We start from the raw sequence: 144,179 nt of genomic DNA, 5'->3' as shown, positions 1-144,179 counted from the left end.
ACAGTGTATAACATGTGCACTGGGCATTTATTCTGCTGTATGGGCATTTCAAACAACTGTTAACGTGTATAACTGCTGCCTCTTGATGAAAAGCTAATAGCTACTAACAGCCCTAATTCAACCAGTCTTGATCTGGTGAACATAAAAGGGGAATGTTCCCTAGAGTCCCTAGGAGTTCCCAGTCCATAAAGGAAACACGCACCGAGGTGGACTTCAGAAAAACTGACATGATGGTAAAGGCACCAGTAGGTTGAGGCAAAAATAAATTTATTTTACTCTGGCTTTAAATCATAACTGTACTGCCACAATAGTGTTGTTTGGATGGCTTAAATGCACATTTCTGCAGCATGAGACATTCTCATTTTTACAAAATGCTCTATTTGATTTAACTTTACTAAATTTAAAACAATTATTTGGGTGACACTGACAATATGCTTTGAAAGCTATTTTGTTGTAAAGCTTAAGTTAGTCTCTCATTTCCTCTCTTGGTTATTTTACTTAAGCATATATCAATGTTTCCCTTCTTAACTAGATGCAGAGGCTAATTATGAAATTCTGCTAGGCTGAGCCCAATGAAGAGCATATGCAGTCCATGTCACCGTACTGCAGACACCACACTAGAGGGGGTGAGCTCTTCAGGGCTCGTTACTGGTGCACAGCTGAGCAGAGACACCATTCCCTTCTGGTCTACTAGACTTGGTGAAAAAGAAATAATTGAAGAAGGCTTGTGCAATAAAATATTTTAACAATATCCCTACTGCAAAATTAAAAGGAGACTTAGAGGAGGAGCTATGAGCTCTTCCTCATGAACCCAGCACCCGCAGTATAGGGCAGGGTCCCACGGCACCCAGGCTTTTCCTCCCAGCAGCCCCACACATCTTGATGGGCCACAATGGTTTCCTGGACACCCTCACTCCCCAGCTCCCTTCCTCCTGCCAGTGTGAGGTGGACCACTTGTCTCTGGAGGTGCTGAACATGCAGCCCAGCCCTCTCCCCTTGAGAGCTTCCCCAGGCTCTGCTGAAGGGGATTGTCCAGCCAACAGCTCCAGCGAGGAAGGCGAGGCATGCCCCGTGCTCCCTCACTGCCCTTCCTCAGCCACCTGCACCTGAGCGGGAAGGAAAGTTGGTCAACATCCCCCCCCAGGGATTTCTTAAACTACCTAACACATATTTGCATGCATATGATATCTAATGTAATTTAGAGACCTAGAACATGATTTGGTGCTGAATTCATACGCCCTAGGAAAAAGCAGCAGCCCATAAACTCAGCTGAGTGTGGGTCCCATTGCTTCTGACATACTCCTCACAGACAAATGACTATCGACATATTGTGATGTCCAAAAGAAAAAGAAATGGGAATAAAACTTCTTATTTATCTTTTAAAAAAGTCAGTCTATTCTGATCTGGCAGGAAAAATGACTGACTTTCAATCATATAATGAACACTGCTACAGGGCAGACTTACCCGGGTGATTTGTCTGTGTATTCCTGTACCTTAACTTGCCTCAGTTTCTTTTAAATCTTAACCTTCAGGCTGAATGGTCTGATTAATCCTTAGGCTGAGCCTAAGCGCAAGATTCTCATAATGTTTGATAGCCTCACAGGCACATTTCAATTACCTCAACTCAGGTTTAGCAGTTTTTTTCCTTCCCTGGGAAATACATGTGAGCTTAGTTGTTCCAGAACATGAAACATTTCTCTTTCTGCAATTTTTTAGCCTATGTTACGTTAGCAGTTGAACTTTCCCGCAGCAACAAAACCATAATAAATGTTTAGTTTCCATTGAATAAAAGGAAAATCAGAGTAGAGTCTGCTTAGCTTTCTTTGCTTGTGAACTAATGAACACAGACCATAAATGACTGTCTGCAAGATCTAGTTATCTGTCTCTGCAAAAGGAACGTACACTGCAGGAGAAAATGAGATTGCAAGAAAGAGGGAAGCTGGAGGATTAATAATTGCAGGAAAGGAAACTCATTTAGGAGCCTAACACGGTCATTACGTAACTAAGCTTTGTTCAAGACTGTCCAGATGATAAAGCAGTATAAACTGAGAATCAGCTAATGACTTGCTTGAAATGCTTTAGAAGCTAAAGCTTTTTTTTTTTTTTAGCATGAGCCTCAATCAAACCTAGATCAAGGTGACTGTTATTATTAATGGATTATTATTAAATGTGTTCTGTACATATGAGGAGTTCTTTCCTTTCCCCAAAAATCCAGTCCTTAGCAAGAAAAAGGCTCTTCTCTTGCTGAGAAGGTTTGTCTTTAGAGGGTGTATCTGAATTCTTTTAAGTCTCTTTATCTTTGTCCTCACATCTCCTTCAACGTAACGGTACCGACGGGGAAGCAGCAGCCTGATTCACTCCTCCAGTGATGTGAGTGAGTCTCAGCTAGTTCTGCACTTGAAGAAGACAAGTAAAGACAAGCAGGAGGGAATAGCAGCCTAGTAACTGCTCTTCCAAAACGACGCCACCTTTTAACAGTCAACTATGAACATGCAGAGGCCTTAGGCCAGAATGGCGAGCTCAGACCTCAGCCAAAATCCACCGTTATTCCCCACCTACCTCAGGAATCTAATTTGCTTCTCTGTCCCAGCGGGTGGATGGGTGTCAGGCTGTCTATCTTCTGCTAGATGGCAGCAAAGCCAAAAAACCTGTCTCTTCACAGTTGGTCTTGTCATCAATGAATAGATGCTTATGGTTTTCCTGGTCTTCCTTCCTGGTAATCCTTCCTGGTAAAGGAAAGGAGCCTCATCCAATATTTCATGGCCCATGTCATGCCATGCTAAACACACAGCTCTTGTTCCTCATATCTCCACGTATACTTCCCTTCTTCACAGTAGAAATGAACTCATTCAACAATACAAAAGAACAGAAGAACATAGGGAAATGGAGGCATGGACTATGCTAACGATAAATAACTGTACACTTATTTATCATTAGCACAGGGACCATACATCAACACATAAAGCAATGTTGAACTACTCTAAGAATTGACAGCTCCTGCTTATTTCCATGGCACTGCAGTTCCTTTTTGCAAAAAGGCCAAAAAAAGATATTACCAATCAACTTGGGACAAAGTCTGATTCCATTTTCATTGGTGGAAATCTGAGGTTCAGCAATATATATGATTTCTAGTCAGGCTTTTACGAGCATTCACACTTTTTCAATAGCTCTCATCAAGACTTCTATTGCTTCGCTGTGCTAGAGAGATCTCCTGTAGCATATTAAACTACAGCATAAGAAGCAGAGGTACATCATTTGGGTATATTCATCTGGAAGCTCAGAAAAGACACTTACAACAATAGCTGCCAATGTCTTCCAGAGATTCGGCACACAATAAACTTATGAATTTCAATCTTATTTCATTTAATGGCACCCCCAGATCCAGATAGGATTCATCTCTTTGCCTGGGAAATGAGGTGCTTTAGATTATATAAATAAAGGAATTATTGAAAAAAATCATCCTGTAGCTGCTTGGAGTGACAAATCATACTGGTGTACGCAAAAGACTTTCATCTCTAGTGTACAATTTTTGTAAAAATTAACATAATTTATTCGTTAATTGCTATAAAGGATTAGGCACTCACAGAGAGTGGATAGCCAGTGACCATGTAGAATTATAAAGGCATTTTGTAGAATTATAAAGACATTTAGTAGCAGATAATAGATATGCATAAAGATTGATGTGAATGATGCATTTATTTATGGGATGGTTACTGTAGCCCCCAACTGGTGAGTAGGATGCAAAGGGTAAGATGCCCTCTTAATCTCATAAACTTCGGAGTTTTTAGAGTAATAACTGTATTTATGTCTTCAAAGCACTTTGTAAACATTAACTAATGAATCTTCACTACATATCTGTGAGGAAGACATTTTATAGATGGGGATACGCACAAAGAGATGCAATGATTTATCCAAGGTCACAGGCACAGTCAACATTAACAGAGATTAGTACACAGTGTTCATTAGACCACATTCACATTGGGAACAGTGTCTTAAACATTGCATTAAAAAATACATTGCACACTCTTCTCATCCAAAGCAGAACAATACTGCAGCTGCGACAAATGTCTTGTCCAGAAACAAAATGACCTTGTGCAGGGTCATCTCCTCTACCTCTTGTCAAATATGCCGCTCTGTCTGCTTGGTTTATTCCCATAGTATATAAAGAGAAATTATAGCACAGTGCAATTACCTACACACTCTTCCACAACTTGACTTATTTTTAATGAGTCCTTTACATATAAAATAAGAGGATTGCTTGAAAAAACTGCTTTCACAGATCTGGCTAGTTCCTCAGGTGCCATAGCTAACTGTCCTAATGCAGTTCTAGCTGAAGGAATTGGTAAAAACATTAAAATTATATGCCTGCTCTTCAAATTCACAGTTGCAACCGGCTCCACGTTTACAGAGTGGTAAATTCACTGGGCCAAATTCACAGCAGGGCCTCATACCAAGGACAAATACAACTGCACCTGTCGAGGAGATGAGCGCTCTTAGCTTGCTGCAAACCGCTCATAACCACTCTCCCATGCTCCTCAGGAGAGCATCTCCTTAATCACTACTGTTAGTCTAAACAACTCCATTCGTAGGTATTGGTTAACAGCTCACGTGGACTGAACCAATGAAGGGAGTTTCATGAGTAGCCCTACTAGCAGATCTAAGCAAACTGGAGCTTTTGGCAGCCCAGAAGAAAAAAAAGGAGCAGACAATGCCCTCTTCCACTATTGTATCTGTTTGCAATGCATGTTTTCTTGCACACTGGGACAACACATCAGTGTCACTTACACCCTCAGTCATCAGGTTCAAGGGATGCATCAGTCCCACTCCTACTTCCACTCCATCATAGCATCAGTTCCATTGCACCTATAATCCCAAAATCCCTCTACAAAAAGGCTCAAAGATGAGGAGAAAGCAAGAAACATTACACAGGGTGGCGTGTCAGAGCACCTCAGTCATGGCAGTCACTCCCACCGTCAAAAAATTTAATCTTAAAGGTAGGTATAGCCCATTGGCACATTTTACTACAGCTTCGGCTCCTTGATGATCAGAGCTTGGGAAGAAGATGTAGGCCATCTAGGATGACATATGGGAGTTTAACCTGCACCTCTTCTGTGATCTGCATACTTACATCACTGCTCAGCTTTTAATTTCCCTTGTTCAAGATTTCCATCTCAATATTGTCTTTGAAATCTATCACCGATATATATATCTCATTGCATCCTTGCATTGCTAATTCATTCACCTCTGAAGGAAAAGTAGGAGAATGTCCATCCTATTTTACTTCATAATTTCATTTTTTGAAAATTTTCCTTTCCTGTCTATAGTGGAAACTGGCATAGTGGTTTTGTTTCATTGTTTGATTCTCTTATCTTGCTTTCGCTGCATGCTAGACTGTAACCTGTTTTCTTCCAACTGTAGTTGAGGCAGATAGAGCCTCAAAGGGAGAAATGAATTTGAACATTGGCAAAATAGTATAGGGGTAACTCTGAAACAAGAGAGACATCTATATGCCTACCTGGAACATCTGTAAACCATAAAGTAGTTATAATAAGTCTTCCTTCTTTTCCCTTCCCAAACTACATTCCAACCTGTTCACTTTCTGGTGTTCGTTGAACTATAGCAGAAACAAAACTGGAGATTTATGCCAAAAAAATGAATTTTTGTTTCATGCAAGAAGAATTTTATGCCTTTTCATAGTAAAGCAATATTAGCTCATTTCTTACCAGAGCAGACATCCTTTCTTTCCATTAACTTCTGCATGTTCTGCCTCAGGTGTATGATTAATAAAGAGCCAATGTTGGATGACTTTATTTATCCAAATAATCCTATTAAGAACAGTGGGGAGTCCAAAGGCTGGTAAGGAAAATAACCCACTTGTTGAAATGTTTGGACCAAGTAAGAGAAAATTAGCCCCATCTGTTTTTTCTATATTCTTAAGGAAGAATGAATAGCTATGCAGGAAAACACATTTCTGGTGTACTTTAAAATCATCATAGTAAAGTAAGAGGCCATTTTCAGACAGTAGAAGAAAATATTTCTGGAAATGAATACTATACCAGATGCCTAGTTTTTAACAGTAGGGCATGAAGATGCAGTTTGACAGAACCATTACTGAACAGTAGGTGTGCTACACTTGAAAAAATGGAGTTGTCTTTTTCTGTGCAGTTTTTAAGCACCTCTGTTATTATAGATACCAGCAGGGTAGCAGATTGTGTCCCCTAAATATGTTTAATTATATTTAATAGTGTTTCATCTCAGACATTACAAGCTGGGAATGAAGGGAATGCCTAGGAATGAAGAGAGCTGCCAGGCTTGGAGAAGAGAGAGAGATGGGGAGCCGAGGAACGTTTGTAATTTGGGAATTACTTCAGAACAAGATCAGTCACCGCTTGGTCTAATTGACATATTTAATTTTTGTCCAGTTTCTGACCAACTCCATAAAATAGAATATTGTCTCCTATATATGCATTTCTACTAAGAAAAACAAACTGGGAAAATGCCAGAAGAAGAAGAAAACCATTGCCAAGCCACCCGTCTGAACAACTGAAGCATTACAGATCCTATTACAGTGTATAGCAATTGGGATTAGAAATGCCACAGAACACCCTCCTGCCATCCTTTTACAGACAAATCTTCTGGGCTCTTCCAGAAGAGTGACTGCCAGATTAGGCCCTTAGCACCGATTTCCAAGGAGACATTTGTTAAGACCCGGTCTTGACGGGTGGGATTCAAAGCCCCTATCACTTTGAATAGGCCCTTTGGCACTGTAAGCATTTTGGATCATCATCTAATGGATAAGGAGGGCAGGAGAACCTATTTCTTTTTAAATGTTGGTTTCCTGCAGTTTAAAGCCCCATAAATTTCCAAACCATTTTCCAGAACCAGCATGAGCAGCCAGCATCCAAACAGTAGCTTTGTGTAACATCTTTCTGGCTTCTTTCTCTTTTGAAGTTGACAGCCTCTGAGCTATTCACCTGTTCCACCCTTCTGACAGCTATAAACTACCTGTGTACCTTCTCTCATAAAATGTGACCCACTAATACTGTTGGTAGCTAACAGCAAAGGAGAGGGACTGCAGGGCACTTGCTCCCCGCTCTCCCACAGACTCCCTGGCTGCATCAACAGCTCCTTGGGGACTGGAGCAGCTGGAGATGCACAGAGGTCCTGGACCCCATCGTTCATGCCGCATGATGTGTTGTAATGCTGCACGATGTGTGGGCATCACACAGAGTGTGGGTGGCACACTGATGCCTTCCAGGTCCTGCCAGGTCCCCTGGAAACACACCTACACCTAGTCAGGCTGGGCAGAGTTTCCAGTCTGACCAGACACAGGCCTGATCTCCAGGCAGGCTGCTGGCCATTGCTCAGACTCAGTGATGGTACAGCTACGGCCCCTCCAATTGATTTTCTTTGCCATCATCTCATGCACAACAAGCAAAAAGCAAAACAGACGTAAAACCCCAGCCCTGAAATACTCCTGAGTACAAGGACATTAGTACACGACTCACTTTATGTAAAACCTTCAAGTGGCTTGCAATAAATTCCCACAAACCAGCACAGAGCAAAAACTCCTCACCACCCCTGCTCACTTGCACAGATGTTTCCTTCCTGCACACAGGCACATGGGTGTCCTTGGGAAGTGAAGCCATGCTCTGTTCTTCTTTGGGGAAACAAGATAGCTATCTATTTATGAAAAAGAAAAAATACACTTCAAAGTCATACGGAAACACTTGACTACACAGTCGCTGCTGTTGCTGTAATCCTACCAAGGCCTGCTATGCTAGCCTGGGCTGGATCAGCCCCGCTCTGGTTGCTGGAGACTGTACAGCTGCTCCGGGTTTCTTGTGTTGTAGGGCTGAAAGGTCAGGTGCTGCAGCAGGCAGCAGTCACAGCCTTCCCCATCACTCCACAGCCTGGCTGGCTATCTACATGGCTTGAGAGCACATGCCCTGCAGAAAAGCTCTTCTGAATACCGCAGCAGTTAACTATCTCCGTACGACTTATTTCTGTCTAGACGAATTAATAATTTCTATTTTTTTTATATAATTTACATCCTCCAGATGATTTCCAGTGAGATAGAGACCACTCCGTCTGCAGCCAGGCTTACACAGCAATCCGAGTCATCCCTGATTAATCGGATGCCTTGAGACCCTACAGGGTTTGGACCCCTCAGAAACATGTGGAAAGTTTCAGGAGTATTACACTTCACAAAATGAGGTAAATACAATCTACTGAAAGGCAAAAAATGAGTTAATTCAATTAAGCCCTTGGGGTTTTCCACTTTTTCAAAATTCGCCTTTTTGTTTACACAAATGGATGACATGTCCAATAGATGCACAATGAAAGGAAGAAGGATTTCCTATGCTTAGGGATACTTTTATACAGACATGCAGTGTACACTTTGAAACAAGGAAAGAAGGAAACTAACACTCAGCGTGTGCTCGCAACTTCAAACAAGCGGGTAGCTGTATGAAACAAAACCTAAATGTGTATTTTGGCATCTGAACAGGAAAGCCAGCATCTTTTATGGGTACCAACATCTTTATTTCATAGGAACAACTCTTGAGGCTTGGGATGTGTTTTCCAGTCTCACAGCAGGAAAGAGGATTTCCAGGATGCAGACAACCTTCTTTATCACTTCAGGAGTCACAGCACGGTCCAGCCCTGGCCTAGGGAAGGTGGACAACAGAGAAAGATGGGCATTTTCTGATGGTACCTGAGGCAAGCTAAAAAAAAACCCAACTACCACCTGGAATCAGCTTTATTGACTGGGCTCTTTGGCACCTCTTTTAAGTGCCTGAAGACAAGAGGTAGGAATCCAGGCCACAGTTTTAAAAAACCTTTCCTGGTGTCAGAGCTAAATTTTGTCTCTCTAGTGCCCCTTTCTGTTTCCATCCATGCACTGGCAATAGATACTTTTCTTAAAGTATGGCAGAACTAGCGTGTTCAGAAAAAATACTGGTGAGCGTGGTAAACGGAAGGGGAGACATCACTGCATGCTTTGGAATGGGAGAAGGCAGAAGAAAAGGCAGTGTCATCTTTCAGAAGAAGTATTTGGAGATGTCTTACCTCGTGCTGAGAAAGAACATGATTGAATCAGACCTTCTCAAACACAGCAATTGAGGCCCAAGAGGACTCCAGATGAGCTCCCAGTAAGGAAACATTTAGAAGGAGGCAATTCAACAGGGCTATAGAAAGGCTAAATGCTATCCTCAACACAGTTAACATGCAGCAGCACCTGCATGCAAAATGATGCACTGAAGGATGTTACCCTGATTATCTTATACCCCTTCTGGAAGTGCTCAGCTGACAGGAGGCACAGGCTCAAGGAACAGCCCATTAGCTCATGCTTGCATGCCTCTCTAGTGGGATTGGATCATCCAGGGGGACTGGAGGAAGGCATAAGTAAAAGAGAGAGGTAGGGAGACAAGACGACCAATTAAGATCTGTTATCAGATCTCGATGGCAGGTCTTCTTCCACCTAGATTTATGTTTCAGAGTTTCAAACAGCTAGCAACGGACTCAGACTTGTTGTACATGGCTGTACAAAGAAGCTCATGGAAACCTTGGAAGTCTGTCCCTCAATATGCACAGACCAGTGCAACAAACCAAACTGCTCTCACAGCAGGTCTGATGCCTCCAAGAAGGAAAGAGAAGGAAGAAAATGGAGGGAGGACAGCTGCAGCATGTTGGCAGTATTTAGCTGTTGTGCTGGCTCACTTGCGGAACTGTTTTTCAAGTTCAGATCTTACCCTTAGCTTGTCTCTTGTCCGTCTGTCCACAGCAGAATCACTGAGGTTAACGACCCTTCTGTTTCTTCTGTAGTACCCTCTAGGCTGTCTGGGTAGTGTATATCAGCAATGTGTCAGCTCTGGGCTGACTCACCACACCGAAGCATTCAGCCAACAGAATTAACCGCAACTTGTAAGCTTTACATAGACAAAATATCTAGATCCTGACTTTCAAGCTGATAAGCCAAAAGAAAGGTCTGGAGTGCCTACATTAGTCACCCAAGGCTTCCTTAGTGTCCAGAGAGAGACAGGCACCCTGAAAGAGTAATTCAGGTCGTAGGAGGACTAAATTGCATTCCGGAGTTCCTTGTCTATGGCAATAAGAGATCTTAAGACAATGAGACTCTTAATTTACGTGCCTCATTAAGTGCTTATGATGCGATGGGATGAATTTGGGCGAAAGTTTTCATGCCACTGCAACAACAGAACCCTGGGAGGGTTGCTGCTGTGTCTTTACTTGGAGAAAGGCTAGCTCATCATTTTCCCACGAGCCTTTGATCTCATCCCAGTGGCTCTGCTCAAGTCACTAATCCCCAAAAGCACAATGCATTCCCTTTTCAATTTAGAAAAAGAGTGGGTGTATAGATGAGTGTACCAAAAGGGTTTGGGGAAACCAGAGCAAGATGAAGAATACAACTTCAAAGCCCTGTCCTCAGGAAGGAATATGCTTCTTTCTCCTCTTACATGATTCAGAGGAGAATATCAGACTTTCTGCTATTGCTCTAAAGGCCAAGTGTTTAACCAGACATACTGTCCTCTTGCCTGAGGACAGCTGCAATACACAAAGTGCGTTTTAAGAAATCATTGCTTTTATTAACTGCAATTATACAGGCCATTAACGAAAACAAGAAAGGACTATTACCCAGTCCCTCCCAGCTATCAAAATTCATAACAACCAGCATCACTTCACTAAGCTATAAAGCAAATAGTTTTAAGCCAGCCAGAAATAGCCAGAGTAGGAGTGTTACTGACCAAGCTCCCAACTTTCACACACCACATTCATAACCTTCTGCCCACCTTATGATTTCACGGTAAGTGCTCATCTGGGGAGGGAGATGACTCTGTATGGAAAATTAAAGTATTGTCTCAAGTTCACACTGATATATACATAAATCAGTGCAGCCTTTCATTCATATTTTTTGAGGAAAAAACATTAAGTTATTCAGAGGCTAAGCTGCTGCTGAGATTGAAGCTATAGGATCATGGAAATGTAGGTTGGAATTTACCTTGAAAGGTCATCTACTCCAACCTCCTGCTCAAAGCAGGACTGTTGCCATCCCAAGGTTCTTCCTAATGGAGAGCTACATCAGGCTTTTCCTAATGTAGCCCAGTGTATGGGCTGCCTTATTTGCAGTGAGAGCCCTGTCAGCACCCATCCACTATAAATATTGAAGGCTTTTTTAGGAGGGCTGCCACTAGCCAGTCACTTCCCAGCCTGTGCTGATGCATGGGGTTATTCTGTCACAGGCGCAAAACTTTGCATTTCTCCTTGTTAAACCATTCAAGCTGTTTAGGTTGGCCTAGTCCTCATGTCTAGCAAAGGTCCTTTGGATTGAAGCTCTGCCACCCATATTGCCAGATGCTTATTCTAAGAAAGTATCTTCTATAAACTTGCTGATGGTTCATTCTGTGTTATCAGTCAGGTTGTTGATGAAGATGTTAAACAACCCCTGCAGTATTTCTCCCTTAAATGACCACCAACCAAAAGTGAGCCACCCTTTGAGCCCAGAGGTTCAGTTCACCTAACAGTTTGTTTCTCCAGCCCATATTTCTTCAGCTTCCAAATGAGAATGCTGTGGGTGATGGCATCAAAATCATTAATAAAGTCAAGGTGTATTACATTCATGGCCCTCACCTTCTCCACACAGTCTCACTGTTGTAGAAGGGAATCCATGTTGTTCATACCCACCACATGTCTGTGATTGGATCCCAAGAAGACATGTGCCATGACCTTTCCAGGAACCAAGGTGAAGCTGACTGGCCTTCACTGCAGTGAAGTTCCCTGGGTCCTCTCTTTTGCACTTCTTAAGGACTTACTGCTAGTCTTTTTCCTGGGTCCTTCCTTTTGCATTTCTTACGGACTTACTGCTAGTCTTTTTCCTGTTACAGACCTCTTCCCAATCACCATGATTTGTCAGAGATAACAGGCAACACACTATGAAATCACATAAGCCAATTCTTTCAGCACTCTTGGGAAAATCTCATGCAGCCCCATAGATCTGAATACATCCAGGGTCTCCAAGTAGGGCCTACTGCATTGTTTCCCCACTGTTGCCTGTCCCTCCAGTCTCCAAATTGTGCTGATATACACACTGGTCTGGGAGCAAGTGAAAGCCAAAGCAAAAAACGTTATTTGAATTTCTCAGCTTTTTCCATATCGTCCAACAATAACTTGTCTCTTCCAACAGACCCCCATGCACTTTTGCAACTAGTGTACCTGTAGAATTCTTGGTATCCTTAAGATCAGCTCTAGGGCTTTGACCTTCCTGATTTTGTACGTACATACCCAAGCTATGGTTTCATACAACCCCTTTGCTGCCTGCCCTTGTATTAGCACCTGGTATGCTCCTTTTTTGTGTTGTAGTTCATCAAGAAACTCCTCACTTCACCTTGCTGGCCTTTTACTGCAACACCCAGTCTTCCTGCACAACACAATGGTTTGTTCCTGAGCTATTTTTTCTTTGAAAATCATCCTTCTTCCCATTCATGACACTTTCCAAGGGATGCTACCTAGCAAATCCCTCACTGAGCTGAAGTCCATTCTCCTAAAATCCACTCCTGACTCACATTCCTCTCTCTCCTCTGGATCCTGAACTCAACCGTCTTGTGGTCACTGCAGCTGAAGCTGCCATCCATGGTCACATTTGACCCCAATTCTTTCCTTCCTGCAAACAACACATCAAGAGAGCATTGCCCCGGTGGAGAGTTTCACAATTTACATTATATAAGTGTCACAAGCACTCTAGGATCTGCCTGAATTGCCTGCACAATACCAAGTTGCCCTTCTGACAGATGTCTGGGTCATTGAAATCCCCTCTGTGAGCTCACTTAGATGCTCTTCAGAGCTCTTCCATGCCAAGACATGGAATCACTTTTAAAACATACCATTTTTTAATAACATAATCTGTTTGTTATCTAAACAAGCCCGTTGTACGTTCATGGGTAGAATGAATTCAGCTCTATATCTGTCTGCTTCTGTCTTCCGATACTGTCTGAAGAAATCGAATTTCCTGCTACATTACAAAGCTCTTTTTTGCGCAATGAAGAATGACAAAGATGAGCCATAGCACCGTCAGGGGCTTACATGATGAAGTGTTTACTTTTAGAGCAAAGCTAGAGTACAGAGACCTATGAAGGTGTAACATTGACATCTTCCTGCATTGCAGCTTTTGGGGCCTTGCACGTTCTGTAGTCATTTCCACTTGCGCCAAGTTAACAGAATAAATAAGTGAAAAAGCTAGCAAACTCAAAAAGTCATTGAGGTTGTTTATTCATTTTTGCTTCCCTCTGATTTCAAGCATTGAGGTGGTGCAGAATCAGGCCTCCTATACTTTAAATCACATGCTTAAAAGGATACATATAAGAATGTATGCATTTACATACAAGAAAAAAGATCTCTGGTATAAAAAGGAGCAAGAACTTATCCTCTCTTGGGAGGGGAAGGCCATAATTATCTAGGCCTGGTGTGCAAAGACTTGATGTGATCATAGACCAGATACAACCTCAGGGAGGTTGTTATGTCAGGGAACTGAGTTTTACCGGTATCTGAAAGTACCAGTGTCCTGGCAGTGTCCATGTCCTGCTCTCTAGGTAGTTCAGTCTTTTATTTCCCCATAATCTGTAAGGATACATGTAAGGATACAAAATGCTTTGTTTTGTGTGTGTGTGTAAGCTTCTCACGTAAAGGTCTGGCAGGACTTTCTCTCTGTCCTATCATCCTCCCCCTTCCCAAAAGCATATGCTTTAGCCAGAAAAATGTCTGAGTATAATAGAAATAAGAGCTCTGCCTCCACTACTTTCTACTCAAATGGTTACTTTTTCATTAAGAATAAACTCCTTTTGTCCTGCTTGTATCCTGCACCTCAGGTCGGGAAAATCAGAATCCCGTTATCCTTGGAAGCAGGGTCTCCTGCAGCCTTAACAGCTTTTTGGATCCTCTTCCTGTCTCTTAAATCACACCCAGTGCCTTCAACAGAGCTGTGTTTGTTGGCCTCCTTCCTTATCTTACACACACACCGAGTTTCTGTAATCCCTTTCAAATGGACTTTTGAGGTTTTCTTCAGCACTTTGGGTATCAAGTTATCCATTAACACTCTTTGCTGAGGTTTAAGTACCCAATGGTTATACTTAGTGCTGGTTCTCCAGCCTCCCTCCCTAACCAGGATGTTTATTTTCCATAAGACTCTTACAAGTTTAATCTCCTCACTGGAATTTGCATTTGTCTAGTGAATGTAAATTCCCTCCCACTGGCACCCGCTAGTCTCTAACAAGGTAAGCCGTTGTTACGGGTATCTCGTTCTCAAGCAAAGCTGAAATCTCATCTCCCTGAGACCCCTTTGGCTTTTGCACTATGCTGGCCCCAGGATCATATTGATGTGGGTGCATTTTGCAGGGCCTTGAGGGTGCTCAGTTTGAAGAAATTGTCAGTTATCTTAGCCTGCTTGAGCCAGCGGGTTGTGATTTTTGTCTGTTTAGCAAGATTTACTGCAGTTAGCAGGATTTTAATAAGGACTTATCAATGATGGGGATTAGCTCTGATTTGAGCCCTCGGAGACCAGACACCGGTATAGACACTTCCATACAATCCCCAGTGCACAGGAGGAACCACCTCCTTCTGCACCCAAAGCCTGTCCCTGTTTGAAAGTGCAACCTGCTCCACCAGTGGGAACTGCTGATTTCTGGGGCTGTGCTCAGAAGAGTGGCAGTACCACCATCCCCTGGCAGGCATGTTATGCCCAGCCCAGCGAGAGTAACGCCGCCTCGAAGGCCTCAGCTCTTCAGCTTGCACGGGAACAGCAGATGCTTCTAGTTCAATTCCCCAAGTAGATGCCAAGAGCTGGAAAGGGAGTCTCTGTTGCTGTTATACTTCGTGTATGCTGTGCTGGCAAGAGCACTTTTTGTTAGCATGACTGGATCGACACTACGGCTGCTGCTGGCACGGATCTTCTGTATTAAAACACATGCCTCTGCCCCAGCCAACATTCCTGTTGCAGCCAACATTTCTAGTGTAAGCCTAGCTGGAGCTCTCAGCCGGCTGTGATTGTACGCAGCCAGCAGCGTCTGTCTGCTCTTTCGGGAAAGGTCTGTCCTGGAGCATGATGTTCTAGCAATGGCTCATCGGTAATACTTACCCAGGCATGGAAATGCTTCCGAGTTTTTTCACCTTTCAGCCTAAAGAAATTATCTCAGAGTTGTGGTAGATTTACACTCATTACATTGCTACCTTTCCCATGATTCCTGCCTCACCAGGAACTTTTCCTGGACCTCAGAGAGAACGGAAAGTTTAGAGGATAGTTGTTTTTAAAGCAAAACCACTCCAAAATACCCATCTTCAGCCAAACAATAGAGGTTTGGCACCATCCATCACAGTCTAGCCAGCTTCCAGTTGCATCTGAGCATGCTTACGAGAAAGCTACTGTCACATACAGCTGAGGAAAATGAAATAGAGGGAAAAGCTCTGCTTCTCACATCCCACAGATTCCCCCATGATAAATTCTTCCAGAAAATTAATTAAAGTTCGTTGTGTCTTGAATTCTATATTTGGCTGCTATTCTTTGTGCTCACACATTCTATAAATGCCTCAGGGAAGAAAAGTGTTATAAATTGTTGCATGTTATGTTGCAGGAAACCTTTCTTCCCAAGGCAATAAAAATTACATTCACCTGAGCTTAGTCAGGCTATCTCCTAGGGTTTGCCTCAATAGAAAACCTTCCTGAGGGTAAGCAAATATTGTTACAAGATGAAATATAAGGTGCAGTGATGGTTATAGACGGTCAGTGTGAACAAGTCCAGCTATCTCATGTTCAAGGAAATCCCTCTGAGGTCCGCCTCGGAGGACAAAGACAAAGAAAAAGATCAATCAAACAATGGCAACCCCCAGCACCAGCAGGGGTAGGAAAGTCTGGGGACTATGTGTGTTAGAAGGTCTCTAGCTGCTCCACTCGTGCTGGTCAGACCAGGCCTCAATGTAGGTCTTCTCCAAGCGGAAAGGGTAATTTTGGTGGCACCCAGTGCAGGAGAGCAGTGAGAGCTGCTCTGGAGATTCAGCCTGAGCTGTGACTGATGACAGTTTCATCTCATTGCCAAAGGGCAACACCACGCTCACAGGCGGCAGCAGACAAACTGTTGTACAAGTAGGAAGACCTTGTGTTGAAGAGGAAGCACAGGTGCTGAATGGCAACAATGGCCAGGGAAAATGGAAGGGAACCTGTCCATTTAACACTCAGGGTATAAGACAATAACCCTACTTAAGGCAATTTTGCTTTACATCCCCAGGAGTCTCTCAGTTTTTTCTTTTTTGATTGCCCCTTAGTCCCTGCCCAGTGATAGTGTGCATAAGAAAGTTCGCCTAATTCTGTCTGGGATTTAGATTTTTTTCCACAAAAACTGGACATGTGGACCCCTGTGCTTGGAGCAGAGCTCCCAGTAGCGTCTTTTGAACAGGCAAACAGACCTAAAGCCACAAAGAGAGTTGCTGCAGCGGTGACCAGCTTTCAGCTGGCTGCCTCTCAGAAAGGGATTTACAGTCCCTGACTACACCAACGTTGAAGGGTAAGAGGCAGAAACCTGAGCTAGCCAAAAGGAAATGCTTAAAGGAAGGGCGTAATATAACCTAACCTACTCCTCCCAGGCTTGGACGTCTTCCCGCAGGCTCCCAGAGCCGGATGGCCAGCCCAAGCCCCGCCATGCTGTCTCGGCAGGGGTGTTCATCCCTCTTTCAGACACAACGATCCCTGTGCATCAGGGACAGCACCTCCTCTTTCCAAAGCATGGCCAAGTAACTCATGCGCTAAGCTTTGACCTCCCTTCCATTTCTTCTGCGCCTACTGCATGCATCTGCTACCTTGTCCTTCCCTCCTTGGCAGCACCCACCAGCTGCCAGTGCCCCAAGGTCTCCCTAATACAGAGGTGCCTGTGGCTTGCTCAGCTGCCACTAGGACCCTGGGCCACCCTGCCCTCTAGCGAAATTGGTTCTTATTCACCATTGTTTCAACAGGTTTCATGATTTCTTTCATTGTATTGGGCATGAGGCAGAGCCGCAGCCACCCAGGCATCCCCAGTGCCCACCTCTGGCATGGTTAAGGAAAGGGGCAGGAGACACAGGGGGAGACACAGGGGTCGGAGATGCCTGAGAGGAGGCAGAGGAGGCACGTGGGAGGACATTGCTGGGGACATGGCTGGAGATGCACTCTTGGGAGGAACCACTCTGTGCCAGAGGAGGTACCTCGGAGGGACTGTGGCCATGGGGCAAGGATACCCCTGCGGCCGGTGGATAGAGGAAAACAAGTGAGAAGGAAGGAGCAGTTGAAATAAACCCTTATGCACAGACCCACCATCAAGCGCTGCCCATCGCCTCACCGGAGGAGCTGGGAGGGACTGAGTGTGAGGGCTGGTGGAAACAAGGGAAGCTGAAGCTCGGGAGGTGTCTGGCTTAAGTTGAGTCTGGGGAATGGGGAGGAAAGGTGTTTCCCTAAGTGTTTGTTTAATTGTCTTCTTTTCCTCGATATCCAAATCAGTAATTAAAATTCTAAGTTAATTTGCCAAAAAATTAAATGAAGTAAAATTCCCCAAGTCAAGACTGGTTTGCCAGTGACACTCATTGAAAACTGCTTCTTTTATTAAACAGTAGTTTACAACTAGTACCATTGGTCTATTTGGGATTCCCAAGTCTTTTGATGAGAGACCATGATCTGCAAACGTCACTGCCTTTGTACTAGAGATAGAGTTGAAAAACATCTACAAGCCCCTTATACGCCTCAATTCCTCCAAAAATCCCTTTACCCCTTTTGCTTAGTTCTGTTCTCTGCAGATCTTTCAGTTTCTAAGTCCATAAATACTCCTCTTGAAATGTATAGTTCAATTTCTCTGATACTGTATACTGCCTCAATCTCGACAGAAGTACATCGGCTGGAGTCAGCTAAGCCAGGTTTCATTTAAGAGCAGCCTACACATACATACACACGTGCTCAGTGACTGCAGTAGTCGGTCTTTTCCTATTCTTTTTTTTAAGAAAAAAGCTATCCAGCTGTTGGACGGGTCAAAAACCATCACCTCCAACGGACACGTTAGAGCTTGTTCCCTTCTATGTGTTCACTCCTCCCATACCCTCACTTGTTGCAGAGTGATGGAGGTACAGCCCACCTCACCTGCTAGCAAGGTATTTTAGTGTGTACAAAGAACAGTATCACCATGCATAGCACTGCCTCATTTTATGTGAATATGGGGAAATAGTTGTGCAAACCAGTTGTGCATATGGAAACTATCATCCCCAAAGCTTGGCTAGCTTCACTGGAACACCAAAAGGCTCGTCGCCTCTCCAAGGACTATTTTCCTATAGTGTTTCAGTCTTTTCTTGCTCCCACTCATTTCGACACCGGAGCTGTTCAAAACAATCTATCACTTTCTTCCTTTTTGCTTCAGATGAAGGGAGAATATTCTCCCTGTCTACAAGAATAGCTGCGCTTTGTTACTTACACATTTAAATGAAATTAATCCGGGGCAGAAACCTGGTCTGGAAAACTTCAGCTCAGAGGCTGAAAGTTTCAGCAGGTAATTAGCATCTGAAAATAGAGCTGTTAAACAGGAACAGTTTGACTGTGATATTCCAAATATACATCCCAATGAAGAATGAGAGGAAGAAGCACTGCAGGCCAAACACAGATATCTATCCCAGTGGAGAATGAGGAGGGGAGGGAAGGAAGCCTCTGGTGAATAGTGCCACTTCATTATGTGTCTGAGCCTGGGGAAGGTCTGTGCCTGCAATAGCTCCAGCAGTCCTTATTTGGGGGATTTTAGGTACTTTTATGCCCTTTCATTTGTATCATTGAACTACTCCTCCCTCTTCAGCATACTTAGCATATCTGAAGTAGAAAGTACTATTTTTTTCCTTTTACAGATAGGGGACTCCAGGACAGGGATACTGAGATCGAAGCCCTCGGAGGTATTTTGGTTCCTAATTCAAAGGAGAGTCAAGAACTTGGTTTGGGACGTAAAGGCTTGGGACTAACCAACCTTCAAAGGCTGCGTGCCCACCCTGTGGCTGCAAATCACCTTGGGTCTCCTGAGCCCTTGGCTTGTGCTTCAACACCTAGAGATGCTTTCTTCTGTTACAGCTGCTCCTGAATTCAGTATAGTTTCTTTTTGAATAAGGGAGCGGTACCACTGCACTTACAACACGGACAGATAGATGTGTTGGCATCCCTCCACTGCGGGTTTCTGCCTTTGATGCTTTGGCCACGACCCTGCATCAACTCCTCTTCCACTGCAACACTAAGTCTCCTTGTCTGGGCAATAAGCTAGGGGCAAGAGCATGGCCACACACCCTGCCTTCACCGATCCCGCTGGCGGAGTGTCGCCGTTCTTGCCTGACCATAGCCTCACATCACGTGCAAAATTTGGCATTTGCTCCTCAGACCTCCTTATTGGTCCCCGTGGTCCCCAAGAACAGTGGGAAGAGCTGTACTTCACGCAGAGGTGTTTCTTCTCCCCTCAGACTTCTACAAATTATGAATGTCTTAAGCAACCACAGTTAGACCCAGTGGCAGCAGATTTTCAGAGAATTAGTTCAGGTGTTTTGGAGCTGAGCTTCGTAAATTTTCTTGAAACTCCATGGATTTATTGCTAATGTTGGTTCCTGAGAATCACACCTTCAACCTCCAAAGCACAAAAATGTCTCTTTTGTTAGAGGATTTAACAACTGCTTAGATTCATTAGCAAAGGTAATTTTGGCCTAATTAGCCTTCTAATTTCTATGTTATCCCTTGTAGGAATATGCCCTCAGAAATTAGTAAAATGGTTTATAATATATGCTAATCACCATAATCTGATTTGTCTTTAATTATACATGTAATGGGGAAACTAATTGGAAGATGAAGGGTATTCTGAAGGGCCAAAATATGTAAATCAGGAAAAGAACAGAATATTATCATTAAACAAACAAAAAAATTGCTTTTGAATATATGGAAGAATATTTTGTTTCCTATAGCAGGAATATCAGATTGCTTAACTTCTTCTAGAGCTCCTTATTGTAACAAAACTGATTCATAAGTCTAATGACAACTGAGGTCTTGGCCTTACAACATCTGCCTGGCCTGAAATGGAACACCTAATACTAGGACAAAAATATGGAAAACTTATTTGCAGAATAGAAGGCAAAGTATAAATAAAGTTGCAAATTATAATAGTGGTTTCCAAATGAAATTTTCTTAGCTTCAAAATTTCCTACTTGCAGGAATCACAGCACTGTATCCTGAAGTTTCCTCTGTGTTTAAAAAACAGATTGGACTGGTGGATCTTTTAGCAACTTTGCAGTGTATTTTTTCCCTTTCCAGGGATTTAATGGACAATAACAGAAAAAATAGCAATTTCCTGCGCATTTATTATTTTTGTTCTGGAAAAGTACATTTTGCATGAAGTACTGTCAAATTCTACCCATGCTTTAAATGTTGCAGTGTAATGTGACTTTGCAAAGCACAGCGAGGGACGGAGAAAAGAAATTATAGCTCGTCTTTAAAGTTGTCAGCAGGGAGTCATTTAAAAACATCTTATTACACAAAAGGACATAAATTAGCAAAAATGAAGATACTACAGCTATCCATGTTTTTTAGCATAAATATTTGAAAGGATAAGCATTTTCTGGCTTGTTTGCTTTCTGAGTAGGAGAATTCAGATGTAGATTTGGAATTTGTCTGCATGAAAACCAGGTATTTGTTTAATTGTGGTTTTTATTATGGGTTTTTATTTGGTTGGCTTTTTCCCTATTATTAGACTAAAGTTGACAAATACCAATATGTAATTGGACTTTGACCACTCCAGTTCAGTAAGTACCTGACTGAATGCTTGTCCTCAGAGGCAGAGTCTACTAACAGGCTGCAATGCAAACAGGAGAAGCTGATGCACGTGCTCTGTCCCTCTCAGCACAACAGATTTGCCAGAGCTTGTCTGACAGTCCTACCTGTGCTGTCTTTACTTTGTGCCTGACCCTGGAATTACATCTATAATGGATTTTCTATTAAAAAAACGCAGTGACTAACATTTGCACCAGTTTTCAAACATTCCATGTCTAGCTTGGCTGGTCCCATGGGTAAGCTACATATCTGTGATCAGGTATGTGGAGAGCATCCACACCAGATTTTCAGATATTTTAAGAAACTTATCATTGAATGTGCAACTACACGGTGCCATCTGGGCAGAAGCTTTCAGAAACCAGAGAGACACCCTGGCTCTTCACTCTAGCCCGCAAACCAGCTTCTGTAACTTAACGCAGAGGGAAAACTGCTGTCCCCAGGAAGAGGACGCTGTCCTCTCTTGGCACAGCTTGCTGCTATACCTGGTCACGTTCTCGTAAATAGAAAAATTAGGCCAACACGTCCCAGCAAAGTGTCAGTGCTCTGCTTGGGCACAAGCCATTTTCCTCCATACAAAAGTTCTCGAGGAGGCCTCATCACATAACAAGCTGCAGGTTATTTTTGAGCAAAAATACATCAGTATCTGACAATGTTCAGCATTTCAAATCAGAGTGTGTTTAAATGATTAGAAAGAGACTCAAACATTCACAATTTCTCTTTTGTATCTTCAGCCTGACATATTGCTGGACAGAGTGGTGGCCACACGAGAGTCATGAGATGGAGAGGACGTGTTAAAGCAGAGCACAGAAAAGAAACCTTACCTAGATTGTTTGCAAGTGCAGTGTTCGATGCAAAGAATCCCATTTGCACCATCCTTAGGCATTGAAACACAAAAAGATAACAGCTGATATTTTTATTTTGAAATAAGAAGTCTTGTACCAAAGGCCTTTCTAGATCATCAGAGTTTGTTGCATTTATACATTTCTTTCTGTGGCTTTAAGTCAGCAATGGATTTGGCCTAATGAATATCATGCACATCTCCCAATTTAGGCAGTATCAAGACATCTCCTAATTTAGGCAACTTAAAATACCAACAATTATATTTTTTAATGACTTGTGTGTACGTGAGGGGAGATCCCAGGCTTTCAGCAACTGGCAGCTGAGATCCCAGCACAGTTAGGACTAGGATGCCGTAACGTCTGCTAATCTTCTTAAGAGAACTAACCACGCAGTGGGACGTGCCTTAAAGCTTGTTCTTAATTTTTTAATATATTTTATTAAATAGGGAATTGGGGAATCAGAGCACATTCATACATTTATTACTTCCTCTGTCAATAGGACAAAACCAGGCCAGCTACACAGAATAAATTAAACATGAGCCAGTTGAAATATTAATTTAAAATAATATTCTGTATAGACATAGATCTTTCATGATGACAAAATATTCAAAAGATTTTCTAATTGTCTGTGAATTTGCAATATTTGCTGAATAATTTGAACAATTAACTTTCCCATGAGGTATTACAAATTGTTTCAACCATGCACCAGTCTTTTTGTTTGGCTGGTAACTTAAGACATCTGGTATTGATTACTGGTATTGGAACTTTAAATGGCAACAAATTTAAGCAAAACCAACCTGTACCTTGTATAAGCATTAACAATAATGAAACCGTATTGTTACAATTGGGAAGCCTTCAATAGCCTGATAAATAGCTGGTAACTTTCTGAACATTTACAACCATCAAACAACATGAGCAGCACTAGCCAAGCATGAAATGGTAATTTTTTTCAGCAAGCACACCACGTTATTTAGCATGCTCTAGCACAGAGTCTAATTCAAAAGTCTCAGCAGGTCAGTGGAAGTCTCCACAGACTGCAGTGGGTCTACTGATAACCTCCCAACGCAGCAGCGGGCCTTGCCAAGGCACAGGCAGATGTCCTGCCCCATTCCAAGCTGCAGTGAGGGTCAAACATCGCTTTCTCCTTCTCCAGCAGAGTCACTGAGGAAGCACTGCGCAGGCACAGCGCTGCAGACATTGCCACAAGCCACCATCGTGCGGTTCACCGTGCAATCCAAATGCCATCACTGCTCATGACCTTGTCCTTTTCAAGAAAATACCTACTGCACATACTTAAACCTTTACGTGGGAAGGGTTTTGCGTGGATGCCATCTGTCTGCAAATGAAGCCACAAGCTAGAAGATAACTTCTGTACTTTTTAAAGAAGAATCAAATGGGAAAGGTAATCACCCATCCCCTGTGGGCTTCATTTGAACTTCATCTAATATTTTTCCATGGATGTATCACTGAGCGAGCCCAAATCTGGTCACACACCATAAATTATGAAAACACACACAGAAAAGATGCAGTGCAGTGAAGGATTACATGAACAAATCTGGATGACATTTAACATAAGAGTTAATGGTCATATTGTTCTTGGGTTTTATTGAAAATTACCAGGCGGGCTCTGGAAAATATGCGCTGTTGGGAATCTGTTCAGAGTTTTTATCAAAGCTTCTTTGCAATTAGTGGCAAATTACTGTTCATTCCTCTGGAATTCCTTGAAATAAGATCACCCTGATTTCAGCCCGATACTATTCATGGCCTCGCAATCTGCAGCTCTATGGAAACGCGTTTTAATAATAAATGTAATAGCAAGTATTTGTGCGGCAAGCAGCAGCGATAAAACATTTGCGCCGTTCAATAGCATTTTCACCATCAAGGGACTTTGCCAACCTTAATCTTTACAGCTCTCCATGAGGTGAGCGTGCGAGCAGTTTATCTCGGTAAGTGCGGTGATAGGAGCGGCTAATCCCTCCCTGCCGGTGGGTGCTGGCTGGTGGGTCACAGCCTGATAAGCGCAGCCCTGCCACGCCAGGGTCCTGCAGCTCGCTCGGGCATCACAGAGGCAGGCTCAGCTGGATGGAGGTGCTGTTCAAATATGCTGCTCTTTTCTTGTTCGGGCACTTCGCAGCCCTGTGAGTTAATTATTATTCCCTTTTTTCTGGCCGGAGGGAAGGCACACACACGGGCGTTGCTTGCCTGAAGCCAGGGTGCTGGAGCTGAGCCAGGGAGTCAGGATTTTAGGGAGGCTGTCAGCCTTGTCCTGCCAGTGCTCGCAAACATCTGTCGCAAATGAGTGGTTTTGAGGCCGCTTAAAGAATCACCGACAAAGGCATCAGCAAAAGGTGATTTTAATAGAAATTTGTAAAAGCGCGACTTAACGGAATTTGATGGCAAGGTTCACGCTATTACTCATTACATGGATTAAGTATACACAGGGAAAATCGTGTCAGAATTGTGTTGGAATGATTTATAGAAAGACCAAGAACAAAAAGGGTAAGGAAGACCCTGCCGTTGAGTCACGAGGTTCAGAGTAGACGCCCTTGCTTTCTAAACACCTTCTCAGAGAGGAGTCTAGGTGCAGCTGGATCTACCCCGACTCTCAGACCTGGTCAACGCTTTATGCCTAAGGGGTTATATATGTTTAGCAGCAACCTAAAGTTCATTCACAGTTTTAAGGTAGATCATAAGATTTTGACAGCCTTTAATCATTGACTAATTTAACAGTTACAAAACAAGTTAATCAAGTTTACTACAATTACTAAATTACAGATTATGCTTATTGTTAGTTATCTAAATCAATACACACACACACACAAACAATATAGATCTATTCACACACAAGGGCCCATAGCTAGATAAATGCATGAAAGACAAAGGCCTATAGCTAGATGAAGATCCCCCTCAAGTCTGTGAAATACTCACGTTAAATGCCTTGGCATTTCTCAACCGGCAAAGGGTTGAGCCCCAAGGAGTGTATTGGCCGAGGAGTGCTTCAGCCCAGGTTCTGACAGTCCTCCAAATATCACAAACTTGAGAGTTTGTGAACTCTGAGAGGTGTCCCACTCAAAGGGAGACTCTAGGCACAGCCTGCTGCGGTCCAGGAGAACTCAAAGGGTCTCGCTTGGGACTGCTGTTTATATGTTTGCAAGATGATTGGCTTTAGTCATCAGTAAATTTCCATCCTGGCCACTATCCGGGGTGGTCCAGGATAGTAATTATGGTATTGTTCCATGGTAACAATGGCATCGTTCCACTAGAGCTATGACCCAGGTGGGGAATGCTTCAGGGCTGTCAGGGATGATGGATTATCCCCTGCTCTTGTTCCCTACCTTGATCAGGTAGCCAGTGTTCCTGGTATGATCAGTGTCGCTCCTCACCTTAGCCATGCAAGAGTGCCTGGTATGGTCAAGGGATGCTCAACTGCCCAACTCGTTACACAATGGTTAAGGCCTAACAGGAGTTCCTGAGATCTTAGAGTGGCCCAGGAGAAGGGGGGGAAATGCACCACCACCACCACATCCTGCTGTAAACACAGCAGCTTCTGGGCTGCTTCTCCATCGTGCCTCAGAAAGGGGAACTCTTTGACTTCCCACATCCGATTTCTCCTACATGGACACCCAAAGTCCCACGCGGGACTGGAAGTACGCAGGCTGGCTGGTGCAGCCTGGCCAAGCCACAGAGGGTGAAGGTCCTCGCTGGAGATGCAGCGGAGCCCAGCTGCAGCTCCACTCCACCCTTGCCCCTTCCTTCCTACCACCGTTGCTATCAAGGATGGCAGGTAAAGGTGTGGAGGAAGGAGAGCAGAGACACCTGGCCTGCCTTTCTTCCTGAGGGAAGGTTTCCATCTCTGTGTCATCCATGGGCTGTGCCACTCTCTTCTTTCCGAGGGGACACTGCAAAGTCACCACAGTGTGAGAGAAAATTAAAACATTTAATGTTCCTCTATTGCAGAGCTGCACAAAGTCTTGATGCAGCAACATCTACCTCATCTACAAGCATGGTACTGGTGGGCCATAAGAGTACACTAATAGAAAAATAGATTATTATTAGCTACATCGTTGAGAAAAAGGTGGCATTAAAAGTATTACACGTAGCTGGTTTTTTTTTTCAGAGCCATGAGGTATGAGGCAAAGAAGATTAACCATGAAGGAAATAGTTGGAGTGGTGTCACTACTTTCATGGTTGTTCCTAATAGCACAATTGTCAGTAGCATGAACAATAAGGAAGCATTGTTAATTTAAACTGCAAAATATTTTCAAGTAATTTATGCAGCAAAAAAGCCTCTGACTTTTTCAACAGCCAGAGTGAAGGCATGTAATGATTTTAAAGGCAAAGATGTTACTAACAGTTCCTTTGAATGGATGGGATGAATACTGTTTCTCTTCCTCAAATAACAAAAAAATGTTACTAATTTGATTAATGATGAACCTTCAGAGATTAAAAATGCAGCACGGAAATCTTGATTAGCAATCATTGCTACCCGAAGTTAATGATTGTTAATGATTAATTAACAATTGCTCAAATGAGTTCCTGCAGCAATTGGATGGAATTATATAGGAAATTACTGTGCCATGGTACACTAGACAAATCATTCCCCTAGTGTGTATTTATAGAAGTAAATTGCACAAAGTGAGCAGCAGAACAATTATCAAAACTAATCACTCCTGGAACTTGGGATCTTGTTTACCTTTTATCTGGGGCTGTGAAATGGACAGATAATACCCACGAAAAGTCGTATCACCAGTGGCAAGACTTAGCACCTGGTGACGGATACTCACCCAGAGTGCCAGCCTTACAACAACAACAACATATGCTTTTCATGCGCCCTCGTAACCTTCTAGTTTTGAAGGAAAGTATAAAAAATTGCAGAGACTCTGTTTTCTTCAGTGACCAGTGTCCGGGATTGTAATGATGGCTTTGTTTCTATTTAAAGGCTTTATCCAGCAGAGAAATGCAGACAGGCAACTTTATGTGCAGATGTGTGACCACTGGTTTCAAGGAGCACTACAGGACCTATTTGCATTCCTCCCACTGCAGGTCAGTTCTTGGTCATTTATATTACTTAGGTGTGCTTGCAACAAAGTGAGGATGGAAATTGCTTTATATTATGTTGAAAAGAAAATGGGGGTGAAGAGGAAAAATGATGTCATCATCAGAAAATTACTTGAAACAGCAATAAAATGTTAATAGTCTAATGAAAAGGAGAGATGGAATACAAACCTACGAAACTTGTCACATGGTTGCATTTTGTTTAATAAAAGAATTTATTTTTAAGTGAATGGATGATTCACATGGAAAAATATGTTCTAAATGTTCATCGTCTGTGGGAGAGTACTGTTACAACATGCATAATGCGGTTTTGGAGAGAACAGTTTGGCTTTGTAATAAAGATGTGGGCTTCAGTGGTAAGAAAAGTCTACGTTACTTTAAAAATCTGACAAGGTTCCAGAAATAAAACTTTCTTTAATGGAAAAATATAGCATCATTATTCCCAAGCTGTTATTACGACTTGGTCTTGTCATGCAGAGAAATCCACGGTTACTTATCCATGCTACTGAATCATTTGATAGTCTCCTTGAAAGATACCATCCCATCCATTTTATAACATTATAGCAACACAGTTACAGTGTAATCATCTTCCCTTTCACGATATATGAGGGTCGTAACACTGCAGTGGGGAAAAAGGACCATATCCTAAAACTTTCATTGCTCCTTCTGGGCTATAAACCCCTTACCTACATCTGCTGTTGTGCTTACCTTCCCTTCCCTCCTGCATTCATTTATTCAACATGGAAATCTACTGGCAAATGAGCTTCTTATTCAAGTTTCCAAAGGCAAAAGCTTGTTTCACGGATGCAAAGGGAAGCCCAAGTTCATTGCCTCACCCAAAACCCATTATGTCAACGATTGTATCTGATGAGAATGCTTGGACCGGCGTTTATTCACCACAGGGTGTTCATACACGGCACGTGGGGAAGGTACGTGTGGTCCTGGGCATATATCAACATATTAATGTGAGGTAACCCCCAGTGCTTTAGGCTGAGGTGACTTGCTGAAATGGGTAGCAGAGACGCAAGTAGGATCCAGCTTCTCCATAACTCAGAACCAAACCCAGATGAGTACTGAATTGAAAATACATGTATCAAGTCTTTTTTTAATAGCCTTCTCTGAGAAAAATTGTAAAAGGATGGCATTTATCACTTTGGTTGCTTTTTTTGTTTAAAATGTTGCAAATTAAGTGATTCGCTGTAGCAGAAGTATAGTTATTGCTTGTACAGCGTAACTTGGGCTGATCTGAATTTCCATTCCTAGCTATGCTACTATCTGGAAACAGAGAATTTTTCAGTATTTGCAATTAAAACTAGTTACAAGTACTTAGAGAAATGGATAGATATATTTGAAATAAATAGGTGAGCTGGAAGAAGGAAAAAAGAGAGAAGGAATCTGTTACTGAAAAACCACCATTACCACATTCATCATTCCTGCATTTCAGGTCTGCCAGAGCCTAGGACAAGAGAAAATAACTTGTTTAATTCATTAAGAAACAAAGCAAAGATGATGCATCATTTCTTCTCTTTGATCCTAACTTCCCGAGGAGTAATGTTTATAGCCAGAGCAAAGATGAAAATGTCCACACGCCTCTCATCCAATCTGAAAAAAAGTAATACATTTCATTTCCCCACAAAAATAAGATGCTAGGAAACCTTCAAGTAGCAGAATGAATCCATTGCCGGGTACTGTAGGACAGTAGCTATATTCCTTCAACATTACTTTCCTGTCAAAAGGTTTAAAGAATGCACACTTGCAATTTGGCATGACTTTGACCCAGGCTGTAGCTTTGTTCAATAAACATCACTGACCACACCATAATATATAATATAGCCAAAAAGGCAACCCATTTAATGTGTATTTTTTGTAAGTAATATTCAGGAAAAAAATATGAAACTGAAAACTCCAGAGCACTAGCAGCCACACTAAAGGATAAAAATGAACCTTTTAGTAATATTTATATTAGTGACTCGTATCAGCAATTCTGATGCAGACTGAAGTAAAATCTCAGCAGCCAGCTCTAACACATGCTGCGTACAGTTTGGAAAGATCAATATTTTGACACCTTTTTCTTGGCTAAACCTCAAATTAAGACCCAAATCCTATTCATTACAGAATGTTCCCATGCACTAGGGAGTGCTCCCGGTTGGATGCCGTTTGCCCCTGCTCCCAGTAATTCAAAGCCCCCTTTATGGCAGATGTTTGTGAAGATCTATTTAAGATAAAAGAAATACGTGTTCCGGTTTCCTCTTGGGTATCGTTCTAGGCCTGGAGAAATTCAAGTCAGATAGATAGAAAACTTTTCTTCTACAGACAGGAGAAATCCCAGTTCCACAAAAGGAAGCTGCACACAAGTCCCCAAACGTGGGACAGCTGCACCAGTTTTGGCATGTAACTGGCACCAACTGAGCACTGTTCCTAATGATGAAGTTCAAAGAAATGGCCTTAATTGGGTCCTTTGAAAATGCCTAAGAATTGAGTAAAACTGATGAGCCAACACTGACCATGGAAACAAGCCACTACAGCCACTCAGCCAAAACCAAGAAAAACGATGAGTTGGCCAAAACACTGAATCAAAAAGAAACTGAGTCTTCTTGTACCCGCAATGTTCTTCTGTGTTAAAACCATTCTAGCTATAGAGCAAGAGACCTGCCTTCCCGTCCAACTCCTCACGCCCCTTTTGCCCTTCAAATTGTTTTTTAAAAAACATATTCTTTTGTAAAGCTTTACAGCTCCCTCCCTCGCTATGAGACATCAAATACCAATGCTCTCGTTCTGTATATGCCTCACTTCGTACAGACAAGGCCTCTGATGTTAACTGCCTGTTTGAGTAGTGTGAGGACTTCAGGATCTGGCCAGGAATAGCATACGCGTGTACTTTTCAGACCTTCATCGATATGCTGCTCACCAGCCTGCCCCACGAGCCAGCTGCTGCACCCTCTGCATCTCCTCCCTTCTTCCCATCCAACACTCCCTGTCCTGTCACTTCACTTGAATTATAAACAAACCAAATGACACCTCTGAGATTTCAGAGCCTTGACTCCAGGATCAAGGAGTTATATATGAGGATGGTGGAGTATATCCTCCCTCTCAGGCCCCCCAAAAGGTCTGGTGGGCGGTCAGGAGACCATGCCTCAGGAGAACAGGGACATGGGGGTACTGCAGGCACTATCCACATCAGCTCCTTCAGCTGAGTTGTCAGGAGACCCAGGTGCCCAAGCCTCAAGCAATCACTGATGAAGGACTACATAGTACAGCCCTACATTTTAAGCAACACTGCAAGATGATATTTAGCCATCTAAATTGTACAGACTGGACACACGTTGGATAAAAATTTACCTTTTGCTGAAACATAATTTCATCCACGGGAGAAATTCAGAGCTCTCTCTCTTTCTCATCCTTCTAAAAATCATTTAAACTTTTGTTATCAGAGCACCTGCAGCACAGGGCTCCAGCGACACCCAGTTGCTGCTCGCCTGGGGGCTGGAGTGGGATCCACGTGCTGCTGGAGCGACATTTCCAAACGAACGTTGTCACACTGTCGTAAATATTTCCAGCATCAGGTCTCTGTGTTCAGACTCTTCAAACACATGCTAACGCAAGCCAGAATTGCACTCAGCGAGGCTCCCTTGGGACTTAAGGTAAATTCGTGGGTTTCTGTTTGCTGAGTTGGGCCTTTTGCAGCATAACTTGGTACTCAAGATGAATGAGGAGCTGTCTCCTGGAAAACTGGATTCCTGGAAATATTATCATCGATGTTTTAAAAAGTGCTTTGAGAAAATATGGAAGTGCTTCAGTTCAAAAAGCTGAGGATTGCAAGGTATTTTATGAGCCGCAAATGCATTAATGTTCTAAGTCTGCCATCTCTGCTGAACTGCCTAGAAAACATGCCGTGGCAGGAGAGTAGAGAAAGGCAGCACAGTGCCATTTCTTGCTAGACATCCAAACGGGTGATCATGTCTTCCTGTCGCGGTTTAACCCCAGCCGGCAACTCAGCCCCACCCAGCCGCTCGCTCACTGCCCCCGGGTGGGATGGGGGAGAGAATCGGAAGGGTAAAAGTGAGAAAACTCGTGGGTTGAGATAAAAACAGCTTAATAGGTAAAGCCAAAGCCGCGCACGCAAGCAAAGCAAAGCAAGGAATTCATTCACTGCTTCCCATCGGCAGGCAGGTGTTCAGCCATCGCCAGGAAAGCAGGGCTCCATCACGGTTGCTTGGGAAGACAAACGCCATCACTCCGAATGTCCCTACCTTCCTTCTTCTTCCCCCAGCTTTATATGCTGAGCATGACGTCATATGGTATGGAATATCCCTTTGGTCAGTTGGGGTCAGCTGTTCTGGCTGTGCCCCCTCCCAGCTTCTTGTGCACCCCCAGCCTCCTTGCCGGTGGAGTGGGGTGAGAAGCAGAAAAAGCCTTGTGTGAGCAGTAACGAAAACATCTCTGTATTATCAACACTGTTTCCAGCACAAATCCAAACCATGGCCCCATACTAGCTACTATGAAGAAAATTAACTCATCCCAGCCAAAACCAGCACATTCTTCACCCCTTATCCCATACCATTTACGTCATGCTCAGGTACCACGCCATCCAATACATCCTCATTAACCACCACCCCCCTTCCCATCCTTTGATATAATCCACAGATATCATTCCCTTAGTCACGCTTCCGCAGAGAATCAAAGCCTGAAATCCTCACTCAGCTCCAAGACCTGAGCTATGGTGTGGCAATACCAGCCTGTTCATCCCACCGACTCCGATGCCTGAGCAGGGACAGCGAAATCGGGTCCTGAGGTCATGGCCTTGTTCTGCAAAGCTACTAAGTGTTATTTAGGGAACCTCCTTAAGATTCATTCAAGCTGATGGGACTTAAGGTATGTCTTTAAGTGTGCATTTTTCCAGGGAGCTTAATGCAGCCCTAACTGAACAAAAACTATTCTTGGGAAACTCTTCAGTAAAAATACTGTAAGTACAGAGCCCAAATCCAGCAAACTGCTCCAGACTGTGAATCAGTGGAGCCCAGTGGCCTCCTGAGCCGCACAGGAGTTTGTCCCAGCTGCATAACAGGATGAAAACCTGGGACCGGAGAGGATGCTCAGACCCCTACAGCTCAGCAGTTAGGCTGCCTATGTAATGCATACTGGTGCCTCGGTAAACACAGAGCAGGCAGAGCCCTGCTCAGCTTAGGCACTCGGTGGGTTACTACAGAGAGGAAACCAGGAGGCAAAAGGCAGCCTTCAGCCTACCCCCGTGGGACCGTGGCTGTGGGCTGGCCCCAGGGACCTCCCTTCCTTTGCACCCAACACACGGCTTTCAAAAATGGAGCAGGGTGCCTGCTTTTCTTTCAAACCACAGCTGGAAGCGATGGATGGGTAACAGCTGAGACAGTAACTGGTCAGAGCCCTTGCTTGGGACTCCTAGGGCACAAATTCCCGCTTTTCTGGTTGGTATCCGAGGAAACGGGCCACCCCAGGCTGGGGCACTCCTGGTCTTGCAGAGCAAGTTCATGGAGGAGAGGGGATGGAGCAGCAGGAAGGAGCTGTGTGCTCGTACTGCCCCGGGGCTGGACACCTCTGAGGGGGAAGCCCTGGGCTCCCTGTCCGCCTGGATAACTGCCGGGGTGCTCTTACAGGAAGCAGTCCCTGAGTAATGATGAACTGAAACAGCCCTGGGCATAAGGAAGAGCAGGGTGGATAACCCCTCACCCCAACAGATCTTCCCCTCTTCTGCACCCACAGCTGCCAGCCCCACTCTCGCAGGGCAGCTTGGAGCCCTGCGAGGGAGACAGTCCTCTGGGACCGCTAGCATCCTCTCCGTCTGGAAAGAGAACTAAATCCGCGTTTCCCAGACTCTTGTCGACTGCTCTAATTGCAAGGTTATCGCACACAATAGCACCACAAGTTGCCTTCAGGGAAGCTGGCAATGGTATTTCTGCGAGAACAATCCTGCCTGTGTACTAAGCACGGCAATGCCTGTGCAGCAGGAACATTTTGCTTAGGATCCCAGCTGGCCTCGGGCATCCTCCATGCCCTGAGGTGACATCTGTGCCAGAGCTGGGACAGCTCTAGGTCTGCGTAAACATGCAAGTCCAGCACCCTTAAAATCAGGAACCGAGGAAGCTCTGCAGTCAGGTAGAAACATGCTTCTCCTTTAACTGTCCAAGTCCTCTCCTGGATTTGACTGCGAGTTGTTTACCTATAGACTGTACACAATGAGGTAACACTTACAGGTGGAAAAAAATATGATTCAACTTCTCCAGGTGCTATGGTATAATATAAAAATCTTATCTGACATCTAGTGAACATCAGCAACAGTGACAGCTGCTGGTCTTAGACGAAAGCAGGAGTGCTGACACTGCAATGTACAAGTACAACATTGTACATTATCTGCACGTGTCCCCCTCCCACCCACACGAAATTAAGCCTTCTGGGAAGACATCCAAGAAAGAGTACACCTAATACTCAGGCCCCTTGTCTCCTGTGACAAAACCCCATAGAATGGAGCAGATTTAAGAGCAACAGAAAACCTAAAGCAAAACAAAGAAAACCGTTTTTAAGAGCTACGCTGAGTGCCAGAAGGCTAAACAAAGACTTTATCTACTCCCAAAATAACAAATTGGTCCAGTGCCATGAGTAGTCTAGCAGTTCTGGAAAGCATATCACTTAATGCCAACAATAACAGACACCTTCGGTCAAATATGACCCCTTTACAGAAACTGACCATATATGACTAATTCAGACAGACAGTCATAAATTAAAAGTCTGTTCCTCATCTATACATGAAATTATTTATAACACAGTGAAATTCTAACATTAGAGTGGTATATTACACAATAATTTTCTTTCATATTTATTTATTTTTCCAACATTTCTTCCCTGAAGTATAGTTGAACTAGGGAGAAAAGAATCAAACTATAAAATACTATAAAAATTGAACTGCAAATGTGCTGCTAAGACAAACTAAAATAACAGTGAAACTTGACATGAGTTATTTGAAAAGGTCAGGGCAATAGATGTGAGATGATGTAAACCATGTTATCCTCCCACTCCAGGTGAAAATAATACGTTCGTATATACGTATGTATACGTGTGTGCGTGCATCTGTGCACGAATGTGCATTCTGTACCGCCTTGTGGGCTGCTCTCAGGCAAGGAGGAGTAAAATAAGCCAGACGAAGGCTTTGGGGTGGAGGTAGCAAAAAGACTGCCAGGCAAAGGGGAAAATAAAGGATTAGGCAACATGGTATGTCCTGCATTTTCCATACAGCGAGAGCAGGAGGAGCGCAGAGGCAATGAAAGAAAAATGAGTATCAGGAAGTGTTTGTATAAGCCAGCGAGTAACCCCTAGAAACTACTTCCATACACATTACTGAGGTGATTAGCATAGAAAACACCAGGAAAGGATTACATTTACACAGATTTGAATATCATATGAAGTTACAGTAGCTAAAATAAACAACTCCAAGGACCACTGTCTTTCCTCATTCGAGAAGGGCTTTGTTTGGTTGTACGAGTCTGGCCGCCAAGCTGTCAACGGTCTCCACTCTCTGGACTGGGCAACCCGTCGTTCCCCCAATTACAAAAGCTCAAACAACAAGGCCCTAATGGTGTGCTGAGCCCCCACAGACATCCACACCCAAGTGCAGGGTCTCCACACTCTGTGGAGGGTTGTGGCGAAAGCCTCACTGAGCCGGCATAGAGTTTGCTTGAGTACATACAATCCCGCTCCTGAGCTACCAGCACAAGGAACGAAACGTGGGCGAACAGGCTAGAAAATGTCTGGCCGAGTGCCCCGCCAGCCTGGCACTTCTTGCCCAGCTGTGAACCGGCGGGCTGGAAGCAAGGAAAGAAACTGGTAGAAATCTCTGACACCTCCAAGCCTCCGAGGTGTCCAGGTGCCCTAAATGGGATTTAGCGTCTAATCTGCATGACCAAAAACTGATTTGGTGTCTAATCAGCCTGCTTGTCATCTCTCCAAACGAGAGCTGTACTCCTGAAGCACACCAGCACTTTGAGAACAGTTCCCTGAAGTACTAAATAGTAAGTACTAAGAGTGAGAGCAACCTGAGTGCGGTGAGAGAGGGGGCAATTTGTACACGAGAGGTCTTCTGCTCTGTGCCCTGAATTCACAAGACCTCCCTGAATGCAAAACAGACATAGGCTGATGGAAACTACCAGTGTTCATTATCCTGAACATATAATTATCAGCAACCATGTCACCCAATGGTTAAATCTTCATCTCTCAGCTGATTTCCCTATTGGTTTTGGCACCAGACGCCAAATGCACCCCAGGCAATGGAATTGCACCATTCCCTTCTCTAAATTTTAGAGAAGACCATAGAAAGTACCATCAAACAGTAAAAATTGTGCTAACCTGCAAAGCAGTTTTATTTTACCTTATGTCTTTTGCAATAAAAAACATATTTCCTCTTTTGTTTTGCATAAAATGACTGCTTTTTAGAAGAGCTAATTACTTTTGATTTCTGTTAACCTTTTTGCTGGGAACATAAGGCCGATTTGAAAACAGTATCTGGTTGTATGACAACAATTACAGGTAAATAAATCAAACCAAATTTTAGTTGTGAATTTCAGGTAATTATTCTTAGGACACTAAAAGCTGGTTTTGGAAGAATGTGTACAATGCCAAGGGGCCTTTAAAAGACCTAATTCACACCAAATAACCACAGGCTGGACACAAAACTCTTTTATTTCTGTTGTAAAGCAAACACAAAGGTTAGATTTTGGAATGCAAAATTAATATGAAGGCTTTTTAATGCTGCAATACCTGAAAGTTTTCAGTGCCTGTTGCACTTTTGCTCCTTTGCTGTTTCTGTGGGGTTCGGCCCCAGCCATGCTGAGAATTTGCTGCTGGAAATACTGATTTTGTGGCTCACTGCAGGAACAAGGCTGAAACCACGAATGGTGAAGGAGAGACAGACAGAAGGCTGTTTGCTATATGACCAGCACCATAACAGCAATGTCTAGCATATCACCTTCCGACTAGTACGTTCACCTTTAATTAGTGAGAGGGTTTTAGTTGTAGCCAGCTGTGATGGAGATATGGCTCTCAGTAGTTAAAACTTACTGCCCCCGCTCAGCTACCCCAACGTTGGCTGCTGTTATCCTCACTGTACAGCTGGGGGGAAGATGGCCAAGGAAAAGGAGCGAAAGCCCGTCCAGACCTTACTGAAGTCCACGGGCCTCTTTTAGCTATCATTAGTGGGTTCTTGATTTGGCCTCAGCCTTGGCTAGACGAGGGGCTCACCTACTCTTCGGAGGGTTTTGCAGCCCAGCAGCGCCATCAGAGCCCCACCAGCGCGACGACCGGCGGCCACGGCTGCTCTAGCACAACCTACACCAGCCCCCGGGAGAGAAACGACAAAAGGCCCTTCTGCTGTTCCTCCCACTCCCAGCCACGTCACCGAGGCCGTTATATGCGCACAAAGCATAGTGTTACACTGCAGGGTACAACGTGCTAATTCATGGTTTTTCAATCAAGAGTGGAAAGTTTTAGGTGATTTACATTGAACTGGTGGTGTGTACTTGCACTGAGCTCAAATCTGCAGAACAAATAATAAAGTGTAAATAATAATGTGCGTAACCAAGGATCAAAAATGACACAGACCTCACTTCAGCGATGTGTACACTTGCATATACATACATACATACAGATATATATGGCTATATAAATTTCTGACTTGAAATTCAGTCTCTGAAAAAAAAGCACAAATTATTTTGAGTTAGGAGAACAAGCCTTTTGGTGGTAAGGAAAAATCACCATTAAATCCTAAAATTTCAGTTAATGTATTGTTTATTAAAGCTTTTGAACATCTGGACTGCTACAGGAAAAAAATCTTAGGACAAAAAAAAATCAAAGATAAATCTCACTGTACAAGCAGTACCATGACTTGCAAGGAATACAGAAAATACACATATTTCTGCATCTAGTAGCCAGTTTGGAGTTAATAAACTTCTGAATTTTAAAATAACTTTTTTCAACCTAATACTGAAACCTCTTTTCATGCTGATGACTGTCTGTCTCCCTTGTTCAGTCTTCATATCTCAAACAGCATTAAATGTTGGTTCTTTGTCCTCGTCCAGAGACCTTTTCCACTGGGACCTTGCATATTATCTTCCCACTTATCTCTGTTTCACTTCCCCTTATTGCCACTCATCTTTTTTCCCCTGTTTAGACATTTATTCTTTTTGCCCTCTTTGCTGCTTTTTCGCACTCCGAGCTTTACGCTTTCTCTTCTGCCCATCACAGTCTCCCCATTTATGTCTACAAAACAACCTCCAGAACTTTTTTTTAAATCCTTGTTTAATCCCTACCTTTTAGACAATAAATCTCAACCATCTCCCCCTCAACCTCTGTTCATATGTCTTCTCCCATTTTAATTTTTGGGTTAAGCAGGCTGTCTTTCTGACCTCCGTACATGCTATCTTTTTTTATGGTGCAATGTATCTTTTAATCAATTGTATGGAAGAATCTACATCCTAAGAAAGACTAGAAACGACCCTGTGGTAGACGATGGCAATTTGCTCATTTTTAAAGTTTGTGCAGATAGCTATCTCATCTGTGCTAGAAAAGAAAACAGAGTTTATTGTTGCCAACATCTAGAAAGATAAACTGACTTTGAACACAAAGCAGAATCAATAAGAAGCACAACAGCCTCGTTTCATTGCCTTGCTTAATGAAGTGTAAAAAACAAACTGACAGCACAACAAAGAGAAAAGAATAATTGATTTTTAGATGTATTCCAAAGGTGACATTTGTAATCCAATTAAGGAAAATACTGTAACTTGTTTGGGCTTTTTCCTGACCACGAAATTTCACTTTTGTTAAAGCTGGACCTTCCTTTCCAAGTGATAACATATCTGTAGGAATCCTTTTGGCTCTTGCATTGCTTTTTTAGACCGCAGAAGAGTTCTGTATTTTACAGGAGCTCCTCTATCTTAGCAGGACGGTGTGTGCGCTGTTACAGAGTGTGTGTTACGTGACCATGGCCGTCATAATTTGAATGCAGCATTAAAGATAATGAATAAGCCAAGCGCTGAAAGCTGACCATCAGCACCATACAGAAGAGGCTCTGACACCCTGTAGCCTCCTAGTGCTTCTGTATTTGTGCCAAGAAAAAAGGATCGTTGCCAAGACTCTGTGATGTGCAATAGCTAGCCAACGTGATCTTCTTCAGCGCAGCTTGTTTTCACTCGCTGTGGGTGGAAGGAGGTCATAAATTGTTATCCAAAGAAACCACAGAAAAGCAGAGTGCCTTACAATGATTTGTTGCTGATGATGTGGTTATACAATCAGCCAAAGCCAGCATTGCCACTAGAAATTATTTTTGCACAGTTAGTTTTAACTGGGAACCATTGTGCACCCTGGTGAATGCTATGGTCAACAAGAGGGACGGAGCATGGACGGGGATGGGAGTAGGAAAGCGCAGTGGGGCCAAGGGACCAGGGGAGCACCGGTGCCAGTGCTGGCTGATGCCTCTCCATGCTGAGGGTGGAAGGCAGCATCCCAGATGAGCAGTTTCTGCTTGGCAACTCACATTGGGTGCTCACTGTGCACTACGATGGCCTTTATGTTAATACAATCACAGAGACATCTCCAAGCACTCAGTCTTGACATCCTCTCCTTCTGAAATCTCTGTGTATAATCACCTTTTCCATGGCACAGTTATTACCTATTTTTACTGGTTCAAATAATTATTTAGTGATAGAGGTAATTAAAATACTCCAACCAGTGATGATAACTGTATTAATTAATAATCAGCATCAGCTGATTTAATTAATGAGGTATTCTTTCCTCCTCAGATGGCACTGAGGTGAGCAGTTCGGGTTCAGTTCTTCCCAAAACTCATAGGAAAATGCAGATGTGAGGTGTTACTGTTGCACCACACAGCTGCTGCCATGAACCCTGCACACCAGGGACATGTCAGAGACAGGAACGGGTCCATCCAGAGATAATGGAAATTCACTTCGGTGGCAGGAGCTAATGCTGCCTCACCTGTAGCTGGTATCCACTGGAGAAAGCCACCCCATGAATGCAGTGCTGCTGCCGGCTCATTGCAGGGGGTCAGACTGACAGCTGCTATGCACCAAACCAGAAGCTCTGCAGGCTGGGAAGAGCTCTCAGACACAGATCTCCCTCGATAAGCCACCTGCAGCCAGGACACCCTTGCTTTTTGGGCAGAGCCTGCTGCCGATGCTTAGTTTTCAGGCAAAGGAAACAGAGGTGGGCTGTAGCTTATGGCGGCCTCTTGTTGCTGCTGCCACATCCAGTCTTAGAAGCCCCACTAAAGTGGTTCCCCTTCAAGGGGCTGTTAATGAAGCATAATCATGTTTATGGAGAGTGCTGTCTTTCTCCCAGCCTCAGATGAGGTATACCTATCCTTTCCTTTTCTACTGCTGAAGAAAAGAGACTTCAAGGCATGCTCATACACTCCCCAGTGACATGTGTTTGTCGTAGGCATTACAGTCAGTTGCAAAGTAGGATTCCGATGCTCATTTTTTGTTCAAATGAGAACAGGAACAATATACAATCCCACCGAGCAGAGGGGCAGATAGTCAGGGTAATTAAAACACTGCTGGCTGCAAGGAGACATGCTAGAAGCTACAGCCCAACCACACTCAATAGCTTATTCCCCTTGAGGCTGGGTAGGTTTCCTGCCAAAACTTCCACTCCCTCTCCCTAGATCTGACATTCCTAGCCTGGGAAAGGTGAGGCACCATTGCATCTTAGCATGCTGTGCTGCCAGTGGGGGGGACACCAAAGACACGTTTTATAGCAATGGTTTCCAGCAGGCATCGGCACGTTGCTGGGTTTACTGCTGACCACCCTCTACCTGTTTCTGTGGAGTCCAAAATGCTTTTCCTTTGATGTAAGGATGCAGGAAACTTCATGCAACGGCAACACGATGCAACTTGGAAACCATCCACCCTCTTCTTTCTCACAACAGCTAGCAGGGAGCTCTGGCCCAAGACTGCCAGTGGCTCTGCCGAAGGTTGCTCGCAGGTGATGTAATGGAGCTTGAAGCGGTGCTCCTTGGCGGGCAGGCAGGGAACAGCATGATCACCATCCTGCCCTGGCACGGCTCACCTTTGGGCTCCCTCTTCTTACTAGGACAAGAAGCTACACGCAGCAGTGCTGGAGTGGTGGAGAAGGGATTAGGGTCCTAGCCATGGGGAAAGGGGTCGACGGGGAAAAAAAAAAAATCACATGGGCTCTTTTTTCAGCGCAACCACTGCTTTTTCACATCATGGATTTAGCGAGGCTGCCATCTGCTATCTGGGTAACGTCTTCCCAGCAACTCCCTCAGCAGTCCGATGGAGCTGGGAAGCTTTCCGAAAACCGCAGTCAGACCATTTCACCTTCCTATCCCCTCTGTGCCTGCTATCTAATACTAAACACATTTCCCTGCCCTCCTCAAAGATCAGTAACAGTATTATTGGAACAAGCTGTGTGGGTCCTCAAATTTTGTCTTGCGTTAATGAAATCCTGTCAGTCAGCAACAGAGTTTGTACATGGCTCAGATTACCGAAGCTCTTGCCTGCAGGTTTTTCCATGGCACGATGTAAGGGATAATCTGGCCTTGTGAGTGTATGGTGAATAAATTGAGCTTTATTAAAGAAATCAATACTTTCAACCTAAATTATGCCTCCTGCTAGGGAGGTGACATCATTACGAGTCCAGGTATTAGTATTCTGCTGAGCTGGCACCTGAAATAGAGCTCATGATTTGCTAGGCTTTTCAGAAACCTCTGTTCAAAACCTCAGAACTTGAATATAATAACTTCAATGTTTTGCTTGGTTTTTACAGTGCCGTCGCCTGATAACATCAGCACCGGCAGCCTACACTGTGCTTTACCTCGCTAAATGTATTTAGGGTTAGATGCAAACTGTGTGTTTCTTTCATCTTTATGGGGTTTAGATAAACCTCACATCAGGCTGAAGCGTTGTGTGCCAGACCTTGGGAACGAATGGGAGCTCTCTGCAGGGTCCAGATCCATCTCCCTGGGGACCAGGAATACATTGGGTCCAGAACATTTTGCTGAGCTGGAGAGGGGTCTGAGAGCCTCTGAGTCAAAACTCACTGATCCGTCTCCTTAAAATCTCACCAGCACCCATACTTTCAACAGTGGGCAGCTCCACAGATGCCTCCATTTCTGCTCGGAGCCCTTAAAGCAAAGCCCACAGGGAAGTGGGACCCTGGAAGACAGTCTGCCCCTCGGCCCCACTGAGGCACGTTCGGGGCACGCCAGGCATGAGAGGGCTTGCATGTCTCCACCTCCCAACTTGTTATTTGCAGAATTGGCCTTGGCCACATGAAAACCAGGTTCAGATCCTCAGGCTGCAGCAGGGGTTCGAGCCGCAGCCTCCCATGCAGTGGGAGTCATCCCTGGCTGTCAGGAGGCTGCTGGATATGGTGGATGGCTCCCTCTCAGCCTCTCCCCGTGGCACTCTTATACTGGGAGAAAAAACCTGAACTCACAGCAAGGGGAGGGGACCGAACGCTTGCGGGCATCGCAGCAGGCGTGTGGTCAATGCCCAGCACCCTGCCTCCTCCGCACCCCTCTGCCAGACGACTGAACCGGTGAGGGTGGGAAAATGGCTTTGCGCTATTCCCAGGCAGGACCTTTCCCGCCCTAACCTCCGGAGAAGGGGAACTACGTCAGCAGCGAGGAGCGATCACTCAGCATCCCAAATAGCGAGCGGTGCCCACTTCTCCCATCTGCCCAGACCCCGAGCACTGGGTCGTGGCCGTCCCTAGGGATGAAGGCTGGACCGTGGCAAAGCGCAGCACAACCGTGCTGCCCTGCTCAGAAGTAATCTGGCTGATTTACTGACCTCGTATCACTACCAATCATATTGGGATATACGGCAGAGCTAACCTAAGCAATGACTTATCCAAGTGATGCTCAATCTCCCTCTGCAACCCTTTTTCTGAACAATATTAGATGCTTTAGTGCTTAAGGTAGGACCAAGAATTCCTCAGTGTGGGAAACCAGGATGCTGCAAAAGCCTAATACCTTTGAAGACCTGTGTTGAAGCACAGATATCTCCCTTGGCCATGATTTAGAACAAAGCAAATTCTTTAAATTAAAAGTTTAAATTTTCTTAATTTCTTAGTTTAAAATCTTGATTGCAGAGAACTCTTCAGTATCAGTCCCTATATCTTAGGAATCAAATATCAAATCTGCGTCCAGCTCTGGAGCCCTCAGCACAAGAAAGACATGGACCTGTTGGAGTGGGTCCAGAGGAGGGCCACAAAAATGATCAGGGGGATGGAACGCCTCTCCTATGAGGAAAGACTGAGACAGTTGGGGTTATTCAGCCTGGAGAAGAGAAGGCTTTGGCGAGATCTTATTGCAGCCTTTCAGTACTTAAAGGGGGCTTATAAGAAAGATGGGGACAAAATTTTTACCAGGGCCTGTTGCGACAGGACAAGGGGGAATGATTGTAAACTGAAAGAGGGTAGATTCAGACTAGCTATAAGGAAGACATTTTTTACAATGAGGGTGGTGAAACACTGGAACAGGTTGCCCAGAGAGGCGGTAGATGCCCCATCCCTGGAAACATTCAAGGCCAGGTTGGACGGGGCTCTGAGCAACCTGATCTAGTTGAAGATGTCCCTGCCCATGGCAGGGGGGTTGGACTAGATGACCTTTAAAGGTCCCTTCCAACCCAAACTATTCTATGATTCTATGATTCTATGAAATATCATGAGGTATAGTATTAAAAAACGAATGCTCTATAAAAAGGAAGATCTGGATAGATTTCGAACAGGGTCACAAACCTGACTATTGTTTTCTATATTGAGAAGCATCACCGATACAAAGACGTAGGTTAACAAAGATGAAAATACTTACAGGTTTCATAAAATTATGCTAGCTTGGATCATGTTGTTTATTGGACACACAGATAGTTATTTCTTATAATCACTAGGCAAATGAGGATTTTGTAATTAATTTTATCCTAGAATTAAAATTTCCTAGAAGTAAAATAATTTATAAATATGACCAATGATAAAGAAATCAATGAGCCTGGAAACCACAGCCTTCTCATACTGAATGCCTCCGAGATCTGTACTTTGGATTTAAAGAGCTGATTCAAAAAAACCCCGCAGCTCTGGTAAACTCTAGAATTGTCTGCTGTATTTTCATTAATTTGTGCAAACTTCACTGATTTATCATTGTTATATTTATGGTGGAATAAACACATAGCACTATTGAGATGCGTGAATATGTAGATAAGGAAATTAGCTAAACACATATGCCCTTCTAGGATAGGGCAAATCTGGGTAACTGGGCATGAATTAATTTTTCACCAGCTGATATTGCATAAAGTGCACTTGAAAATTCCCTTTACTAGGGGCAAGTTTGGGGGTTGGCCAATGAGAAATTAACCAAGGCACCACAGGAACCACTGTGAGGTGGCTGACCTCGAAGGTTGGTAAATGATAAGCTCTAACGCTAGCTTTAAAACAATCTTTAGTAATAGGAAAATTAGTTAGATTATGCTCTGTCAAGAAGATAATTAAGGGAGCTCTATCAGTAGTAGCAGTATTTGGATAAAACTAGGTCTGACAAAAATGATGTCAGAATATGACTAAACCCCTGGCAAAGTAAAATCTGGACTATCTAGAATAAACTTTCATAAAATAATAGCAAGGATTACCAGCAGAGCAAGCAGATTGACTCCGCCGTAAGCAGACATGTGGAACCATGCTTACAAGATCAAACGAGGATAAGATAATCCCAGGTGAGTGGAAGGTATTTAGTGGATGTAAAAGGCCTGAGGACACTGATGTGCGACGAGTCTTTTGAGAAGTAACTAGGTCAGACAAGCTGATGATTTACTCAGCTCCCCGAAACACGGAAAACAACTTTTACATAAAATTATGGCATAGCTAAAACCTTGAGAATTTTGTTCTGAGGTGATAAACATGCTTGGATCAATTTTACAAGTGAAGGGAGAACTGGTTTTGTGTACAGCCTGTGGGCTTTCCCATGGCCAAGGAAGCAGAAGAAAGCAGAAGCACACCTCCCCGCTCACAGAGCTGTCAAATCAGCAGGGGAAATGAACGGGAGCTGTTAATACACTTGAATGCTGTTTCTCAGAAATAAACTGTCCTAATTATAAGCTGCTGAGCTCAAAATGGCAGAAGCCAGACAAAAAGCTGGCAGGCTGCAGGAGCCCCACTGCCCGCAGGGACCTGGCATGGTGGTTAGGTGGGAGCTCCTCCCCAGGCCAGTAGGAAGAGGCAACATCTGAGATTTTGGGCAAGTGCGACGGAAAGAGGAATTTACGGCAAGTGCTAGGGGAGGAACGTGGGGAAGGATGGGGTCATGTCAGGAGGATGGTGAGGAGGGTGATGGGGGCAATGGGGCTGCTCAGGCAATGAGAGGGATGCGCAGGGTAACAGGGTGAAGGAGTGCAGGACGTCGACAAGGAATGTGGCAGGGTGGGATGCAGGCTTTATCTTTAAAAAATACTGAACTATGCCCTCAGGAAAGACAGAGGCAGAGAAGAAGAGATCTGCTGAGGAGATAGAACATCTATATTTATATCTATATATAAAATAAGTATGTATTTATAGATAATAAATATATGTATAAGTATATTTATAAAATACACTGATAGAAATAGTCATTATCAACAGAAATAAAGTATGTGGTAAAAGTTTTCATTCTTGTTTTTCCTTCATTACAAGGTTTTATTCCCAAGTGTCATAGTAATGTATTCCTTAATATTGTTCCTATGGTAATGGACTTATCGACATATTTATGTCTGTCCCTCACAGTTACTCTGCTTTTGACAGACTGACTAAATATTAGACATGAGAAAATTAATTCTTGAATGCCAGACTCTCTTGTAACTCACTTAGCAGTGCCTCACTGCTGAAGAGTGTTTTATTTCACACCAGCGTGGCCCCTTAGTCACAGTGAGAACTTCCTTTCTTTGAGTTACGGTCGGACCTCGCTAGAACTCTTCTCTTTGGGATCTCTGCTGTTTGTTTTTTATAGTCTGTAGGAAATGTTATCAAAAGGGAAAATCTAATAGCTTTGGAGGCTACCTGAGGAGACATGGTAAATAACTTAGCATCATCACACGTAGTTCCAGCAGGGCTGGGAGCGGGACAGGTTGAACAAGAGAGCACAGGCATTTCACGCAATAAATGGAGTCAGCCTGCTCTGACTCATACGCCTCTTATTCATCTGACTTGGAGAGATCCTCTCCCTTCATGTAACCTCCAAGTCGCGAAACAGCAGTTACTAATACTTCTGCTTCTCGTTGTGCTCCCTTCCCTCAAAACATAGACTAAAATTTTTGACGTTTGAGGTCAGACTCTTGGTCTTGCTCACAGCAAATGCCACCTTGTTTCACAGGAACCGATACCGGCTTTGCTTATGGAGCAGGGCTCTGAGATGTGCATAAATCGCGCACAATCTGGTCATTCATGATTCACTGCAAATGAAGAAAGAAAATCTTAAATGGGAAAGAAAAAATCTCAATGAGTTGTGGCAGCACGCAGTCTGCAGCACACTGGAAGCACATTTTAAGGGGAGAGGACAGCTAACCTTTCCCATTCGTATGCCTGACGCGGAGGTAATTTTTAATCTCGCAGTACAGGCAATTTGGCCCCACGTATCGGCCGCTGGACAATGCGGGTTGCACGCCACCCAGCCGCTTGCGCTAACAGTCCCGTGGGACCTGTTTCGCGCCTGACCTGCAGACAGCCATTTCGCTGTACAGTGCTTGCGGTGGAGGTTTTGTAAGGAGCTGCCTCCACCCAGCTCGCTGGGCTTCGTTTCTGGTGTGCATGAAGAAGTCGTTCCTGTGCTGAAACGGAGCAACCTGGCACTCATACAGGTAATGAGTAGCTGATTTGGTATTTGATTAATAAAGAGGAGGGGATAAACCTGCATCTCCCTCTAAACACAGGGAGCTCTGTGCATAAACCTGCACGGAACCAGCCAGTGCATGACAGCCCTGTGGACCTGGGAGAAGGAGCTGCTTTTAAAAAGCAGCTCAAGCACTTAGCGGTTTTCTACAGCATGAACTGGCTGCTGTGGACAGGCCTAATTGCTGTGAAAACTATTAACGTCCTTCCTGATTAATCCACGCTGGAGCAATGGTTCAGCAGGGAGCCAGGGTGCGGATTCCCGCCCCGGGGGTGCCTGCAGGCTCCCACATGCCTGGGCACCAGGTCCCACCCCAGCCTTCTGAGCCCTGCACACCTTCCCCCGTGCTCCTGCCGAAACACCATTATGGTGCCTGCGCGGAGCTCATGTGGACAGCGAAAAAGTTTAGAATTTAAAGGAAAATCCTAAAAATGAGTAAACACACAGGTTGGGGTCCTATCTGAGACTGCAGTCGGGATACCTCCTGTTGCCTTCCCGCCCCTCGGGGTGGCCATAGCAGGGCCACACACGGGTCCCCTGCCTCTTCCTCTCGCACTTGGATGCCCCAGCGACTGTCACAGTGCTTCACGGACACGGGGGGCTCTGGGCACACAGCGGGGTCGTGGTCCGACTCCAGCAGGGAGGGGGGTCAGACCCCACGCGTGGGAGTGAGAGCACTGCGGCCTGGCAGGGCCGGGGCTGGGCGGCGGGAACGGGGCCGGCGGGGCTGGGCCGGCCCCGCCATGGCTCCGCCCCGACTCTTTAAGCCGCTGCGGGGCCGCGCCGGGCAGAGGCGCGCCGAGACGAGACGGGATCCGGGGTGAGTGCCGGGCAGCGGGCAGCGGGCAGCGGGCGGGCGCGCAGGTGCGGAGCGGGCCGGGCGGGCTCGGCGGGAAGGGGCGCCGGCAGAGCCCCCACGCAGCCGGTCGCAGTCCCGCGGTGCGGGATGGGGCGCGGTGCGCGGCAGTCGCTGCCGCCGCCCGAAGCTGCGCCCGTGGGTCCCGTCCCGCCCCACGCGTGAGGGCTGCGGGGCTGCAGGGGGGTCCCGTGGCGGCTTCCCCGGCGGGGGGCCGGGGATGCCCCGCTGCAGCCGGGCGCTGGCGCAGGGGCTGGTGCTGGGCCCCGGCCGGAGCACTCCGCCGGGCCGCGCGGGAGCGGCAGCAGAGCCGGCCGGCGTCGGCGGGAGAAGCGCGGGGAGCTGCGGTTCCCCAGGGCTGGACCGAGCTGCAACTCGCTTGGCTTGGCTTCCCCAGCGGGTGGCTGAAAAAGCAGTGCGGGATAACTGGGTAGCCTGAAATTCCGCAGTGCCGGTCTTGGGGCTGGGTTAGGTTTCTTGTGTTTAAACCTGCCGATAACAAACGGGTTGGAAAGGACTTTGCAGTTGCCGTGGCTCGTCACTGGCGTTTCGGAGAACGCTAGCTGAATAACGTGTCTGCTCTCGGCTGGGTACAAGCTTAGCAGAAGGCAGGATTTTCTTATTAGAGGACAGTAGCTGCCCACAAACCCGCAATTGAAAGTCAAAATTGTTGGTACTGGTAGTGAGATCATCTGGATGTTTAATTACTGCTCTTGAGCTCCCTGAAGGCCTGCCTGAACTAGCCAAAAAGTCTTGAGGGAGCAGGGAAGGCTTAACGCAGGATTGGAAGTCTGAATCTGCCACCTGTGGAGCTCTCAAAGGAGACCGGGGTCGCATGAAGCTCCTGGGTGGTGCGAAGAGAGCGGCTCGTGGGCAGGAGCGCAGGCTTGTACGCTGTCCTGCTTGCAGAGCTTCTTCAAGTCATCAGCCCTCTTCCCCTTAGGTGCCTTTTGGGCACCGCTGCCTCAGGGTAGCCCTTGCTGTTGGGTAATTGAAGAAATACTGCCGTTCTTCCCACGCAAGCCGTCATGGGAACATTATGGGGAGGATAAATGCAGATATCTTCTGTGGAAGAGACCAAGGTCACCTTGAAGTACTGATTCCGATTCCTTTTTGCTTTTCATTTAATAATTCCCAGAGCCCTTATCAGAAGATTTGAGTCAACTGATGGTTGCCAGATCATCTAATACTTTGTCTCCCTTGGGAAGAAGGGGTGGAGCTGCACCCCGTGTTGCCCAATATTACATGGGAAATCTGGGGCAAAGCTGGAAACCTGATCCAGGTCCTTAACTCTAGTGTGCATGGAAACTAAATAATTGTTTGTTAACAAAATTATTAAAATAATTTAGACTCATGTGAATGCACAAAAGAATGTGAGCGTGGGGATAGTGAGAGGAAAAGACAGAAGTAGTTCTCGTACCAAATACCGTTTATGTTTTGGAAAGTGTACAAAGTGGAAAGGAATCTCTTCTCCTTTTTTTTTTTCCCCCCTTTTTTTTGTTCCAGTCCGTGCATTCCTTTTCCAAAGCTTTGTGCAGCCTATATTCCTTTTAACTAAGGACGCTCTTCACCATGATTGATGTCAGCTGCTGTGCGGTAGCACAGCCAAGCACTTGAATAAAAGAAATGGAATCTTAATTTTTAGACTCTACAGTTGTGCCAAGAATGACAAAGGCAAAGTGGGAAATGTCATAAAACTAATTTTATGAGCTCGGTCAGGGTATTAGTGCTAAACCATGGAGCAGTAATGGTGCTAATCCCGTGGAAGTTTTAAACAAAGGGATATTTCAGTAATTAGTGTCAGTGTGCAAATGGCACTGCTCAGCCACTCCGAGGAAGTTTCCTAAGCCTTTGCTGAGGAATGTACCTAAGATGCCCCAATTTAGGTTAATAAACTGATCTTATTTTCCCACATGCCATGAATGGCTGTCTGCTTGTCTTGGACAAAGGTCTTGTAGCAGCTACTTGGCAGCATGTCTTACTTGGGAACCACGCAACCTTCCCTGCATCCCTATAACTGCCGAACTGCTGGTCAGGCTGCTTGGGCAGGAGGCTTGTTTTAGCAGCACTAGCAAGGTGGGTCGCTTAATTCAGGCTTAGCCAAAACTGCTGCTCTGAGATGTGATGTGCGAGTCTGCTCTACCTTGCCTGGAGAGCGCGAGGCAGCGGCCAGGTGCCCACGAGACCCCTCACTCTGCACCGAGGTCTCTCCCAGACGTCGGTGAGAGCCCCGTAAGAAAGGGGATCGTGAAGCCACGTGCTCCTCTCTGGCTCCCTGTGTCATGGTGGTGCTTCCAGTTCCTCTCTGTTGGCCAGGGGGACAACTGGGGATTGGTCGTCCTCTGCTTCTGGCTCAGAGGGATGAGCGGCAAAGCTGACTGAAGGCAGCAGGTTGTGGGCGTTGTGTGGGGATGCTGTCGCGTGTCTCTTCTCCCTGTCTGGCCAACATAGGAGAGCTTCTAAGGGTAACTGAAGGTGAGTTGTGCCGAGAGAAGTCAGAAGCTCCTGACAAATTCCTTCCTTCCTTCCGTCCCTGATAGCAGACCCGCACTGCAGTGCTGCTGTGGGGAGCCTGCTGGGAGGGAATGGTGCTGCTGGTGGGGTGGGGTGGCAGGAGGTGTCTTCTGGGCTTCCAGTGGGCAAACCCATGGTCCTCGCCCAGAAACCCTGTCTGAAACAAGGGTCGGTAAGGAGCTGGGGGGGCGATGAGGCCTGAGCAGCTCCACTGGGTTAGACTCACTGAATCGGTAACCCTCGCTCTGGCTGCTGTTGGCCTCCGTGCTTACGAGAGGTGGTCCTCAGGTGGTGAGCCGCAGGGGAGCAAGCCAGCATTAACCAACGGTCGCGAGTTGAGGACAGTTCAGTGATGACTGGGAGATGAGCCTTCAACAAACACCGCTATGTTAGCTCGTGGTTGTGGCGGGAGGAGGGAACCCCAGAAAAGCTGAAGGTGGCGGGCAGTGCTCTGCTTTGGTGCTTTAGCCCAGGACAGTTAATGAGAGGAGCAGGAGGAGCTCCCGGTTGAGCTGGGTGGGAACTGGTGGTGGTGATGGCGCGAGGGGAGCTGGGGAGGGGGCAGCTCAGCTTGAGATGGGACAATTGCTGCTTCTGGCTTAACGAACGAGACTGTTCCCAAGGCTGTAGTTTGACGTGATGGGTGATGGTGCCTGTCCCTCCCGCTAGCCTTCTGAGTGTGCATGAGAGGGAGTTTTACTTTATTTTAAAGTGGCTCCTTGAGTGCTTGGGTTTGGTTCATATACCTCTCTGGTAAAGGCGCAGTTCATGTAATAGCGGTGGAGTCCCCGGGGAAATAATCCCCCTTAAATTTCTTTGAACTCCTCTCAAAGGAGTTCAGAATGTCCCTACAGCCCTAATAAGTGGTTCTCCGGTGGGGTGAACTTTGGCTTGTACTGCATCCCAAATGATAGGCCCTGCAGTAAAACAAAATGCCGTTGTTGGCACAATTGGTTTGCTTCCATCAGACGAGAGGCCCAGCATTAATGAAGCATAGAAACTGAAATTATATCCGTCTGGGGGGGGCGTTCGCTCAAGGTACAGTAAAGCCCTTGTGCATGAAACTGTAATTTGTGCATATCCAATTTATGTAACTTTCAAAACCCCAGGCAGGGACAGGAGGACACGTCTCGTGAGGACTGCGCCTCTGTTTTTGTTGCTGTTCAGCAGCAGCAGCAGCAGCAGCCTCTGTTCCCCTTGCCAGTCCATCTGCTTTTACAAATAGCCGTAGAGAGCCCGCCTAAGCTTTTAAGTCTGGTCTGGGATCTGAAGGGCTGAGAAGTTGATCTGATCACAAAAACTTCTCACGCGGTGGAAGGTCACGTTTTTAAACAGTTGGTGAAATTGCAGGCGTGTGCTCTGATATACAAACTTCGCAGACCTGCTTTAAAGGAGCTTATAACCCCAGCTCCCCAGCTGTCCTCGAGCCGGGGTGGTAGAGGACACCGTGGTTAACAAACCTCTCCCCTTCTCCCCTCCCGCCTGGGCGCGCAGAGCCACCATGCCGAACTGGGGAGGCGGCAACAAATGCGGCGCCTGTGGCCGCACCGTCTACCATGCCGAGGAGGTGCAGTGCGACGGGAGGAGCTTCCACCGGTGCTGCTTCCTCTGCAGTAAGTATTCCCCTCCCGCTCCCCTGCAAAACCTCTCCTGGCGTAGCTGGGGGGGTCACAACAGCAAGGTGCTGGTCCGCTGAGACGTCCCAGGCTCAGCTGGCACCCGTGACGCACAGGGAATGGCAGCGGCCAGAGATGGCTTTGTCCATCACGTGTTGGGCTTGACTCCCGCTTCCCCTGTGCTTCCTGGGCCTGGCGGTGCCGAAGGGAGAGGTTGTCTCCTGGAGGGATATTATCCTACCTCTCCAGTGTGGGAGGGGTGGGATGCACCTCCCAAAGCAGAGCACATCATGCTTTTCTCCCTCTCTCCATTTGCCCGCCTCCCAGCCTTCTCATCAGGAGTCTAAGAGATCTTTAGGTTGGAAACCTGGCTTAAGTGTTGCTCATGCAGAGGAGAAAGCCCAGTGGCAGAGCCCCATTTGCACTGGTCTGAGCTCAGCTGGACTTCTCCCGGTGGTCCCGGGGCTGGCAGCAGCTGCAGGAACAGTTACCAAACCCCTGCCCTGAAGTCCCACGCGGACCAGGACACCAGCGTGCCTGAGCACAGCCGAGTTGTTGATGCTTTACCACAGCCGAAAGCCTAGACTTTCTTGGCACAGGGGCCTGTGGTTTATTTCAGATGAAAGGAGTCCAAAGCATTATTTTCCAGTCCAACCAACAAGCCCAGCGAGGCATTGAAAATTGCTTTCTCTGCTGAAAAGACCTCTGCCTAGATGAAGGGAACAAAGGGTCGCTGTGAATCGGAGGCTCCTGCTTTGCAAACAGGCAGCCTGCCTGTCTGAATCAGAGAATTTTACCTTATTACAAACATGAGGTACTGTTTTGTCCCTCTTGCTGGTGTTTAATACCTGTGGGCAGAGCTCGGGTTTAGCCCTCTTCATATAAGCCACAGTTTACCACTGGCCCTCTCGAACTAGTTTGCTGTTCGTCTGCAGCATAATGTCAGCGCTGTGCTGGCGTGTGAGCCTCGGCGCACCTACGCTCCTTTCCCTTAGCTCTACAGCAGTCACAAAAAAAAGATTAGATGTCTTGGCTGCCTCATTTTCAGCCTTTTATGGGAGTTTCTATTAAAAGAAACCTGGAACTTACAGTCAAACAATGGCTCTAGTGTGTCTGAGTATTTGCTTTTCCTTAGTGCATAGTTCTGTTGGGGTTAAAGTCTGTAGACTTAACAAACATGCATTAGTCGATTTACTTATTGGATATTTGTGCCTTATAAAAAGAACCTTGGAGCTAATGAATGCCATAAGCAAAGGTCACCCTGTATTTTGAAGACCTTAAAACTCTTTTTAAACAAAAAATTCATGAGGTTGCTTGTTGTTGTTTTTGTTTTTTTTTTTTCCTCCCCAAATTCTTTATCATGAGCATAATGCTGTTGCAGATGGAAAGAGCATGCCAGGTGGGATACAAAAGAAGGTTTAAGAAGGGAATAGTTCTGCCTTCTACTGTAACCTTGAGCAGAGTGCTCGCATTGTGCTGAAGGACAATGTAGGAATGCCAGAAAAGCACAGCCCCTCCGGTGACAGCTGTGAAGCAGTCCCAACGCTGCCCCAAAGCAGCACCGAGGCAGGGGGAAAACCTTGAGGCTTTTTTTTCCCAGCCCCACCCTGGCCAAAAGGGCAGGACAGGGGTTCTTCTGCACCGATAGACTTTTGCTTCACGCTGTATGGCATCTGTCAAGGGAAACTGCTGACTGCACTATCTGGGTTTCTGAGCAGCCTCATTCATCAAACCACAGCAAGTTTCCAGGCTTTAAATGTCACGGTCATGGAGAGGTGGGAGGGAATAGAGCCCTTTATAGGCCTAAGCATAATTCACTAATTCAAACGACAACCTGCTCCCTCTAATCTCTGGCAGTCCCACAACCTAATAGGAAGAATTGTGGACAAGGAAACCCATAACATCACTTCTCACTTGATTTTTGGCTTACTACATGTGCTGATGGAAATGGTCCCTTATGGCAGTTTAACTTTTTTTTTTCCCCTCCAGTGGTCTGCCGGAAAAACTTGGACAGCACAACTGTAGCGATTCATGATGCTGAAGTTTACTGCAAATCTTGCTATGGGAAAAAGTATGGCCCGAAAGGTTACGGGTACGGCCAAGGGGCAGGCACGCTGAACATGGACAGGGGAGAGAGACTAGGCATCAAGCCCGAGAGGTGAGTGAACTGAGTTGCGGGGTGTGTGACCCTTGTCCTTCAGCACTGTTTTCAGAGGAGTCTTTCAGGCTGGATTTTGTTTAGTTCGTGTTGCCTGGAATAGAAATGCTGCAAATACCCCAGTATAACCGAATGCAGGGCATTTAACCTGCAGTGCACAAAGCTTCCACTGGTGACTGTGAGTAGGCACCGAACAAGCAGGAGTTAGCACAAGTAAAGGTGCAGTAACCCTACGCATGAGCCACAGGGGACTGGATTATGGAGCTGCTGATGGCTCTGCGCGAGCCCGCAGAGGTGACTGTAGGTCTCGAGTCACTTTCCTAAATAAGCTGCAAATGCAAATGTTCAACAGGTTCTGGCAGGGATGGATTCGGGGAGCTGAGAATCTGGGGCTACAAGAAGAATGAATTTTTAACTGGCAAATGAAGATCCATTTGTGCTTAATTATAGCCAAAACCAAAAGGCCTATTAAATAGTAAACATTCCTAGTCTGATTAAGTTCCAGCTGTAAAGCAAAGCATGTGGAAAGAAGCTGAGGTATGCCTCACAACTTGCTTCATGCAAGTTCCCAAATTATTGCTTGACATTTATATGATGTATGCTCTCCAGCCAGGTTCAGTGCTCAGTTCAGGTTCCAGATTATGATCAGCGGACAGGAATTTAACGGAATTATTTGTAGCTTACTATCTGATAAATGCATGTCCTGATACAGAATTCAGCACTTCTAGAAAAGTGAAAAGGTGAAGGCTGCTCATAAGACTAGCTTTTACAGTAGCTTCTTTTTATCCTTAGAAGCATGGCCTTTCTTTTCTTGGTGTTTTTGTTTTTTTTTTTCCTACCAAGTGTAATTGGATAGCCTTGCTGGTAACTTACTTCTCCAGTTTTGCAAAAGTACTGTATTCTGTACTGTGTGTTGGATGCTGTTCTGTTAGCGTTGTTAAGAAGAGCAAGAGGTCATTTAGTAAAAAAAGTAAAGACAACAAATGTCCCGCTTCTTTCAGCACGCCCTCTCCCCACCGACCCACAACAAATCCAAACACTTCGAAGTTCGCTCAGAAGTTCGGAGGGGCAGAGAAATGCTCTAGGTGTGGCGATTCTGTTTATGCGGCAGAGAAAGTAATAGGAGCTGGAAAGGTAAGGAACTGCGTGTGCTGTACCTGCTACATGGACTTGAAAGTGAGTAAGGTATGTTATGTGGGTTCCAGCAGGGAACCAACTGCGGGGCAGAACTACCTTCAAATTGCATTTCTTAGCATTGGAAATAGTCAAATCATTCAACTTAATTGAACAAAAAGCACTTGAAATGCAGGGTGATGGGCGTACACCGTGGATTTCAGAGGTGAAGCTTCAACATCGTCTCGTGCCAGAGACTTGAAGCAGACTACGGGAGCGCTTTCCCCCCAGAAGAACGAACAGTCTTGTGGTGTGCAGCTTATAATAGAGGCTGAATGTTTTGGCAGAAAGGGGATGTTCTCCGAAAATACCGTGTAAAACTGTGTGTCAGTCTGCCAGCTGTCTGACTCGCTACAGAGAGCCAAGATCTGCTCTGAATTGATTAGAGCAAGCCCCAAATGCTGCCCTGAGCAGGATGCTGTGTGGAATTCAGCGCTTTGGGCCACTCGCAGAAATGCAGATGCTCTCATCTGCTACTGGTGCACTTGAACTGGTTTTTATTGCATCAGTCATCTATAAAACAATACTGATGCAGGCATCTCCAGTTAATGCATTTTTTTACCAACTCAGGCATTCCGTGTATTTAAACTATCTTTTTTTTTCTTTTTTCTTTCCCCCCCGCCCCCTAGCCATGGCACAAAAATTGCTTCCGATGTGCCAAGTGTGGAAAAAGCCTAGAATCTACAACCCTAACTGAAAAAGAGGGAGAAATCTATTGTAAAGGTGAGGAAAGAAACAAAGATCATTTGTTTATGGTTCAAGGTAGTGTGTTACAAGGACAGATGCTGAATTTATTCCTGATATAAGAAACTTTCAGGCTCCTGTCAAGATGGAAGTGCTCTATAAGTCATAGGAATAGAGCTGAGAAATGAAATAAATATTACTGAAGCTGCTGATGTAGCTTACATCTGCATCAAGCAAAACATTACATACTGAGAAAGGCAGCAGCAGCCCGTGTCCTCTGCGTGGGTCAGAACGCAGATCAGAGTAAGGGAACAAGCTAGCAAGCATTCTGCCGTGCCTTCTTGCGTGGTATCATGGATATAAACTTGATCCACACAGTGATTTGATGGCAATGTATGTCTTAACAGATACCTAGCCAGAGAACCGATGTATGAATTGCTTTCACAGAGTAGGTTGGGAGCTGCACGGACCAAACGGCCATGGTTATTGAGTTCAGTCATGGCAGTTACAAAGCTTAACAAAATGTTTTTAAGCATTGCTTCTGATGGGTGACTAATGGGAAGCAGCTGAGGGGCTTAGCCTAGGCAGCACTGTTCTTAATTAACGAGCCAGAAGCCTCAGCTACTACATGTTCATCTTTCTCGCAGGTTGTTATGCGAAGAACTTTGGCCCCAAGGGATTTGGGTACGGCCAGGGAGCAGGCGCCCTCGTTCACGCCCAGTGAGGAGGCACGGCTCAAAACCCCTTACGGCGCTGCTGAGATCCTGCTACAAGAAATGAGAGAGTTTCCTAAAGTGTTACTAACTACTGTGAAACAGATACTAGTTACTGTAGTGCTTGGGCATACATTCAGCAGATGATTTTTTTTAAAAAAAAAAAAAGGCACTGCTTTTTTTCCTTGCTTTGTGTATCACACTGTAACAGTTTTAGTACTGAGTATCAATTCAATAAAGCTTTGCTTGTTGATATATCCTAAAGCCAAGTGTTACATGCTTTGTGAGCAACACAAGATAAGTAAGGGGAGTATTGTTGTGGTACTTCAGGGGTGCAGGAGTGGAGATATGATGCTCTGGACTTGGTGCAGAGCTTCACTGAAAGCCCAGCGTGACTGAAGGCTGGACATACATAGCACTGGTCATGGCCTTCAGAGGTGAGGGACTGTCTTCCAGTATCACACCATTATATGCATGTGCAAGGCAACTAGCTGCTCACTGCACAGAAGTAGTAAATCCTAATCTACCACTCTGTGCAGCAACAGATTATAGAATCCTCAAGGTTGGAGAAGACCTCTAAGATCATCGTGTCCAACCGTCAACCCAACACCACCATGCCCACTACACCATGTCCCTAAGCGCCTCATCTACACGTCTTTTAAATACTTCCAGGGGTGGTGACTCCACCACTTCCCTGGGCAGCCTGTTCCAAGGCCTGACCATTCTTTCAGTAAAGAAACTTTTCCTAATGTCCAGTCTAAACCTCCCTTGGTGCAGCTTGAGGCCATTTCCATTATAAGTAGCTGTGTCCCTAATGGCTGGCTGTCTCTGCCATAGAGCCTGCAGTGAATGGAAAACAAACCTTTTTCACCGTAACATTTTGTGGGGTTGCTTTGGTATCGAGGTGTTACGATGCACAGGACTTACTGCGTAGGAGTACTCTACCGAGACAGCTGCAGATTAATACCATTCCTACTCGGCAGTTGACCAAGCTCTGGACTATCACATCAAACTCAGGTTTAAGAGCAGCTTTTGTCCTTTCCTTGGTAGTGCTAGGACCCTTAATTAATTAAGATGGTGGAGGGTTTCAGCCTCTTGAGGATGGGATCTGACAAAGTAGCTGCAGCGCAACAACAGAGCAGAATAAAATTCTGTCTTTAAACACTCTGGCAGAAAATGTGACTTGAACTCAAGTTGATGGGCAAGGAGTAATTGCAGTTAAACACATCAAGTGCAGTGTAGATCTACTCTGTGCAAACACACCAGTTGGGTGAAAGCCGTAATGTCAGGGGCCTTGACTCTGCTAACATAACTCTTCAGGAACTGCTGCTAATAAAGGTCTACGATTAGGAGACAATTACTTTTGCCTTAGCCAGATCTTGAGTAGAAAGTTCACAGAAGAGCTTGGCTTCTTATAGGGGCTGGAGCAGCTCCCAACACAAGCCTGCAGGGCCCGAGCACCTGCGATTGCTCTTCTTGTGAAGCAAACAGGAGTCGCCTCCTCAACAGCAGACGCGGGATCAGACCCCCAAAGGCCTTATGTGAGAATGAGGTACTTACGCCTAAAACGATTATGCAAAAATCACCCAGTTTAAGGCAACTTATTTTTCTGCAAGTAACCACCATTTAGTATGAGCAGCTTCGCGATTTTTTTTTTTAATATTTTTATTATTTTTTTTTAATTGAGTCCTAAGTTTCTTGAGCACCTGAAGCAAACCTTCACCAGTGTGCTCAGGTTCCTCTGCCAAGCTCCTTTTGCAAAGGCTTCCTGTGGCCTACAGTAAGGAGGAGGCACGTGAGACCTGGGCATCTACGCCTCTTAAAAGCGCAAACCGTGCCTCAGAGGAGCACGCCTGAGCCTCAGCAGGTAACAGGCAGTTGTAGGGGTGTCTTTCCATCCCTTCCAGTGAAGGGCATGCTATTGCACAGCAAGGGCTTCACTAGAGGCCGACCACATCTGTGGGGAGGCATGAGCTCCGTCCCAGTGGCTACAACCCACGTGGTGGTGTGGGGTGGAGGCTCAGTTTCAGCTCTCATCGTGCCCAACAGAAGTTAGTTAAAGAAGAGATTTGAAACTCTGTCTGGTTTGGGAAGCAGGCTGATACTTTTTGGGGAATGCTACAATAAAATAGTAAGCAAATGTGTCAGCGCGGTTGAAGGCAGAGTTTCAAGCAACATCTACGACTGCGGTCTGAGGCAGTGAAGCAGTGCAAGCCAAAAGCCTTATTAGAAAAATAAAATACTAGTCAAAATAATACACAAAGAGCATTTTGTACAGGTCACAAAGGAACAACGTAGATATGAGGAAGAACAGACAGCCGGCTCAAAATGTGAGCCAAGAGCTTGTACAGTTCACAGGGAGGGAAAAATTACAACTGAAAAAGACAACAGTAAGGCAGAAGCAGCACAGGTTTCAGGTGGAAGCGAGACAGAAAGAAACAGCACAGCCCAGGAAACCTGGGCAGAAACCTTTGGTCCTGCTACTCATACTGATAATCCTAATACTTTTCTCCTAAAAAAAAAAAAAAAAAAAAAAAAAGTACTTTTCTCCTTTGCCAACTTGATGCTTATGCAGGAAGGGTTGATCCCCTCTGACTCTTCCAACCTGAGCAAGGACAGCTGTAACTGAGAAGCGGTATCCAGGCCCCAGCAGCCGAGGACATGAAGACAGTAACAACATCCCCTTTCCATAGCCTCGTTACCTGATGGAAGTTCTTCCTCTTCTCAGGAACGGCATTAGATATTGTTGACTGGCACTGTTGGATAGACAGAAAGCAAAATAATGCTCTTGACACACGACTGGGCAGATGAAACCGCTCCCCGTTAGTTGATGTAGCTACTGTAATTGATCTAAACCCGCCACATTAGCACAGCTGGCAGGTGTGATTTATGTTGACAAAAATGGGCATCTAACATATTGTTCATTTACCTATAAAAAAGAGCTTTCAATTCTTAGAAAAATGAACAGAAGCAGCGATCAGAAGTGATTTAAACCGCTAAAAATCAAGGGCTTTCCTTTCATTTCCTGGAGGGAGTTATATCAGTAACTCACAGCTCTGCACTGTTCTACATACCAACAACTTATTCAATGACAGGAAAAACAAAGGAATGAAGGAAAAAAGAAAACTTGTAACCATAAAGACAACATACTTGTCAAGAAATGAGTACCCTACACTGAAGTGCTTTCACTTGTTACTGTCAACTTTTCAGCTGCAGCAAAGCACTGATGAATATTCCAGCCCAGGCTGGAGTACAGCTTTGAGTTAGTCTCAGTTTGGAGCCCTCGTTCCAGGAGAGACTGGTTTTCAAAAGTACTCTGACTTCATGATCTGGAGATCTTAAGTAGTATGCAGGATTGGAGGCAATGTGAATATGGCACTAAATTTATAAGATAACAGCACTAAGTTTGTAAGATACTGCAAATAAATTCAACCTGGCAATTTTTACTGATGTCCATAGTGGATAAAATCCAAATGCAAGCATTCACAAGTAAACATTGCTTTCATAGCAAAAAAAAATCTGATTTTCCTTAAAGGCAGCTCATGGGAAGTGCGAGGGAGTGAACTCTAATCAAGCCGTAATGAGGGTGCAGAGGGCAGGCTTCTTCCCAAATAAAACAAACCAAGTAACCAGCCTTCAAGTCATCAGGAGCCCACCCGTACCTCCCAAGAGCAGCAACTGCTCTGATGGAGCACTGCAAATCTCTGATGGAGATCTTCCGCACAGAATGTCTTTTTTACAAAAGAAAGTACCTTCCCTGATCTTTACCGGAGAACTCAAAGGGTGGTCAGCAGAGGCGAGCTTGGGCCCAGCCTCACCAGAACCATTGCTTGGGGGAGAACAGCAGCAACAATTCTCAATCAGTATCAATATTGAACCCACATCCAGCAGAACACAGGGACTTTTTTCTCCCCATTAGGTGTGCTCTTAAGTCCCAGCCTTATCCTTTAATACATATTGCTGGTTATAAATATCCTGATTAAATTCCAACATGGATGGTTACCTTGTTTCTACTCAAAATCCAACCTTTAGAACAGACCAGAAGCGTCAAGGTATTCTGTCTCCTGCAAGTGCCACCTAGAAGCACACATCTTGGTCATACCTACTAGCCCTATGTGGATGTCTTGTTTACCTTCAGAATACCTCCAATGTCATTAAATATGTACATTTTTTGACCACCTGAAACTAGAATGAATTCTCCCTTAAGAAACGTTACCTTGCCAGCATGCTTTGCTCAAAAGAAAGAAGTATCTAATTAGTGAACAGTAACTCTAATTGGTAGTACACAAAGGTGTACTTTACCAAAACCCAGTGTAGTAGTTCACAGGATTTCACATCAGCACAGGATTGGGTGCATGCTACCTTTAAGACATGTGTAAATCTTTCTGGAAAGACTTTACTAAAATAAGATGCAAGATACCAGCCATTTTCTCATGATACGGCTTCCGAAATTGGACAGAAACAACACTGTGTGAAATCACATCCCAAGTCAAGACAAACACTGCATCTAAGAGTCAATATTTATTTGATTAATAACTTACAAAATTTAACAGATTTAATTTATGTAAGGAGAGCTAATTTATTAAACATTTTACAGATTTTTTTGTTCACAATGTAATACATCAAGATCTCGACAGTATTAAAATAATACTTGGCACAGTTATAAATAAAGAATATACCAAAAAATCCATAGCTTAAAATGTAGTGATGCTGTTTTACACAGTAATTGAAAAAAAATCTGGTGGACATCAAAGAATACAGAAACCTGCAAAGAAACAGCACATGTTTAGGGCCAAGACAAAATTCCCATTTATTCTACCTATGTCAGATTAAGTTGATCTGATCTGCTGTTGGTCTGGATCAGCTTTGTTAAGTTTCAGAAGCAATGCAGTTTTGGTTCAACAAGTGAATTTTGATGACAGATAAATGCTGCATAGTTGGCTCCCCCCTGCTTGATTTTATGATTTCACATAAAAAGATTCAGTGTTACTCAAGACAAGTTACATTTTGCACTGGAAACTTCATACATCCCAAATCCATATATGCAAGTTAATTTTCACAACTACTTACTAGTGCTCAAATTCTGCAGGTCTCAACAAAACTGTTACCAGAGAGCTATTAACAAGTAAATAGTGCAGAATTCACCACGTATTACCAAAGATCACCTCCTCTTTTGCAAACATTTTTGACATGGACTGCATGACACAATTCATGGCAGTTAATGCTACTGGGCAACTAAAACCAAAACTCGTATCACGTACTGAACTGCTCTTCTGGTGTTAGGCGATATTTAATAAAGTGGACTGAAGTTCTTCAAGTCAACCGACCCCCAACAGAAATGTGAAAAAAAAAATGAACAAATATGCAGAACATTACTGGTGATTAAAATAAACAACACTGCAAAGTCTTCATGCTTTTTTCTGATTAGAAAAAGATGAGTAACTGATGTCAAGTGTTTTCACTGAAATAGAACGTGTCTTCGTTAGGATTATAAATTTTGTCTGACAAAAATAGCAAAAGCTTCTTGCCACCCCTACACCCAAACCTCTCCCATTAAAACTGCGTCCAAGACGATGTTGATTTTTCCAGTATTAAACATTCAAGTACTCTAATGCTGCACTTCTGTAAATCCTGATATCTGGTACTTGCAAACTAAGTGTGTGTCTTGAGGTCAATGAACAACTACAGAAAAAATGTTTACTTGCAAATACTGAACATCAACTATTTACAGTTTCACTGCTCCTCTTACTAAGGCAAGGGCCGGGAATACCACTAGATTGCTTTATTACCTGTAATCTGCATATTACAGAAAACGCTAATTTTGCCAAGCATCAAACATGCAGTGAATTTGCAGGGCATAATGCCTATTAACAGCAATATTGAACATCACTAAAAGCTCATTAGGTATCTTCCTACACTTTTTTGGTTGAATAAAATGAAAATGAGCAGCTTTAAATACACTAAACACACACTCACAGAGAGAAAACTGTTTGATAAATTATTTATATACAGATACACATTCTTTACACTAGTCTCAGACATCTGCTCTCAGGTCCCTCCCCAAACTCCCCTCACAGGTTTCTCGAACCACTGGGTTGCTACAGCACTTAGAAGAGAACTAACCTGATTCTCAGTCTCTCTGTAAACAATAGTTAAGGAAGCAGTGAACAATTCACTATGAGTATATGAAAACACCATAACAAAAATCAGTGCATCACATTCAAGAAAAGCCCCTTTGGAATGCAATTTCAGATCATTCCTTACCTTCCAAACATATCTGTAGCATGAGAACTTAAAAAAAAAGAAATTAAGGGTGATTTCCACAAGCCAATACACCATCTTCTTCAGAACGTTGCGTTACATTTTCTGTGTGCGTGTGCTATTATTGGGATTTTAAATTTTTTTTTTTAAAGTTTGGTTTCCGTTATTTTACACCCAAACAAAATAAGCATTTCAGACAACTTTGGGTTCTTCTTCTGCAGTTGCATTCAATTTAAAACTATCTTGTCTTTTTATAATTGAGATTTTTGCTTTCACATCTGTGGTTTCCCCTATGCGATTTCTCTTCCAACATGTCTCCAATTACACTACACTGTACTGTATGAGGACAAAACCTAATATTGAAACATTGCTAGTTTGTTAAGTTGCTTATACAATTACTTCAAAGATAATGAATTTTTTCGACTTTTTTCCTGAACATTATATACTGTAATCTAGTTTTACAGGTGTATCATGCATTTAAGCAGGGCTTTAACTTTGACAGAAGAGCTTTCCTTATTTGCGCAATTGTTTATTTCAGACTATATAATCTCAGAACAGGGTTATTACAAGTATTTAGTTGTACCACTAACTGGTGGCAAAAACAATCACCAAAAAATGTGGGCAACGTACTTTTTCTCAACATATCTGACGTGCCCTACTGCTATAACTTAACACGTTACAGGGGATTCCCACCACATGATGTTTATAACAGTATTGAAAAGCACATTTTTCAATGTACATAATACTACAGAAAATCTGTATTAAAAAATCACATTACAGGAACTACAACATAGCGATCAGTGAACTCTGCATCATGAAATTTAGTTTCATATTCTAGATTCTTGTTTCAGTGGAATTACTCATATCGGGAAGTAAATTTTTCTGCTCAGCACAACGTAGCTACTTATGTCAATACTTCAATAATCTCATGCTCCATTGTGAAAGACCTTAAATAAAAACCCCAACAACAAATACTGTGAATATGCTGTTGCGAATAATTTTCATGTTAAGAACTGTTAAAATCCCTTTTTGATCTTCCTCCTCTTCCTTATCAGGTTTGGCAGTTTATTCTGTCCATTTTTACTTTTGTTAATAAAATTCTGATGAAGAGAAGGTACTTTAAGATTCATCATCAGCCCTACACATAGCATGCTACTCTTCAAGGGATGCGGATTCGAGAGAGAGAGAAAATTTTTCAGGCACCACTCAGATATGATATGCTCACAGGATGAAGGTGGTGCTACACTAGCTGGTACCCTGATCCTGAAGTTTGGTCATATTCTATTGTATACTGCCTTGTCCAGTCCACGATAACAGGCCGAAAAAGACCACAGCATCTGAATTCAAAGAAGTCTATAATGTTCCTTATACATCCATGGCTAAAAACAAAACAAAGAAACAGGTTAGCAAGCAATATCATAGCTCATCTAACAAAGTACAATATTTTTTTTCTACCTACAAATTCGATTCTTCACCCTTTAAGTTCCCAACTGTAGAAAACCAATTCAGTTAAGAATTATCTTAGTGCTTGCTGATGAGCAAGTTCTGAAATAAGCAGCAGTCACCAGACTGGTGAATGTTTGATCCTTGGACACAACCAGAACACTCACTTTCTTCCACTATCTACCAAAACCGCATGGAGAAATGTAACATGTTATTGGCAGTGCACCGTCATGTAGCATAGCATGGTAATTCAGATCACTTTCTAAAAGGAAAGTTGCATTGTACAGATGGATGCAAGACAAAACAGTATGAAGTTAATGTCTTCCTAGAATAATTTCCATTTTTATTAATGTCTACTTCTGTCATACATACTGGTTCACCAGCTGCAGGTCGAAGATCAATTAAGTCCCTAGACAGCACAAAATTAAGAAAGCATTATCTGAATTAAATAAACTATTCGAGTGCTTTCTGCTGCTGAATCAATTAATTGTCAAATATTTAAGATACCTACATCAAAACACCAACATGTTGGGTTTTTTTAAATTTAATTACACACAGGCTGAATAGATCACAGTTTTCAGGAAGAGAAGGTCATGTTATGATATATGCAAGGACAGGTCTAAGCAACAATGAGATGACAACTACTTGATGCGATGCTTCATCTGACAGGTGATGCCAAGTCAGTTATTTTAGACATCTGGTGTTATTTTCAGGAGTCATTTTTATAATAGCAGCTATTTCAGTGAAAATGGTTTGTGAATGTGACATTGATTTGGAGATAAAACCAGCATTTTTTTCCTATTCTGTGCACCGCCTTATGTCCTTCAGGCAAAAGAATTGTTTTTGTTACAATTCTTATCTGTAGGAAGACTGCAACTGCACAGAGATGCTTGTCTACTTCTCACTAGAAGTTTTGTATGGAAGGATATTAAAAAAAGATCACACAAACTTCTCTTGTAGCACAAAATCAAACTGCAACAAGAACTTCTATCTCCTGTTCCCCTGAAGGAGCAGCAGTTCCCACAGGAGATGCAGCATATGCAGCAGGACGAGACATGCTTCTGTCGCTTCGCTGCTCCTTTTGTAACGTGTCCTCAACCCACCAATATTCCAGTCTCATGCCTTCATTTATTTCCTGGTTTGGCTCTGTAAGCTGCTCCATGCCGCCATATTCCCATCCCGGTGCCGTATCATCCCCAAGCTCCTCTCTCAACTTGCACCCTCAGCACTACAGAAACCAGAATCCCAACCTACCCTTTACATACTGATACCCAAAAGCCCATGTCTCACCCATGCAACACCCACTTCAGTTCCTTCAGGTACATCCTGCTCTCTTCCCACAAATAGCTTTGCCCATGCTCTTCCTCCTGAGTAGGAAGGAAATGCTGCCTCTTTTCTCACAGTAAAGAAACCAAGGAGAGCTACTGCACAGAGCAAATTGAACAGCACATTAAATATCAATCAGGAGGAAGTGCTCGGTGTGGAAGTGAAGATCCAGGTCAACATCGACACCAGGCAGTAAGCAACTACCTCTGGCTTGGGCATCTGATTTATAAAGAGGATATTTATTTCCCCATAAACTCTACAGCAAAATATGATCACTGCTGGAAAGTATTATTTTCTGTGTTTAAGCATCCCTGTCTAAAGCCATTACAAAACATTTATCACTTCCTTTAACTGGATAGAATGTTTTACTGTAAAAATAGCTGACAGATTCAGCATTCCAAGTAGTGAAAATACTTAAAACGTATTTAGCTATGTTCTGTTTCAACAAGCTACACAATTCAAATGTATGCAAGACTACACAAATAAGAAATATGTTTACACTTTAAAACTTACTTGAATGGGCTTTCAATAGATGTGGTTGTAACTTTAAAGTGCTTGTATCTTCTTGCATTCATTCTTTCATTTGTAGTGATACCTAAGCAAGATATCTGAAGACAGGAAAAAGAGTAAGCAATTTAGCTTACGTGAAAACATGCAAACAAGCCCTGCATGAGCCAGACTGGACCAAATTTACTGTTTTATATTCCTTCTTTCGAAGAAGGAATTTCTGTCTGGGGCAATTATGAGGTCTCAACATAAAACACCATACAACAGCTGTACCAGATTGTGCAAAAGGTTTAATTTTTAAAGTGATAAGAAATAAATCATGATCACTGAATAAATGTGACTTCTTAGTTCATAATAAAGAGATGCCTTTACTATATTGTGAGCTGAAGTGTACTGTAAATAATAGATTCAGGAGTTACTTTACAGAGCATTTGAACCACTTTTTTTTTCCTCTTGACATTCTGGTTATAGCTCCAGTAATACATTTTTCCCCATTTATAAATTTGTTGCAGTAACAGAACATTTCTATCCACAGGACAAAAAGATGACCAGAAAAAAGTGTTGGGTTTTTTTTTGTTGTTGCTTGTGTTTTTTCCTTTTTACAGAACCATTTGGCCCAAAGGCCATGATTTTCTGTAACAGCTTTCCAACTACGTTAGCCTAAAAGGGTATCTTAAGTAACACCCGAGTTTACTGTAATGTGATGTAACTGGAAACAAAAATGTGAGAACTCCCCTAGCAGCTTTATACTACAGCAAGATAAAATCTTGTAATTCCTAGTGAAATATAAAAAGTAAACTCTGCTGCATGTTACAAAAGCAAGAACATTGAGAAAGTTAAGTTTGGGCTGGCTTGCCTCATTTGGATGTACTTAGTATCTCAAGCATTTTCTTCGCCTCCGTGAAACCCAGTGAAGTTTTATGTCTATGTACATAAATAGGCTCTCAATGGCCAACTTTTGAAATAGGAGGTAAAGGTTCTAAATTATTTTTCTAAGATAGTAGGTAGTGTTTTGGCAATAACCCTGGCCAGTTCAAAACAAGGACAAGTCCAAACTTTATGGCGGAGGGGGAAAAAAAAAGAGCAGCAAGAGTAAGGGCTGTGCAGTTGCAAACCAAAAGAAGCAAATTAGAGAATATCTTTATCAATTCCATATCTTTATCAATTCCATCATTATAGCAAACTCCAAAGAGATTTGTCAAGAACAATCCTAAGTTTTCTATGAGTAAAACTCTTAGGAAAATTAGTAATATGACTGTGTGTTCAGTTTTCATTTTTCCAGGATTAGTGAAGAAGTCAAATGCTAGAATTATTTTGCTTAGTTACACATATGATACAAAATACAATGAGATGTATTTTTCCAAGTGGCATAATTCAAAGATTCATCTGTACACAGATTGTATTAACAGGAATCTTCAATGGGGAACTTAATGGATCATGATAGAAGTATGATGGAAGGCTCTCCAGAAAGTTACATGCTTATTCTGCAATAGAAGTCTGGTGGGTTAGACTGCTTTGAAAGCCACCTGCAATACACGTAGTTCCTCTGCTCTTTTGGCTTGGGCAGGAAAGACCTCTAAAGGACGGAATGGCTCTCGCTTACACATACAAGATTTTGAAATTGTATATGTTGTAAATGATGAATATTGTAGAGAAAGAAGGACAAAACTTAAATTTCCTGAAAGCTTTTACCTATGCCTTAGAGGATGATTTTTATTTCCAGGATGTCTGGAAAGATTAAATTGCTAAGTCTCATGGTTCGTTAATGACAAGTCATACTGAAAGGCTTTCAAGTCATACTGAAAGGCTTTCAGTATGACTTGTCTTTCCTTAAAAAGGATGAAGAAAAACTTGGGTTTGGTCAGATTACAGTACAGGAATGTAATCACAAATCACACTGAAGCAGTGTAAGAAATTATTGCAACACCTTTGAAGTTACCACCCTCTTTCAGCTAATGACATACTGCATTATTCCAAGTTCAACCCACAGATCTTATCCTCCATTAGTCTTTATTGCCTTCCTCTGGTCTGTTTTGCCTTTTTGTCATTCTGACAATGGAAAGCGGGAGGTAGGTATTTTAACCTCTTACAAAAAAAAAAAGCACACGTGAATGAGAAGTGAATGATGACTAATATCCAGAGACAACAGATGCCTGCCTCCTCTAGCGTGGCTGAGAGACTGAACACTTGGTCTTGCATAATGAACATCAAAATTTAAATGACACAACTGTTTGATATTCTTATGTCACTCCCAAGACTCAGCATTACAAATAAAGTGCTCTTCCATACCTGATACATCTGACACATAAGTAACACTGCCACCCACATGAAGTGAAAAACACTGTTGAGAAACATCCAAAACATCCATGGAGAACAGGTAGCAATCTGTGTAATATAGGTCCAAAATCCATCCTTTGCATAACTTGTCTCACAGTGGAAACCCCAGTCTAGAGAAAAAACAAAATGTCAAAAACCATACAGAAGATTTAAGATATGTTTATTGTACATCAACATAATGCCCACATTAGAATGTATTAAATTATATAAGAAAATGACAATGTGCCAAAATACATTTACTTGCTCTCTCTTCCTTTCCCAACTCCTTGAATACATGATATATGCACACGCTTGGCTGTGATGAAGAAAAAAAATCTAGGACAAGAAAAACACCATCTTCTAACTTAAAATATCCAATATAGTCAATTATTAATATGCAGTTCAATTCCAGAATAAAAATATCCATAACTCTGATAAGGCAAAAATCTGTAAAAATCCATACCAGGAGATTTATTCATAAACAAAATATTCATAAGCAATTAAAAAAAGCCAAAAACCCACATTTACTCACAAGAGATACATCCATAAATCATCCAGCAGATCATAAAAAGCAGGAAAAACAGGTATCCCATAAAATAGCGATGGTTCCCTGCTCCTAAAGTTGCGCAAGAACAACAAGGATCAAATTACTACACTTTCAGAAGACAGACAACACTACATCAGAAAGTTTAATTGCTTGCTTAGAAGTACTGCTTATTATGGTATACAGAAATATTACTCTCCAATATTAAGCCAATATAACTTCAAGACAGTGAAATTAGCTGGTTTACTTATGATTTTTTTTTTTTACTTCTGAGACACCAATGTTTTGCTTTCTTCAATTTCTGTCATATTACAGCTGCAATTCACACAAATGCACTTCATTTGTAACCTCTTTCATGAGCTAATAAAATCACTGATAGACAATTTTTAGAACAATGTTGGTGACAGCTGTTGCAGAGCCCTGAACAGCCAGAAATTACACATCAATAAATATTTTTAAAATTCCATTAAAAAATCGTCAGACTGCAGAGTTCACTTTCTTAAAAGAAATGGAAATATGAATTGATAATAAGCTAACTCACAGTTAGTTATCACTCCCTTGATAAGCTAACTTTGGTTTAAATCTGCTTGATGAAGCTAGCTAAAAATAAAATATCTCACAGAACTTGTAAAACAAATACATGTAAATGAATAGACAAGGCCTAACAACCTGGCTAAAATAATGGATGGGATAAAAACCATTCTGCTTAAGACAGAATTTAAATGCAAGAAAATTCAGTTACTAGAAGACTGATCTAGTTTTACCATTAATAGAGCTAAAAAGATGCCTCTTATGTGAGTACATCATAATTCTGAAGTACTCAGCCTTCCTTCTGTTTGTAAAATATGTCCACTGTTGCAACCTTCCAACAGCTCTAGGCTGTAAACTAAACCCACAGAGATGATAATGGGCTACAAAAGATTTGGCTATCATCATCTACCAGCACAGCATTTACTTCTTCATTATGTCAAATGTTTTGCCTGCTAAAACAAGAGTGTCTTCTGGAGGCAGAAAATAATCAAGTGCTTTTAGCAAGTGAACAGAAAGACTATATAAATAAGAGATGAGGAAAAATACACATACAACACAAGCTAGACTAAACACAAGACATTTCCTTGAAAATCAAAAAAGTTCCTTCAGACATAAAACATGTTGTAACATTGCCTTCAATCACCTAAGAGCATATGAGAAACAGCATTGGGAATGTCGCTAAGGTCTCTCTTTCATTTGCATTCTAAATTTCAGAACTGTAAGTTTCATAAAAGACATTTTTTTAAAAAATGGAAGTTAAACAGTGACCTAGAGGTTCATCTGAGAGGCATTTGATGAGATGCTCCCTTCAGCAGCATCTTCCATGATAGTAAACCAAATTCTGCTTAACAGGAAATCCGTCTGTATTTGGTAAACACACACATGTAGCATTTAAAACTGTAAACGAGATAGGTACAATCTTGGTCACAGTTAAAAAAAAGACTTTGGAAAAAGAAAGTGGAGAAAGTGCCTTTCTTCTGTATCTTAAATAAGATTGGGCAAAACATAGCACTATTCTCTACAGTTTCACCCTGGACCGGCAGGAACACAGTCAGTTATCCTCCACAGTTAGAACAATGCTGTAAGAATTGTTGCTAACTTCTTTTACATGGTCGTGCTTATATTATACTTAAGTAATAACATATAATAAAGATAACTGATTTTTTTACTGATGGAGTTATATTGATTTAGATGGTTTGTTCATTTCTTAATTTTTCCTACTTTTAGCTCCTTGGAGAAGAATCTTTATTGGGGGGAAAAAGCGATCATTATTCTAAACCATAAAATAATTTCTCATATACACAAGACCTACCTGCTGAGTCAGAACAATAATTCAGTACAACGTCAGCATAACCCATGTGACATAAGGGTTTAAAATTTGGCTCTAGCTCCTTTCATGCTATTACTTGAAAACTACATTTCTATTGCAAGTCTGCTGTTTGTGTTTGAAATGTAACTACAAGTTTAATAAAATCTGTTATTTGTCATCTTCAAACAACCAACTGTAAAAAACATAATGTCATTTTGATACTCCATTAAAAAGATAGGTATAATCACCTTTAGAGACTTGCTCACTGTAATTTTAGCTAGAATTTTGCGGGTATGATGAAAATAATTTGCCCCAATTGCCAATTTATCTATTTTTCAAAGATTCTGCACTTTTTGTCAACCTCTTCAGAGTGGTAAAAAAATTCTCTCTCAATCTCTTTATGAGGCAAGTTTTATCCCCAAAGGATTTCTTTTAGAGTGTCTGTACACACTCTTACAATATTTCTCAGTCCTATCTTTAGTTAAATTCTTATCCTTCTAACACATTCAAAGGAAGACTACATAAAACATATCCAAATTCCACCTTTCCAGAAAGGCGTGATTCATGTTTCCCTTTTTGGCAAACATACCACAAATGCTGTTTTGAGAATGGATTCTGTTTTGTAATCCTATGCTCAGAGTCACCATGAACCAATCTGAGAGAGATAGAAAAGCCATATAGTCATTTAGACCACCACTCCCTCCAGTTCAGGGCTGCTCCCATAATGTGACTTCTGATGCTTTTTTCCCAGACTACTTTCAAGCGTCCTAATGTTTACTTTTACCTCCAGTCATCCCAATCTGTACAAGACCACTAGTAGGAGGATTCTGCTTTTCCATCACCATTGTTTTTTAAAAACCGTTTCCTCTACCTAACTTCATCCCACTACTCACATACTCTGTTATTACACACAAACTGAAGTCCTTCCTCTCCCATCTGTTTTTTGTTCTTTTCCAGTTACTGATTAAAATACTGCATCTTTGTCCCATTGACAAGTACTCCTCAGCACTCTTGCAAAACACACTGTCGCTAAACACTCTCCAAAACCTGAGCCCATGCCCCCCTGCCTGTTTTAATTAAAAATTTCTTAGTTCTGCATTGTAAAACATCTAAAATATAAATCAAAAGTAGCTCAGGTAGTAACATCAGTAGGAAATATAAAATAGAAGGGAGTGATATAAGTCCATCTCAATGAGACTTCAGTGATGCTCTATTACAATTCAAACGCCAGCATTGACTATTTTACTCTTGATCGTAAGACCGAACTACTGTGACTATCCATCATTATATATATTTGGAAGGACTACAACGAAGCATTTATTGGCTGTCAGCTGTCAACGAATCCAGGTCCTAATTCCTCCCCAAGATTAAAGCTACCTCTGCTTGTGTCCTAAAAAAATAAACCAGTGAAGCAAGCTGCACTCATTTCCTAGCTGTGAAGTCTTCAGTACTCCCTGCCTAATAATGGCTTTCAAATAAGTTTCTCAAAAAGTATGACAGGGAATAGCAGCATTTAGAGACATTACTCCTGTTCTATATCCACTCCTTTCATCATCACTGGGGAGAATAAAAGACTACCTGGGGGGTCAAAAAGAGAATACCTCAATAGGAAGTCATTCTGTATCTAACTGTTATAATCATAACATTTTTTAATACGTATACTTTCCCACTAAATTACTAAAAATTCTTAGTAAAGATGAAAATTTTTATCTTATGTAATGGATAATAGTCAGTTGTGGAATCGGTACATGCCTTTTCTGCAAACATTAAAAAGCAGTTAAGCTTTGCATCTTTTAATAACTAGAGTTTATGTTAATAAAAATATATAGATAGGAAAACTGAATTAGACACAGAACAATTTTGAGGATGGGTATAACAGACGATACAAATGAGAATAATGCAGAGAATCGCATGTAGAAAAAAAAATTAAGCTCAATATTGAAAATGTTTTTCCTTCTATCAAAAGTCCTCAACAGTTTTTCTCAGACTTTGGCAGAAGTCAAGTCATTTTCACCGTGAAATGAAAACAGACAAAACCCTGCACAACACCCAGGGTCTATTTCAGCAGCTTTTCCCTTCTTTATCTGTTAAGACAACATCGTGTTTTAGCAAATTACTCACCTACACAGTTACCCACCCACGGGCAGTGGTGATCAAACTTCGCTATACATCGATTGCATACACCACAGTGTTTGGACCTCACTGGCTTCCGTATCTGTAATGGTTATTAATATTTATTTAGACTAGCAAAAAACCCTGACATTTTTATATATAAACCCCACCCTCAATTTAAATGTAAATTGATTTTTCTATTGTTAACCTCTTAGAAAACTTCAAACTTTATGCTAATTTTTAAAGCAATCTTAGTTATTAAGTTTAACCTATACACTATTTAACACAAACATCTATACCACCTCACTGAAATGATTTTCATGCTATTTTTGTTATATAAAGGGTTTTTTTCCCCCCATACAAATTTCTCCTAGCCCCTCCAGCTACTGAGCTTTGTATAGCAACCAGTTTCATTTCAGCTTTTTAACAATGAAAATACAAAATGAGTTTGAGTTCCATGATTCTGTCAGTATCATTCATAACTGAGCTCTAATATAAACTCTTCCAGCTTATTTTCTAAAGACAGGAATATGACTCAACAAGTGGAAATCAGTGGAACTTGCAATGCTAAATTACTCCCAATAATTTTTTTAAAAGGTTATAATTTTAAAGAAATATAAAATGGCAATAAAAAAAAGAACTGATATTAAGTGTTCTGACATATATACGTATATACACATACGTAATTTTTAAGGTGCTACATCTGTACAAAATTTTCCAGATTCAATTTTGGGAATATTAACATCATTCATGTTCTACATAGGTCAGAGCATTATAGTGTAACACGGATAACCTTGATAATTTTATATTTACTAGTTAACTTTCTAAAAAAGCAATGCATTGCATTTACTATGGTTACCTTTTTTTTCCTTAACCAGTTATTTTTTTTAAAAATTTTCTGTGGTGAAACCAAGTATTAACTAGTCCAAGAAAAGTATTTGCTCGCAATTTGGCAAGCTTTACAAAAATTAAGATTCCCCCCCCCCGATTACCACCAAATTGAGAAATACACTTGAATTTTGAAAAAAATCTTTTACGAAAAGCACCACATAATTTTACTGTGAGTTACAGAGGTGGTGGAATGTCACATGTGATTTTCATAACTTGTTAGGTGTATAACCAACCATCTTGGTAGATATATTGGATACTTGGATTTCGACACTGGCAAGTTATTCCACAGTGATAATTTTTTTCCTCTTACTGTTGCAGGTGTACAGACATATTATTTATTGAAAACACTGCTTAAATTAAAGATTACAAATAAATCCTGCCCTTGAAATTGCATTACTAAGGCCAAAAATGTGTTCAGTATAGGAACATCTGATTTTGGCCTAGCATAAAAAAAAAAAAAAAAAAAAAATCAGTACTGCAATTGATTGAAAAAGACACTACCAAGCAAGTACTGCAGAATATACTGAGGTCCAGACTTCCTGTCTCTGCAAGTTCTACTATTGTCTGCAGAAAAAAGAGAAAAGAAAAAAAAAGAAATTAGAATTTAGCATATAAACAAATGCTGTCAGCCATTGTAATAGCTGCTTTTCAGACCCAGGGTTGTGAACTCTATTTTCTACACACAGGAACAACTTAAATTCAGCTGAAACTGATTTTAAACCTACCTTGTTAAACCAATATGCACATTTATTTCTAAATTAATTCTAGCTTATACTTATTCCTACTCTATCTAGGTTTAAATAGCGAAAAAGCAAGCTTATATTAATTTTGGTACATCCACACAGTGATTAGCACCAGTTTGACTAACCTGTTATTAAACTTACTAAAATTAATGCAGCTGAATTTCTAAACAGGAACACAAATAGAACTAGCTAGCAGGATCAGCCAGTCTAAAAACCAGACTTTCTTTCCAGAGAGGTATCCCATCAAAACCTTAAAATCTATGTTCACCTCTTTCCTTAGACATTGAAGGTTCAAGAAAGAAAAGAAAAAATGCAAACCAAACCCCCTCTTACAGATGCTGCTGTACTTATGGGTCAAGTGATACACTGAAGTAGGTATCAGTTAAAGCATGCCTATACCTTCACACTGAATGGTAGCTTTTTCTATTTTGTACACTCCTTCAGTACCCACTTCATTGTTGGAATAGAAGGAACCTAGTATTCCACTATATGGTTTCCAACAAGTTTTAAAATTCAGCAGCTGAAATCTGTGCCACATGAGACTTAAATGACATTTGCAACATATGGAAAATATCCTGAAAACATCTTTTGCCAGAATAGCCTTCCTTGAACCAGAAGGAATTCGCTCAACATAAATAGCCTAATGGCAAATAGATTAATCTACTGTTGCCTTTCAAACCACAGATATCTTATGCATCAAGGTCATTTCTAACTGCAGAAGCAATAAAGCAGTCCTTACAACTACTCTCTCACCATAGCAATATAAACATAACTTGCTTAATTAGATGATGACCATGAAGGTGAGTGTCTTGAGTGAAGCCACAGAAGTTTTCCTCCAAAATACTACACTTAATAAGTGGTTAGGAAAACTTCATGGGAGTTTTTTCTCAAAGTAACCAGTAAAAGCTACAGTCAACAGTCTGGGGGTAAATCAGTGTCTTAATGCTTTCCCTGCTGATCTCAAGTAAATGAGGAACAATCTTTACAGTTTTCTAACACTTCTAAGTTCTGGACTATTTTTCCTCCTTGCTTCTTGTATTTCCATTTGTTATTGACCCAGATTTCTTGCCTCCACCACTGCAACCCTTGAGATGCCCTCTCCAACCAACCACTGTCATTCACAAGCCCTTCCATGTCCCTCTTGCATCTTGCCAACTTCAGTGCTCTACATCCCTGTCTCATCCCCCTCTGCCATCCCTCACTGCTCTAACATTTCCCACTACAGGACTTGAAATTAAAGAGCCTCCCTCACAAGAGTAACTTTTATAAATAAACCAGATGAACAGAAAGCAAAAAACCCATCCAAAGACATCCAAAACATTCATAGTCACATGCATCTGACTGAAGAAGTTGCATTTTACAATTCCTATCGAGTTCAGCAAGGCTTTTGTAGCCACACTTTACTTAAGCAAGTAGATCAAATGAATTGCATATTTGTGTAATTTGCTGAATCCAAACCGAAGTACAGTTGCTGACTCTTCTATTTAATTTAGTCCAGTTGAAGGAAGAGAATTTAGTCTGGAACTTACTTTGGCAAATTTGCAATAACAGAAAAGGAATATGCGAAAGAAAATCTGCACACTGATTATCAACTCAGTAATAATCTATCGGAGAAAACAAAAATCACTTAAGCTATCACAACCATCTTTTAAAGACTGTTATATGGTTATCGCTACATAAGGCCATAATTCCAAGCGTCAGATTTCAATCCACAAATTGTTTTTACAAATGAGCGTGAAGTAGAAGCACAAAACTCACTTTTGGTGGGATGTGAGCTTCTAGGAAACTTGCCCAAAATGAAACAAACAAAATGTTTCTGCTGCTTGTATGATTTTGCAATATTCAATGCTGAGTTTGGCTGCTGAGGACAATGCACTTCAATAAAAAAAAATTAGAAATGCTAACAATAGTGTTATAAAGTCTTAGAAAGATCATCCATATCTTCTCTAACATTTAAACCGAAAGAAAAAAAAAATCCATCCCAGACTGCCTGGGATTTTGGTTATTTTTATCCTCAGTCAGTCTAATAATTTTAGACACAAAGTTAAGGAAAACTAGAGGTGCTTTAAAGTCTGGAAATTTTTTTAGAATCAAATTAACTAACACTTATCCCACAATGGGTCATTTGTTTCAGCAAGGCAAAATTCTGAAATTTCACATTTTCATTTTCACCCAACTGCTTTTTAAACTTTCTTATTTTGAAACTCTTAAGTTATGAGTTTGTTACTCAAAATGACCTAAATGTAACTTTGGACCAGTAAGCACTTGAACATATATTCCAAATGTAAAAAAAGAAACCTGGATGACAAGTGAAAGGAAAACTTTTCAACATTTTAGACTTTTTGTTATACAACAATTTCCTGAAATTTCATGTACTGAACAACAAACTACTCTGACCAACTGGTGACAGGCTGCTGAAGGTCAAGTTTCGCATATCTCATGGCTTTACCTTTTTCTTTTGTTCTTCTGTGGCTTTGATGATTCCTGGATCAGATTTCCAGGATTTTCCAAAATTGTAGAAAAGTGCAACGCTATTAGCGAGGAATGGAAGGTGTATAAAGAAAAAATTGAGATGTGTTTGACGTCAAGGAATCTAAAGTTTAAAACCAAATTTCTTCTTGAAAATACCCACTGATAATTCTGAAATAACATTTAAATAAATTTAATTTTTACGAATGCCCTTGAGTCACTGTCTTCTGAATTAACAAAATTCAGCACTGCTGTAAGAAATAGCTTGGTACTCCATATTTTCTATTGGAAAAGAAAAAACTTGAAAACTTACTTTTTAAAATGCGGTTCTCCATGAGGCATTTCTAAAGCACTTACCCTTCTAAAGAATGAATAATGATAGTTCAGTTTCTGTAATTATTTTCCCTTTTAAATAAATTAAATTCCATTAAATTTATCTTCTTAAAAGTATTTCCTGTTTTCACAATAAACATTTCAGAGCTCTATTTATAAGATAGTCATTTGACTGTCTATGTCTTCAGTGGCTTGACATTCCTGTTAGATCACAGAAAGGACTGTTTCTAGCCATAGAAGGAATTGTGCTGCAACAACCACTGTTGCATGGCAATCACGTCTCAACACCACTTATCTCCAAGAAAGGTATTGTCCGAAACCTGGTCCTATTATAAGGCAATACCCATATTTTACATCAATGAACGTTATTTTTAACATACTAATACATCTAATATTTACAAAACCACAGGATTTAGTATTCTCTGGAAGTGTTTATAAAACCAATTACCATATAAAGACAGAAAATAACCATTAGTTTTAAAATATATTTCCTGTGCTGAATGACTTGCCATATAACATGCCTAGTCTTACAACACTTGACATTTCTTCACAGAATTAAAACATTTCTTAGCAATGATGTTGAAAAACCAAATACTTCAGTCATGCCTCTTCCACAAAAGGTGGAAAATTATTTACTCTGATAAACCCACAAAAGACTTGACCAACCTGACTAAAGATCCCTGTCAGCTGTCAGTCATAACTGCAAGGAGATGCCACATTTGACAAAGCTGTGGTGCCAGAAGCCTCTACAGCACTATCCAGGCAAAAAGGACACTTATTACTTAGGCACAAATCACTACACACCCAAATTACACTATATTCTGAGTAACTTAGACAAATATATCTCTCTACTTCGGTACTCATTAGAACTTCTACTGTAATTAAAGTTTAATATATACATTTTTTTTATATATATATAAAAAATATATACAAAACCCTGCATATAAGATCTAAAACCAAGCACTACGTGGCAATCTGTACTAAATTGGTATACAACACTTTAAAGACAACATGAAAAAAACATTTTTGCATGCTTTGAAAAAAACAGATTTTGAAGTTCAAAAAGATGCTCAAATATATTCTACTATATAACCACAAGTATATTCTATTCTGTTTGACACTATTCTTGGAAAAAAAAGTTTATTGAAGGCATTAAGCAGTATTAAGAAAAAATTACATAACCCATTGATAAACAAATCCACATGGTACAGATACAAGCAAATATTAAATGAAAAAAACAGAATTTCTCTATAATAACAGTAAGTATCTCAAATCCTTCTACAGTGCTCTTTTGATATGAAAGAACCCTGAAATATGAATAAATACAAGTAAGGCCTCTTTTTGACTTCTGAAATGCTAACAAAGTCTCATTGTTCATGTGAAGTATATCCCGAACTTTTGTTTTCCTTCTGTTGGGGGGAGGAATTGGCTGTGAATTTCTCATTAAAAAATATTGGCAAGTTTAGTTAAAATTTTAATCATGTACCTTATATATTAGAATGTTAGTATTAACTCACTGAAGGCTAATTAATCTTTCCTCTAACAAGCTGTTTCCAGCAAGTTTATAATAGGGGGGGGAAAAACACCAGCTATACTATAACCAGTTCTATTTGATACATTACAGACAAAAAGCTCTGACTTTAAAATTTATACAATCTAATTTCTTCCTATTTTTCTTCTAAAATTACCTGCTGCCAAGAATAAGCTGGTTCAACTTACTTGTACGGCTAGAGAGAGATTACATTTTCTTTAGAATACTGAAAGTATCACGGGGTTTTTGCCACAACAGTGAAAACTGTTTTTTCATTAAAAATACCTTAATCAGACATCCATTATAAACAAGAAGGTACAATTGAAAAAAATTATATGACCCATTCCTAATTACTATACGTCATGTCTAGACTATTAAAGAAGATGGGGGAAAGACAATTTATTTTCTACCTGTTAAAAGGGTTTTTATAATCTTAACGTTTTGGAATTGTATTTTTACTGACTAGAATTTGAACAACTTGTGTGATAAAGAAGCTGTCCATGGATCCAAGCCACACGAGCAGAAATTCAGCATGCAGAATTTTTCTGAACTTACCCTTTCCCCATTTTACTCCATAAAACACAGAAAGAGTATAAAAGACTCCCCACAGAGTCTAAGTTTTGCTTTTCCTTTTATCACGGTAGTGTCAGATGAGTGCAATGCTGACAGTGTAAATGGTGGCAGATAAGGTACTTCTCTACTGAGGATGGAAGATGTCAGGAGACTACATGAGAAAGCAGAGTTAAGTATAGATGAGCAGTAACTAAGTAAATGAAGAAAGACAAAGTCAGCAGTATTTTTCATTACTATCTTCAAAAACCCGCTTCTCATAAGTTTTAACTGGGGAGAAGGGATGAAAACCAACCAGACTTCGAAGGAGAAAGGAAAGTTAGAATTGTCTTCTTCAGGATTATTTCTGGCATCTGATGTACATAAACAACTCCAACTGTCGGATTCATCTCACTTACCTTAAATCACTCAGTATGCCTTCATACACAACAGAAAGGAAAAAGCCACGTCCAATCTATCTTCAGTATCAAGATATTTAAATTAAGTCAGAGAAGCAGTGCCTGGATCTTCTTCTTCACTGGCTATGAAGAGAGCTTAAACAACTAACTTAGATATAGATGTCCACACTAGACATTATAGTGAACTCTCCTCTGGGGTTTACTTCCAAAGAGATCTTAGCAACTTATATCATAGACATGTCTCAAAACTCTCCATACGCAAGAAACTCTTATAGGTTTGCATTAGCTACGGAGTAGGGAATCGGTTCTCCAGAGAGAATGTCTCATTTTCTCCTAACATCCTCATTTACAGCTATGCAAGGAAAAATACATTACCATATTATTAAGGGCTGCAAAATGCACAATATAGTGGGCATTCACCTTCTGCCCTGTCACCAATTTGCTGTCTTTTATGAGGTTTCCCCAGTTTTCATTGTGAGAGACAAAGCAGAAACACCCATGAAACACTTCCTACTTTTAGTCCTAATCAATATCCTTTAATTATTAGAACAAGTACAACAGGCTGAAAATTATTCCAGGAAACGACCTGGAACCAAAGAAGACCATCTCATTAAAAAGAAAAGTAAAACCCAGCAAGCACCCCATAACCCATGAGTGAGGTAAACACCTGATGAGCTAATGATGAGTTCATCCTGAACTGCAGCCTATTTAAAAGGGCCCAAACACATGCAGCTTCCTGCTATCACAGCTATGTCGTACAAGAGTCCGAAACAACGCCAAAATGCACATTATATACCACGATGCTCCCTTCCACTAACTACAAATCCAGTAACGAAGTCCTTTTCTCCTAAAGAAAAAAATCTGCAGCCAGTGTAAGCTGTCAGAGATCAATACATGCTAATGAACCTGCCAATTCATAACAGCTGTACATCTGGATCCAAGCGTCCAGGTAGATAACAGCAGATAGCTACACAAGAAGCCTCATTTGACTAGCCATTTATTAGACAAAATCCATTTTTAATCAACTGAAGCTCTGTAAAAGCTCTCTACCTCGATCTTCTAACATAAAAAAACCCCTTAACTTGCAAAAAAAATTCATTCACTGCCATCTCCCCCACCCCAGAAATTTATTCTTTTATTTAGAAAAAGTATTTAGATACGGGAACAGAAGTTCTGGATAGCTGGGCCTGGGGTTTGGATTTTTTGGGTCTCTGGTTCCTCTAGAAACATGGCTGCTGGCTTCTTTCTTTCTGCATGCAAGGCTTTTTGCTGTTTTCCTGAAACTGATTTTGGTAATATGAATTTTTTTTTTTTTAACTGCTTAACTGTACCAATTGGCTTGTTACAGTTTTTAAAACACTATGCTATTTTAACAGCTTTGTGAAAGCATGAAAATCACCGTGAATTCTCTTACACCTAGTTTTTAAAATGATCCCTAATTGAAAAAGTGTGCAGTGTTTGTTTTCTTTCCCTTAAAACCCATCAATACATGAAGTATATTTGAAATAAGATAATCAATACAGTATTAGTCATTGATAAATTATTTTAAAATTATAAATTGGCTTATATCATCTCGTTATCTCAGCATTGCAAGTAGTATGCTATACTAAAGAAGCTTAATTAATGAAAACTGCACACTCCCATTTGTACCAAATGGAAGTGGTAGAACCAAAAAAAAAAATACTGTGAATATTTTGGGTTACAGCAAACCCTGACATCTTAGAAAAACAGAGTAGTATAAGAACCTTCTGACATAACAGGCACTATTTGTTCAGCTGGAATTGAAAAGACTGCGTGAACAACTGAGGTATGAACTCAGTACATGTGTCCTGAACTTTTACAGGACACAAGAGAACATTCTACCTATAAAAGCTAATGAAAAAGAATGAAATGTGAAATTCTAGTCCCACGTTATTAAAAGTGTACTTTTTTTCCCCTTTGAAAATAAAACTAAATTAAAATACAGTGATTTAGTGTGCAGGATTTTTGAGGGTATTTCCTCCCTACTCTGCAAACAGTAGCAGATTAGAACACACTAACAGAGAAAGACATAACTATCCTTTGTTATTGGCAAAATACAGGTAAAAGGAAGCAGCAAACAGCAGTAAAACAGTGGCAGGGAAGCACAGGACCATAGACTCACATATCCATAAATATACAGATCATAACTTCCTCATTCCCAGCAAAAATAGGATTTCTATTTTAACAAATATACCAGACTCAGAAGCTGCTGAGAAAAATCCAATAGAATGGAAAAATTTACAAAAATTCAGTACACTAGATTCATCTAAACTGTTCGAATTTGCTTTCAGTATCAGTCTTTTAGAAGACACATCACTAAGCCTTAGAATTTAGAGACTTATTTTTCACGTGACCACCCTGAAACTCAAAAAAACACACTGCTAATCTTTGGTTCTGTTTGTTCTTTATGATACCTTGACTGCCCTTTTCTGTCTCATTAGGATTAAACCCAGAAGACCAGATGATCTTCCAGACACCTTCAACATATCTACAAGAAAAGAAAATTCTTACCAAACACCTGAATATTAAAGTAACAGTTGCAGCAATTAAGACCTGTATATTACTTACAATATAAAGTTCCAGTAAGGCAATTCGTGACAGTTGTTTAAGGTTAGAAACCTTTTTCCTGAGCAAAAGATGGTCAGAATTTGTGAAAACTACCAGGACAGGTTTTATCACTTGAACATTAGAGAGTATAAAGTAGTACTCTGGTCTGCTGTAAGTAATCATATAAAGCTGTAAAAATACAAGAATCCTTTCTCCAACCACAATGCTGTGCCTCATGCTATAAAAATAGAGCAGGCATGCAATTTCTTTTTTCCAATAAAGCTACAGGGCAATTTTCCAGAAGAAGAATGAATTTGGAATCTTATTACAAAGACTTCCAATTAAAAATCACCAATTAAAGGAAGATGGCCTCAAGCACTAGGTCTCTAAAACTGCTTGTCAGAGAATTGTGTCAGCTCTAATGAAAGCAATTAGTAACTGAAGTTTTCAGACTACTACTTCTGTGTACAAAAAGACTGTTGCAAAGGTTTTGAGGCACCTACCTGAAATTACAGAAGCAGTACAGTATTTTACTGACATTCTGAAATCAGACTTTATTAGTGTAATTGCCTATGGTTACTACTTCTAGTGGACAATGAACATTATTCTGTGACAAAAAAACCCCAAACTTCAAGTTACATTAATCAGAATGGCTAACAGAAATAAAAATCTCAGCAAGTTGCTACATATATGAAGAAAATACGAGCTTCGGGATAAAAATCTCAGAATTTGCCAGCCTTACGGGACAGCTTTCTACATCAAGATAGAGACCATTATCAAGTTGTGTTGGCTGTGCAGCCATTTTAATATGGTCAAGGACTTTGATTTAAAGTTGCACACATTCTTAGATGTGGTTCAAGCTGATGTTATGTTAGCACAAGAAAGCATTTCATAGTAGCTCGACATTTGCAACCCAAAACATGTAGCAGCATTAGCAAACATGAGTTTCTAAAGAAAACCTACAAGGTATGGAGAGCCGAGATTCAGAAGTGAGATGGTGTAGTTATAACTGCCTCAGAAACTTGTATTTTACTATTTGCCAAAAGTCAGGTTTTCTTAACAAAAAGAACAGAAAAGCAACTTCAGTCTAAAGGCATGACATATTTAGACAGTTCTACTCCATTCCATAAAAACTGGGAAAGCATATCTCCATTTTAAACTACTGCTTTTTAAAATGTTTTTCAAATTCATTTCGTACTCGCTTTCCTCATTCTGCAGTTACTAGTAAATTTAATTGAGTAAAAACATAGAAAATCAGGCTAGACAGAGAGACTGGTAGTAGGATCAGCATTTCTAAATAACTATGTCAAGACATACTCATGCTAATATTGGTAGAAATTTTTTATTTTTTTTTTTTACTTAACAGCTACTAGATTTTAATTTTTATGGTTTTTTTAAACATGAAATAGCAGTCATCTCCAGTCACATGGGACTGCTACTGTTCACAGCAGCACCTTTGCAAACACTGTCAGCATGGAAGCCAAAGGCAGCACGGAAGCAGCGTCTTCTCTCTATTCACAACCCAAAAATGTGAGGCTCGTTTAGCTAAGGTTGAAGAACTTATTAACAAGATGATAAAAGGGTTGCACTGCCACTATCCTATTTCACGGTAATTCCTTTGAGGATGAAAAGAAAACCAGTTTCTCGAAAAGTCAAGCCAACATCCATCATAAATATTAAGTTCACTTCAACTATTTACAACTGTAAGAACTGTATTAAACATTCAATAAAACATTAAATCTCTATTTTGTTTTCTTGGTTATTGTAATTACAATACCCAGGAAAGTTGTTTAAAAACTTGAATCTATTTCCTTAAGGTGAATAACTGACATTCTTCAATCATTTTCTACCCCTGTGACTACGAAAAGTTCATAAATAGGCAGACAGTCAAAAACATAAAAAGATGGGCATACGCTGAATCTCTATAATCTAGTGTTGTTAATACATACATCTTCAAAGACTGAAAATACAGTCAACAAACGTATCTAAAGTTTGTATGAAATGGAATTTGCAAAATCTTTAGGAAGAACTAACTATGAAGCTAATTCCACTGGAATTGATATATACCATGAAATTACCTACCGAAACTACCTTTTCAGAAAAGCAGTGTCTAAAAATGCAGTCAAGTACACCTTTTCACCTCACAGCCAGAGCATATTTTATAGAGTTGCTTACACTTCCCCCGCTTAAGAAATTGGTAAAACACAGAAAATTTTGCAGACTACTGTAAGCCAGTTTTGAGGAAAATCTTTCACTTACTGAAGCAAAGCAATAGTGTGCACATTTTTAAAGCTGTAAAATAATTACCATCAATATAGAAAGCGATGTTTAATGGAGATAGCCATTTTAAAATTTTAATTAGTTTACTTACTCATATATGTAGGATATATCTAGGTATTACCTCATACTACTAATATGAAAAAATATTACTTATTACTGTACACAAAAAAGGATATCATTCCAAAACCAGAAGAACCACGTCACGTACATCCAGAATTTCGTTGCCAAGTATATTCCAAGAGGCAGTGCACTGTGCATGGAGTGATCAAAGAATGACCTGTAAAGTAGGAGCAATGTCACATGATAAGTTTTGACTTATAACATGTAAATCCTGAACTACTGCTTCTGAAAAACACTTCCTGTTAAAATATGTACTATATAGGATATTGCAAAATACACCATAAAAACATTTTCCTCATTTTACCTTCAAAGTTTATGAGAAATTCCCATTTTCAACCTGTTCAGATGAAGGGTCATGACTGAAAGTTATTTAATTAAAATTTATACATTTACTTTTGAAATGAATGTCAAGAACTGGACAAGAAAGGTAGAATGAGTAAATACTCATGCTAAAACTACACTGTGAAAGCAGTTAGAAGCCTATGAGATTCCTAGCCTACATAGATAGTGGTTGCAAACTACACTGACTTGAGAGATTTCAGTGCCAAAGATATTTTGGAAACCCATACAATGAAAATTACACATTAAAATTACTTCATTAAGAAAAAAGCTTAAGAGACTTTGGTGTTATCAGCCTACATACTTGAAATATTTCAGATTATTGAATCTTTTGCTTCTGTTACAGTTGCCAATAGAAAGTCAGAAAAAAAAAAGATTAATTCATTTCCCATATCACTAGATTTGCCAAAGTAGAATGCTGCTACTTTAATTTAAAAAAAAAATTAAGCCATCAGAATTATTTTCACCTTCTTATACTCCTGCATTTTAAAGACTATTCTGAATACAGCTGAATATAGTTGAGACAAACTAGGTGAGTGACTAGGTTACCCCATATTCAAGAAAAAATTGTGAAACATATCAAAAGCCACACTTTAAACTGCTAAATTCCTTGAAATAAAACTTCCTCCATCATCTGCCTAAACATCCTTACATTGATGCATTTTGCTTTTTGTCCTGGTGGTGCCCTCAGGGCTGCCACAGACAAATGTGTGCACCGAGTAGTTTCCATTTCACTCCTTCACTCACTTGCAGTAACTGTCTCTTCTGTAATGGAAGTTTCTTAGGTCTTTTGAGAAAATCCTATAAGGAAGATGAGCTAAGACGGTGAGTAATAAGTGAATATACATTTGGACACACAGTAGTTACTCAGCAGTAATCTTTCTTTCAGTGATTTCTGTGCATTTTTTTGTGTATGAAAGGAGTAGGGAGGAAAACAGAGCTAAGCAGATTAGCTAAAATTCAACAGGGAAAGGAAATACTACTAGAATAATAGCAAAAATTTCATTCAAACCTGGGCTTTGTGAAAAACAGTTTAGAAAGTATTTATACTAAACATTAAGCAAAGGATAAGAGAAAGTAAGAATGTTAATCTGAATACGTGTCAGGTAGGTCGAAAACATAAAACTTGACAAAACATAGGTCTTGAGAAACTTGAAGAAGTCTTGTCCTTGCTTCCTGCAGGAGGCATGGTTGGGGATTTGCATTGCCAAATAAATTATTTGTGGGAGGAGGTCAGCAAATTGCACAGTCTCAGAGAAGACAAAAAGACTGAACAGATCATCTCCAAGATCCTGCAGAGGCAAAAGCTTGATGACCCCCCTACCTCCCCCTCCCAGTGTACTAAGTTCACTAAAATTCTATGAACTCGGTTTGAGGAACAGATATATTTTCTTCTCCTCTTTAAACAGAAAAGAAGGAGAAGCAAGTGGTTCTAATAAACATGACATTCAATGCCAGAAAAGCAGAAAGTTTCTAAGTATGAAGATATAACAAGTTCTTCTATACATGCCACGCACGACAATGAAAAGCAAAGGACAGATGAAGTAGTCTACAGATCTTGAAAATCCGTTGGAGCATGCCTGTATCTGTATGTGTGTGCACGTGTATATGTAGGTGCATTTACAGATATTTAAAGTAATCATAAACACAACTAAAATTCTTTATGATCAGGTAACAAATCAAAAACATGATTGGAAAGCAGCCTTTTTCTTTAGTCACCCGTTTTCACAACAACAGAAGCTACAAAACCTGACTCTGACTCTATAAATCTCTTCAGATGCCTTTGGGTATTTAAATTCTAAAAGAATAGGTTTTAATAGCACACTTGCACATATCTTTTTTCTATTCCTTTCCAGTAACTTTCCCCTTGACTGCTTTCTGCAAAATTCATGCTGATAACTCTTTGTAGACAGACATTCAGCACCCTCCTCTGGATGATGACTGAATTTCTGTTCTGCTGTTAGCTTCTATTAGCTCAGTAGTATTCACCCAAGGTAATTCCATGGCTATTTGCAAGACAACAGAGCACTACAAGAGCTAAAGTCGCACAAGATCTTCCCCAGAAATGGTAGTAAAAAAAATACCAACAAAAAATTAATGTTGCATGTAGAAAAAACCACAAAAAATAGAAATTTAAGATTATTTATCCAATAAAGATGCCAGCAAAACACTTCTTGTGTGTATACTAAACAAGACAGTGTCCTGGTAAAACACTTACTTTGAAAGAAACTGCACCATAGCCCAAACGCCACCATACATCAGCCCTTTAATGAGCCAAGAATCAATGTCTAGGTCTGCTATAAACCCAACCAGCCAAATAACTAGGAAAGGAGTTCCCAGCATCACCTTCTGACGGAATTCCTATACAGAAACAAATATCAGTAAGTAACTCTATTTTCAGGAACAGATTGTATAATAATATTCTATAATAAATAGGACAATCACAAAAACATAAATAAATTTTCAGGAAGCTTGACATAGGGGGAGAAATTTTCATCTTCATAAATTTTTCTCATTTCCTATATTTACATATCTCTGATGAATGTGCAAGAAAAAATCTTCCTAAAACTTTATAATAAATCAGTAATTTTATTTGTTTATTTTAGAATTGTCTTCTAGAGACTTTGCTGTTAATCCAGAATAAAGGCAACAGTAGCTCTTTTTTAAGAATCTGTTGAAGTGTATAAACTACTACACAGCACATGGTCATCTCAGTGAACTTTAAAGACTTCAGTTACGTAAGTAATAGATAAAGTCATACTGAAGCATCTATGAAGAAAGACAGGACCTTTTTTTGTCTTATACTATGTGGGTACAATTCCTGATGAAGGCACTGAACTCTTTATAGATATTCAAAGCACAGTCATAATGCACATGTACACACAATGCAATGCACAGATCACTTAAAAGTCAATAATCATTGCATTATATTATCACAGGGTTAAAGCACAGGTTGTAGCCAGTGCTTTAATCATTAAGATGCAGTGCATCTTTAAATCAAGAGGTTGTAACAAATCAGTGATAGCAACACTTAATATGCAGCAAATATTAACTCTAGGTAAGTTATCAAATTATAGGCAGGTATACAGTCTTCATGCTAGAACAATATGTTACCCTTTATACCCTCATTTCTTGCCTCGTCCTATCTGCAGTATTAAATAATAACCTGGGGAGAAAAAGGCCTCCACATTAGAGATTTGTATATTACATTATACTGCCAAGATTGACTGCTGCTTTCATTCAACACAAAACACTACAAAATTAGAGAGGGGGTAAGAGTTGCTTCTTTCCTTAGATACTCGAGAGTCAGCTTTGTGAAAGTCTTGGCTATCCCCAGCAATACCAGAACACTTCGGTACTTCCCTAATGTTTAGTTAGCACAAAAACTAAAGGTAACTGTGTGGAGACTTAGGGTCTTCTTTCCTCCTGCCTTGAATAAAGCTTTTTTTTTTTTTTTTTCCTTTTTTTTCTTTTTTTTCTTTCTTTTGCAATGACTTTTGTCATAACAAAAAGATGTTTCCTAAAACTGAAATGTGGGGAAACCACAGTACTGAACTGCTTACCTTAAACAAACACACACGCCCCCAAACCAACAGCAACAGTAATATTGATTTACGTAAGTGTTATACTACTTCTTACCTTATCAGCTTTTAGTTTTCTCAGAAAGGATGGACTGTCATATCCCTTCGCCTGTCTTGCTTCCTGTAGGTGATTGATCATCCAAACGTTTTTCCTCTGTTTTGCTAGATCAAGTGGTGATTCTCCCTGCCAGGAGTATAAAAGTGGGAAATATCCAATTTAAAAATAAAATGCATTCAGAGCACTTTTGAAACAGAAGATTGGCAGGTAAAAATAATACATTTTAAATCAGTTTAAGCTACATTCTGGCATACTTTTTGCTCTGCAGCTTACTTGACACCAAACATCATTCATTCCTTTTGGTCTTTTTCACTCTCTCATAAGTATACATGCGTGGACAAGTAGAATATTAAATGTGTGATCCTGACAATATGTATGTCCTGACACAGCAATAATTGTTGCCTTTGGCATAACACATCTATGTTTCACTGTTCTACACACAGTCTACTAGTCTGTAAGTGAAAGACTGTGCTTCCCCCTCAGCTATTGACAGGCAGCAGAAATCAAGCAAAGAATAAGAACTCGTGACCCACTGGATCATGGAAACTCTCCCTGTCTAAAGCCTGACTTCTCAGTTAATTCTCTGCCTTTTTTGGCAGAGTGAAGTTACTAATACCATGGAATGTTTCTGTAAAGAATTTCTTCCACAAGTTTAATGTTCTTACATTCATCTCAGTTACTGAAGTCCTAGGAAGAAAATGGGAAAGAATAAACTGATTGCTCATGTCCAACTTATTCCAAAACCCTGAGCTTTTATGCTTAGCTTGTGCTTCACATACTTTGGGTGCTAAGCCAGCAATGGTCCATGCTTTCTATTTCCCTACTTTCAGAGAGGACTGACAGACAAAGCAAGAGGGAGACAGAGAGAGAGAGATAGGGGCCAAAGGTGCCTACCCAACTGATTTGATTTTATTGATTTTTAAACATTTAGGAAGAGAGCTAAATGAAAGTTATTGACTGGGTCTAAAATTATAGAGGAGGCAAGAGACAACCAATTGCAGGTACCTCCAGCTTCAGTTTTGCATTTGACTCCTCCTCTCTTCTACTGGAGTTAACTCCCCTCCTAAACAAATCATTCATGGAGGCTTGAAAAATGGCTGAATCCTCCATCGCTCGGCCCCCTCCTAAAAAAAAAGTGAGACAGGTACCAGAAACTGAAATTACCCAGGAAGGGCAATAATTACTATAGACAGAAGAGATTTCAAAGATTAAAAAGTACAGTTAGCTACCTATATCCCATAGAAAGAAAATGGGAATTGAGTACTTAACTGTCATTTTTGCCTTTGAAATCTTGCTCCAGATCTCTAAAAGGAGAGTAAATAGCACAGACTACAGATTATGAGGTGAAGTTTTTTGCTACTTAACAGGATCTTGCACTCCTGTGCGAGGTTTAACTAGCAAAATCAGTTAAAAAAGAATAACCTTTTGACTTAACTTGGCTTCAAAGTTATTAGCCAGATGTTTAAGAAACAGATTAAGTTAACTCCATCCTCAACAGAAATGCCTGAAATCAAACTATGGTGCCTGCTTCACTGCAAATTTAATAGCACCTTGAATTGCTAATATCTGGAAAACTCCAGAGGTGCCATTGTTTTAATATCACCTTATATATCCAGACTGTAAAGATTACCTGTGGACAAGCAATCCCCTCTGGGAGTTGATCTCCCAAGTAAATCCTGAAGTTGTCTTGGGGTCCAGTTGAGCATCCCTTCCACTAGAGGGCCATGAAACACCTAGGAACTGCCTAGATAAAGAGATTGAGGGAGCTTTAAAGAAGTCTTGCTTCTCATCATCTGGCCATTTTAATGTTTTCCTTGTATTCACAGGGGTGGTGGATGGCTGACTTGCTTAGAAAGCAAAAAAAAAAAAAAATCGGGGAACTTAATCTAGTAACACGCTTAGTTTGCCAGCAAGCAATAAGGCTTCAATAGTATATATTTAAAGTGTTTAGATAGAAAGAATAATCTGAAGAGTCATTACCATAGGGAACTTTACATGTAGACTTCCACAGACAAGCCTACAGATACACTGCATAATCAAGAAATTACATCTAAAGTCCATTCAATGATTCATTAACAGATTTTAAAAAAACAACAAAAAAAATCTTCCTTAAACCGCAAAAAGCTCTTTTAGGTCTCTATCCCTCTCTAGTGTGAGAGTGGACCTTCTGCTTATATTTAAGTAAAATTTACAGGTTTCCCCCTGACCCCCAGAGATAAGCTGACTCCCTGTGTAATCCTGTCCTCATCTGCCCAGTCTGTCTACTGGTGTGGCAGATAATTTCCTTAACAAAAAGTCAACCAAACAAAAAACGCACTCCACTTTGACTACTGAAAAGCAGCTTCCAACCCAAAGTGTAATCCAGTTCTCAAAAAGGAAAAAGAAACTATCTTACTACCAAAAGAAAAGTATTCTTTTCGTGTGCAGCATAATATAAAGAGGTTAAATAACACAAACAGGACAAACCCACTGCTTGTATCAAGCTTTATTCTAGAATAAGAATGCTATTGTTCATATACTTCTTAAACTGTCATGCAAAGTAAAGAGCACCTTACTGAGATGACTGGTTCCAATTTGTTCCAAACCTCGGCAGCCAGCAGCATGCGCCTTTCTAACACAGACTACCTAGAGCTGATAACAACAAGGTCAAAGCTTGCACCAAATATTTCAGCCACTTCATAATCTGAAAAAGATAAACGGCTTTCAGCCAATTTATTTCTTCAACCTTAGCTGTCTTACCACCATTCTTGGTCAATTCCATGGGCAATCTGAGAAAAGGACTTCACTAGATAGTGCTGCAGAAATCTTGAAGTGACTGCATCAGAAAGGAGCCTTTCACAATTCTTTTTATTTCTGGGGAAACATGAGCCAGACACTTAACCAGTTTTTGGCTCAAAGAAAACTTTTTTGCTGAACAGCCACAGGAGAAAACTTTGACTCAAAACTGAGTTTCTATAGACCTATGAAAATAAACAAAATTCTTGTTTTTTCTATATGTTTACTATCACCCAAATCAGCTCTGTTACAAAGCCACTGGCAGGATGGCAAAACTGCCACTGCTAGAGTGATTTTGATCCTCTGAAGATCCTAGAAACCTGGGAAGACATGCTAGAAACCTGGGAAGGCATGCTAGAAACTTAGACTCCACTGCAGAAGGCAGGCAGCGGTTAATGAAACCAGGCACATGTCTTCTGGAATGACTGGAAAGATATCATGATCCAGCAGGTTCAAAAACCTATTTTTCCACTGACTGCTGCTGTCTGTCAATAAAGGAGGAGAGACCATGAACTGCTTCAGGCTAGCAGATACCTTTTCATTTGGCCAAAAAGATATGAATTTTTATTATGGATTTCCTAAGAGTCCAGAAATGTAGGTAAGATAATGACTTTAAAACTCTAATCACATTAATCAGTCTGCCAAGGGAAGCAAGGTATGACGCACTGATTTTTTTCCACAAAAATACCTTAATTTTTACCATTAGGTGGCATAGAAAAAAAGCTTTTCAACAGTTTACAAGATGTGAGACTAGAAGCGTAATTCATCCACACGACTGACCTTACAGACCAGGAATAATTATTATATATTCACATCAGCACATGCAAGAGGATAGTTGATTTGTTTAAACACATGAAAAGCCATGTGATTCTTCTAATGAGTTTTCATACATAATCATCAGTATTTCTGATATTCTAAAGTGGATGTAGGACCTAGAAAGCTACTAGCAAAATTTGACTGCATTCTTAAAAAGACGGTTCCACACTGTTCAAGAAAATGGATGTGTATATATATTTTTTTTAGCATATTTCTATCACTTGTGGCCAAGCAAAATAGGCCTTGGCCATCTTTATCAGTAGGGAAAATGGTGAAAAGTCAAATAAATTTCATTAAGTATTTAATATTTTATGAATGTAGATTTACAGCTGTATTTTCCAGTGTAACCACTACATCTGTAACACTCATAAAGTGGAAAATATAAATATTTGAAGAGAAATTGAGTAGAGAATTCTTTTTCTAAAAGCAAATTCTTCTCTGATACCACAGAAGAAACAGCTTGGGTGGTGAAGTGCATCTAATTTGATATACAGAATAGTCTGGAGGCAATGGACAAAAACACATTCAACAGGCACACCTTCCACTGCTGGAGAAGCTCTTACAGATTCGAAGTCTATGGCATAAATTCTAACAGCTGCTTAGTCTAACATATGCTAGGGATGGGCTCTGTTAGTGCTGAATCCCGCTTCATCATTAAGAGGTTCTGGCAGAGTAATCAGGCAACTTGAAGTTCTGATGCAAAAAAGAGCCCATTTTCTTATTTCACTCCTACTGGTATTTTTAGGCTTCCAACTTCCTTACTGCCACTGGGAGATATACTAGAGCATTTGTCATCTTTCTGGAAGAGGACAGAGATGTCTCACATCTCACTCCAACAAACAGTCAGTCACCCCAGAACTTCACTAGAAGACATTCAGTCAGATTTCCAATTTTGCATCCAAATGCATAGGTCTTCACTCATGCAGTCCAATTGCACACCCTACCCCCATATATTTGCACATAACCATTGGTAAATTATTTACATGAGTACTTTTGAAGGTGCAGATTTAGTGGTTATGCATCACTGTTAGGAAAAACTGATTCCCCAATTAAACATGAATGGCATGGCTTTTGCTCCATCTTTATGATCCCACCATACCCACAATAATTATCTATTCTTGAGATTTATCACAGGCTCTGTTATTTCCGCCTCAAACCACTTACAATAAAAACAGACCAAGTGTTTACCTTTATATTTTGAGCATCAACATTAGCTCCAGCTTCTAACAGAAGACTAATAACTGTAGTATTTCCTGCTAGCACAGCCCAGTGCAATGCTGTGTTTTTGTGATATTTGTCTCCAAGATTAACAGAAACATTAAATGTAAGTAGTAATCGGGTTGGATCCACACTAGAAAAGAAAATTCTTGTTAGATCTACAGAAGATGAACTCAAATACATACCAACTTATTGTTAGTGAGTTCAATTTCTATAAAGAACATTGATCAGGTACAGTATGTAATAGCAAAGTGACATTTTTTGCTGATGATTATGAATGGCTCAAATTCCCTGCCCACCAAAGAGCAACCACAATTCTGTTGACTTTTAAAGGATCTCAGTAAGACAGCTTGTTCTGGGATGTCATGAAACATATTTGTTATACAATTCTGTTTTCACGTTTACCAAAACCTAACAGTATTAACAGATTTGTAAAAGCATGCACATATTTATATACTTGGCAGATAACAACCAAAGTTCAAAACATGTTATATTTCCACTTCACATTCTCAAAGATGAAAATAAAATAGGATGATAATGTTGGTAATGGCAGGTATTTGTAAAAGCTAGCCTACGTTCCTCTAAACAATCGATGGAGATAGGCCTTTTCAAGCAGGAATCTTATTCAGACAAATTTGCTCTTTGGAGAAGTGTTATTTTACACCAACTTTTTCCAGTCACCTCCACAGGAAGATTTACTTTGTAAACTAAAATTTCATATTAGTGAGTACTTCTGCATAATATCATAGAACCATAGAATCATAGAATAGTTTGGGTTGGAAGGGACCTTTAAAGGTCATCTAGTCCAACCCCCCTGCCATGGGCAGGGACACCTTCAACTAGATCAGGTTGCTCAGAGCCCCGTCCAACCTGGCCTTGAATGTTTCCAGGGATGGGGCATCTACCGCCTCTCTGGGCAACCTGTACCAGTGTTTTACCACCCTCATTGTAAAAAATTTCTTCCTTATAGCTATAGTCTATATAGTCTAAATCTACCCTCTTTCAGTTTAAAACCATTCCCCCTTGTCCTGTCGCAACAGACCCTGCTAAAAAGTCTGTCCCCATTTTTCTTATAAGCCCCCTTTAAGTACTGAAAGGCCGCAATAAGGTCTCGCCAAAGCCTTCTCTTCTCCAGGCTGAACAACCCCAACTCTCTCAGCCTTTCTTCATAGGAGAGGCGTTCCATCCCCCTGATCATTTTCGGGGCCCTCCTCTGGACCCACTCCAACAGGTCCATGTCTTTCTTGTGCTGAGGGCTCCAGAGCTGGATGCAGTACTCCAGGTGGGGTCTCACCAGAGCGGAGTAGAGGGGCAGAACCACCTCCCTTGACCTGCTGGCCACGCTTCTTTTGATGCAGCCCAGGATACAGTTTGCCTTCTGGGCTGCGAGCCTCTTGAATAGGTCATTGTGCTGGTTTCTACTGGGATCAAGTTACTCTTCCCCATAGTAGCTCCTATGGTGCTGTGTTTTGGATTTGTGATCAAAACGATGTTGATAACACACCAATGTTCTAACTATTGCTGAGCAATGCTTACACAGCACCGGGGTCTTTTCTGTTTCTCACGCTGCCCTGCCAGCCAGTAGGCTGGGTGTGGGCAAGAAGTTGGGAGGGGACAGAGGTGGGACAGCTGACCCCAGCTGACCAAAAGGAAATTCCAGACCATGTAATGTCCTCAGCACATAAAGGTGGGGAAAGAAGGAGGAAGGAGGGATTATTTATAGTGTCTGCCTTCCCAAGTAACCGTTACAGGTGATGGATCCCTGCTGTCCTGGAGATGGCTGAACACCTGCCTGCCGATGGGAAATAGTGAATAAAGTCCTTGTTTTGCTTTGCTTGGGCGTGCAGCTTTTGCTTTACCTATCAAACTGTCTTTATCTCAACCCACAAGTTTTCTCACTTTTACCCTTCTGATTCTCCTCCCCATCCCACTGGGCAGGAGTGAGCAAGTGGCTGCGTGGGGCTGAGCTGCCTACTGGGATTAACTCACAACAATAACAATCATAAATGAACAAACGAAGTGGCAATTGTGGAAAGAGCATTGATTAGTTAAACCAAAAAAAAAAACTTTCCAAAAAATCAAAACCAGACACTACTATATGCCACTTAGTTAACATCAAGAGAAAGTCAAAACTGCAGTGAGATATTACCTATGTGTTCTGTAAGCTGCCCACATTAAAGGTGTCATTCCATTTTGATCCATCATATCTACATCCTAAAAAAGGAAAAGAAAAAAAAAAAAACTTGGTGAGATAAGTAAGCATGCTCAAGATCCAGTAGATACAAGGTTTGCAGCAGTATTTTAAGACTAATCAACTGAATTGGAGAAAAACTGGCAAGCTTTTAGTACGTAATAAAATAGTATTTAAAAAATGAAAACAAGCATTAAAATCACCATTGCAAAAATAGAACCATTCCAATCTATTTTGGAAACTAAGGAACAGTCATGTTGTATAAGACTAGACATTTCTATCTTACTATTAATCTTCAACGTAAAAGATATATATAGATGGTGTACTATTACACTCAAAAGCAGGAGAAAACTAAAATAATGCACCAATATTTAATAAAGTACTTAATAAATTAACATAAATACCATGGCCTGAATCCTACATCCTACTGAATGCTAACTACATCTATTTTTCCACTTGCAAAGCAATTTTCCTTAGTTCACTCAGTTCCAAAGGTATTTACATATCTGGATATCAAGTTAATGGATGACAGAAAATTTTTAAGTTTAAACAAAAGCCATTAATAAAAACAACGTACCCAGAAATAAAACTGATCTATAATCAAGTGGTGACTAAACTGATGGCTAAAAATAAAAAAACCCCCAACATTATTACATTTAACAGAACGTAGTCACAGAATGACAAAACAGCACCATCCAGACAATTCTCTCAGATCCATCAGAAAGGATCTAATACCTACAGCTTTTTTTTCTGTTATAGATCCCTGCCTCACTAACATGGAAGTTGGTAATTCCTAAATACATTGAGGCAGATTAGACTCTCAAGCATATTTGGGCAAGTTCCACAGACCACCCCTAACAAAATTACTCTAAGCTTACTTAATGCAAGACCTAAACAGTTTTCCTTAGAGGCAAGAGAGCTATGCCAATATTTCCTGTGCTACTCCCCTCAGTCCTTACTAGGAAAATTAGGTTGTAAGTGTTTCAATAAAGTCTTCTGCTACAGAAACTACGGACGGAAACCCAGAAAGTGCATGATGTTGCTTTCTGTCACCCCCAGAACCTTCTTCTCGCTCCAGTAGTCTGCCAAACGCCCAGCACTCTGGGATCCACGCTTACAGCGCTGCTAGCCTGACCCAGGCGGAAGTTTTCCAGAAAATCCAATTTAGTTCTTCCAAATAATTGCTTTTAAAATGTCCCTAGCCTGCAGATAACTTTACATTTCTGAGTTTTTACTCTGTTGCTTAATTAAAAAAAAAAATCAGACATTTAAAAAACAGTTGATGGAGAGGAGAGAGAACCATTACTTTATTGTATTGTCTGTTCAGAAAAGAGTCACATGCATTGAGACCGGGATGCAAGTCTGCTTGCCCACAGTACTTGTATAGATTAGATTCTTTTGAGCCTACAAGGATGGCGCAACCGCTGCCATTCCCTTTAACCTCCTGTTGTTGAGATCGTGAAGGAAATTAGAACCGTAGTCTAACCTCAAGGTCATTCATCCTTGAGAAGCATGACTTTGATTCACAGGTCACGCTGTGTGAACAACGTATTTTGAAGATTGTACAAATTACTGTAACGTGATCAATCACTCTTTCATCTATAGATTTCAAATAGAAAAGCAATTCTTCGTGACCAACAGCAGGGACCTGATTGCCTGGATGTAAGTAAAACGATTCCTTCAGTGATTCCACCTGACAAATCAAAACTACAATTCGCACACTAGGTGACACTCAGCTAAAAGACAAAGAAAAAAAAGGCCATGAGCTCCAGACTATTCCCTGCACATAAATTACCAAGACAGGCTACAGCTATTACTCATATGAAGCTACAACGTGGGCTGAGGCAGATCCCTTTTCAAAGGAACTTTAACAAGAGGCAAAGCAACTAAGAATGACTTGCATACTGTTGTTTAGATGTAACAAAGGTGATGTAGTTGTGGATAGCAGACACATGCTCTAACAAACCTCTCATCAAAAATTCTTTGTTATTTTGCCAAATCATTACCACAACCACACATAACAAGTGGGACATTTCAGAAAGGAAGCTCTGTTGCTGCTTTTTACCAAAGGACTGAGGCAAAAAAGTAAACCTTCAGCAGCAGGTACATATTAAGGGACTGTTCTTCTATTCTGGTGTGTACCAACAGGCATTTTAGCATTAATTTCTTGTTTAACTATCGGCGACAGGTCAATCTGATAATGCTCATGGAGAGGTGTACCTATGCTGTTAGGACAACAGTATGAGCACTGCAAGAACCAAAGATTTCAACAGTAAGTGATGCAATGATCAAAATTGCACATACTGCTGCTCTCTGTATGTATTTCAAGCGTGAACTCCATGGACAACAACTGGCAAATTTTCCACTTGTTTATGAAATAGAACAACTCTGGTTCTGAAAGAGAACAACTTTGCATATGCAAAGATAACCAGACTTAATCCTAGGACACCAATACAGGATTCCACAAAAAGTTTTTGTAGAGGCAAAAATAGAGGGGAGAAAGAGCTTCCTGCATGGAAAGGAGCTGTAGCATCTCTTCTGCTGCTTAACAGTACTTTCTGAAAGCAATATAGCTGATGAGGTAGGATTCTGAATAGCAGCTAGAGATCAGAGCAGCATTTAGGCTCACCAGGACATTTAACAAGCAATGGTCAAAACAGTACTGTGATACAATACGGCCTTTTCAAAAGCACAAAAAGCATCAAGAGATTCCACTTAGAAGTGCATTAAATTGCACAGAAAGGGACCAGGAATTTGATCGTCTTTAGAACCATTACTGGTTATTCACAAAACACAGACCTTCATAGAAAGACCCATCACGCCCTTGTTCAGAATCCTGCTCTCCATATGGAAAAGACCTCTTTCACATGGACTGTTGCCCAGGGAAAGGGAAAGAGACTTCTAAAGAGAGAACATATTTAAAAGCATATAGTAAAGAAGGGAGATGTAAGGCTGAAAACATTTCCTAATTTAGGAAAGACGTGCTAGTTATTCACTAGAAGCAGAGACTTTGTAGGATTCTTGTGGAATGAACCGAGTGCAGACCGACAGGCGGCTCATCAAGCAAGGTAACGCACAAAACTGAACCCACCTTCTTCTTTCAAACAATAAAAGCTTTGTTCTGAATACTGTAGTCCATCACACGCAGAGTAAGTTTTGACAATGAGAAAGAAACATGACTGGACTTACAATTCTGTAAGTAATGTGCTGTAGGTTGGGTCTAGGGGATAAACACTTGGTTCAGTGTCTTACACTGGCCTGAGCCCAGAGAGAGAACGATCCTCAGTGCCAACAGAGGTAACAGTGCTTAGGAGCGCTGCTCACGGACGGCAGCCCCAAAGTAACCAAGGCTGCTGGTACCACACTGGCATCTCCCAACCTAGATGCCAACTACTGCTAGGCCATAGCTCGGAAGAAGGCCCTATGTAGCTTGGGACAGTAGCTAACACATAGAATTGCAACTCTTGAGAACAAAAAAAATACATACTTGATGAATAAGTGATAGTTAAACTATGAGTATGAAACAGTTAAACTGTAATTTTAGCTCCAGAATATTTCTTACAAAATGATTTTACCCTACTAGCAACTTTATAGTCACTCATTATCTGTGACTGAGGTAAGTTATCTCACACATGCCACAGGATGAGAACACATTATTCAACCACCCAACATACCATATCCGTATCTTAACTTACTCCGGGGTGACATGTTTGCGTACGCTAGGCCCTGAAATGCCTTTGGCATTTTAAGCAGTGTAAGCACGGTGTCAAACAGTCAAGTAGTACGAGCATCAATTTTGAACATTTTTAACTGCCTTCAAGCTCTTTTCAGTTTTTCTTTCTTGCATTTCTTTAAAATAATGATCTTAGCTAAACTTGAACTGTGCTACAGGTTCTGTTACTTGCTATCTGATTATATCTATAACCTGTACTTGCCCCGGCTTGATTTTGACGCAGGCAACCTGCTGACACAGACGACACGAGCAAATTACGATACAGCCAGGTATTCGTCTCTCAAAATTCAGTAAGAGACATGACTAAATAAAAAGCAACAGCTATCAGCCACTGCTGCCTCCTGGCTGAGTAGTACTTGCTGGCATGAAAGTGGGTTCACTTCCAACCAAGGCCCGAGGGCGTATGACCAAGAGTTCTTCCCCTGCACTACACTCCAGAAGCTAGAGGACCGGACTCCAGCCTCAGAGCGGAAATTTTACCGTTGGCTGTGGCAGCTCAGGAAGAGAGTGAAGCAGCAACACTGAAGTTGGGTTCCAGCTCTGTCTCAAAAAGGGACAAGAAGCAATTAGGAGCAACTTCTTAATTCACCTGTCAGTTCTCTACACAGTTACAAAAGCTGGCTCTCCTCTGATCATGCAGGTCCACAAAGGCATCAGGATCAGAACTAACAAAGCACAACAGCCCGCACTAATCTTTATTTTGACATTTGTTTAGTTGTCATTTACCTCATAGGTACTACAATTAGGTTCAGAACAAGGGCAAACCTACTCTTTGGATATAAGAGAACCTGGTCTCTGTAAAGGCAAAGAATTTTGCAAGCAGTATATAGGGTAAGCCCACAGAAGCAAAAGTAGTTCAAGTTTCCAAACCCAAATCATGGCATCACAAAGAAGGTGGAGGGAAAAAAAAAAGGAATTAATGACCTCATATGTATTTATTAAAGGAGAATAAACAGTAGAATCATATATTTCCCATCGTTTCTACAGAAACCATGTAGTTTCTGTAATTGTATGTAGTATAGCTAGAGAACTATGAGTTTAGGGATTATTATTACAATCCTGTTGATATTACTATATTTTAAACATGCTATATTTTAAACATACAAATCAATACATAATTTTAAAGTTGAACTTTCTGAAGTGCTTCCAAAAATTAGTGTTAAAATTAATTCAAACTTATGGCATGAAAAGGATACCAAAATCATACTTGATAACATTTGGGGGATTTAATAAGAATTATTCTTTTAAAAACTATTGATAGGGAGAGCTGTTTCCAAGATAATAGGTTTTAAATTTTAAAGCAAGTCTTGTGTGTTTATGTATGGACACATGTAAACACACACAGTTTCTTTTGGACTGAAGTATTATATGCTCAGATAAATAGGACAAGTCTGTATATAAACATGAGGACAAACATTTACAGGGAGATTTCATAACCACTGTACAACATTTTAAAGGCCGTTTATACTTCATTAACGCTATGCTTTAAACAAGTTCGCACATGTGTAACACCTGCAAGACTTTTCTGGTAACATAAAGCCCACATACAATTATACATAATTTGTGAACAAAATACAAAACTTGTTCCTGATGAAAAGGCATTTCTCTCCAATCATTATCTCTTACAAAATAGCCATTATATATGATCAGCCTCTTCTTGTGACTAGCTTACTCTCTATCATACACTAAATACTGTTTTACCAAACAGTTCTCAGATACAAACTGAATACTTCATGGAGCAATAGTTTATTTTTTCACATGTATAGGCACAAATCATTTTCTGCAGCAAATTTAGTATTTGTTTTACACAGACCAAGCCCACTGATTTCATAGTCATATTCTACCTGCTCATTGGATCACATTTCACTTGCTATTTGAAAGAATAAGCAGAATACAGAAGTGTGAACAGCATTAGGAAGACTGTAAAAAGAGAGGAGCGCTTTGACCTTTCTATATGGTTTACAAAGTAAATCAAATTTGTGCTTCAGGCACATATGTGTGGGTGAGTAAATCTACAAATTATAATGCAGGGTGAGTAGCAAAAAGGTGAATATGGTTTTGAGCATACAGAATGGAGGATGGGAGACAATGAGAACAGTAATGAATACACATGCTATATACACACTTTACAGATCTAGCAGTAATATAAGAATCTAGCAAGAAGGTTTGGGGTTGTTTGGGGTTGTTTTTTTTTATTTAACACACGATTGCAATTAGTAACAGCAATAAATAAAAGTTGTGGACTGAGGTGTAAAAAAAAAAGGGATGACCTATGACAACTCTTTGTCATTAAATTCTTTACCCATGTATAAACTGATGATTCCGTGAAGAATTCAAAAATATTTGCTATCATTGTCACTGTTATCATTTAAAGATAAAATTCATTAGAAATAAAGAATGGTAAAAGAATAACTGCTAGAATTTCCACATTAAGTTAGCAGGTGGCACATCAATACTGTAGTCTACAATAAAAGACATTGAATTATTTTTATGTTTAGTCAGGGAAATATTTTGCATTTCCTGAATGATAGGTATAGGTTTCAATTGTATTCCTACTCTAATTTTGAGTAGAATCTATTTAAATATGATATTACTTAAAATTTACCTGTCCCTTTGCTATCAGGTAAGCAACAATCGAAGTATGTCCAAACTGGGCAGCCAAATGAATACAGCTACATCCTTCTCCATCAATTAGCGACGGATCTGCCCCATATTTCATCAGCTGTACAACCATGGATAAGTGACCCTGTCTAAATGTAACAAAACACAAAAAACAAACAACTGAGTAACTACATACAGAAAAACTATTAAAATGTGAATATTTGAATACGAGAAATATGTTTAGCAATTAATTCACTACCAGAGCTTCTGCACTTTGACTCATACTTTGAAAACAACAATTGTCACTTTCCGATTCTGCAACTGAGTAAGCAAATCCATTCACCTAAGCAAATTCTATGCAGCCAACGCATGCATCACATGCAGTTGCCTCAAGTGTGTTGTATACCAAAAGGCCAATCAACAAAAATACCAAGTTACTAGTTTAGAAATCTAGTCTACTGTGACTTCTTCTAATCCACATAAGTAACCTGCGATTTTAAGAAATGTCAAACCGGCTACATACCCTCACTTTTTGTGGGGCATATGGTTTATCTTTCTACTATTAAAAACGGTAGTGAAATAAAAATAGGAAGAAAAAAAGGAAAACTGAAGGCCTATACTTCCTCCACACTACATCAAAAGCATCTTTTTGGCATAATGAGCATAGGCATATCCTTCTTGTTGATATGGTGCCTAACTGTCAGCATACAGTTTCTGACATGAGCAAAAAGACCTTTTCAATGTCAGAACCAGCTTCGGACAATGCTTCACAGAACAACAGATTACAGCTACAAACACCAGGAAATTTAATCAAGCTTTTGTGCTATTAACACAGAACGTAGAGTGTGATCTGTAACAAAAAGAAATATACAAGCTAAAATCTTTTAACAGAAGCTAACAAGCAAGTCCTCATCTTTAGTAAACAAATTATTTTGATACGTTAAATATTCTAAAAGCTAATTTTGTAAGTCTGCTTTTGCAGTCTACAGTTAAAAATATTAATATGGACAGTGTTCCTTTCCCGCCTATTTCTAGGCAGTTGTCTGAAGGAGCAGCTACTACTCGAAGGCTGTCTTCAATCTTCCCAGCCATTCAACATTCTCCAACCATCTTCCACATCATAAATCTGATTTTAAGCGCATCTTAAAAAAAATCCACACACATAATAGAACACTGGAAGGACAATGTCACACAAAATCATCCCAAGCCCCATCTGCAGAAGTGTTGCTGAACTTCAGAAGACTGACAAAAATAAGATCTTCAAAGTAAAGTAAACCAAGGTGACTATAGACTCTAATTTTACTTTACTCTTTTTCCTATCATAGCAATCATCTTCCTCTACATCAGAAAAAGATAAGACAAAAACTGAATTATATGGTGAAAGCTCCTGTAGCTCAAACATACCACATTCACAGCCTGCCCAGTTATCAATGACTGAATTAATTCTTGTGCAAAGAATTCCCAGAAAATACAGCAATTTCATAAATTAATCAGTAGCAGATTCCAAGTTAAGAAAAAACACAGGAAAAGAAAATTCCAGGAGACTTTTCCCCACCTTGTTGCCCAGTGAAGTGGGGTAGAATTTAAATCTCCTCCAAGCTGATCAACAATAGCACCTTTTGATATATAGTATCTGGAAAAACAAAAATAGTAAACATTATTGCTTGTCTTGGTTAAATACAAAAGACACACAGTAAGCATGTTTGATGTTATGCAAAACAGGCAGTTACAGACCGGCAGATCGGAACCTTCCCTTGCCTTCCTTTTAAGAGGTCATGCATATACATTCATTTTTTTTGCCTTTTTGATGTGGGTTGGGAGAGTAGGGATGCTTCCTACTCTGTTTTAAACATGCTAGTTTAAACATATTTCCTAGTTTGGTTCTAAGGTAAGAACAGAATAATTGCTATACATATATTAGTACAAACTGTTCTACCACAGAAGTATTTAGTAAAATGGATTCTTCTAAAATATTTAGGGGTTGCTGCATTAAAAAGAACTCTGAATTAATGGTAAAAGAATATGCTCCTAGAAGATTAGCATATTTAGAGAATTTTGGCTAAAATGGCAAAATTATATACAATTCAACTTGCAGCATGTATCATCACTGGAACAGCCCTGCTGAAGTCATTTGTTCCAAGAGCTCATGCTCAAGTTACGTGTTTAGCCAAGTACTAAGATTTTTGCACACTTCTCAATTGTTATTAATCAAAGGACAAAAACATCTGAGTATTTAAAAAACACTTCTAAATGATGGGCTAGAAATTATTTTTCCCTCAAGAACATTTATAAAAAGACAAGCTACCTGTAGGAACAAAACAAGTTACCCATATTTAACTGCAGCAATTCATATTCATAGTCATTTGTACTGTTTCTGTGAACTGTTTTCCTTGTTGTTTTATGTGGGACATTAAACTGGCAATATTACTTTTCCTTTGTGAAAGAAAATGCACACCTTACAAAGAAATTAATGTTTTTAAGAAACAGGCCTTCCCAGAAGGCTTCTAGTTCTTCATTCACTACTGTATAAGCCAATGGGGAAAAAAGTTATTACTAACAGACCTTTGAAAAGTACTATCTAGCTATAGATTCCTAAGTGCTTGCACATTTCAAGTACCTGTGCTTGCAGACTTTTCGCTTTCAAAATACCTGCCAGGTATATATGAATCCTGCTCTCCTACCCACACAAACTGTCCTTCAAATCCTCAGCATTGAGTTTCTGGCACCTCAATTTCCTCTAAGTGTTTCAAGACACGGCAAGAAGAAGAGCAACAAACAGGACAATTTGAAAAACATTACTCTAAGTAACTACCTTCTTCTTCTTTAGCGCTTATTGATTCACAGAGTCAAACTTCAAAACCAGCCCAAAAGTTACCTTTAGGAACAGAAACTGAAAAATGCGTTAGCTAACCATGTCCACACTAAAAACATCTACAGGAAAAGTCCTTTTATACAGTTGCTTTAGAGCCATCAGACACAACGAAGTACTTCAGCAGACTTGCCAAAGTCATACAAACTTGTATGACAAAGAAGATCTGCTCTGATCGACACAGGATAGTCCACTCCACTGGTCTCCAACCCCAAAAGAACAAAACTGCAACATCTCTCTGCTGAAGTTAAGTTTTTGGATTTCTCAATGAGAACAACCAAAGATTTTGTGAAAGTCTTGGTGCCACGTAGGTGAAAAGACAAGGTGTATATAAGGTAAAGGGACAACATAATTTTGTTATTGTGAAGCAAAGTCTCAACTACCAAAGAACAAATTTAAAAAAGACACTGAGGAGCTATTCAGTCCACCTTGGGAAGGAGTTCCCAAGGAAATCTTGTCTAGATAAAAGACAGCACAGAGAAATTCGCAGTCAAAGCTTGGATCCATCTCACTGATGTGACAACCACTCACAGGGAGGTGAACGTAAAACAGATTGTCTTAATTCAAACACTGGTCCCCACAGAAACACAGAATATGCTCAGATTCTACTGAGCAGCAGTACTGCTTACTGGTTAGTATGTTTTATTTAGAAGGAAGAACTTGCAGTTTGACAACTGGGAAAAGACAAGGCGGCGATCTCCTGCCAGATGGCGCACTGAAATAACATTTTATGTTTCCCTAAGGGTGTTCTTAGTCTAAGTTGAGATTTATCACTGCATTTCAGTTTCAGTAGACATAAATGGTGAGATTTTTCTGCAAAACCAGACTGAGAAGTTAATCTCTTTGTCTAGGTAGATCTTGCAGAAGCAATTTTGTGCTTGGTGAGAATGTCCCTGGAGAAAAGAGGAACTGGGCGATTCTACTCTCTGCGAGTCATCTAAGCTTCCATGCTAGAAGATGCCAGGTGTGCAAATCCTATTTAAGTAATCTACTTACATTCAAAGCAAGCAGATCTGATAAGAGGTTGCCTTAAGAAGAAAATACTTCCACTGATCTCCACATTAGGATCACGAAGTCTTTGCCAGGCATTTGAAAACTACCCCAGCTTGCATTCAGTGCTTGTGGAATCAAAGTGCAAGCAGTCACTGTTGCTAGAAGGAGGAAAAGTAGAAGAGAAATCCTGGTCTGGAGAAAGTTCGACACAGGGAATGGGGAAATGCAGTCAATAGGTAACTGTATAGATAAAAGGCCAATTTTTCCATTTTTACAAAATTGAGTTGAAGACAGACCAATAGATCAGTGTCATGATGAAAAGAGAATTACGTTGTGGATGTCTGACACTTATCCCTAATACTACAGAAATAAGAAAAGGTTCTGTAGTTATCCTTTTAAAATATCAATGGGCTTCACCGGTATCTATGCTGAATCTCAAGTCTCACAATAGACAGGATGAGGAAATCCTAAAAACAAGAGAAGTCTAATTCTAAGCCTGCACTCTCCACAGACAAGCTGCTAAGCTACTTCATTGGGAAGACCCCATATAGTCAATACCCAGTAAGCAAGACGCTGAGATCTGGTATCATGAGAGCAGACCATTTACGCTTCGACTCCATCTCTGTGATACCAAGCTCACTATATTTAATGCAATTATCCATTGTGCATAATGGGCACAAATAGTGGACACTTGGGGAAAGATGTGATAGGATCAAACAAAGAGAAAAACACAGAATAATTTCATTCTAAGGAAATGGAATAATCCAGTGTCTCACAAAAGAGAGAGTGAGAGAGTGCATGATATGCCGGGTGATATAAACTAAAATAAATCAAGACTCCCTCAAGACAGAGGAAGTTGGAGTGTAAGAACTGCATCAGAAGGAATGAATTTTACATGCAGTTAAATACACTAGTAGTCACATGCACTCTAGTGAACAGCAGGAAGAAAATGCAATGCAGTATGTCACAGTGGTAGAGATGCATCAAGAAGGGACAAGAGCTTTGACATATTGTTGAGGAGAAAGGAATAATTAGACACATTAGATTTAAGAACATTCAACTGTCAGGGCTCATACTAAAATAACCTGAAAGAGATATGGCTGGTACAATTAAAGTTATGTTGAATTAAAATTCTCAGAACAAGTTTCCAGCACTCAAATGTAGGTGGAGAGATCTCCCTAACATATAATAAAGATCTAACTGGAAATTCAGATAGAGATTTAAGCACAGACTTCCATCTATCTGAATCAGACATTTTGATTAGATCGGACATTAGGAGAAATTTCTTTACTGAAAGAGTGGTCAGGCCTTGGAAGAGGCTGCCCAGGGAAGTGGTTGAGTCACCACCCCTGGAAGTATTTAAAAGACGTGTAGATGCGGCGCTTAGGGACATGGGTTAGTGGGCATGGTGGTGTTGGGTTGACAGTTGGACTCCATGATCTTAGAGGTCTGTTCCCATCTTAATGATCTTATGATTCTATGATTTTGAACTATCTTTATGTCCAATATAATTGCTATACCAGGAAATAGTTAGCAACACGCATGGAGGGGAAATAAAAGGTAAAATGCAACACGAAATACTTGCATGCTAAAGTACTTCTTTCACAAATTTAGCTTCAAAAGAGGACTAATGGGGAATTTAAAATTTGGTCTGATTTTACTCTGTGAATGACAGAACATCCCCAAACAAATCTTTTTGGGCAGGGTTTTTTTTTTGTTGTTTTGGTTTTTTCGGTTGTTTTTTTTTTTTTTTTTTTTAAAAAAAAAGAAAAAGCTGTAGAATACATAAAATTCTAGTGAACTAAAGCATTAAGTCATAATCAAGTATCACACAGGTAGATTCACTGCACTGCGAAGCTAATACAGAAACTATACATAAGTTAATACAGAAACATTATCCATAATATAGGCCTATTTTTTCAAATGCCTCATGTCATACTGATGTTTTTAAATGAGGATAGTTGTCTCAATGCCATTCAGTTTTCAGACCTTATAAAGACATACCAATATCTGTAATACAAATATGTCTTCCAACAGCTCAAATAAGATGAACAATTCATTGCACATAATTCATTATGCATTCAAGATGGATAAAAAAAGTGAGCTCAAAATATAATAACTGCTTTTAGATGCTGTACTTTTCTTAAAGAAAAACAGCTATCTGAAAAATTTTATGCATTTCAGTTCTTTCACAGCAAGTTGTAAGATGCTAGCCATGAAAGACCCAGGACAACACAGAAGGAAAATGGAATGAAAAGAAAGAAAACAACAGGGTAAAAAATGTACTCTCACAAAAAAGGTTATTTAAGTAAACCAGGTCCTGCATCACTTTTGCAAGAGGCTGTCTTTCAGCATGCCAGAAAGCACGTTGGTTACCTATCTTATTATGAAAGGAAGGTACCAAATGTAGAATTATCATTTCCATGATAAGCTTCTACCCACAATAAAGACATAAAACTGGTTGTGCTATCTATTGCATATAAAAAAAAGAATTATGTCAGAAACACTGAATTATTTCACAGAATCATTTAGTTTGGAAGGGACCTTTGGAGATCATCTAGTCTAACCATCCCTGATCAAAGCACCTAGATCATGATGTCTAGGATCATGTCCAGTTGGGTTCTGAATGTCTCCAAGGATGGAGAGTTCACAACCTCTCTGGGCAACCTGTGCCGACGCTCAGTAAAATTACCCATACAGTAAAATAAGTGTTTCCTGATGTTCAGATAGAATTTCATGTGTGTTTTAATTTGTGCCCTCTGCCTCTTACCTTGCCCCTGGGCAGTACTGAGAAAAGTCTGGCTCCGTCTCCTTTACTCCCTCTCATCAGGTATTTCTACACATTGATAAGATTCTAGGTATTATATTACAAGGTATCCAAGGTACTTATACGTTGATAAGATCCTCCTTGAGGATCTTATACACATTGACAAGATAAGCCTTCTCCTCTCTTGGCTAAGAAGTCCAAGCTCTTGCAGCCTCTCCTCATGTCAGATGTTTCAGTCCCTTAATCATCTTTGTGTCCCTGCACTGGACTCACCCCAGTAAGCCCGTATCTTTCTTGCAAAGGGGAATCCACAACTTCACACAGATTCAGCTTCAACAGTTGAGTACAGAGGAAGGATCACCTCTCTCAACACGCTGGCAATGTTTTTCTTAATGAGGCCCAGTATACCATTGACCCTTTTTGCTGCAAGGCTACATTGCTGGTTCACAGTCCGCTTCCTGTCCACCAGATCTTCTGTCCTTCTCATCAGATCTAAATCCTTATCTATTTACCTATCTTTATCTATTTAACCTTCTTTTAAGAGAACTGCATCAGGACACAGAAAGTCCTTTAAAAGCAAGGTGCAAAATGTGAACCTGAGATCTAGAAACTCAAGATCTGGTCTGTTGAAGGTGCTTGTGATGGACATACATGGAGAGAATGTGCTTAAATGAAGATGTTTTGCATTTGTTTTTACGTGTAAGTACACACATTCATTAATAAGAACTGTTTTGAAAAGTGGACTGATTGAACATGTGCCATTTACGCCAATTGAAAAGTGGACTGATTGAAGATGTGCTGTTTATGTCAAATATTCTAGATTCAGTAATATTTTGTGTATTTAGATTTAATTGCACATACTTAATTCATCGTTTTGTTACTGGTAGAGGGGGAAAAAAAAACATGTTCTATACACACTCCTGATTTGTAAACAACAAGTACTAACAATTACCCCTTCAGAATTTAAGCTCTCCATGTTCTGAAAGATAATAATAGGTTTTAAAACATAGTCGCAAATATTATGCTCCAGATCTTATAAACTGAAAAGCAACAAAATACCCCAAATCCCATAGCTCCCACTATTAAAGATTGTTATTACTTGAAAGGAGAGGTGCTGCAATGTTACCTGTTGTAACAGCTGTGGTTTTAAAATGCAAGGAAGTTATTTAAGTTAAGACTTCCTGAAATGCTGAATGAAGTAGAAATTGCCCCTTGCATCACATTAATCTTGCTTATTAAAAAACATTCATTACCATCTAGCATCAAATTTCCCCGTCTCAAAAAAGAAATTTGGTATTTCAACAAGTATACCATAGTATAAAGAAACTGCACGTGCAGCTGAATAGCTGTTCCACAGGTTTGTCTCATCTGAGAAGTGTCTGACTTCTGGGTTTTATTTCTGTTAACTGTGTCATCAAAACATTGCTGCCAAAATGCAAATTAGGTCTTTTGACTACTCCCCCCACCCCCAAATTTCAAGACCAAAAATTGAGTTTTTAAGAGAACTAAGAGATTATTTAACACCTTAAAAAAAATAAATCAACATTTTTAGGGACATGATTGGTTTACGTTTAACTTAAAGCATAATACATACTTCACCAAATCTATCCTGTTGTTGATTGCAGCCCAGTGGAGAAGCGTTACGTTTTCTTTGTCTGGTTGTCGTACATCATAACCTGCTTCCACCAACTCTCTACATCGCTCATATATTCCATACCTTGAAGAAGAAAATAAGATTTTTCAAAGTTGTTACCTTGGATAAAAATGCATTCAGCAAACACCATACGTATGGTCACAATACAAAAGCTTCAACAGAAGAGAAATGAAGCAGAAACTTTACTTTCTGTTTCTGTATGAATACAGATCTCTTGCAACAATAAGTTTCCACTGGCAGAAGTTGTATTAACCAATTCCAGATTTTACAGAAAACTTGTCTCCACAGCAAACTATACATTAGAGCAAGGCAAAATATAGATAAACATTAAACCAAGTATAAATAAAACTCTTCTTTTCCCAGGGACTCCACTACATTTGTTTCTCTCACCTCTGTTCTCGTTTTCCATCTCTTGAAGACCGAAAGAGCTTAGTGAACCAATTTGACAGTATCTTCCTAAAATTCTGATGACAAGATCATCAGATCAATTATAAACACTAACAGAGCTCAAACACTTCCCATTTTTCTTCTCAGATAACAAACAAATAGCAATTTGTCTGATGTAAGTTAGTACCATTTACTTTTTTATACCACTTCAAAATTTTATACTTTAATATGAAATTAATTCTTTCATTAAAGATGACTATTAAATGTGAGCTACCTTCATTTGAAAAAAAAAAATCTGCATACATTTTGAAAGTTGAAACAATTCAGGAAGCATAAACATCACTTAGGCATCTAATGTAGGACTAACTCCAACATTAAATAATGTTTGTCTTGATACTTACACTGTTTTACCACCTATTTTTAGTGGCAATAAAAGAAATGCAGAAAGGCAAGTAAAGATTACATTTCAATGTCTGTACAACCCAGAGGGATTTCTCAAGTCTCAAGGAGACTGATGTGTGAGCAAACCTTGAGATCAAGATCTATGCCTCGTGACATCCGACTTCTGCTAGAGCAGAATGTTAACAGCCTCTCAAAGTTGGAATTTAAGTTTTCCTTATGCTGCTTCTAAGTTCTACTTTCTGCAGAAGAGACAGCCTTAGACAATTTAAGGCTCCTTTGCTCCACTCGATCAGCTCGTGTAACTGATGCCGAGACCTTTTTTCCAGGGTAGTTATCATTCTTATTTTTTCTTTCATGTATTTGAATGGATCCTCAATCTGGACAGCGCTCCCATAGTGAAGCCTGAAATGATTCAAATCAACAAACCTCAGGAATTCTTTCCAAGCCTATCACAGACTTGAAGCACCTAAATTAGTTGGATGCTACCAAAAAAGAAGTACTAGACGTAACAGCCTACTTAGATCATGTTGTTTTCAATTTCTTAGGAAAGTTGCACTAGAAATTATGAAAAATGCTAGAAATTGCTGTCATACCTATAATCTTTCCAAACATTACAAAAGATCAGAACAAAGACTATTGCGTGCAGTACATACCAATTGGCAACAAGCCCGTAAAATTTGGTCCCTCAGACTGAGTTAAAAAAACAGCAGTCATGAATAATTTTGATGACAGTTTTTAATCAGGTTGGGGGGGAGGGGAGGAAGGGGAGAAGAGTTTTGGTTTACAAAGACTTAAAAACATGCAACCAGCTAGACAAGATACACCTAGTCAGACACACATAACTGCCAGGAAAACTGATAAGGTTCTAAGTCTGGCCGATCTTGAGGAGCACTATCTCCCAAAGTCCCGGTCTGGATCCGCAGTGTGGCCTGACAAGTGCCTCTTCAAATGGCTTAACATGTACCATTCCTGACTTTCCCCACCCTAGCTGAAAGGGCACTGAAACAGGTTAGGACTACTAAAGGCAGGTCAGCCAAGAACAAGAAGTGAGAAGAGACAATAGAAGAGATGTGGGAAAGAAGGACTTCTGAAAGCAAGACAGCAAATTCTGATCTTACTGCAGTACAATATCGCACTAGCATATTACAACATCTCGAGGTAACCTTAAAAGTGATTCATATAGAATAGCAAAACATCCTTTTGTTGACAAGCTGTTCTACTCCAGTCAACTGTTATGACAACCCTTCCCATTGTAGACAAGCCTGCTGCCTTCGTTTAAACAACTAACTGAAGCCATAATGTAAGAAATTATTGACCTACAGCCCTGCTATTAGGTTTAACAGTCACCAGCTAAAAAAACTGTACTGCCTAAGGCTCAGTTTAGCTAACTGCTAATCCTGCTTAAATAAGTAGTACTATACAACAAGAAGAAATTATAGTAATGAAATATTCTAAGTTATTGGAAAGATACAAACACAAGAACACAATAATGCTAACTTCTATAAAGTGTAAGAGGCAATCATGTAAACCTTTCATGCAATGGATTAGGATTTTTCTTACATGTACTCGTTTTGGCTGGGATCAAGTTAATTTTCTCCATAGCAGCTCCTATGAGGCTATGTTTTGGATCTGTGACCAAAACAGTGTTGATAACACACCAAAATTTTAGCTATTGCTGAGCAATGCTTTCACAGTATCGAGGCCTTTTCTGTTTCTCATGCTGCCCTGCGAGTGAGTAGGCTGGGGGTGCACAAGAAGTTGGGAGGGGACACAGCTGGGACAGCTGACCCCAACTGACCAAAGAGATATCCCATTTCACATGACACTGTGCTCAGTAATAAAAGCTGCGGGAAGGAGGAAGAAGTGGGGGAACATTTGGAGTGGTGGTGTTTGTCTTCCCAAGTAACTGTTAGGTGTGATGGAGCCCTGCTTTCCTGGAGATGGCTGAACACCTGCCTGCCGATGAGAAGTAGTGAATGAAGTCCTTGTTTTGCTTTGCTTGCACGTGCAGCTTTTGTTTTCCCTATTAAACTGTCTTTATCTCAACCCACGAGTTGTCTCACTTTTACCCTTCTGATTCATTTCCCCATCCCACTGGAGGGGGAGTGAGCAAGTAGCTGCGTGGGGCTCAGGTGCCTACTGAGGCTAAACCACAAACTTACTCTTGGTCAGCTATGGTACACCGTACAAATTATTTAGATGAGCGTCCTATCAAGCTAACTACACAACACAAAATGAACCTCCTTGAAGGTAACCTCTGATACCTAGTCAAGTTTTTGTTAGACCATGCTACCAAGATAGGTATAACCAAGCAGCACTGCCACAGTCTTTGGGGGAATGGGGCAGGGGGGGTGTTTGTTCTTTGGGGTTTTGGTGGGGGGGTTTTGTGGGGTTTTTTAATTTCATTTAAAGCAAATCTCTAGTCTTACGCAAAATGTGATGCTGCTTTCTGAAGAACTTTGCTCAAGAGATATGAAAATGAAGGAGAGCTGTAGCAAGCATGTGAATTGACCCTGCAGCCTGTTGAGGCAGAATGCTGCCGCCAATGCCCTTGCAGAAGCCCTAATAGGATGGTCTAATTATGGTCCACTGATGCTTACAAATACCACCCTCTAGAATTCACCCATACGTTGCTGTGAGGCCCTAGGCAAAGACTACTGCATGGGTTCAGATACAACAAGTAGTAGGAATGGATTCCTTCTCCAGGCTTAGCATCATAGACTTCCCCTCCTCCCTGCTGGAAGGCAAACTGCAAGTCACAGGTACTTCCTACTGCTTGGCCACAAAACAAATCATGAAGTTCTGCAACACATCAGAAGAACCTTCCCAGAAAACAAAACGCTTTCCAAAAGTTAAACTGAGAATGAGGTATATAGCAATTTTCTATTTGTCACCATCAGTTTGTTGTTCCTAGCAATTTATTTTGGTATCTTGAACTCAATCGTAACTGATTACAAAAGATGTAACACACAAGGTATAATTCAATAACTCTTCAATTTATTAATTTGTCACAAGAGGACTTAAGGATCTAGACAGACAAAATCTGCCTGGCAAAAAAGGTTAGGAGTTTACAACGATTTGCTCCTCTTCCTGGAAACAGCAGGCTTTCTACAATTAAATAAAACACTGAGTCTGATGCAGTCATGGTTTCTTGAGCTCTCTCCTAGAATTCTTCTCTCACATACTACCCACAGTCGTCTTCCATCAATTTGCTGCAGCTCACTTCACCTTGCCTTCTCCGAAGGTTCATGACGCACTGTTAGATTACAAAATGAGAAAGTCACCTATTTCAGACACTCAGCATAATCGTGCTCATAACGTTGTTATAAAGGGCTCTATGCTCTTCAAGCAAGAGGAATGGACGAAAAGATTCAAATCCTCACAGGAGACTGATGTATTAACCTAACAAATTTTCAGCAGCTGGGTGAATTCTAAAGGGTGATGCTGTAAACATCAATATGGAGTGTAATTAAAGCATACTATTGAGCTTGCCTTGTTCTGAAAGAAATGGGAGTAGTTCTTCCAGGGCAAAAATGCCATTGTGCAAGCTCATTTCACTATCACAGTCTCTAAGCCATTTCAGTAACTAACCTGTAACATTTTATTTGTCAGTGCAGGTTAAAGATATTCTGAATTTAATATTTTCAAAAATGGCATCCTAGAAGCCTTTTGCATTTTAAATATGTAATCCATTTTTCAGTCTTTTGTCTGCAAGCACATCGATTCTTGAAAATAGACACTGCCAGCTTTGCTGCATAATTAACATAAAATTTGGCCACAATACTAGGAAGGAATCTCTCTTCAGTGAGCATATCACCATGCCAACAAACAGTAGGTAAGCCAGGAGCTCACTGCCTCATCTTGCTATCATTGTAACTCCAATCAAAGCTGTTTTAATTGGCAATGCAATTAGTAGAAAAATGATCTTTTTTTATCTTTTGAAGTCTCATTCCCATGAATGATGGTGGTTAAATACTAACCAAGTCTTTCATACGTTCTCATGGTTTTTGTGTTAAACAGTAAGACAGTTTTGTTTTCAACAGCACAGGGACAACTCAAGAGCTGCTTAATGAACTGCTAACAGTGATGTTGAGAGACCAGAGAAATTCAGCTCTTGCATATGTTGCAAAGCCTCGAATTGTCTAGACAGTTGTGGCTATATTACTAGCGTGGTTAAAAAAATCTCACCCTTCCATGTGAATGTCAGATACATTTCACTTTCAGCAATATAATCAAACTCTATGGGCACAAATGACCAGGCATAAAGAATGTGTACCTGTGTCACTGTCTGCCCATGTTCTCCTGTGAATAGCTGAAAAAAGCCAGGAGTAATTGTAACTTTGGCCAATCCTCACCAATTTGAATTATTCCATATGTATCCTATTTTTTTCTTATCAGTTACCTCATGAATGATGAGAAATAGTGAGGGGAAAAAAGCATGTTCTCAAATGTATCCAAAGGTTTTTTTCCTGAGCAAGATTCAGCATATTTCATATTTCGTGCTGCACTATTTCACAACGCACACAACTTCATTTTGAATGATCTCAGTGAATAAAACTAACAGAAAAGTTAATCTTGCAATAACTAAATCGTAACACTTGAGCACAAGGAATCAATCTTCCAGAAGTCACTTGTTAATATCATTAATGTTTAATACCCATGTTCATAATGGTTATTTAACATACTTTCAGCATAGCTGGAATTTGCTCAAGTTCACTACAAGCAGAAGGTGCCTATTCACTCTCAACAGAACTGAAAAACACGACGCAAGGATTAATGTGTCTCAGATTTTGTCTTCATAGTCATAACCCATCATATACTTCTCTACCTGTGAACATTAGCTACTTTTCCTTAGTTTCATGGGTTAAAAGATTTAAAACAAAATAAAGGCAGCAACTTTTAAGTTATTATGTTAACACAGTACCCTTCCCAAGACATCATATTCAAAGTTATGACTCCAGCCTTGGATGACACAGGGCTACTGGTGCCAGAAGAGATAGAAATAAACATACCCAACATATCTCCATTAAACTTAAACTTTTAAATCACTTATGACTTTTTTTTTTTAACAAGACTCCATTCCCTTGCAGCTCCAGTGAGAGCACTGAATGATATCACAGAGGAACAAAAATAGTACACAGCCCACCCTCTGATTTTGTAAAGGCAGAAGAAATTCAAAGACTTTCTATGCAGTTATAAGTGAAGTACTTATGAAGTATTGGTATGCAATGTTCCTCCATTGCAATAGCAAAGGCAGGAATGGATGATTTTTTTACTACTGCTTTGAAAACAGATTTTCAAATACATGAGTGACCTGCTTCTGCTTTCAGAAACACAGTGGCAAATTTATATGAACCAAACTGAATTTTGCTGTCATCAAATACAAGATGCCAAGAGATTACACACACATTGTAACATCTGCAAGATGAAGGGCTAAGATACTACTACTTTTAACACTACCTAGATGCCCTGGACATGTTTATTACAAAGCCAGTGAAAAGTGTCCTTTCTATCAATAGATATTAAAACCAAACACTATGATTTTTACTCCAGCACAAGTTTCTGCAAAATAAACACAGAGAGACACTATTTTTGGTAGAAAGCATACCTCGGCCCCCACGTCTGTGGGAGAATTTATCAGGAACATAATGGGGAAAAAATACAAATACTGATAAACTCTTTGCAATGAGAACATCAGCTGAACCGCTCTTTTCTATACAAAGTCTTAATGTAATTGTAAGAGGTTATTAGATTTGTAGCTAATAGTGTATGAGCATGTTAATTTAATAAGTGTTCAATCTACAGACTAAGAAGGTAAAGCACACAAACAGTTCAACAAGATATGAAACAACACACACACTCTGGAAAAACGCGTGGAACTTACAAGTTGTTATTTTCCCTTGCTGAAAAACATAAAAGCAAATGTATTATTTTACTAACATTGTTTTATTTCTTTGTAATCAAGTGCCAATAAACTCAATATCTCAAAATAGAATTCTACAGTTAAACAGCATATATGAAGTATAAATGAGTTTTAAACCTTTTCATCCCATTTTTCATCATCATCTTTAAAGTTTAAGGAACCATGTTCCCCATTTTCATGTATGTTGCGACAATAATATAACTAGTTGCTTTCACAGGAGAAACTTTTAATAATGCAGCACATTGAATACTGTAAGAACAACAACGATTATGAAAAAAATTAAATGACTGACTAGCTACTTACATGACATAACTACCTGCTTCCTGCTTGGATTATCACAAATTTAATAGCAAACAATTCTATGCTACAGTGAAATGCACCTTCTACCTGTCAAGCAGCCTACAGTTTAAGTGGTCTTACATGAAATGCCAAATCATTTTGGATGACAGATCAGTTTGACTTTTGGGGTTTTTTTTGTGTGTTTTTTTTTTTTATCAGAGGCAGATACACAACTTTATTATTATAATTAGCAGCTATCAGACCATTCTCGAGACCAACAGGATTTAATTTAACTAATGGCAAGCACCCCAGCTACCATTTGACTCTATCACACTAAAAAACCTGTTACATTCTTTTGGTGAAGTTTTGAAGTGTTCTGAAAAAAGGTAACTGTGCTGCCAGTCCCATGCCAAATGCTGCATGTCTGGACTTGAAAAAAAAAACAAACCACCCAAACTAAGAGACTGAAAATAATTCTTATTCTGTTTGCCTACGTTTTGCTTGAACTTACTGAACTGCTTGGGAAAGGGAGTTCTGGGAGATAGATGAATGGCCTTTTTCTACAAAACTTTTTGTGGCATCTTACTTACATTAGCACTGAACTAAAAAGTAAACAAAATCAGCAGATATTTGGTGGGTTTATTTTCTGCCTTAAACTTCAGAGATTTTTCCCTTTAAGACAGCTGTTTTGTATAACATGGCACTCAAATCCTAGTAAATAATTAAAATAAAGGTGAGTTCTCCCTCTTGTCAGGGAAGTGCTGTCTGGATACTACAACTTGATCATGATGACAGTCCCCTTTCCCTGTCATATTAACAATTAGGGCTATGATATGAAACTATAGTCCTCTTTGGTGAGATGTCATCCTCTCTAAATCACATCTCACCATGACTGTGAGGGCACGTAACTCACAGCCCTGTTGATTCTTGTTTGAGGAGACCAGAAAAGAATTATAACTCAGCTGAAAGCACAGATCACTTAAATTTGAGGGCTAACGGGGACAAATGTGTTTTAGGGTTTCAAACATGCAACGAGCATACAAGAATGGAAGGAGGTAACTTGCAAAACCACTTCTACTGTCATATTTCTATGCTTTTAAGAAGCAGCTAGTTTGATGCTATGCCAATATTTTCATTTCTAAAAATCCCCTAATACACGGATTATAGGTTGTAGTATTACTATTAAAGTATTTAGAGCAACAATTGCAGAGTCAGTCAACATCTGTTTCAGGAAGTTACAACTCCTCACAATTGAAACAGAAAGTGAAGGGAAGTACATACTTCCCAAACCTAAGGGGGGCCTGTGTCACATGCAGAGCTGCAAAGCTGCTTTCAGTTGGAGGAGATGCCTTTTAGGAAAAAAAAGGAAGGAAAAATTTTCTTTTAAGAAGAAAAAGACAAATAGCTTAGCAAGATATATAATAGTTTAAGCATTCAAATTAACAATACAAGAAAAATAAAATCTTACAAAACTCTCTATCACCTCAGCTCATTGAAGAAAGGCGACAGTGGTGGTGAAGAATGACAATTCTTCAGGAAGTCTTGTGAGTTAGTATGTACTACAGGACTGTGTAGAAGACAAATTTGTATAATTCATCTGCATTAAGAATGCAATTATTAAATTTGTACACAGTTTACTCCTGCAATCCTTTCTCAGCAATAAACTCAGTTTCATAGCAGCACTGAAACTGCAAAATGAGAGATGATGAAGGAAGTTACACAGAGACACATTCCTTCTAACCTACAAATGATGCCAACAAATCAAGGAAACACTCAGGTTTGTGTATCAATGTTGCCCACTTACCTCTTAATCATCACATACAGAAAATAAACAGTACCAACAGGAAAAAACCATACGTTCTCTTCCAACAATCTGTCCAGCAACCACCTATATTTACAACTTACCATAATTCTACCTGCATATTTTCATACAATGCTCATAAATCTGTCTGAACAGTAATTTTTTAGAGTTCACTTCAGAAATCTTCCACTACCGTATCTACAAATACAGTTCACCTTCCACTTCATGCAAATAAAAAATCCATCTTACTGTTTTTTAGCTAATACAGAGACAGACAAATCTAACACTCAAAAATAAACTTACTGTGTGGCTTTGACAATGTCCCAAGTGCTGTAATCATCAATGTGGCTTTTCCGTCCAAGAGATTCACTATATCCATGGTTGTAATGGCTTTGAGGCTTTATTTCCTAAAAAAGACAAACTTGCTATTAGAACACAAAAATCAGCATTACTAAAGTTTCTCAGAAAAAAAAAAATAATCCTATAAGCAAAACTAAAACCAGTACCCAGTTTAATATACTATAAAGCTACCTAAATCTGAGGTGGTAAGCTGACTGGCCACACTTCTACACTTTGCAAAGCAGGCCACTGTATTCCCTAGTATAGATTTCAAACACGTACCAGAAAACACCACTTGTAACAGCAGAGTTCAGCCAAATCCTATGCTGGGGAATTTTTTTAGAATGTTAACAAAAAGTAACAGCAATTTTTTGTTTGGTTGGTTTGGGGAGTTTTGTTGGTTTTATAAATGCAACATAGCATAGCTAAAGAAAACTATTGACCACAAACTGATGAAGTCTCACTCTGCTACTACAAATAAATGTTATACTTCAAATAGCACAGTCAAATACCTTCTAGAAAATAAATAATTGGGAATGATTAATACTAATGACTAGAACCTACCGATACTTTATTGATTCTTCAACTCCAATCCCAGCTTCAGAAGTGATCTATGTAATGCTTAACCTATGGGTCTCAGAAATAAATGGCATGACCATGACATGTTTTTCACCAGATACAGCTCCCTACAAACTTAATTCTTCTGATGAAGGGCAACACTTCAACCTTTAATGCTTCCCTTGGAGGAATCTATATTAAAACTCTCTATTGATAGATCACTAGGGCAGCAACATACCATTTTTCTTTACAAACTGCATGCATGTGAAAGTCAGCTCAGCAAGCTGAAATTGAATGATGAATTTTATACAGCTTCTAGACAATTTTCCATTTGTTACAAATACTGTACCTGATTGCCTCTGTGTATCAACCATGCCATTCAGCATAGCTACATAAAAAAGTGTGAGAACTGGAACAGTGAAGCAAAAAAAGAAGCAAGCTCTCTGAAAGTTCTAAAAATTCATTTCAATTGATTTTATTAAAATGTACTATTTACTTTTACTCAGTTTTCCCCAACATATAGTTCCATGAGCAGAAATTTTGTTCCTTTAATCTATACCTGGAAATACTTTTAAACACCTTATGAGAAGTGTTTAATTAAGGTTCCAACTTCCACTTAGTTATTAAAATGAGTGATCAACTTTTTCATTACTACACTAGACAGATTTTTTTTTAAAAAAAAATAAAGATAACCTGACTCAAGACAACCATGATATAATACACCTAACCTTAACAAGGATTCGCAGTCACAAATCCCCACCACCTTCTCTCCCAAGTGGCAAATGTTGCCCCGCTAGCTTCAGTGACTAAGAGACATATTAGAGCTAAGACGACGTCCTATTGCCAAGAGGAGCAGGTCTCCCATTTCTCACATTCTCTCAGCTGTGCAATAATTTCTGCAAAAGGAGCTGTTGGTCACAATGTGAAGCATTAGTAACGTCTTACTGTGTCCAATTGTGGCTACTCAGCCAAAGTGTTTTCTAGCTGCGTGCGACAACATTAACCATCTCTCTATTGACTGCAATCTCTTTTAGCGAGATAAAAAGATGACTTAAATCTGAAAACCACATTTTAAACATCTGCTACCAGATTTCAACATACTGAAGTGCCACTTAAGCAGAAGTCTAAAAAACTTACACCAGTTATAATCTCGGAGTAAACTATCAAGATGGTAGTCTAGTTGCAAATCCCAAAACTCTCAGTATTAATCTCAAAACCGAGTAACTTCAGTAGAGCATGTTTGTATGTGTTACATACAATGTACCTATTTCAGACAGGGAAAAAAAATCAAATTAAGAGAAATTCTAATGCATTAAGTACATTTTGTAGTTCTAAATTGTACTAAATTAATATAGTCACTTATATAGTTAGAACATTTATGACATTTTATACATTAAAAAAAACCTTTCAAGAAACGGAAGTGTTTAGAGCTTTAAAACCAGAACATAGTAACACTAAGAATTAGTGTAGCAAAAGTCTTCAATTCAAAATTTCAAGATTTATTCTTATGCATAAGAATATGCATATTTTCTTTGGAAAAATAAAAGTTTTCAATTTCATTTCACCTAAATGGTCAGCAGAGTACATCTTTTTGTGACCACAATGTTATTTTGTGGCATTCAATTTTTTTTCTAAGCCTGAAAAACCAACTAGACTTACAAGTTAAGCATTGCTAGCCCAGCAGGAAGGCTGCTCTGTTGCCATCTCTACAGGAGAGAAAATCTAAAACAGGGAATCTACTGTTGTCCAAATTGCACATTTCAACCAATTCTCTTACTATCCAGAAACATAGCTTCACTTCGTATTTGAAGAAGGCAACAGCTTAACCAAACCTTTTTTTTCCCAGCTACTAGATAAGCGAGTATTATGCGGAGTAAAGATGCTGAAAAAGAGATCAGAGGATATTACAATTAAAAAAAAAAAAAGTAAAATATAAGAGAAGACTAAATTCATTATTTTGTGCCACATGATGTTCTCTTTTCCATCATATCAGGAAAAAAAAGCAGGATTTATACCATCTCTGTTCACCAATTATTACACCACACAATTGCAGTAGGATTTTACATATTAAATTGGAATGCTTAGACCCTGAAAAGCTAAAGGGTAAGTCAAGTAGGCAGAGGCCAGGACAAAAGGAATTCACTGTCCTGGAGCACCCTGATGAGGAGATAGTAGTGCAATGTATTTCTTAGCCTTTCACAGCTGCTGGAAGGGGAAAAATTCTCTCTTCTTGTTACCTAACCATTATTAAAAGTAAACTGAGAAACTTGGGTTATTTTTCAGGCAGATGTTAATTTACAAGGGAACACTATTTTTGTTAAGCTGCATTTTCCTGACCACTTCAAGCACACAAACCAGGCTTCTGTTCCCTTGAGCCCACACTAGCCAGTCAAGAGAGCTGTCCATTTACAAGCAGTGTAAATTTATGTCAGCCTAAAGTGACCATGAAACCACAGCCTTATGATACTAATGCTTTCACAAAAAGGTTTATGGGAATACAACAAAATCTTGAGTATTAATTATTAAAGTGAGAGATGATATTCCTCAGCCCCTCCTATGGCTTATCTACTACTTTTACTAAAGACTCGAAGGTAATGACAGCACCCTTAACTTTTAAAAAAATATAATTTTTAATCCCTTTTTGTACTGATAGCATCTCTGAACTACTTTTTTTATGCTGAAACTTTCAGATTTTTTTATATTAATACAAACAAGCCGAAGTGATTAACAAGTTAGATTTGAGGTGATAGCAAATATGACTGCCTAGCACAAAATGAGTAAGCGAGAAACCATTCTCTCCCTCTTTGCCGCCAGCACATACATTAGCAGTTACAATCCATTTGTTTAATATAAAGACTCACAACAAATATAAACTTAAAGTGAACCCTATGTTTCCCGATTTACTAAGAGAGTTGAGTTTGTATTTTACAATTAAGAACAGTTGAAACAATCCCTAAAATCCTGAAAGGTATATGTACATCACAGCCTCCAACATCATACAACAGAGTCTTCTAACCACAGTGTTAACTGTGGGAAAAAGGATGACTTTAGATTTGCCTGAAAAGAAGATGCAAATACTACTCATTTTGGAAGCAAAGCATTTAAGACAAATTCCAGGAAAGCATATCAAATCTGAATCCTCACCCAATATAATCAGTTCTCTGCAGCCTGGACAGAGATTCCCAAGCTCAGAGTCAAAATTTATCACTTAGTATTATCTATGCAACTTGACAGTTTCATGTTGACTCATAGTGGCATGCTGGCTACTATCAGTGCTATTCTACAGGACATAACTCTTAAACCAGGCACTTACAATGCCGGATAAGACTGTAATTTGAGGAGTAACTTTTGGGTTCCTAAGTCAACAAGCTGCCAGGAATCAAGATAAAAGAGAACCTGGATTTTGTGAATCACAGTAATACTTGATTCACCCGCTGATAAGCGATTTGGACCAAGTCACTGCAAACAATGCTGTGACACACTATGCTTGGCTGACAAAGCAAAACGTAAGACGGGCAAGGCAGCAGCTAGGAACAAAAAAAGAGTCTCTTCTTCCTAAAGATTTTTTTTCAGGGTTCTGAAAATCCTGTGCAGGGCTAGGGCACAGTACTATAAATGCAGAAAAGTAATTTCTCCTCATTATTCTAGAAAGAATGATTCAGAAAGAATCATTCAGAAAGACTAACATTAACAGAATCTAAGATGGGTCTACACTGTTTGAGCTGGGCAAGTTACCAGTAAACAGGAAACCAACTGACAGCCTGAAGTAGGAACCCACTATAAGACCTACAACAAGTGAATCCAAAACAGATATCTGCTCAAGGTGTTATCTCAGAGTCTACCAAACACAGCTAACAAACACGTTCCTTGAACCTTCAGCTTTTGATTTTGCAATCCTTATCAGCCTTAGGCATTTCAGAGAACAATTTGGTTATTTATATCTCTGCTTATGAAGCCTACTAGTTTGATTAAACATGGACTTATCAGGAAACTAAAATTGTTGTACTCAACACAGTTAACCTTCCCAGATGTCATGGCTTGTGATATACCAGTATCTAGTAAACAGAACTCAATTGCTAGCTACCTCTGCTTTTACACAGGCCATATTTTTTTCATACATCAATGGAAAAAAATAGAAATAATCAGATTTCAAATGACTTCAGCCAAACTAGTACAACCTTACACCTGAGATGTATTTGGTCCTATCAATACAGTCACTTCAAACTGAAGTGCAAAGCTCTCCTTAGCTATTCAATGCACAGCACTGAAACCCAAAAGCACATTCTTAACTCACAAGGAAGTTCAAATTATATCCTTTTTAAAGAAGAAAAAAAGGTTCTGTAATTGAAAATCATGATTTCTAATACTACAATACAGACAAATAAATGTTTTCTGAAGCATCTGTTGCTCAAAGAAGAAAAGAGTAAACAAATTCTTCTTTGTATCTATCCAGCCAGTGGTCAAGTTCTGCCATGTGTCTCTAGTTATTTGGAAAGTAGGAATCAGAAAAAACAGGTATGGTGATTGTTTCATTTGATTACACTGCATTGCTGCAAACACAATCTGAAAATAGGCAAGATCTTCAAATGCCATTATGGCAATTCCTCTGTCTCAAGGACTGCAACAGTGTATTTAAAGTATTACAGAGTTTGCAACAAGGACTCAGAAGTAAGACAACCCAACATCAAAAGTGAGAAAGCTAAGCCTAAATATGTAAGGATTTCAACTCAGTCACTTAATAAAACTTGTATAGACACCAAAACTCTTCATAAGTCTATACATGCTTGCGCATATTCACCCATTATAAGCTATGTAAAAGACATGGCTTAGAACAAAACCATGCCAAAGCTTAACAACTAGCAAACACTTAACCTTTCCACCACCTTCTTTGGCAAGTTTTATATTTTTAAACATTTAGTATAGTAAAGACTGCTATTTAAAAAGACGTGGATATTAAACACAATCTCTCTATACGCATTACTACCAAATATAATGGCTTCAACGCAGCCACAACCATCAAATGCTGCCATAATAGGTGCAGGCATGGCTCTAAGTCAGCAGAAGGCTACCTGAACAAAGCTGCCTGTGCCCAGGCATCCCACATCCCGTTCAGCCCTGGTAGGACCAGCTACAGTGGTGTTACATCAAGGGTGAGTTTGCCCAATGTTAGTCATTCTGCATCAGCAGCTAAACCAGAAAGAAATCGTAAGTATGACATTCAGCATCTATTTTTGGAGTTTAACAGAAGATTAAAACACACAAAATACAGATTACTTCCTCCAACCTGTTGGACAGAAGAGAAAGCTCTGGTTAAAAATCCTATACTGATCTAGATTACTTGCCCACCATTATTAAAGGGACAGGAAAATAAAAAAAGTGAAAAATAATGATTTATATCATGTTTACATCATGCCTTTCACAGAATTTTGTGTATTGTCAGTTTCACTGTCACCATTTGGCTTTTAAGTTCTCACCTAAAGCAGGAAAGAATAAATCTCTAAATTCATATGTCCTCACACAAATTTTAGGAAAATAGTTCAAATTCTTGAAACTACTATGATTTTTTTAAACATATAACAGATTGATAATAAAGTAACAACATAACATTTTGAGCCTAGAGCATACACCACATTCACAAATGGCTTCAACAATCTTCCTAAGTGTTAAAATATTTTTCCTTTTATGATGAAAATATTTATTGCAGGAAAACTTAATTTTACAATGATGATCCACTGTTAAAAACCACTAACAGCTAATTCAAAGATGAAAAACTAACTGAAATCCAAACGCATTTATTTTTTGATATTTTTATCTCTACTGACAATGGCTCCTCCCCAGCTGAAAGTCAGTAAAACTAAACAGAAGGCAGTAGAGCAGAGGCCTGATTTACAATAAGCAGGTTGCAAACGCTAAATCTCTACTTACTTCATCCTGTTTCAAGGAGCCATTTCCAAGCATGACTTGAGCCAAATTAGCAGTTTACAATTGCTAAAAGAGAAAGGTCATTTCTCTGCCCACACTCCCCCACTGCTCTTGGCTCTGTGCTCCTGCTGCCTAACTCAAGCTAGCTTTGGTCCTCGGAGCTGCAGTCGCAATGAGCCCACTCAATTCATTAGAGGGGAAAAAAAATTAAACAAGAAACAGAACAAACTGATTCTTTTACTAGGACAGCAAGTTAAATCTGTTTCTCCTGCGAAAAGACAGGCTCCAGAGCACTAGTAGAGGGAAGGCAAGTAAAGAGAAGGTAGCAGGAACATTTTGGCAGCTGCCAATTGTTAATTTGACTAAGTAATCATGGAACAACACACTCCAGCTTTTAAATATTCAAGAAAGTCAGGCTGACAGGATGAAGAAAATGACACTACTTCTAGAAACTGTTAGAGTTGCTTGGCTTAGAAGGTTGCAAGAGAGACAGATTTTACTTATTTATAAAAGCCAAACTTGGTTCCCAATTACTACCAAGGGTCACTCTTTCTAGATGAGCTTCCCACTTCAGTGACTATCCTTTGACAGTGCCCTAATCATTCATATCCATCTGTGACTAGCTCGTCATTACTCATTAGTCACAAAATGTGCAGACTGCTTGCACAGATGCGTAAGTAATGCAGGGTAGGGAAAAACTCTGAAGAGTGAGAATAAGGCTAAAAAAAAAAAAGGTGTTTTGGAAAAAAGAAACAACACAGCAGAAAAGAAAAGGGAACCTCCTCTGGAAAACATGACCAATGAGATGGGGAAACAGAAGATAAAGCAAAAATATGAAAAATAACTCCAAAGGAAAAAGGAAGAAGTGCAGGGGAGAGTGGGGAAAAGTAAGCACAGCTCCCAAGAATGCGCACTAACAATACCGGCATTCCCAAACAGTTCTCATAACCAAATGCGCAAATAAAGATATGCTCATTTCCCCTCAGTATTCAAATCTTTTAATCTTTTCCAATTAAAAAGCCAAAATGAGATAAGCTTAAGGAGAATTCTGAGAACAGTATTCATAGGAAAAAAATTAGGAATTTACGCATGAAAGAATAAGATGACCAAGACTGAATTATTCTGAGATAGCAATTTCATAATTTGCAATTATATATAGCAGGAGAATATGAATAGGTCAATATGCCTGCTTGGACATAAGGAAGGGAGGAAAATACTGCTGCTTACAGCTGCTACACATGGCTCTGGTAGGCATTAACAGATGGCTAGGACTGCTTTTCCTTTAACGTTATGCAATATTGCTGCAAGGAAGCGATACCATGATCAAAGTCAGACAATCTAAATTCTGAATGATCACCAAGATAATTGACACTTAAAGAGAAAATACTACCAAGTTCTAAAATAAAAATAGAAATAAAATATTGCATATTATTGCCTTTGTTTCTTAATGAAAACAGAAGAAATCATAATATTCTTTTTTTTTTTTTATTGATGACTATACTATTTCCATACCTGGCTGCAATCGAAAGAATCGTGATAAAATTGGAAGTGACTGCAACTAAGCATACTATTTCAGGGAAGCTAAATAATAAAATAATCCTCATGTATGTGTGTGATATTTAACAGGGACTACTGGAGGTTAACATTAAAGAAATCCTTCGCTTGTATTTGCATGTTCAATTTCTCTGTTCTTCATTTGTTAAATATAGTGCTTTTTAGTACGCTTTCCCAGTTTTCCTCCTACCTTTAAAAAAGTGCAAGAATCTACACAGACAAATTTATTTATAGTAATTTGCATCTTACAAACACCCACATTAGTTTATATACACATAAATACTAGCCACTCATGCACTAGCATTAATAGAAAAATGCTCACAAAATAAGTACAAGCAAATCAATTCATTGCATTCCTAAAAAAGACACTGCTGCTATTTATTTTAACATTTCTAATGGAAATTCCTCTTCTAAAGTCTACGATAACTTTCCTGCCCCTACCCCTTCACCTAATTCTGCAACACAGGAAGTCACAGAAACAGAGGCTAAAGTGATGTCTTAATTTTAGAGATAATCACATTTAATTCTTTACAGGCACAAGAGTAGTAGCTTTTTCTTCTCTAGAAACAGTAGTAAAATGTAGGGTGAAACCAGTAACAGCTAATCTGACTAACTGTTGACTGTCATCAAGTGGGAGCAGTCTGATCCTTCTCATATTCGCATGAAGTCCTAGCCAGAAAAAAAAAAAAAGAATTCTGCAGGGCTGTATAGGTTCATCAGTTTGAGGAGCCAGAGCCTTCAGCAGCTATGAGTCATAAGATTATCTGAACTGGGATGAGATGCATATACACCTTCAGTTTAGCTAATACATGCTAGAAAACCTCCATCTGAACCAGATTACATTCTCCATGAAAAAAATGTGCAATACCACTTCTTTTTTTTTTTAACTGGTCATATCAAAAAAACAGTTCAGTGTTTGGCTTGTAAGTATATACTATCACGCTTGCCTTACTTTGACCCTTACAGTTTATGTTGGGATTCTCCCTGCCCCCTATTATAGCATTAAATTACACAAAATGAGTATGACATGACAAAAAAAAACTTCCATTCAATGCCAATTCTGTCACCGTTTCCCATTATTTTTCACATTTGACAGCACCCTGTGAAGGCTGTTTGGTTTCCCTCTTAAATTTTTAGCCTATTTGCACAATTTCTTGGCACACCAATAGAAAAGATGCATTTATGAAAATTCCTGGAAAAGCTAATCATAGAATACATACACAATAGAAAAAAAACCCTGTGCCTAATACTCCGATTTTTTTTGAAAGCAAATTACAGTTTGATAATGCTTTCTTTAAAAAGCAGCGAAATAGATTGAGAAAAGCCTCATCTCAAACACAATAAAGTAGTCCTTTTGCTGATACAGAGTTCCACCCACAAGCAACAGTCAGCCATCACACAGAGAGAATAATCCCACGTACTCTTCAAATCTAATTTTTTACATAACAGGTTAGAGATGCTCAACTAGAACCCTTAATCCAACCACTCTACGCAGAGGTCAGAGATCATGTGATTTAAGGCACAGCTGGTAACGAGTAAGTTTTGTTTCTCCAAAGCAAGCATCCACAACCAATGGACTGCTTTCTAGTCATTTACTTACAGATGCTCCTAAATTGAACAGGGTTATACTTTAGGAAGTAACAGCTTCACAAGTAGGCTTTTCAGAGGCCTTGTATTTGCACATGTAGTGTCAGCAGCAAGTGTTATTTAAAACAGCTGCATTTATAGTATTTGTAAAGATTAAAAAAATTTAAAAAGTTTAAAATACTATGGCTTAAAGCTTACTTTAAAGTATTGTTTTAGTCAGCACCTTACATTAACGTGTACATACATCTTTTTTGGCTTTCTTTTCAAGGAGTGTTGCATTGTGTTCTCAGCCAAAATTTCAGGATTTCAACAGAATAAAAACTATATTTTTTTCCAAGTGATTTAAACAGGTCTAGGTCTCAGAGCATATGAGCTCGCAGACCTCTCAACATAAAAAAAAAATATATCCCTGAGAGACCTAGCATTAGCAGTCAGTCACCATGCGAGTAACTTAAAACCAATTATGCATTTCACTCTTTTAAAGTGCTAAACTTAAAAAATGCACCTAAGTATGTATCTAGCTCAATCCTGATCCTCAGCTACATGGAGAAAAAACAACTCCTCTTTTTAAAATTCCCAGAAAAGGATATTCTGAAAATTCTTTTTCAAAGATCAAGATTCTTCATTCAATTTTCAAACCTGGTAACATCACATATTCAAAAAAAAAATATACTGAAGGTTCTGCTTTTTTCAGCAAGTATTTGCTAAAGCCACACTCAAATGTAAATTATGCTGCTTAGTGAGTTTATAGCTAACTCGTCTCTGAGGAACAGTGAAAAAATTAAATCAAGAATTAGAGCACTGGCAAGTGCACATGACAGAATGAGCAGTCAGTCTAGCTATGGACCCTCTTTTCTCCTTAGCAGATATAGAAAAAAAAGAAAGTTAGTACAAGTTGCACTCAGTCCTCATGGAAAACTTCAATTCACCATTCCCACCACAACCTTGAACCAGCAAATGGAGCTTCAAACCAATAGCCAACTAAGCAAACTCTCATTCCCACTCATGATAAACGCAGGCTAGTTCATCCACCAGAACTAGGAAGTGCACGAAAGGTGCTTCTAGTCATGCTGATAGTCAATTTTCTGCAGCATATGAGAGACAGCTTAGTAAATCTGTGGTCTGACAGTTAAGAACAGTCCCGTTCTATCCAACTCCTAACCTTCCAAACTGGTCACACCAGCTCACCCTCCACCTTCTGTCAGTACTGTAATGCACTTCATCCTACAATGAGTAGGTTTAGTGAACCGGCAGAAACTTATTCACAATTTTTTTTTTAGTGGATGCATTTTCTACTGATTTACTTCCCTGAACTGGCTCATCCTGGGACCAGACAAGCATCACTGGCAGATGCGTGCAGCTGGAAGCGTTTAAAGGTACGTTTCACAATCGGCTTAAGTCAAGCTAAAACTGACCTGCCATCAGAAGGGGTGGTCACACTCACAGTCCTGGCTGCACATTCTCAATTACCTCTTACCAGTTCTCACAACAGCACAGTAATGGTTTCAGTTAGATCAGGTCACAGACTCACAAAGCAAGAAGTACCCCAATTCACTTCCTGGCTACACAATTGCAAGAGCTAATCCCAGGAAGGGTAAGGGACTATGTCCTGATTCCACCGTGGCTTTAGACCAGCTCAAACTCAATTGCAAAACCACATCCTTCAAAGCCAGCAATACAAGTGTTTTCAAAGCATGCTCTGATGTCCTCCCTCTCTTCCTACTGCACTCCCTCCTTCTTGAGTCATCTTCATCTTCCCCTGGTCTTGAGCAGCCTTCCTCTGACCACAGCATTCCCACTACCCTCCATTTTTGGTACCTCCCCCCCTTACAGAGACAGTCAAGGAAACACTTCTAAAGGTCTCAGGGCATGCTATAAGCGTAGGAAGAAATTACTAGATTTCAAAATTGCACAAGACAAATTGTAGTCTAATGTTACACCACGTACTGGGCATGACAGCCTGAGGGTTCAATTCAGTCAGACCCCCTCCAACTTCAGAAAAAGCTTTTGAATTTGTTCTACAGTCTCATTTGTAACAGACCCCAGTGTTTCTCTCAACTACAAGATGCTATGAAAGTCAAATCTTTACCTCATACTGTCTTTGAAAAGCAGCAGAGGACAGGGTGCATGCTGAAATATCAATTACTGAGGCTGCTCCCATCTAAATATGTCAGTATCAATGGCAATATCCAGTTTTCAAGCAAACAGCAAACATTTCCCTCTTTAATTCCATAAACTGGATTCTGCAAAGTTAAAATGTAACCCTCTTCCACATTTATAATGTCTCATTACTTTCCTGAGCAAAGAGGTAAACACAGTGAAACAAATGTTGTTGAAAGACTAAAATTCTATGAAATCTGAGAGAAATAAAGTCTGTGCTTAACAAGTAAAGGCAAACCGAGTCAACACAAATTCAGGTCTAAACCAGACATTTATCCTGATGCTTTAAAAGGGCCTGTTTCAGAAAGTTAAAAATCAATTACTGCCCAAATCAGAAGACCACATGTAGAAGAAAAACTGTAAATAGTTGAAATCTATTTTAAGTGATGCCTAGATGCCTAAGAAGCCACAATGTTACCACTGCGAAAAAGCCCAGAGTGGTGGAAAACTGCTTAATTTACAAGGGAAGGGAGAACAACTGTAAAAAAAACAATCTTGTAAAAATGGCAAGAGAAGCATTGACAATGAGCGTGACAAATTAGAAAAATATGGAAAACTGAAAGGCAAGCAAAAGTATATGAGATATCCCTATCCCTAGAAGGGCAAGCAGCATCCTAACAACAAAAGAAACAAACAAAAGTTGTCAAGATTACAACATAAGAATGATAAAACTGTCAATAAAAACACAAAACCACAAAATCTGAAAACGTTCAATAAGTGCAGAACAAAAACAGCTGCAGAGAAAGCCAGAAAATTTACATCATATCTTGTTGCCATGATAAAATGCCTTCTAATATAACAACAAGTATTATTAAACTTCTTCAAAGTACAGGTTGTTTAGGTCAAGCATATAGTCGAAAAGATGTAAATACTGTTTTTCATTAAGCCTGAAGAAACTCCAGTGATCTGGATAAAAGATACATGGTTATAAATGGTTACCATTTTAAGTATTGCTGGCTTTTCTAGGTTTGATACAGAATTTACAAAAAATCAAAGACTAGTAATGCTAAGTACCATGGCTTCACAGAAAAATAAACACAGCACTTTCAGTTGGTAAAGAAGTAGTAATGGTCAAACACAGTTAATGTCTAAAATATTTCATTTAGTACTGTCTGTTATTTTGATTAAGAAATGAGAATATAAAGAAAGTTAATGTGGTCTATCTTGCATGCATTAAAAACTAGAGATGAACAAGCTTTATACTTATGATTCTTTTTGTGACTATTATACATACTGTCCTACTTAAGGACTATGCTGGCCAAAAAAACCTCTCTTGCTCTTTTCTGTAGCTCACATTTTAAAAACCTCAGGGGAGCATCAATATGAAAATACTATTGAGAGGACATTAAGCACCCTACAGAGCTTGTATTTTGACCCTACCCTATTTCATGGTTGTCTGCAACCTAGGAGTAAACAACAGTTAGAGATAAGTTTTACAGTGGAGGGAGAAAGGCAGATAAATAATACTCTGTTTCTGATACAATGTAGCTTATATTACTTGGGGGAGGTTGGGACAGGCCAGAATAACTTTTTTTTAAAATACCAACAACAGTAAAGTCATATCTAAAATGAAGACCCATCCTGGAAACTATCTAGAAAGCGTTGATAAGACTTGGAGGTGGGTAATCATCTGGGCACAAGCTTCCAGCGTGATGCAGTTCCCAACAAGACTAGTACAATGGTTTATACAAATGGGGAATGCCGAGTAAGAATGTGGAAGTTGCTGTACTACCGCAACTGGCCCTCGTGTGACTCCTAGAATAGCACTCGGTTCTCAAGTTCACTATTCCAACAGCTACTGCACTCAGAGCAATGCCATGAGAACACTGAAAGAATGAAAGAACACGTCTTAACGAGAGACTCAAAAGGGTCAGCAGGACCATAACACCAGTGTAGGGATCTGATAACCATCAGCATATTAAATAAATACAGACAGACCTATATTTGGATAGATATCTCTCAAGATGTAATAAACAGAAACAAATTAAATTCAGACTAGAAACAGGTTTAAGTCTTAAACAGACTAATTAAATTTGGGGGCAACTTTCCCAGCTATACAATATTATCTGTTACTGTAGGATTTTGTTTATTTTCTTTTTGACTTTGTAAGTAGTATCCTGGCTATCAAAAGAATTAGTTCATTAAAAAACCCTCAATGCCTGCATTAAAAGGTTGGATTACATCTGCAGTCCCCTCTGGCCTCAAACTATGAAGCTAACCATGATACACGAAGCAAGACTGAACTTTCAATATTGAGCATGCTAATTTGCCTGAGACTTCATGGTTCCGTCCTCGTTTTTAATAAACAATAACTGATCTTTGAATGAGCTCACAAATGTAAGCTTAGTATTTAGATTTAGTATTGTCTGATATTTTGATTAAGAAATTAGAATATAAAGAAAGTTAATGTGGTCTATCTTGCATGCATTAAAAACTAGAGATGAACAAGCTTTATTCTTGTTCGCCACGAAGGAATACAAGGAGATATCATGCCTCTAACTTCCTAGGTAGTTATAAATTGAACCACAGGGAGCAAAATAAAGATAAAAATGAAGGCTTCCAGCTAGCGAAATTCCTGTCAGAGCCCATAACTCTTAGAATTTTCTTCCAACTTTGCAGGAAGATTTTTCTCTGACTTCAGAGTAAGCCAAAAAACAAACAAACAAACAAACCAAAAAACAACGCAACAAAAAAAAACAAACCAGAAAAAAACCACCCAACTTCCACAGCCAAGACTTTTCTAATGCCAAAAGAGATCTGTAATAACCAATAACTTCCACCTGTCTCAAACATATCCCACACAACGTAATGACACTGGTGAATGCACTACATAGCAGTAACAAAACAGATCTTCCTCCCCAGTAATAGTTCTTACCATTTAGGAAGAAATGTAGCCGTGACCAGCTGAAATACCTTTGGCAGTTAAGGCCATATTAGGCCACACACCAAGAATATTTTCCAAGCAAAAAGGAGCAACACAAACAAAATCCATTTCCTGAAGATTCCCCCCCCACCACCACCATTCTTGGATTTCAAAATAAAACATCCAAGCCTATCATCACCTACCATAGAACAGTCAGGAAGTTGTTCTTGCTTAGAAGATCCAAGGAATTTAAAGTCAGAAGGCCTATTAAAATCATTTAGTCAAAGTAACAAACAAGTATAAACAGTATGAATAGCATTCCCATACCAGGGCTACACTGTATAAATGGAAGCAGAGCTTGTCATTGTAACTGTCTCCAGAAACCTGAACATTGGGAGAGGGAAACAAAGGAGCAGGGACTACTCAGTCCAGTGTTGTTGTGCCACCGTAGTGTGCTCTGCATCTCTTATAATGGAGCTACCATATCACACTGTAGGGCAGCCAATGCCATGTCCACCCCGAGATCTACACCCACAGGACTCCCTCTCTTTGGTCATCCATGCACTTCACAATCCTGCTGAAGAATTCATGGATATGAAGGAGGTGGTATATCACTCATTGAATCAGAGTCACCCCAACGCAGTCTATTCTCCTCTATATTCACGGATTTGAAACACCATCCAGTTACCCATGCGCAGAATTCAAAAGCTTGTATTTGATCTCTAGAAAGACACCCAAACTCAAGCTGAAAACATCAAGAGCTGGATAATCCACCATTGCCCTCCTTTCTTCGTTACAATGATTACTCACCCTCACCATTTACCACTTGCGCCTTTCAATTTGATCCCATTCAGCTTCACTTTCCAGCCAATGGATCTTTTTAGTATAAACAAAATAAAGCACTGCATCTCAGTAAGAAAGTATCTACATGGGGCAAAAAAGGTGCTTCTCAGTATTTCTGATAAATAATTCTTAACTCTTTCCCACAGTCTTCATTGTTTAACAATGACTTTTAAAGCCAAAACTTCATCATTAGTATTACCACATGCTCAGCCAAAAATCATCTTCTTGTTCCTAATCAGTAAGCTATCTTTAAAAAAAAAAAAAAATCAAGGAATATATTACATATTTTTTAATCAAAGCATTATACCGGGAGCTTCTGCTGAACTGCTTGTTCATATTTATATCCTACCAGTCAATAAATTTCAGGATACAATCCCATGCCTATGCCGCTTATCTTAATGCATTACTTCAAATATGGCTGCACTAAGGTGCACTTTGTTTTACTAGCATAACTTCACATGAATTCTGGATGTTTTTGTACAGTTGTTCTGTCCTCCCTGCTTAGTACCTATTCATCTTGTTCATCCGCAAGTATTATTAATGACAATTTTGTTATTACTTCCAAATCATTCATGAAAAAAGTCTCACGTCTAGTAGATTAACGCCTCTAAGACTTTCAGGAACAATTACATTCAGGAATAATTCTCTCTAGCAACTATTTCCGAGATATATCAGTTAGCCAGCAGTTCTCCATCCATTTATCATATTGTATAAGATCATTCTATGAGTATTACATGAGCAATTCATGTTACTTGTTGTACTTCACCACTACAATGATACTTATATGCTTTGCTGTTCCACTAGTAATCTTACAACAACGCTAGTAGAAAACAGTGGGATCTACACTGTCATACTAAACTGAACTTGTGGTAAGAAGAAAGAATAAATATCCCTTGAAACAAGAGTCTATTACGTAAGTTCGGCTTGCTTTCATGTGGGAGGGTGGGAGAGAGGGAGGGAAGCCCATGAACTCGGTCAGCACGATACCACACAAAACCCACCAAAAGCAGTCCTATCATCAATTTCCTAGAGCATTCACATTTTCAGCAGTGTTTCTACCTCTTCTTACCAAATTTCTTGAATCACTTTAAGCTGAGCGTTTCACAAATAAATAAATAGATCTTCCAGCACTCCAGTATTTAAGTAATTTTTCACTATTCCCAACACCATCTTTCCTACAACATTAATACTGTTTTCATAATATCTCATGGCAAAATGCAAAGCCATAGAGCCCATATAAAACCAAACACTTCCCTTCCAAAAAAGCCCCCCCAAAAACTTCGAAAGTAATCCAAATTAGTCAAAACAAAAAGACAGTAAGAAGCAAAAGTCTCATTTAAAAATAAAAAGCACAGAAAAAATATCTGAAGAAGATGCATGACACATATAACAGTAGCACGAAACATACGAAACTGGAAAAGATTTTGACAGTCCTATAAAAAGCATCAGTTTTATACGTGTACAAATGTAAGAACTGATTATATGCCCCAACGTCACTACTTACATTAGGACATGGGCTATTTTCTTAAAAAGTGGAAATCACCGAGTATTAAGGCCCCTGACCTTCAAAAATGACTGAACACAGATGCATTACATTGTTCAGTGGGCAGGTCTGTGACAATACAGCTCTGCTATGGTACAGAATCCTCAAGCTTTTAACAGACACTCTAGAAATGCTCTTTTTAACAGCCAGTCTTCACCACCATCATTAAAAACATCCTTCTCTTTTTATCTTTAAGCTTATCTGCACAAAGGGATTTTAAGGACTAAGGGAACACCCACTGAAATCCATGTAAATACTACCTTGTTAATAAGATATTGTCAGATACTCAGCATTTCCAGGAAAGTCAAATAAAAAACCCTCAAGACTAGTTAGACAAGTGATATTTATTGCATATTAAAAGATTCAGGTTGGTGTTACAGCACATAATATTTATTAACTTCCTTCCCCACCTTTTGTACACACATTCAACTTTATACACCAAAGGAACAGTATAAAATTCTACCAGATTGCTTAACTAGTGAAAATCACCAATTTAAATTGAGACATTTTTGTTCACTATATAGTAATTACTCAAAGTTAATTTAACAAATACTAATCTTCAATCTTTAAAACACAATGGTTTTCTAACAGCCGGTAGATGCTTTTTACTCCATTTTATAGTTTTAGACTATAGTTTTAGCCCATCTAAAGTTTCCACAAGTTAAGAACATTTTCTTTCAAAGAACATCAACATCCAACAGTCTGGACCATTACTGAAAACTTCTGTCACTTCTGAAAACCATCAGACACTGCAAATGAGGGTAATTCTCCAGTTAGTCTGAAGAATCATGGAGCATCAGTCTTCGCACATCACTTCAAAAAACAAACAAACAAAAATCAAGGCACTTATTTGGGGTGCATCGCTTTGCTACTTAACCTTCAGAACAGATGGGTCTATTTTAAAGTCATAAGCGAGCATAGTTTGGAGAGGTAGAGAAAAGTGGGTAGGATATACAATCACATATAGAGGCCTATAGAGCCTCTTCAGTCATCAAGAAAACTAAAAGCGTCTTTAAGATGTTGTTTAAGGAAAGAGAGTACCATCTGTTTAGCAAAAACTGGAGCCTGGCATACGCACTGATCTTTTTCGTAGGCTGAAAAATCAATTCTTACAATCCTTAACATATCGGGTGACAAGTCCACACGTAAAAGGTTTTGTAAACTGTTTAAAACAATCATACCAGTCCTCAAGAATGCACGCATGCTGTTGACAAAGGTGGGTGGCACAAAAGAAGGGCAAAAATATGACACGAAACGACCTCTGCATGTTACCTGTAAACATTCCTCCCACCGTCTGGCCAACACATTGGAAAAGACAGACCGTTTGCTTTCAAAATAAACCCCAGGCCACCCAGGGAGCGCGGGGCTGGATCGGACCAGGCCCGACCTGCAGGCCAGCCGCAGGCCAGTGCCAGCAAAACGCCAGGAGGAAACACTTATTCCTCCTCTCTCGAACCGCTTCCCCGCGGGCTGCCGGGCCGCAGCCCCCCCGGGGCGGCGGGGGCGGGCGCCGAGCCCGGCCGGGCACCGAATGCTGCTGCTCGGGGACGCTGGTGCCGCGGCACCACTCCGGGGCGGCTCTGGGTCGCGGCGGGCCGCGGGGCAGGCGGGCCCCCGCCGCTTGCCTCACCCCCGGCCCGGTGCCGGGCGGGACCGCCGTCGCCAGGGACGGCGCCACAGGAGGGCCCGCGGCGGACCCTGCCCTCCTCCCCGCCACCGGCACCCGCATCCTCCTCCCCGCCGCGGCTCGGCCCAGCCCTGCCCACCCCGGCCCGCCGCCGCCGCGCACACCCAGGCCGGCAGCGGGGGGCGGCGGCGCATCTCCCGCCCTGCGCGCACCCCGCCCGCCTCCCTCCCTCCCTCCCTCCCTCCCTCCCGCACCGGGGCGCCGTCCCGGCCGCGCCCCGAGCCCGCGCGCCGCCGCCGCCCGGCGGGATGCCCTCACCTCCGGGTGCAGGATGGGGACGCAGCCCGCTTCTTTCTCGTACTCTTCCAGAGGCGCCGCCATCTTGGTGCGAGCCCGCCGCCCGCTGCATGCCGGGTAATGCGCGCGCGCCCGCCGCGCCTCTCCCCCCCCCCTCACGCCCCGCGCTCGCGCGCGCGCACCGCCCCCTGGCGCCCCCGCTGGGGGGGGGGCGCGCGGCCGTGGGGCGGCTCGGGCCCCTCTGAGGGGAGGCGGAGGGGGGAGCCCGGGCTCCTCCGCCCCCCCGCGCCCCGTCGGCGCCTCCGCCGCCCGCCGCTGGAGCCCGGTCGCTCCCCGACGGCTTCGGCGAGGGCGGTGCCGGGGCGCCGCCTCCGCTGGGAGCGCCGGGTGGCGGCGCAACGGGCGCTAACGGGCCTCGCAGCCCGGGCGGCGGCCTGGGGATGGGTCTGCGGGCGGAGTTCAAAGCAGAGGGCCGCAGCTGGCGGAGAGCTGGCACGGCACGGCGCGGCAGGGCAGGGCGGCCGCCCTCCTCTCCTTGGGAGGCTCGGGCTGTTTTGCCAAATCTGCGTGGGAGAGCTCTCTGATTCTCTGTCCGTTTGCCCTCCTGCCTTCCCACAGCTGGCCGATGCCCGGGACCTGCAGGCTTCTCGGGGCCCCAGGACGGCTGCTCTGAGGCAGGCAGCCGCCGACTGAAGAGAAAGCAGATTTTTTGCTAGTAGCTTTGGAGGAGCATGTCACTTTTTGGAGATATCGGTATCAGTGCTCCTGAAATGAATATTTAGTATAATTTAGGTTTTGGGAGATACTTCAGCTTAATTAAGTTCGTTATAATTTGGAATGAGAGCAAAAGGAGAGCTCCCCTGTACATGTAATGTTGATTTGGTTCCAGCCTAAGTAATGTCTGTCCAGTTTTCTTTGGAAGTTATCTTCATGCCTACTAGGTAGCAAAGAGAGCATGGGAAGAAATCAAGACAGTTTTTGTAAGGTTTTCGCTCTCAGCTGCAAGCATGTTTGAAACCCCCAAACAGTTCTGAGGACGTCTGGAAGGGATTCCTTCCAACCATTTGCACCCGACTGAACTGGTGATTTTCTACATCCTGTCACACACACTATCCAGATGGGCAAGCTACCTGCTGCGGACTCGGGGGTCAAATTACATCGAGCGGGAAAATAGGTTTGGTTCTGGTCAGTTTTGTCATTTCTGTTCTTACAGGCTGTATAATGCGCATACAGCCAAGATTAGTAATCCTAAAGCTCTTTTAAAAAAATGTTTTTGCAATTACAGAATGTTATCGCTGGTTTGACTCCTGCTTTATATTGTCGTATCTATGGTGCTCTCATTTGCCTTTGTGAGAAAGGCACCGTTAGATAATACATTTTTTTATGTCATAATACATTAAGCTCATAAGCCTAAAATCCCACAATGATATTCTCTTCATTACTCTTTTCTATCTCATACAAAATGTAGCAGAGGAACACTAATAAAACCTGACTACAGCATTATTAAAATGTTAAACCGTAAATATCTTTTTGCTGTATAAATACATTTTAAAAAATTTTCAAGAAGAAGAATGACATAGCATTTAGAACCTGGGGGTGTGAAACAGGTCTAAAAGCACAGACTTGAAACCATAAGGTACTGAAGTGCTAAAAGAGTAGAACAAGACACAGAGTATACAGGAGAGGATCTTTTTTTAACTCTGTATATTGTTAAATGTACCGGGGCTTAGATATAATTTGCAATCTGATTTGCCTGTAGAAGAGGGTTGAAAACCCCAGAAATAGAAATCCTATCAATGAATTACCAACTGCCAGATAAACTATATGTGACTAGGTGAGTGCTCTTTACCTATTGCAAATAAAGTAAAAACAGTTCTTCACTTGTATTTATAATAAAAGTACGGCTGATAAAATAACCAAAAATCTTTATAGTATTTTTTCTATGCAGATTATCTTTCTTTGCAAGTCTAAAGAAGCTATGACTCATCCTGTGGCTCTGAACTGGATTGTAAGTGCATACCCTGACATCTGTCTAGGTATTTATACCCTGTTCTTCACAGGTCTACACATTTTGAAACCAATTCTGTTCTCAGAGATATCTGTACAGAGAATTTTTGCCATGAAACTGAGGTCTCCTCTGTGTATATAGTTCATGTGCAGCCTATTACATCCTTCTCCAGAACTGAGTGTCCCTTTTACCACCAAGTAACAGCAGAACTAGAATACGGGAACGTGCTAAGGTGTCTCTGCATGAGAGCTCTTCATTCAAAAGCTAGCGGTGATTCAGAACTTACTTAAAAAAGTTTTCCACACTTCAAGCATTCCCTGTCCTCTCCTAATCTGTAACACAACTGCTTGGAAACATGGTTCTTCGCTGTCTTATGTTGTCATTACAGACAGGCTAACATCTGTGCAGAGTAAGTGAATAGCAGATACAAATCTGCTTCGGTAACAAAGTTTACACCTATTTTCCACAAATCTAAAAGGCTGTAAGGTTAGATGTTTTTCTGGATTCTGGCAAAAATTCACTATTTGACCTTGAACAGTTATCTTACTCCTCTATGTTTTACTTTGCTCATTTGTAAATCAAATACTATGTCACCTAATTCAGAGGGGTACTCTGAGAATTTATTATCATTGCAGAGCAATTTAAGGCTTTCAGATGAAAGGTGCCTTGTAAATGCCAGGAATTATTGTTGATCAATGGCAGAAAATGCTCTTCTGCATGGTTGCATTGAATGGTCAATAGCTGATGTGTGAAGTGTTTTCCATATCGACCAAAGAGGTTTTATCCAGTGCTACTTACTAGGCATGCAGTAGGGACAGGTCTATAATACTGGCTAAACACCGCATGCACTAGAAAATGATTTTAGATTCTAGTCTGACAAAAGGAAAACACAATTCACCAATACCACAGACACATAGATTCTCTTCCCATTGTTTTGCTGTACATTAGTAACTGTGAAAAAGGGCACAAGGTCTGGATACCTTGTAATTTTCAGGTAAGCCAAAACACAGCTTAACTGGGAAGTAAGTAGCACAAAGTCTTATGATTCTCTATTCTGCAGCATGAATTTTACCTTTTCTAACAAACTATTAGGAAAAAAAAAACCTTTGGCAGAGACAAGACATATTTATAGAATACACACAGTTCAGTACTAGGGATGACTGTGCAGCTATTTTAGCTCCCGTTTTCCACTAAACTGTGAAATGTGACAGTGAAATAAAAAACATTTAACATACATGTCTTAGTAGTAGTTTTGTATTATGGTGTTACCACTTAAAACAACTGAAAGTGCAAGTAAACAATGTTTACCTTTGCAACTAAATATTGCAATTAAAGCTAAGTATTTGCTTCCATGGCAGGCCAAAACTTAAAGTGAAAACATTGGAATGTCTTAGTACAAAAACAGGTGCTAAGTCAAAAATACCCTACCTAATCCTACGAGAATGAATATCTTTAGAAGAGCTGTGTTTGTGCTGTGGTTTAACCCGGCAGGCAGCCAAACACCACACAGCTGCTCACTCATCCCCCCCCCCTCCCACAGTGGGGGGATGGGGGCAGAATCAGAAAAAAAGTAAAATTCATGGATTGAGGTAAAGACAGTTTAATAGAACAGAAAAGGAAGGGAAAATAATAATAATAACAATAATGATAGAATATACAAAATGAGTGACGCACAATGCAGTTGCCCACCACTCACCAAACAATGCCCAAAACAGCGATCGCCTACTTCCTGGACTACGCCCCTCATTTATATACTGAGCATGATGTCACATGGTACGGAATACCCCGTTGGCCAGCTGTCCCAGCTATGCTCCCTCCCAGCCTCTTGTGCATGTGGCAGAGTGGGAAGCTGAAGAGTCCTTGACTAGCAGGGTACTTAGCAACCACTAAAAACATCAGTGTGTTATTAACATTCTTCTCATGCTGAATCCAAAATGCAGCACTAGGAAGAAATTTAACTCTATCCCAGCCGAAACCAGGACAGTTTGTCCTTAACTTTTCTTACATAGTTTTGATTAATCCCATTCTAATTAATACATCATGAGATGGATTTGCCACCATACTGAGGCTCCTCTGAAATTTTCCCTTGCACAGTCACCCAAACAACTGGCTTCACTATCAGGGGCTAAAATATCTGGGGAAGCCAGCTTGTGTTCCTGTTCTCTGAGTACGTTTGCAGAGGGGCTATGAGTAATTATTATTCGTTATCTATACCGCATTTTCTAATCACGTTATTGCTTGAGTCTTGTGTTTTCTGTATTGGAAATGACACCCATCCATCCAAATGCATATACCAAAATGAACGTATAAAACGTGTCATTCTGTTTGAGTTTATCCAAGTCTATGCTTTTTCTCTGCATTCACTCCTAGATGGGGAGCTCCCGGTTCTCACACAGTTTGGACCAGTTTGGGTGACTGAAAGCCTGTGAGTTTGGGTGACTGAAACCCTGCAGGTGGCCATCCCTCCAGTCTGTTCCTGCTGCTGGTTCTTGGAAGCACTTCTGTAACATGTTTCTGCAGGGCAAACTACTGCAGCATTATCACATGTAATAAGTGTTTAAGTATGCACTGGGCTCAGAAACATACCCTTCTTTACCAGCTGTGTAGGTTTTTCTTCTCTATGGGGGCCAGCATCTTTTCATTGTCCTAACATCTGCCTGGTTGAAGCTAACTCCCTAAGCTATGACAACACACCTCATATACTGCACTTCCATCAATGTCTCCCATTTCTGGTTTGGCTATTGGAAGGCAAGCCTAGCAGCAACTGAAGCAGTGAAACTTGCTTCAGTAATTCCATTTCAATCCCATGCTGTAGGCCCTCAGCATTTTTAGAAGCTCTTACTCACTAGGTCTTCTCTCAGCATAACTGGAAACAACTAGAGGGAAAATTCAGGTGAAACTAGTGAGCCACTTTCGATAACAGGGAGAAGTTCACAAATGACCTTTTTCCATCCAATGTGAACAAAGCTATGGAGAAAAAACTATGTTGGTATGACTGTTTTTCTTTTTGAAGAAAGGTGTCTCTATTGTATATGACTGTAGCTGAGACGGGATCATGACACCATGACTGGGTTTCCTTTCATACCTCCTTATGGTTAAGATAGGCTGTCATGGCCCAAAATGCACAGTTTAACAATTTAGAGAAAAATATTTAAACTGATGACAAATAGCTCTTCCCCTATGCTGGGCAGGGGATGATACCTAAAGTCAAACTAGAACCAGTTTTTATAAGGACAATCCAAGTCATTTCTCCTCAGTGAAAGCCACAGTTGGTGGGAAAATGGGGATAGTTTATTTTGCATCATTCTGCCCAAACAGCTCCATGGAATTTGTCTTTAAAAATACAATCCAGCTGAAAATGCTCTCAAAGCAAGCGCATTAGGAGAATATTAAATACGCAGCATTGATACCAGAAATCACAGATAATAAATTTGGTCAATACAGTGCCTCCTATAGCTGCAGTCACTGCTTCTGTGATAATATTTCAGGGCTCTGGCAGTTGTGTGGATATAAATAAAACCTGAGTGACTAAACCTGCTTTTGCTCCCAACCGTTTGCCTCACCCTCTTGAGAGAGGTCGCTATCCTGGAAGGCAGAGCCATCGCATCTCACTGTGGGTCAGATCCTGAACCACTGCAGCCTCCAGCCCTCTCTTCTAAGGTAACGTGAATCTTCAGCATCCTGGGCTGAAAGCCATGGCGGTTCAGGAGAGGATGCATGAGGGGATCAGGTGTCCTTACTCGGAGATGGCAGCATCTGTCAGCCAGAATGGCTGGGGACAGCAGGAACTGGACTGTGTGACTGTGTAATGTGCCACCGCACGTCAGTCAGCGCTGTAAGTAGAGGAGAGCAGCGGGTGATGTGATTTGCCTCACTACTGAGCACGGTCAGGCTCCTCTTCTCTGCACAGCCAGTGAAGAGGAATAGCCACAGCGGCTACGTTAGGCAGTTTGTTTCTGTGGATCACGTCAGAGAGCCTGACAGTGCTCTTACACCAGTTTTATAGTGATGTGTTTCTGAATTTCAGTGGTGGTCATCTTGATTTACGTTGTTGTGAAGAGAGGAAAGTCAGACACAGTGTCTGTTTATACCATCCTTTACTATTTCTCAAATACTGCTGTGTATCATGCTAGGCAGTTTTAGACACCATACGGTATCAGTGATCTTCCTGGAACAGGGAAAAAATGGAGAAATCCCAGCTGAACTATTATCCGATGTCGGGGTGCTCCCTCAACCACTGTAATTTGGAGTGTACACAGCATGGACAGGGGGACTAAAAGGGAAAGCTGCCTTCTTCCCCACCCCTCCTGAGTAAATCGGGGGGGGGGGGGGGGCTGGCAAGCTTCTTTTGATGGGATAGCAAGCCATAATATTGTCTCCTGGTCTACAGATGATAGGTGTTTTGCAGGACTATTAGTATGGAAGAGGATGGATCTGCTCAAGGAAGTCTGCTCTTTCCCTACACAGCCTCTTGCTCCCTTGGAAACACTCCAGGAGGCTGCTAGTCTTAGAAGAGGCCCAATGATGATGTTTGATAGGAAGCATCAGAAAAATAATATATCCGTGCTATTTCACCCTCACTTTCCTCCATTTGGCCATTGGAAGCTGAAAGTGCCCTTGCAGTGGTGAAAGATGTCACCCATTTCATTTAAAGGGAGCCTTTTCTACAGGTAGTTTTCCACAGCGTAACTGGACCCCAAACCTTTACATTAAATTAAATGCAGGGAGCTTTTCCCATAAAGTTATTAAAATATAATGCTGATGAAATAAGCGTATATAGTGAAGAGTGACAAACTGCAAGATGCTAAACATGTATTTTTAAAAGAAAAAAGTTGTACTTGTGGAACCCTAAAAGGCCTAATTAATG

General features: G+C 40.6%; 2 protein-coding genes across 5 annotated transcripts; one reads left to right on the top strand and one right to left on the bottom strand.

The window, feature by feature from the left end:
- Positions 1-46,449: 46,449 nt before the first annotated feature.
- On the top strand, positions 46,450-55,647 carry CSRP2 (cysteine and glycine rich protein 2). Of its 2 annotated transcripts, none has more exons than XM_075150375.1 (6): positions 46,450-46,478; positions 50,523-50,641; positions 52,634-52,802; positions 53,804-53,936; positions 54,605-54,698; positions 55,307-55,647. In XM_075150375.1, the coding sequence occupies exons 2-6, from the start codon at positions 50,530-50,532 to the stop codon at positions 55,381-55,383; spliced, it is 585 nt and encodes a 194-aa protein (XP_075006476.1). In that variant the 5' UTR covers positions 46,450-46,478; positions 50,523-50,529; the 3' UTR covers positions 55,384-55,647. The 2 variants fall into 2 exon arrangements, with proteins under 2 accessions (XP_075006476.1, XP_075006487.1); XM_075150386.1 differs by lacking the exon at positions 46,450-46,478 and adding an exon at positions 46,958-48,989.
- A 4,227-nt stretch (positions 55,648-59,874) lies between these two features.
- Positions 59,875-137,465, bottom strand: ZDHHC17 (zDHHC palmitoyltransferase 17). Of its 3 annotated transcripts, XR_012673651.1 has the most exons (19): positions 137,326-137,465; positions 118,315-118,418; positions 109,160-109,282; positions 102,492-102,569; positions 100,941-101,085; positions 98,816-98,875; positions 94,561-94,625; positions 92,382-92,544; positions 87,603-87,728; positions 86,182-86,324; positions 83,681-83,781; positions 75,805-75,929; positions 73,114-73,176; positions 71,731-71,824; positions 67,758-67,841; positions 67,199-67,356; positions 64,916-65,010; positions 61,637-63,012; positions 59,875-60,137 (listed from the first exon to the last, which is right to left on the bottom strand). XR_012673651.1 is itself a non-coding variant. In XM_075150351.1 (18 exons), exons 1-18 carry the CDS (start codon positions 137,386-137,388, stop codon positions 62,874-62,876), a joined length of 1,929 nt encoding a protein of 642 aa, XP_075006452.1. In that variant the 5' UTR covers positions 137,389-137,465; the 3' UTR covers positions 59,875-62,873. The 3 variants fall into 3 exon arrangements, 2 of the variants coding, with proteins under 2 accessions (XP_075006452.1, XP_075006465.1); XM_075150351.1 differs by having other exon boundaries at positions 59,875-63,012; XM_075150364.1 differs by lacking the exon at positions 98,816-98,875 and having other exon boundaries at positions 59,875-63,012; positions 137,326-137,463.
- Between the last annotated feature and the right edge of the window lie 6,714 nt (positions 137,466-144,179).

This window comes from Calonectris borealis, chromosome 1 (assembly GCF_964195595.1).
Source record: "Calonectris borealis chromosome 1, bCalBor7.hap1.2, whole genome shotgun sequence".
Classification (NCBI taxonomy): Eukaryota; Metazoa; Chordata; class Aves; order Procellariiformes; family Procellariidae; genus Calonectris; species Calonectris borealis.
Note: the sequence above shows the minus strand (reverse complement) of the source record. Positions and strands in the feature narration are given on the sequence as shown.

What these genes read in the sequence shown, in the direction of transcription:
- CSRP2 (XM_075150375.1), top strand. Translation starts at nt 50,530, where the DNA reads ATGCCGAACTGGGGAGGCGGCAACAAATGCGGCGCCTGTGGCCGCACC. An exon ending in CCGGTGCTGCTTCCTCTGCA is followed by an intron (nt 50,642 to 52,633) that starts GTAAGTATTCCC and finishes TTTCCCCTCCAG; the next exon opens with TGGTCTGCCGGAAAAACTTG. An exon ending in AAGTAATAGGAGCTGGAAAG is followed by an intron (nt 53,937 to 54,604) that starts GTAAGGAACTGC and finishes CCCGCCCCCTAG; the next exon opens with CCATGGCACAAAAATTGCTT.
- ZDHHC17 (XM_075150351.1), bottom strand. Translation starts at nt 137,388, where the DNA reads ATGGCGGCGCCTCTGGAAGAGTACGAGAAAGAAGCGGGCTGCGTCCCC. An exon ending in TCCCCATCCTGCACCCGGAG is followed by an intron (nt 118,419 to 137,325) that starts GTGAGGGCATCC and finishes TGTCTTTTTTAG; the next exon opens with GAAATAAAGCCTCAAAGCCA. An exon ending in CCACTTCACTGGGCAACAAG is followed by an intron (nt 101,086 to 102,491) that starts GTGGGGAAAAGT and finishes TGTTACATTTAG; the next exon opens with ACAGGGTCACTTATCCATGG.